The following is a 139,661-nucleotide window of genomic DNA, read 5'->3' as shown; positions in this document are numbered from 1 at the left end:
ACATAGACACAGACATACAGACACACATATACGTATACACAGACATACAGACACACATGCATAGACGCAGACACACATGCACACACAGACATACAGACACACATGCATACACACAGACATACAGGCATAGACACAGACATACAAACGCACATATACATATACACAGACATACAGACACACATGCATAGACGCAGACACACATGCACACACAGACATACAGACACACATGCATACACACAGACATACAGGCATAGACACAGACATACAGACACACATATACATATACACAGACATACAGACACACATGCATAGATACATACACAGCCACACGTGCACAGACACATATACACATACACAGACATACAGACACACATGCATACACACAGACACACAGACATACATAGATGCATAGATGCAGACATAACATACGTGCACAGGCACACAGATACATACACAGACATACAGACACACATGCATAGACGCAGACACACATGCATACACAGACATACAGACATAGACACAGACATACAGACACACATATACATATACACAGACATACAGACACACATGCATAGATACATACACACAGCCACACGTACACACGTGCACAGACACATATACACATACACAGACATACAGACACACAGACATACATAGATGCATAGACGCAGACATACATACGTGCACAGGCACACAGATACATACACAGACATACAGATACACATGCATGGATACATAGCCACAGACACACATACATACGTGCACAGACATATATACATAGACACAGACATACACATATATATGCAGACACATACATAAATGCAGACACACATATTTACATACACACAGACATGCAAACACACATACAGATACATAGACACAGACATACAGACGCACATACATAGATACACAGACACAAATACATACTTGCACAGACACACATATTTGCATACACACAGACATGCAGACACACATGGATACATTACTTGTATCACTTGTGATCCTGTTAATGGTCGATTTGCTCAAGCAGGCACCAGTAATGCCTCCATTCATCCCTGTCATGTGCTAGTGTTGCCCAGTGGCATCTGCTCATTCCAGGAACATGAAGAGCCTCAAACCGTTTGTTCAGGGTCTTGATGATGAAGTCTATCCCGTAGGTGGGCAGCCACGTGTCCTTTTGACATCCCGTGGAATCCAGTTGATAACAGCTCTAGTCCAGTGGTCGTCTCCAAATCAAATTACGTGTCCAGTCCATCTGATTTTCAATGCCTTGGCAAACCAGACAGCGCCCCTGATTCTTGATCGTCGACGGAAGTCAGAACGCCAGATTCCTTCTCTCACTTGAGTGAAGCGTGATACTCCAAGCATAGCTCTTCCGATTCCTCTTTGGGAGGCCTGAATAGCGTTCTCATCCTGTTTTCATAGAGTCCAGGTCTCTCAGGTATGTTAGTGCAGAAAGAACGGTGGAGTTGAAAAGATACATAGATACATAGACATAGACATACAGACACACATACATACGTGCACAGACACACATACACATAGACACAGACATACACACATACATGCAGACATACATACATACAGACACACATATAGACATAGACATAGGTGCGTAGACACGGACATACAGACACACATACATAGATACATAGACGCAGACATACATACATAGGTGCACAGACACGCATATCTGCATACACACGGACATGCAGACACACATAGATGCATAAACACAGACATACAGACACACACACATACATGCGCAGACACACATACATGCATGCACAGACACACATATATAGAGACACAGACATACACACGTATATGCAGACATACATACATGCACAGACACACATATATACATACACACAGACGTACAGGCACACGTATATGCAGACATACGCACAGACATACACACGCATGCACACACAAATAGGACAATTCTCTGCCCTAGGGAAGTGCCCGCATGAGAAGGCAGATCAAGGTTGACTGGAATCGTGTACTCAGGGTTTTTCAAGTGCTAGGAGCACTCAGGGATGGGGGTCCATGTGGAGTGGCTGGGACGCAGCCCTGGTCAGCGCCTGCAAGGCGAGCGCCCTCCCCACTCTGCTGTCTCTCTGGCCTGGAGCAAGATGGAGAAACAGAGCGGGGAAAGGAAGGGGAACAGGAAGCAAGAGAACAGGGCAAGCTGAGCTCGGCTCCAGCCACGCGTGGGGACTGGCAGCCGGAGTCGCCCTGTGCGCCCAGGAGGAGGCTTGCAGGCTCTCGGGGACCCAGACCTCACAGGTGCTGTCGCTTGCCCGTTCCTCCCCCTGGCCTCCCTCTCCTGCCCCTGCCATCCTGCGGTTATTTCTCACAGTGTCACACAGTAGGAATCCTCCCAGGGCCCAAGGAGCCGCTCAGCCATCTGGAACAATGCGTGGCACGCAGGAGGCTGGGTTCATGCTCCCGCATCACATGGTACCCAGAAACGGTTCCATGTGAGTCACCGCTGGGCACAGGATGTAGCCTCTGAGCACCGCCAGATGCCTTCAAAAAGTAGCTAATAAATTAAAATTTGGGAGACTGGAGTGATGGTCACAGCGGGTAAGGAGCTTGCCTTGCATATGGCTGATGCGGATTCGACCCCCAGCATCCTACATGGTTCTCTGAGCACCGCCTTGAGTGAGTCCTGAGTGCAGAGTAACTCCCGAGCATCACCGGATGTGGCCCAAAAACAAAAACAAGAATTTTTTTGAAGAAGGAATTCCCAGAGCAGAACTAGAGATGTCGCTCAGCAATAGAGCACCTGCCTTGCGTGTGTGGGACCCCCAGAACAAACAAACGCACATGAGAATCAAAAAGGTCTCTCAGAGCCCTGGCGGAAGGTCAGAGGCTAAAGGGACACAACAGCTGACTATGGAGGCCAGATGACCATTCCGAATGACCGTCCCCAAGGCTGAACTGGATAGCCGAATTGAGAGGACAGTGTTTTGGAAAAGGCCGTGGGTTAGGGCCATCCAGGAAGACTTCCTGGAGAAGGCAGCATCCCATTGGGAGACTAAACAGCAGCTGGGAATATGATGAAGCACGTGGAGCGGGAGGCAGAGAAAGGCCACCAAAGCCAGGGAACATTTGCAGGTGGCTGAAGGGGGTCCCTAGAGCATCCCTGGATGCCCTGTGTGTAAAGGGTTCCTGGTACCTGGAACTAAGCCTCATCCCACACCCTAGTCCAATCACTCTGGAGCAGCAAGTGAGCACCTGGGGGCAGGGATCCAGGCTGGGGTGGCTTCTGTGGGAACCCCTCTGGGGTTCGCCAACTTGTATTTCTTCCCCCTTGGTTTGGGGCTTCACCTGGCGGCTCAGGGCTTGTTCCTGGCTCTGCACTCAGGGAGCACTCCTGGTGGGGCTCTAGGGACCCTATGGGGTGCCGGGGATGAAATTCAAGTCAGCTGCGTACAAGCAAGTACCCTGCACACTGCACTAGCACTCCTACCCATAGCTACTCTCGTTTTGTTTTTGTTTTGGGGTCACACTCAGGGGTCACTCCTGGCTCTGCACTCAGGAATCACTCCTGGCGGTGCCCAGGGGACAATATGGGATGCCGGGGATGGAACGTAGGCCGGCTGTGTGCAAGGGAAACGCCCTCCCCTCTCTCCTATCTCTCTGGTCCCTACTGATGGCAATAGCGTTGTGAGGAAGCACCTCATTGATCCAACTCGTGGCCCCCCACCGGGAAATGGTCTCCAGCAGCCCTCCTCACAGGTGCTCAGCACAGAAGCTCTTGGCTCATCTCCTGGCGGGGAGGGAGAGGGGTGGCAATTGCTCTGGCCTGGGGTGTTGCTGGAATCTGGGAGGGAGGGACCTCTGAAGTGTGTGGTGGAGGCATCTGTTACTATCATCTTTCCTTACTTGACCCTGTGTCTCCCCTTTGGGTGGGACAATGCTGTGGAAACACCCTCCCACCCCCTCACCCCCCATCCCTATTCAATCTTTCTTTAAAAAAAAAACATTGGGGGGGCTGGAGCAATAGCACAGCGGGTAGGGCGTTTGCCTTGCACGTGGCCGACCCGGGTTCGATTCCCAGCATCCCATATGGTCCCCCAAGCACTGCCAGGAGTGATTCCTGAGTGCAGAGCCAGGAACAAGCCCTGAGCATCGGCTGGGTGTGACCCAAAAAGCAAAAAAAAAAAAAAAAACATTGAGGGGTCGGGGTGATAGTACAGCAGGTTGAGTGTTTGCCTTATACACAGTCAACCCGGGTTCGATTCTCAGCATCCCATATGGTCCCCCGAGCACCACCAGGAGTAATTCCTGAGTGCAGAGCCAGGAGTAACCTCTGAGCATCATCGGGTGTGACCCAAAACCCAAAAATGAATTAATTAAATTTTTAAGTTTTTCTTATTAACTTCCCCCCCAGTTTTTGGACCCTGAAACCACACCCAGCGATGCTCAGGGCTTACTCCTGGCATAGGGATTGCGCTCAGCAGGACTCAGAGGATCATACAAGGTGCCAGGGATCAAACCCTCATTGGTCATGTGCAAGGCAAGCATCTTAGCCATTGCACTATCTCTTTGGCCCCTAATTTTAAATATATATATATTTTTTTAAACAAAGGATTTTCTTTATTTGGAATTTTTATAACTTCACTTATGTGCTCAATTCAACTGTACAAAATAAATAGTGCATTGCTTTTCTTTCGATTTAAAGGGGTCCAGTAATGTTAATAGCACTTGGATTATCCACTAATGAATATTTTCATAATGTTATTTGAACATCTCTGGCTCAGATCCTGACTGATCAGGAAACTTTGGGTACATACGCTTAGCTCACAGTCAAATAGTGTCTTCCGCTTAGTACATGAAAGACAAAAGAAAAGGGACTGATAATATCTTTAAAACAACTATAGTGGCTATCTTTTATTTTTTTCTGGCCATACCAGGCTGTACCCAAGGCTTACTAATAGCTGTGCATTCAGGTATCACCCTGGGCATGCTCATGGGACCAAATGAGGTGTAGGGATAGAACCCAGGATAGATGGTACAGCCCTACCCGCTGCACTATCTTCTGTCCCTTTTAGGAGGCTGTCATAACCCTGGATTCCAGAATCTGGAACACTAGTGACACTAATTGTGGTGAGCATAGATAGTAGAAACAGTTCATAGGGGTTGAGGCGAAATATATATTTTTAATTTGTTATTATAATACCTTTATTAAATAACCAAGTTGTTCATAAACCAGTTGTTTCAGGCACACAGTGGTCCCTCCACCAATGTCCCTAGTTTCCCAACACCCCCCTCCCAAGCTTGTGCCCTTAGCAGGCACAAACAAATTTCCTTCATACAGCTTGTTACAACACAAAGACATATGGAATTATTATTTGTTATTTATTTATTTATTTTTGCTATTTGGGTCACACCGGCAATGCACAGGGGTTCCTCCTGGCTCTGCACTCAGGAGTTACACCTGGCGGTGCTCAGGGGACCATATGGGATGCTGGGAATCGAACCCGGGTCAGCTGCGTGCAAGGCAAACAGCCTACCCGCTGTGCTATCTCTACAGCCTCAACATATGGAATTATTTAAAAACATTGATCAGTAAAAGTCAATCTGTGATAACTGTTAAGTCTCACATTACTGTTACTAAAGTCATTGTCTGAGGATTTCCTGGCTTCCTGATAACATTTTTTAATAACTCTTCTTTTTTTATTTTTATTAGTGAAACACCATGAGGTATAGTTGTAGACTTACAAATTTTTGTGCTTGGGTTTCAATTATACAATGATCGAGTACCCATCCCTCCACCAGTGCCCATTCTTCACCACCACTGATCCCAGTATCCCTCCTACCCCCATCCCCCCACCCTCCCCTGCCTCTGTGGCAGGGCATTCCCTTGTGTTCTCTCTCTCTCTCCTTTTGGGTGTTGTGGTTTGCAGTAGAGGCATTGACTGGAAATCATGCTTGATTTATAGTCTACTTTCAGCATGCTTCTCCCATCCTGGGAGGATCCTCCCAACACCCTTTATTTGGTGCTCCCTTCTCTATCTGAGCTGCCTTTTCCCCTAGCGTGAATCATTCTTTGGGGCACACCCGACAATGCACGGGGGTGACTCCCCAGCTCTATGCCTAGGAGTTGCTCCCATGGAGCTCAGGGAACTGGGGACTCCACCGTGCAGGGCTTGATCTGGGGCTGGCAACATGCAAGGCAAAGAGCCTTAACCCCGCCTTCTTTGGGGCCACACCCAGCAATGCTCAGGTGCTCCTGGCTGGCTCAGGGGGTCCCTGAAGGAACCCAGGTCGGCCACATGCAAGACAAATGCCCAGCCAACTTTTCGATTTCTCTGGCCCTCTCTGTTCTCTTGATATCAACTTGATATCAACATGGAGAGGTTAATCCCCAAAGAAGGTTTTCTTCTGGTATTTGTTTGTTTGTTTTTTGGGTCACATTCAGCAAAGCTCAGAGGTTACTCCTGGCTCTGCACTCTGGAATTACTCTTGGCGGTGCTTGGGGGACCATATTAAATGCTGGGGATCGAACCCAACTTGGTTGTGTGCAAGGCAAACACCCTACCCGCTGTGCTATCGCTCTGACCCCTATTTTTCTCCTCTTGTTTTTATTTCATTGAATCATGAGGAACCTCAAAATTACAAAGTGACTCGTGATTGAGTTTCAGGCATACAATCGTACAACACCCTTCCTTGACCAGGGACCCCTTCCCTCCACCCATGTCCCCAGTTTTCCCTCCCTCCTCATCCTGTCCCTACAACAGACACTTTATACCTACTTTCAGCTTTCTGTCACCTCCAGAGTGACCATGTCCTGCCACCAGTGTCCTATTATACCTCCCGGACTTGTTCCCATGCGCCCTACCCCAGAGGCAAACATTTTCCTGGAAACTAGTTTTCTTGCTCCTTGACTATTGCCATTGGTCATTTGTTATTCCCCCACCCTGTTCAAAGAGGCTCTTAATTCTTTTTTTTGGGGGGGGGTCACACCTGGCAATGCTCAGGGGTTACTCTGCACTCAGGAATCACTCCTGGTGTTGCTCGGGGGACTATATGGGAGGCTGGGGATCGAACCCGGGTTAGCCTCGTGCAAATGCCTTACCCACTGTACTATCACTCCAGCCCCAAAGAGGCTCTTTTCCTTTCCCTCCTGCTGGGGGTCCCAGGCAGTGGGGTGGTCAGGATGCGCCCTTAAGCTCCCACTGCCTTGCTGGCCTGCCCTGTGCCACCTTCTAGGTCACACTGGGGTTAAAGTGCATGACCTGGGGCTGGAGCGATAGCACAGCGGGTAGGGCGTTTGCCTTGCACGCAGCCAACATGGCTGACACAGGTTCGATTCCCGGCATCCCATATGGTCCCCCGAGCACCGCCAGGAGCAATTCCTGAGTGCATGAGCCAGGAGTAACCCCTGAGCATCGCCAGGTGTGACCCAAAAAGCAATAAATAAATAAATAAATAAATAAAGTGCATGACCTTGTGTTTGCCAGGCACGGGGCTGTCTTTCTGGTCCCGTGTCCTCCACTCCCCGAGAAACCCAGTTGCCAGGCTCCCATGTCACGGGCTTGAGGTTGGTGACATGCGACTGAGGACCCGGTTTGGAAAGGCGTCCCAGGATGCCGCCGGCGGGGAGGACGCTAGGGCACTCAGTACCCCTTGGCAGCCAGGCATCTGGTAGGAAGTGACCAGAGCGACATTGTGGATGGGGCCTGCAGGCATCAAGCAGAGGGTGAGGGAGTCTCCCTAGGCACAGAGGAGGGGGGAGTCCCCTGGGGCTGAGTCCCAGGAAGGAGCGGGGAGCGTCCATGCCGGGGTTTGAAGCTGGCGGCCTGCCTAGCCTTGCATGAAGCTGGGAGCAGGAAGCACGTGCACGCGTGCACAGACACGCACCCTGCCAGCATGGCCCGAAGGAAAACGTGGAAATCGGGCCACGGACACAGCCCTCCCGCTTCCTAAAAGGCGCCTCCTCCCGGGCCGCCTGCCACTGTCTTCTTTCCTTGGCACTTCTCCACCCCGCACTTTGCACTTCGTAAAGCGCTTTTTGCATCTCTCCACCAGGCTCCCAATATAGGCCAGACTGGTGGGCACGGGTGGAGGGACAGCCCACCGGCCCTGAGCAAGCTGGCAGAGGCAAACCCCGCCTGGAGACCAAATGGGTGATTCACCTCACAGGCTGAGCAGGGGGAGGGATATGGGGTGGAGACCATGGAGACCAGGCAGGAGGCAGACGGGACCAGGAGGGGGGCGAAGGGACTGGGAGGTTCTTAAAAAAAAATTTTTTTTTAATAAGAGGGAGGGAGGGAGGTGGCGAGCTCTGGGAGCCCCCTCTCTTGCCTGGAATATTGAAGGGGGGAAGGTTTGGAGGGGTTGCCTCTGTCCTCTGCAGCCTCTGGGTTGACAGGGAGGCGGAGAGTATGGCCCAGTTCTGGCAGAGTGGGGCTGGGGAGCTCAGAGAGGAAAAGGGATGCGTTCAAGGTCACACAGCACAGCGGAGCTGGAGCCCAGCTAAAAACAGATCCTGCCTTCTGGTCAGGTGCTTGGTCACTGGATTCCTCCAGCTCCCCCGCAAAACAGCGTGCAGGGGACAGGCCAGCCAGCTGGAGGCGACTGGCCCGTCCCCCTGAGCCCTGGGGTGCTGGATTTCCTGGGCCACAGTCCAGCATGGGTGCAGGGTAGGACCTACCAAAAAGGACAAAGTCTTGCGAAGATGCCTCAGGGTCCCTCTCACCCCACCCCTGCCCACTGATGCTGGCTTCACACTTGCAAGTCGGTTTTCGTCACCTGACCTGTGCTTGGACTCCGAGGGGCTGTCTGTGCCCTGAATCCAGAGACAAGGGTGTTGAGGAACTGTGACTTCTTTCTGACCATGACTCATGTGGGGTGAGAGGGGGGTTGGGGTGGGGGGCGGGAGGAAGATAGTGAGAGGGCCCACGTGCATGTAAATGCCCTGAAGTCTTGGGCGATTCAAGCAGTCAGGATCCAGACTGCCCAGAGGTTGCCACGCAGACAGAGGCAAAGTCAGCACTTGCCTGGGCCCAGGCACTCCCTGAGATGGGAAAACGAAGGCCCAGAGAGGTTGAGTACGGAGCCCAAGGTCACAGAGCTAGTAGGGAGTGGAGCTCAAACACAATCACTCAGCGAGGAAAGAACTTCCCCCGCCCACAGGAGGATTTGACGTGGACTCATTTAGTAGCGCCTAATGAGCACTGCGTTTACAGATGAGGAAACTGAGGCTCAGGTTGTCCTTTGGTGAGACGATAATCTGAGAAGGCTCCTTGCGAGTCCTCCCCAGAACAGGGCTCAGTGGCCAGGCTACAGCGCCACCTGGCGGCGGTGTACCTTAAATGCAGGCAGAATATTGAATCTAGAAGATGACCAGCGAGGGTCTGTATTTGGGTTTTATTCCCATCTTCCCTCCTCCCCACCCCGCTCCCCGGGGCCCTTTTGTTGTTGTTTTGACGGAGGGTGGCACACTTTTTTTTCTGTTTTTTTGTTTGTTTATTTCTCTGCCGTATCCCGCGGTGCTCAGGTCTTACTCCCAATCCCTCATAGGCGTTTCCGGGGACCTCCCTGGGGTGCTGGTGACCAAGCTTGGATTGAGCAACATGCAAACACATGTTGTGGTTTAAAGCGCCTGAGTGTGGTCGACTCACCCTGGAGGCTTCAGTGACATCTCCCATCCTGGAAGTCCCGACTTACCTGTGGCTCTGCTGCGCCGCTGTGTTCAACTGTGAGCGGTAGTACAGTGGGGAGGGCGTTTGCCTTGCACACGGCTGACCTGGGCTTGACCCCCAGCATCCTATATGGTCCCCTCAGCACCACCAGGAGTAATTCTTTAAGTTCAGTTCAACATTTTTTTGGGAGGAGCCACACCCAGGAGTGCTCGGGGATTACTCCTCGCTCTGTGCTCAGGAATCATTCCTGTTGGGTTCGGGGAACTATATTATGCCAAGCAGAACTCTGAGACCTTGAACTCGAGGCTCAACGGACCGGGGACAGAGATCTGCCTTCTCCCACCAACAACAGGTCACGAAGGGATTAAAACCAGGAGCCCCACCCTACCCTGCCCTGTCTGCTTCCACCAACCGCAGATGACCCAGGGATTGGATTACGCACAGAAGGCCCACCCTACCGGTACCCACCCTGCCGGTACCTTACTGGCAGACCTCCACTACCTCCATTACCCAGCCACCGCCACACTCCAGGACACTTTCCAGACTGTCCTGGACACATCATAAGACAAAACCCATTTTCCAGGATTGCCGCACCATATTTGGTAGGGTTCAAATATGGTTTGAACCATGGGAACACCTACAAGAGTGATTAGAGGCCGCCCCAAAAGCCTATATCCCTCTCGGAGAGCCTGGCAAGCTACCGAGAGTATCCCGCCCGCACAAAAGAGCCTGGCAAGCTATCCGTAGTGTATTTGATATGCCAAAATCCCCTGACCCTGAAGGAGTCACAGCACGCGACAGGGATGAATAGAGACATTACTGGCGCCCACTCGAGCAAATTGATGAGTAACGGGAAGTCAAGTGATCAAGTGATGCCAGGGATCAAACCTGGGTCAGCGGTGTGCCCACTCTCCTATCTCTTCTTGGTCCTGCCTCACTTCCCTCTCTTCCTCTCTCTCTCTTTCTCCTCTCTCTCTTTCTCCTCTCTCTCTTTCTGTGTTGGTGGTCGCAAAACAGGGGCAGCTCCTGCCGGGGCTCAGGGGACAATATGGGATGCCGAGGGTCAAATCCAGGTCAGCCGTGTGCAAGGAACGCGCCCTCCCCTCTACACTATTCATTGCTCCAGCCCCTGTATCTGTTCTCGTGACTTATTTCATCTGGCAGAATGTCCATGGGGTTAATCCATGTTGTAGCATGTGACAAAATTTTCTTCTTTTCTTTCCCTAAAGTAACACATTAACTCCTTTATTTATAACAAATATATAATTAGACATGCTGATACTACATTATGAACAAATTCCTAAATAGACGCTCAAAACAAAATTCTGCTAGCCCAAATGAAAAAAAGAAAAAAACAAAACAACAAACTCAGTGAACGGTGTGTCTTACAAGGAGGGCACTTTAGAAGTTTTCTGTGATTAATATAGCATCTAAAACCAAGAAAATAGGGCAGAGGGATGTACATAGGAAAATTAAATTTTTAAATTTCCCCATCTTGGTTGTATTGCTTTCTTGTCTTTAGCAGGGAGAATTTTGACTTCATAAGCAACAAAGTATTTGAGAAGGGAATTTATATCTCTCCATCCTAGATGGTAATCTTCTGCTATTTTCTCAGCTGTTCATGTTTCTGAATAAAGTTTATGATTATTAGGAAGTGTCATTGTGGGGGCTGGAGAGATAATACAGTGGGTAGCATGCTTACCATGCATGCAGCCAACCTGGGTTTGATCCCCCAGCATCCCATATGGTCCCCTGAGCACTACCAGGAGTTATTCCTGAGTGCAGAGCCAGGAGTAACCCCTGAGCAATGCTGAGTGTAGTCCCAAACCAAAAAGAAGGAGGAGGAGAAAGAGGAGGAGGAGGAGGAGGAGGAGAGGAAGAGGAAGAGGAAGAAGAACAGGAAGAAGAAGAAGAAGAAGAAGAAGAAGAAGAAGAAGAAGAGGAAGAGGAAGAGGAAGAGGAAGAGGAAGAAGAAGAAGAAGAAGAAGAAGAAGAAGAAGAAGAAGAAGAAGAAGAAGAAGAAGAAGAAGAAGAAGAAGAGAACAGCAGTAGCAGCAGCTTCCGTGGTGCTTCTAAATGGAAATATTGCCTTTGGGAATGCTCTTAATATCCTTCATTTCAAAGTAGTGGCCTTAGAGCGATAGTATAGTGGATAAGACATTTGCCTTGCATGCAGTTGACCTGGATTCTTCTTTGTATAAATGTTGAAAGTTAATTGTTTTTGGTGCTACCATCCTGGAATACACACACACACACACACACACACACACACACACACTTACACACATACAATTACAATAAACTAATCTTCCACAGTGGGATATTTATTTATTTATGTATTTGGGCTGGAGCAATAGCACAGAGGGTAGGGCATTAGCCTTGCAAGTGGCCGATCCAAGTTCGATTCCTCTGTCCCTCTTGGAGAGCCCGGCAAACTGCCAAGAGTATCTTGCCCGCATGGCAAAGCCTGGCAAGCTACCCGTGATGTATTTGATATACCAAACACAGTAACAAGTCTCACAATGTTACTGGGCTTCCTCGAGCAAATCGATGAACAATAGGAGGACAGTGACAAGTGAGAGAGATTTATGTATTTAAGTAGGAGTACTGCTATTAATCAGCCATTGATTAAGCTGATTGAATTCGGCATGAACTCCACATCACTTTTTTTTTAATTTTTTAACTGAATATCCGTGAGATAGCCCATTACCAAGCTGTTCATACAATGAACAATGATCCAGCACCCATCCCTCCACCAGTGTACATTTCCCACCACCAATGTCTCTCGTTTCTCCACCACCATCCCTCAACACCTGCCCCCACCCGCAGCCTCCCTCTATGAGAGGCACTTTCCTTCTTGATCTCTCTCTCTCTCTCTCTCTCTCTCTCTCTCTCTCTCTCTCTCCTTTTCCTTTTGTGCATTATGATTAGCAATAAGGTGCTAAGAAGTCATGGTGTTTGTTTAGGGCATTTGGTGTTTTTATCTGGATGGTAAGGCTGGAGTAGCTTTTCAATTGGGTGGCAGCTTTTGGATATGCATGTGACTGCTGAGGCTTCCGGAAGTACAGGGAGGTGGGGGAAGGTAGCCCATCCTGACCCTGAGAAAGCCTGGAGATTTTGCAATAGCACAGCGGGTAGGGCGTTTGCCTTGCACGTGGCCAGCCCGGGTTCAATTCCCAGCATTCCATATGGTTCCCTGAGCACTGCCAGGAGTGATTCCTGAGTGCAGAGCCAGGAGTAACCTCTGTGCATCACCGGGTGTGACCCAAAAATCAAAAAAAAAGAAAGGAAGAAAGCCTGAAGATTTCAGTCACAAAACCCGCATACCAGAATTTTCAGCAAATTATATCTCGGTGTGGAATCTGGCCGGGAGTTTGGTGGCAATTTTAGATTGTGGAAGCAAGTGGCTGCCAGGGGCTCTGCTTGGGCGGGTTCCAGACTGACTCAACCCCCTCTGATTTACCCCAGTCTGTTCAGTCATGCATGGGTTAAGATTACCTGTGGCTTTTGATCTCTTTCGAGATTTATTTATGAGTCTCTGAAATAAGGCCAATAAATGAGCTTGTATAGCTGAGCTGGAGGTGGTTTGTGGGCGTGGCTCCCACATACTTAACTTTCGACTGTTTAATTTCTTGATAAACTTGGTCCCAAGTTGTTAGGGTCTGGCCAAAGGCACAGCAACAATTTTGGGGTATTAGGAAGCCTGAAGGCACTGTCAGACTGCTGATGTACTCACCCCACAGGTACAGGTTGACCTGCTGGCCGCACCAAACGCCCTCACAATGGGATATTTAAATGATTTAAATGGCCCTTTCAGGCCAGAGTGACAGCACAGGAATATGGTACTGGGTTTGCCCAAGGCCCTCCCCAGCTCTATCTGTTCTACCTTCCCACCAGTGGGGAACACCACTTCCGGCCTGCACATCTGTGGCCCCTCCCTGTGGGCCTTCCATGGTGGCTGCTCCTGAGGGCTTCGGGCTGCCTGCTCATTGGCTGTGTTTTAGAACCTGACTTTTCTATTGGTGCGGAGCTCACCCAGTGGTGCTCAGGCACTACTTCTGGCTCTGTGCTCAGGGGATTGAAGAGGGTCAGATGTGCGCATGGTCACTGTTTAAGCCCCTGCCTTCCTCTCTCTCTGGCCCATGAAACTGACTTATTTATTTGTTTAGGTTTATTTAGATTTTTTTAAATCACACAGCTATGCTCAGGGCTGACTCCTGGCTCTGTGTTCAGGGATCACTCCTGATGGGTCTTGGGGGACCATATGGGATGGCAGAGATGGAACCCAGGTCAGCTGTGTGCAAGATCAGTGCCCTGCTTACTAGTGAGGCAGTGATGGAACTAACATAGGTGAAGCTCCCTGGGTGAGTCCCAGAAGGGACTTGGGGTCGCTCTGCAGAATCAGAGTCTAAGTTATTTCCTGGTTGAAACAACTCGGTGACAGTGATCAAGAGGGAGCAAGCACCCCCAGGGGACAGGCGCACCTAATATGCCCCTTTCAGTGTTATTTTGTTCAGGAGCCACACTTGTCGGTGCTCAGGGCTTACTCCTGCCTCTGCACTTAGGGATCATCACTCTTGGCCGTGCTTGGGGGACCACTGGGGATGCCAGGGGAGGAACCCAGGTGGGCTGCGGGCAAGGCAAGCGCCCTCCCCGCGGCACAGTGGCTCTGGCGATTGGCATTCTTTCTCAGCATGGAAGAGCCAGCCTGCGGGGTGGGTGAGGCAGAAGGTCAAGTTCAAGAGAGCTGGAGCCATAGCACAGCAGGTAGGGCGTTTGCCTTGCACACAGCCGACCAGGGTTCAATTCCCAGCATCCCATATGGTCCCCTGAGCACTGTCAGGGGTAATTCCTGAGTGTAGAGCCAGGAGAAACCCCTGTGCATCCCTGAGTGGGACCCCCCCCTCAAAAATAAGGTCAAGTTTCACCTTGAAGGGGAAGGAGTGCCAGGCACTGAGAGGCGGCCTGTGCCCAGGGCTGGCCAAGCAGTCCCGGTGCTGGTTCAGGGAAGCGGCGGTGCCATCTGGCGTGCCCCGCCATAACCAGCAGCCCCGGAGCCAGGACCAAGGTGGCAGAGCAGAATGTCAGGGCTCTGGGCAGCCACACAGCCCACAGTCAGGAGGGAGGGACACCCTGCCACAGCGACAGCGAGATGGGCACCAAGTCCTGGTGTGGGGGCTGCCCCATGGGGGGAGTAGGAAGAGGCGGGGAAGGGCCGGTCCGGCTCCCACAAACCCCGGCCGGCTGAGCCCCATCCACCGCAGGCTTGGCAGGGGTTGGCGCCAGCCTGGAGGCGGCTTAGTGCCTCCCCCCTGCTCCTTCCCAGCTGCCCCTCGCTGGCCACGCTCCCGGCTTGGCTTAGCCTGCGCGGCCATATGTCCACCAGCCCGCGGAGGGCTGGGGATGATAGGGGCGGGGAGGAGCGAGGAGAGCTAATCCTCTCCACGGCCACAGTGCTGGCCTGTGGGGAGCACCCAGCCCCCCCCCCGCCCCCCACCCCGTGCTCCAGAGCCCAGGAGGGGCAGCGCCAGGATTCCTTCTAGAGCTAGAGGCCAGGACCCTGCACCCCTCCTCCCTGCCCCTCACTTGGTCAGGGCTTCCCGCCCCCCTCCCCACTGCATGGGCCAAGCCTGAACTGGGGTCTCCATCTGCCCAGCCGCTGCTCCCGCCACAGGAGGAGGGGGCTGTGTCCCTTCCCTTAAATCTGGGCAGGTCACATGACTTGCCTTCTCTCTCTCTCTCTCTCTCTCTCTCTCTCTCTCACACACACACACACACACACACACACACACACATACACACACAAAACCCTAATAATAATAAGAGGGACAGAGAGATAATACAGCAGGTAGGGCACTTGCTTGGCACGCGACAGACCTGGGTTTGATTCCCGGCATATGGTCCCCCAAGCATTATCAGGAGTGATTCCTGAGTGCAGAGCCAGGAGAAACTCCTGAGCACCATGGGTGTGACCCAAAACAGAAGGAGGAGGAGGAGGAGGAGGAGGAGGAGGAGGAGGAGGAGGAGGAGGAGGAGGAGGAGGAGGAGGAGGAAGGAGGAAAAAGGCAGAAGAGGAAGAAGAAGGAAGAAGGAGAAGGAAGAGGAAGAGAAGGAGGAAGAGGAGGAGGAGGAGGAGGAGGAGGAAGAAGAAGAAGAAGAAGAAGAAGAAGAAGAAGAAGAAGAAGAAGAAGAAGAAGAACAACAACAACAACAACAACAACAACAACAGCAGCAGCAGCAGCAGCAGCAACAACCACTTGTCCTGTGAGAAGAAATCAGGATATCTTAGAGCCTTAGAGAAATGTTTGTTGAGTTTGGAGCAGAAAGGTAAAACATATATCAGACTGGACTGTCTTGAATTTCCTGCTGGAAGAAACGCTCAAAGACTAATGGCATCTTGTCAAAAGGACTCTGAGGCCAGTTAGAGACCTCCCACAGGACAAAGGTTAAGAATTACAGTGGAGTCAAGTTAATCAAGGAGTTTAAATTGTGGCTTCCTGTTGGGGAACTGTTATCCCCAAGGCGCCCGGACACTTGGCGCACTGGGTCCAGGCATGAGCCTGGCCATGGGGCAAAGAAGGATGAGTCCTCGGAGAAACCCTTCCCGCAGCAGTTGGCCACAGCTCCCTTTATTGCCAAATACACACATTCTTACAGAAAGTCTTGGCTTACCAGAGGCCCAATCACATTAGAACCTAACTATTGGCTTATCACTTCTTTTCTTTGCTTTGCCCTCAGTTCAATCCACTTCAAGGCTGTATGTTGTGGTTAGAATGACTTGCTTAAGGCATGTGTGACTGTTTCTGCGTTTTCGACATTTGAGACCAGGGGGTCGAGTGAGCTCAAGGCTGGACACAAGATGCAGGCATCCTGTTTTACTATCTCTGCCCAGTTACTCCCCCTTGCGAGGTTCCACTTCAAGGACATTTTGCAAGGTCTGTTTTTTTCTGCTCCAGAGCCTGGTGCCCTGCTCCATATCACTTTCTAATGTTATTAAGAAATAACTGGTCATTGGGGCCAGAACCATAGTATAGCGGGTAGGAAATTTATCTTGCATGCGGCCAACCCAGCTCTGATCTCCAGCAGACCATAGGGTCTCCTGAGCATCTCCAGAGTGACTCCTGAGTGCAGAGCCAGGAGCCAACCCTGAGCATCACTGGGTGTGGCCCAAAACAAAAAATAAGAATAAATAATTGGTCATCTTAATAGGGAAGTAACTTTTTACCTTGAAAACTGGTAACTAAAAGAAGTGGATCAATCATTCATCCAATTTTTCTGTATGAACTACCTAGTTAATAAATAATAGATGAGAAGCATTGCATGGGCCCAGAGACATAGTACAGGGGCTAGGTGTTTGCCTTGCAGGTAGCTAACCTATTTTAAATCCCCAACACCAGGTAGGGTCCCCCTAGCCCTGCAGGTGTCCCTCCTGAGCACAGAGCCAGCAGTAACCCCTGAGCATCACAGGCTGTGGCCCAATACCCTCCACACACCTTGGAGAGGGCGGAGGGAGTGTGGCTCAAAGGGGTATAGGACAAGCTTTGCAAACGGGAGCCCCAGATTCTGCCCCTAGTATCTCTCGATCCCCCCAAATATCTCCAGGAGTGACTCCCAAAATACAATAAAACAAGAGCTTGTAAGTTTGGGGTCCAATTCATTAAAATAAACGTTGCAGTCAGTGAGTGAGAAGAAACAGCAGGATCCGAACGTCATCACTGTGCTGAATTCAGCATCCGTAGGCGCCAACACCACAGACAGCCGCGCCCGTCTCCCACGCCCACACCACCACAGGAGCCAACCTCAGCCTGGTTGGTCCTCAGCATCCCGCTGCCAAGTGCCCAGGCCTACGGGGGCCAGGAGAACACACTGAACTGTGTCCAGCCCAATTCAGACTAGAGGAATTCTGCAGAGCAAATGGGCTGGGTGCTTCAACAAAATCACTGTAATGAAGGAAAAGGGGAAAACGATTGAAAGCACGGCGGGCAGCGTACTGGCCTTTGGTGGTGGCCGATCCAGGCTGGGTCCCGGCACCTCATAAATGAGTCCCATCCGGGGCGATTCCTGAGCACAGAGCCAGGAGTAATCCCTGAGCACCATAGGGCGTGGCCCCCAAATGTTCCCCCATTAAAAAAAAAAAGGAAGAAAATGGGTTGGGGAATATGACTTGGGAGGACCCTGAGTTTGATGTCTGGTATACTCGGACCCCTGAGCAACCCCGGGTGTATGGCTGTGCCCCCCAAATTAAATTAAAGAACAAGGAAATGAGATGCTGAGCTCGACCACACCAGGTGACACCCAGTGAGTGAAGCCTTGGGGTAACCCCTTTCTCTTGTGGAAGGGGACCTGTGGGTGCAAAGGTGACAGGGGTCATGCTCCTGACCGCTTAGTTGTGGAAGTGGCCATCGGGGCAGTCCTTCCATCTCAGAGGGATGCATCCTGAGACATGGGTCTCAGGCCATTTTGGGGTGTGTTTGCTGAATTCTGGTGCCCCCTGCACACCAAAGCTCGATGGGATAGGCCATCTATGGGAACCCCAGCATGTGTGTGGTTCCGAAATGTTGTCAACAGGTGTATGGATGGGAAAACCAACATGGTATGAGAGGCTCCGTGTCAGGAAACTGCATCTCTACTGGGGTCTCGTCTGCCTCCAGCCACAGCTGGCATACAACAGGGGCCCAGAAACGAATCCATAGGCCCCCTACTAGGTACGGAAGGATATTTCCTTCCTTCCTTCCTTCCTTCCTTCCTTCCTTCCTTCCTTCTCTTCTTCCTTCCCTCCTTCCTTTCATCCTTCCTTTCATCCTTCCTTTCTTCCTTCCTTCCTTCCTTCCTTCCTTCCTTCCTCCTGCCCTCCTTTCCTTCTCTCAGTCCTTTCTCTCCATCCTTCCGTTTCTCCCTTCCTTTCTCTCTTTCTTTTCCACACCTAGCAGCACTTGGGGCTTACTCCTGACTCTACACTCAAGGATCATTCCTAGTGGGCTTGGGGGACCATGTGGGGTATTGGGGATTGAACCTGGGCCAGCTGCATGCAAGACAAGTGCCCTACCCACTGTATTCCAGCCCCCAAACATTTTTTTCCCCTGTCATTCTTTTTTTGTTTGCTTTTTGGCCTCAGTCAGTGATGCTCAGGGGTTTCTCCTGATCTTGCGCTCAGGAATCGCTCCTGGCAGTGCTGGTGGACCCCATGGGGTGTTGAGGAGCAAATCCAAGTTGACTGCAAGGACAGTGCCCCACCCACTGGAATTTCTCTCCAGCTCTGCCGTCACTTCTTTTTTTAACTTTTTTTATGAGCCCTGATGCTCTTTTTTCTCCTTGGGTAGATCTTGCTTGTTAGGACCGTTTTAGGGTCATAGCTAAATTGAGTAGAATGTCCAGAGACCCCAGACCTCTTGCACTGCCTCAACAGTCCGCCCTGAGCAATGATTCCTCACAGTCAGAATTTGCATGTTTGTTAAACGCGTTTATTTTGAACTAATTTTAGGCCTAGGGAAAGGTTTCAAGAATAGGGTTGGAGAGACAGGGAGAAGGTGCCTGCCTTGCACGCAGCTGGCCCTGGGGGTCCCTCAACACCTCCAAGAGCGACCCCCGGAGCACAGAGTCCAGAGTAGCCACTGAGCACCACCAGAGCAGTCCAACATCACTGCCCACCCCCAATAAAAGAAGAGCACCAAGGGTTTTCTGCTCTTTCATTTTTGCTTCCCTTCATGCTACAACTATATAACCAAGAACGGGAAATTAATACTGTAAATATATTACTAAACTCCAGGTCTTACTTTTGACTTCAGATTTCAGGATCTGATACCAGAGCTCACCTGCATTAGCTGCGTAGTCATTCAAAGTGTGCTGCACAGGAGGAAAAGGAAGAGACGCTCGACCAACAGCATCGCACGGAGGAAGCTCTGCAGGCAGCATATTGGCACCCGGGAACGCTCCGCCTTTGAAATGCTTGTGTGCAAGGCCAAGACCAAGAGTTCAAACCCTGGTGGCAGGTGAGTAGATGGTGGTCACCGGAGGTGCAGACTGCCTGCGGTGGGGTGCGGGTCAGGCACCATTTAGAGGAGAAATCATGCAACTTGCGTGTCAATATGACTGTTTCTGTGAGCATGTGTGTATGTGAGTGTGTGTGCATGTGTGGGTGTGAATTTGTGTGTCTGAGTATGTGTCTGTGAGGCTGAGTGTATGTGTGTGTGTTTGTGTATGTATGAATGTGTATGTGTGAGAATGTGGGTGTATGTGTGTGCGTATGTGAGTTTGTGAGTGTATGTGCATATGACTGTATATCTAGGAGTGTGTTTGTGTGTGTATGTCTGCGTAGCAGGAGTGTGTCTGTGTGAGTATGTGGGCTTATGTGTGTTTATGTGTATGTGTATGTCTGTATATCTGGGAGTGTGTGTGTCTGAGTATGTGGGTATATATGAGTATGTGTGTCTGTGCATATGTGAGCATGAGTGGGTGTGTCTGTCTGCGAATGTGTGGGCATCTGTGTGTGTCTCTGTGTGTTTGTGTGGGTGTTTCAGGATGTATCAGCAGCCACCAACCAACCTACTTAGCCCAGACTAGCGCGTCCTGGAGCTAGGGATGAGGACTCACAGCACAGATGGCTCTTTTGAGGTTTCTCGGGCGTGGGAGGAGGTGACATGCTCCACCAGGAGCTATTCTGGTGCGGGGAGGGAGAGGTGGGAAAGGTGAGTCTGCGTGGTCGCTGGCGTGTGGTCGCTGGTGTTGGGCAGCCGCCTCGCAGCTTGTGCTCCCTAAGAGCAGGCCTGCAGCAGGGAGGCTGCCCCCGCCTCCGTCTTCCTCCTGTGACACAGATCTTTTAAAATTTCTTTTATTTTACTTCTTTTATTTTGGGACACACCAGGTGAAGCTCATGGGTTATTCCTGGCTCTGTGCTCAGGAATCACTCTTCGCGGTGCTCAGGGGACCACATGGGATACAGGGATCGAATCTGGGTCATCCGTGTGCAAGGCAAGTGCCCTACTCGCTGTACTATTGCTCTGGCCCCTGTGACAGATCTTAAAAACACTAAGAACAGGGATCAGAGAGAGACATTGGCCTTGCATGCAGCTAACCCAGGTTTGATCCCCTGCACCCTATATGGTCTCCTGAGCCCTGCCAGGAGTAATCTTGGACTAATCAAATGAAGGTCTGGGGGGACTGGAACTTTAGCACAGTGGGTAGGGCATTTGCCTTGCACGCTATTGACCGGGGTTTGATTCCCAGCATCCCATATGGTCTCCTGAGCACCGCCAGGAGTAATTCCTGAGTGCAGAGCCAGGAGTAACCCCTGTGCATCGCCGGGTGTGACCCAAAAAGAAAAAAAGAAAAGAAGAAAAAATGCAGGTCTGGGGTGTGCAAGGCAAGTGCCCTAGCCTTTGTAGTGTTTCTCCAGCCTAGATCTATTTTCAAAAACTAAATATGAATTTTTTAAAAAACCCTGAAAAATACAATATCTGAAATATACAATTATCCAAATAAAGATAAGGAATCAGTAAACTTGAAAATAGATCCTTTGATTATTCTCTCTCACACTCCCACATCTTATGTTTTTTTAAGGTATCTTACCTTTTTAAGGTATCTCTTTTTGTTTTTGGAGACACACCTGGTGGTGGCTCTGGGCTATTCCTGGGTCTGTTCTCCAGAGGGACCCGTCTGTCTTCAGGGTATCACAAAGGGTACGTGGATTCAAACTGGTTGCTTGCAAGGCCAAAGGCCAGTGCTTTACCTCTTGTACTATCTCTCTTGCCCTGCATTTCCTTTTGCTTTCTTTTCGTGGTTGTTTTTTGGCCACACCTGGTGCTGCTCACGGGTTACTCCTGGTTCTGCACTCAGGAATTACAGCCTTATTGGCTGTACTATCTCTGTGGTCCTCCCCGCCCCACCCACCCCCTCCCCTTATACACCCAGCCCCTTTATTTCCTTTTCTATGTAAGCTCCTTAAATTTTTTGGGTCACACCCAGCGATTCACAGGGGTTACTCCTGGCTCTTCACTCAGGAGTTACTCCTGGCCAGTTGCTCAGGGGACGATATGGGATGCTGTGAGTCGAACCCGGGTCGGCTGCGTGCAAGGCAAACGCCCTACCCGCTGTGCTATTGCTCCAGCCCCTCCTTAAGTATTTCTTGGGTAGACCATTTTAGAGGCTATGAAATGATGAGATGTTTTTTCAAAATCTTTCTTGGGATTGAGGCGGGGGACACACTGAGAGTGCTCAGGGCTTACTCCTAGTTCTACACCAGTGGATGGCTCCTGGCAGGGTTGGGAGTGTGGACTTGCCTCAGACTCTTCTCTTTTTAAAAGCGCTTCCCCTGACCCCTCTGATATACATGCTGCGATGGAGTTCGCGGGTAGCACACACACATCTGGCTGCAGTGCTCACACTATAGTGCTCACTGAGTGTCCCATGTCAGGTCACAGTGCTTGCACATTTGTGGTCCTCTCCGACATCTGCACAGTGCTCACTCATGTGCTCATCACAGTCACACTCTTGGTGGAGGCACACAGTCACAGTTCTGATGATCACCGAGGTCACTGTGATGCACACACGCACACACACACACACACACACACACACACACACACACACACTGGCCAGGGTCACACTTAAAAACAAAATTATTGTATTTATTTGGGGCCACACCTATCTGTGTTCCAGGCCTCCTCCTGGCTCTGTGCTCAGCAATCACTTCTGGTGGTCCTCGGGGAACCACACGTAGTTCCGGGCATCTGAATCAGGGGCACAGCTGCAAGCTAGGGCAGCACTTCCTGGGGTATAGGATCAAATCCCGGGGGACCAAAGCCCTTCCTGCTAGTGCCCCGGATTTTGGACCCTCGTTCCCTGTCCCTGACCTTGGCCCCAAGAGGAAGACTGTTGCAAGGAGGCAGCCGGAAACCTAGATTCTTCAGTCACCTTCCCCCACCACTCACCTGGGACAAGAAACATCTATTTCTCTAAGCCTGTTTTCTTCCCCACCCCTCGCCTTTTTTTTTTTTTAATTAACATGCAGTAGATGATATTAACTTTAGCTCCCGCACAATATAATATGGGAGCGATAAAAACGCGTTGATCTTTCCAAAAATATTAAGGACCTTTAAAACACGCTTCTGGTCCTGGCGCAACTCCCAGAGGCCTCTCTGCGGCTTCACGCTGCGTCTGGGCTCTATCGCCCGGGGCCCCAGAAGCGCATTAGCGCGTGGGGGCTTCTGCGCGTGCGCGAGCGCGCCCGGCCTCCCCGGCGTCCGCCGCCGCCGCCCCTCAGGCACCGCCGAGGCCACCCCAGGCGGCCGCGGGTCCTCGGAGGGGGCGGGGCGCGCCGGCCCGGAAGAGACGCCGCGCCGCGCCGCGCATGCTCCTTCCTTTCCAGTCCAGGCGCCGGACGCAGCAGCCGCCGCGGTGGGTTTCTCTGGGCACTCGGGCGCCATCGGGCCCCATCCTGGCTCTCGCGGCGCCGTAGTGGCCGCGCCCCCCCGGGGCCTCGTTGCCGGGGGCCGGCCCCGGCCCCCCGTTTGCTCCTTTTGGAGCGGCGGGAAAGGCGGGGGCGCTGGGTGGCCGCGGGACCGGCTCGGTCCGCCCGCGCTGGGGCCGAGGGGAGGGCGCGGGAAGCTTGCCGCCCGGGGGTCTCGGCTGCGAGTCGGAGCGTGCCGGGGGCCGGAACCCCGGCCGCCGGGCTCGGGAGGCGTGGTCTGGGGGTCCCCTCGCCGCGGTCTTCACGGATGCTTGCTCCCCCTTGCAGATGTTGATGCCCAAGAAGAACCGGATCGCCATCTACGAGCTCCTGTTCAAGGAGGGGGTGATGGTGGCCAAGAAGGACGTGCACATGCCCAAGCACCCGGAGCTGGCCGACAAGAACGTGCCCAACCTGCACGTCATGAAGGCCATGCAGGTACGCGGGCTCTTGGGGCCTCATGGCCAGGGAGGTGGTGCCGGCAGGAAAGTGTGTGTGGGGGGTACTGCTGGCCTTTGGGGGGCTGCTGGCCAGTGAGGTTGTGCCAGCAGGAAAGTGTGTGTGTGCTGGGCTTTGGGGGGGCTGTTGGCCAGTGAGGTTGTGCCAACAGGGAAGTGAGTGTGTGTGTGCGCGCGTGTGTGTTGGGGTGCTGCTGGCCACTGAGGTTGTGTGGTGCTGGCAGGAAAGTGTGTGTCTTCAGTGCCACGGTCTGACCCGGGCCCCTCCCTTAAGCCTTAACCACCCTTTCTTTCTGTAGTCTCTCAAGTCCCGGGGCTACGTGAAGGAGCAGTTTGCCTGGAGGCATTTCTACTGGTATCTCACCAACGAGGGTATCCAGTATCTCCGGGATTACCTCCACTTGCCCCCCGAGATCGTGCCCGCCACCCTGCGTCGCAGCCGGCCTGAAACCGGAAGGCCACGGCCCAAAGGTATGGACCGGGCCCCTGCCCAGCTCCGCCCAGGTGCAGGCTCTGAAACCAGGAGGGGTTTGGGGGTGCCTGTGAACAGGGAGGGTTGTTTGTGGGGAGGGCTGTCAGTTGGGTCTATTTTAGAGGCACTTGGGCATTTAGAAGGATCGTGGCCCAGTCCTGGGAGCTTGGGCCCTGCCCACACTTGGGCTTCCGCCTGCAGGGATTGGCAGGGACCAGACATACCTGGTAGAATTCTGAGTAAGCAGAATGGGCCGGTCCAGAGCAGGACTGTTGACCAGTTGTAAAAAGAGTTTAATAGTTCCTTGCCCGTGGGAGACAAAATAAAAGTTGGATTCAAATACAAGAGAACGGTGGTGGGGTGGGGGTGTCTGTGAGCACAGCCTGAAATAATGCCCTTCTGGGGGAATCCTGGCCCAGATCAGCTTCCTTGGGGCTCTCTTGCAAGGCTGCATCTTCCTGTCCTTAGATTCTGAGGAAACGGAACAAACATTGTAAGGAGCAGCTGATTGCTAACACCTGGTAGCAGGTTCTCTGGGAACCCAGGGAGAGACTTGGACCTTGGAGTTTTGCTGAGGGCCACCCCTGGGGAGCTGAAATCTCATTCTCTTAAGAGATCGGTAGTGTTTTAGAAGAATAATCTTTTTTGGGGGGTAAAGGGGGGGACACCCAGCAATGCTCAGGGATTACTCCTGGCTCTGCACTCAGGAATTACTACTGGCGGTGCTTGGGGGACCATATGGGATGCCGGGGGTCGTACTTGGATCTGCTGCGTGCAAGGCAAATGCCTTCCCCACTGTACTACCACTCCAGCCCCCTAGAGAAGCATCTTGAAAGCAAAAGTGTCACTTAGGGATGGGGGTGAATGCCATTGTGCCCCTGCAGATTTTAAGTCTTGGGTGGAGCCTTTTGACTCAGATTGTCATTCCTTCTACTTAAAAAATAAAAGCAGAAAAGCCCTAGTCGCTGTTTCTAGCGCTATCCAGTAATTAAGTAGAGACCATATTATTTGTTTTAGGTGTGTGTCTTCGGATTGTGGAACCCGTGAGGAAATTAGAAGGGATCCTTTATGACTTTTCTGTTCTGTTATAAACATTGCAGGGGGAAATTTTTTGAGATGTGAATTTTCATAGGCCTTTGAGAATACAAAATGTTCCTAAGGTGTGCTAGCTCACTGTTCCAGGTTTAGAAATTTCTGGCCCTGTTAACCACTTTTTCCCTGGTGACAATGAGAGACCAATTTCCACTTCTGAAGGAAACCATTCATTGTGCTTTATTGATGTAGGTCTGGAGGGCGAGAGGCCTGCAAGACTCACCCGTGGGGAAGCCGACAGAGATACCTACCGGCGAAGCGCTGTGCCCCGTGAGTGATGGGTGTCCAGACTGGGTCCTCTGGGGCTTGGTTTGTTTCTTGAGGTTTGGGTAGAGGGTGGGCGGGGATCTGACCCAGGGTCTCAGATACATGAGGCCACGTGTTTGACCAACTTAAACCCGGGGCCGTGGATGGGGATGGTCAAGTCTGGATTCTCAGTTGGCCCCTGTGGATGCCAGTGTGATGGGAAAAGTCCTTTCTGCCTCTCCCTGGTGGCCCTGCAGCTGCTTTTCCCTTGTGGGCTTGCGGGGGGAGGGGGGGAGGGGGCTTGAGGTGAAGTCTGGGACCACAGGACCTCTTGACTTGAAATGTTCAGAGCAAAACTGAAAATGTGGAAAGTAACACTTTCCTGTGCTTTAAGGTGTGTGCCAGTGTGGTGAGCTCCTGAGGGACAGCTCTTTTGGGGGGTGTGGGAGGGCAGTGCCAGGTATCGAGCCTGGGCCCCCCGCTGCACACGGCCCAGCGGACTGGCTCTCAGCACCACCTGTGTTGTTGCCTTGCTCCCCAGAAGTCTTGTTGTAGGCAAGCCTTAGAGAAGTGAAAGCATTCCATGCGTGGGTCTCTGGGGAAGGCCCTTGGCTAGTTGGGTTTAAATGAGCATTTCTTGTGTCCCCCGTGGGCCCACAGGATATGACCAGGAGCCATAGGTGGAAATCACACAATGGAGGGACCATGGTGTGAGAGTAGGAGGGGGCACTTGGTGCAAGGGAGGACGTCGCTGGGTAAAGGTTGGCTGTTGCTGGCCTAAGCGAGAGAATGGTGGGTGGGGCGGGTGTGAACCCAGGCTCTGCTCTGTTCTGCTCTGCGCTGAGCTGAGACTTGGAGGGAGTCAGCGGTCAGGGAGTGGCGGCTCTGCTGCAGAAGCAGTTCCCTGTAAGGTGGAACAGCGTGCTTTTACTTCTGTTATTCCTCATTCTGGATTGTTGGTCTGTAGCATAGACGCAGGCTCACGCAGGGTGGTAAAAGTGAACTCCCACAAACAGGCTCTGGACTCCCAGAAAGCTGGGGTTGCACTTTGGGGGGGTCACACGCCATGGTGCTGAGGCTCAAACTCAGGCCTCCTGCCTGCTCCCAGCCCAGGGAGCCTTCCTTCCCGGCTTGGTTCCACAACACGTGGACAGTCCATGCTGGATGGTTCTCTGGGTCCCACTTTTGGGTCTGAGTGCAGGGTTCCGAGTGTGTGGAGATGGGAGATGGGCAAAGGTCCTTGGGGTGGGGTACGGGGAGCAGGGAATGGGAATGGGCCAAAGGCAGCCCCTGACTTTGACATACAGAACCCACACCGCTCATAGACCTCCAGGCGGATGCAGCTAGGATGCTTTCCACGTACCGCTGCCCTGAGGGCCTGCTCCTGGCCCTGCATTCAGGGGTGACTCCTGGCTGTGCAAAGCAGGCACCCTCCCCGCCCCAGAGGGTCCTCCTTTTCCAGCCTGGCCGTGTTCCCCAGCATCTGTCGGGACAGAGCAGCACAAATACTGAGTCTGCTGCTTTTTGTATCCAGGGTCCTTGTCCTGTGCCTGCTAGTTTTTTCCTTCTGAGCTCCCTCAGGGCTCGTGACCTTCAGCAGGCGGTCAGTGGCTCCATGGTAGCAAAGAGGATCGTCTGAGCAGTTCCTGCAGAGCAGCTTGGCTTCCGGGAGGGGGTGGTACTGCGGGCAGGTGATGGGAGGGAGGGGTGCTGGGTGCTCCAGAGAGGACAGGGAGCCCAACTGCTCTGTTTGTCTGCTCTCTGGGGGAGCGCCTCTGCTGACAGAGCCTTAGCGTTCTGGCCCCTGCAGTGAGTGAGATCATACGCTGAATCTAAGTCTGTATTTCTTCCAGCTGGTGCCGACAAGAAGGCTGAGGCCGGGGCTGGGTCAGCAACCGAATTCCAGTTTGTAAGTATCCCCCTTGGTCTCGCTCAGTAGTCCCTGTCCTGACCTTCACCCTGTGGTTTTGTATGTTGTAAAGTGTTTGTGGTGGGTCCCACTCTTTGTTTCCAGGAACCCTACACAGATATTTATTTCTTGACTTTCCGGGTCACTCCCTACGATGCTTAAGGGTTACTCCTGGCTCTGTACTCAGAAATTACTCCTGGCGTTGCTTGGGGGACCATGTGGGATGCTGGGGATAGAACCCATGAAATGCAAACACCCTACCTGCTACACTGTTACTCCGGCCCACCCAGAGTTTTATATTACAATATACTGTCAAACTTGAATCAAGATGGGTTTGGAATTAGGATTGACAGTCTCCCTGGGGATCCAAATATTTAATCTGAGGGGAGCGTTCTCTTCGGGCAATGGCAGTGGTTGTCCTGTTGGCAAGGGGTGCCTCAGGTCCCATTTGTGAGTGGGATCGTGTATATCCTGAGTGCCACCGGGAGACGGCCCCTGGGGGTGCCCGGTCCCAGAGGCAGTAAGAGCCTGAGTCTTTCCCTGCTGGCTGAAGCCTTCCCTGCTTCCCCTGCTGATCCCATGTTTCTTTTTTGCAGAGAGGCGGATTTGGTCGCGGACGTGGTCAGCCCCCTCAGTAAAGTTGGAGATTGCTTTGTGTTGAATAAACCTACCGCCAGAAAAGTTGATCTTCGTACACTATGTCTGTTTGCACTGTATGGCCTGAACAGAAACGCGGTCTGTGGGTCAGAATGGAAACTAGGCAAGGGCAGCAGAGTGCAGCGTGGGGGGGAGGGCGGGGGGGTACCTGCCCTGCACACGGCCAGCCTGGGCACCGTCTCCGGCATCTCGTAGGGTGGGCTACCTACCCCAAAGGATATAAACTGGGCCTGGTTTTGTTACCATCTTTGACCAGGAAGATGTCCTTGTCACTGTGTCTGCCTGCTTCTGGGAAACATGGGGGGGTGGGGGCAGGCAGCGGAGGGTTGAGGGAAATGCCCCGGAAGATCCTTTAACTCGGATCTTGAAACAAATCCAGAAGAAACCCTGGAATGCAGTTTGGGCCTGACCTTGGCTGCTCGCCACCTTCTCCGCTTGGGGTAAGGGCAGAGGAGAAAAGAACTGAGAATGTCCAGTGACCCAGAAGGACCTTCAGCCCCGGGAAGACCTTGCTGCGGTTACCGTGGCCCTTGGGTTCTGAGGTCTTAGCAAACCAGTACTGGGAAGAGTCCAAGATGTGGGCGTGTGCTTGGCTGCACAGATGAGGGCCTGGACTCAAACCCTGGCACCCCAAAACAGACTAGCTTGTAGAGTCTTTTGTTTTTTGTTTTCCTTTTGGTTACAGAGGGTTTAGTCCTGGTGGTGCTCGGGACCATAACGGATGCCAGGGATCGAACCTGTCAGCTGCGTGCAAGGCAGGTGCCCTGCCCACTGTACTGTGACTCTGTAGGGTTCTGCAGGAGGGGTTTGCTGGGGGCCACGGGGCTTTGCCTGGCTGTGTTGGGGGCAGCCTTTGACGGGTCATGACTCAGCATGCCGAGTCAGCACCAGAGCTGCTGGTTGCTCTTGGTGAGGCCGCATGCCGTCTCTGTCAAGTCTCCAGAGCTTGTGGGACCAGGTCTGTCCTTTTTAGAAGCAGTATTCCTGGTGCAGGGCAGATTTTATGTCATTTTGTATTTTCACGAAATGGGTGGGGCCGGTGTATGTGCTGAGGCAGCCGGTCTTGGCCACCTCAGGGACTTCCAAATAATTTGGCCTCGTAGAAGCTAATGTGCCCCTCCACCCTTCTTTTGGAATTCGTCACACCCAGCATTGCTCAGGGGCTGGCTGGACCCATCTGCTTGGTGGGGTCATTGCTGGAGGTGTTTAGGGGGCTTGCCAGGATCCAGTCAGTGTGCTCCCGCCTATTGGGCCGTTCTTCCCCTAAGAAGGAATTTTTTTTTTTTTTTTTTTTTTGCTTTTGGGAGCGGGTGGCATTGGTGGTGCCAGGATTTGGGCTTCTGTTTGTTTTGCTTTGGGGCCACACCAGGCTGAGCTCACGACTCACCCCTGGCTCTGCACTCGGTCATTCCTGATGGAGAGTGGCATTCTATCTCTGACCCCTAGAAGTGGATCTTAAGGGCTGGGAGGACTTGAAAATTATCTGTGGAGTATTACGGGCTAAGATTGTAAGGAGATGAGTAATATCAGTCGAGTGGAATTTTTTTTCTTTTTTAAAAGGCCCTAAGCTGCAGTGATTCTGTTGTGCGCTTTTGTTTTTTGTTTGTTTTCACCACCAGCCACATATGCCACACATTTGATAAAGTCCCTTTAGACCACAGGGTGGCAGTCGACAGCAACTCCACTTTGGTGCTTGGTCTAGAGAGGGAGCCTTGGAATCCAGCACCAGGAAGTTGAGGCTGGCTCTGGCAGGAAGCGAGTTTGGAAGGCCTTTCGAGCAGCCTGGGCCGCCTCGCCAGGATTCCTCTTTATCCCATTGTTCTGCTGGTTGGTGATGTCAAGCGCGCTGCCCGTGTTCACACGCCTCGTGACTGGTTGCCCTGGAGACCACTATGACTGGAACCAACTCCCCGCCTCTCCCACCAGGGCCAGCAGTGGGCCGGTTTTCTCCATCACCTGATTCTGGTGCTAAGAGGTCAGCTGAGGCTGTTGTTCGCTAACCCTCATGATTTATAGTTCCAGAATGTTCTGAGACACTCCCCACCCCCCACCCCCGTGGCCTCTAGGGAAGCCAGAGGGATCTGCAAGGTGCAGTGAGAGCCCACATATTAGAAACAGATGGGGATGGAGATAAAAGAGCCAACTGGTTTGACCCCCGCTACCACATGGCCCCGTCACTTCGAGTGACCTGGGCACTGATCCAGATACAAAGCAGGCCAAGGTCCGGGAGCTGGGACACTGGCCTGGCAGGTGGCCAACCTGGTTTGGTCCCTGTACTTCATAGGGTCCCCACGCACTGCCAGGTCTGGAGGGAGCTGGTGCTATTTGCCAGTTACTGCCCTATGTTGGTAGACTGAGTGGCCCACACCAGTCCTTGACAACCCAGGTGGTTCACTGGCTACAAGTACCTGCCCTGGTGGTGTGGGTTTTGATCCCCAGTGCCTCCTGTGTGTGTGTTGGGCACAGCCCTCGCTGGGTGGCCAGAGGGTTGAGCTTAGGCTTTCCATGTGGGAACCGCAGGGCATAGGATTCTCTCCCTAAGCACCAAACCAGAAGTAGCCCGTGTGTGTTGCTGGATGTGGCCCCCGAGCCCAACCTCCCAGGACTGGAGTGATAGCAGGAGGGGGACTTCTCTTGCACACTTGCCGGCCCAGGGTCAGTCTCCGCATCCCATATGGACTCCCGAGCACCGCCAGGAGTGACCTTGAGCATAGCTGAGTGTGACCCAAAACCAAAAAATATTTCACTTAACTCTTCGTCTTCTAAAATTCTTTCCTGCACAAGGAGATGGAACCTGGGAACCTGGTGAGGTCAGAACTGGCTTTCCTGCAAAGGACCCCTTGCTCCTACCATGGGCACATCTCCCCACACCTCAGGCGGTGGGACCAGTTCCCAGCGTGGGTAGATGAAGCCGACCCTGGAGGAGCTTGAAGGGTGCAGTTGGGAGGGCCTTGTGTCCACGCCTGTGGCAGACTTGGCAGCCCTGACCCCCCACACCCCGAGCCACTTTTGGGGAGACCAGTTACTTACTAGGTTGTTACTCTTGGCCTTTCATTAATCCCTTACTAGGCTGCTTGATACCCCACATATGAAGATTGTTCTGTATCTCAGTGCTATACAGCCCTTAGTTCTACCACGTACTGGCAAATTGAGTTTATCAGCTGCATGCCAGGCTTACTCTACCTGTACTGTCTTCAGCCCTTGATTCCCACTTAAGAGCAAGTGGTATTCCATTGGACAGTTGTGTCCAAATTTTGGCTGTTGGGAATAGTGTTTCAGTGAACAAAACACTCGCGGGAGGCTAGACTCTCTCGCCCCCACCCCTATCCTCCACCACCACTTTGTTTGGGTGGGCATACTGGCAGTGGTAGTGGAGAGGGGGATCCCTCTTAGCAGTGCTTGTGGGACCCTGTGGTGCTGGGGATTGAACCCTGGTCTCCCACATTCAGAACTGGTCCTTAAGCCATATCCTTGAATCTTTTTTTAAAAAAAATTTTTTTTAATTATTTAAAAATTTTGGGGGGTTTTTGGATCACCAGTAGATGCTAGGGTTACTTCTGGCTCTGCACTCAGGAATCACTCCTGGTGGCTGCTCAAGGAATTTAAGGGTTGCTGGGGATTGAACCTGGGTCTGCCATGTGCAAGGCAAGTTCCCTACCCACTATCTCTCCAGCCCCTGGTCCCTGCCATATTCTCACCAGTCATGTAGATGAGTGTCAGTTGCTTCTCATCTTCACCATTTCTCAGATCCTAACTTTGGCCATGCCAGTAGGTAAGAAAAGTGTTGTTTATCCTAGGGATGACTGACCCAGGAACGACATGCCCAGATTTTGGGCTGCTTGGCAAATAGAAACACCCCCGCTGTGGGAAACAGCAGCTGCATTTGGGTCAGGCCCTGGCCACACCGGGCCATGGCGTAGTCCTGGGTAAACCGCTGTCAGTAGTGACCACAGTCCCCACTGAGCCTGTTGGCGGGAAAGGGAGGGGAGATCCATCATTTGATGGCTCAGTTCTCGAGAGGGAAACCAGGACAGAATGAGGGCATCGAGGGGGGTGGGAAGAATGAAAGGAATTGTTTAGAAAGTTAGAGCTCATAGGAAGCCTGGAGCCCGATTCTTTTTTACAAGTGCTTTATTGGAAGCCTGTGAGAAATGCGTGGCAAGGTTCCAGAGGAGCTGTCACTTGAAAAATAAGCCCTGCATGTTTTGCTGACATATCAAAGAGACCATTGTGAGGGAAAGGGCATCTTTAAAAATAAATACTAAATGGCAGAGGATACCCACGCGGAGGGAATAAGGAGGTAGCCACACAGCGAAGTCCCCCAAAGCCTGCAAGCTGTGTCTCCAAGCCATCGCTCCTAGTTCAACATGAAAAGCAAAGAGGGGGGTTAGCGTGAGAATCAGTTGATCAGCGAGAGCATCAGTTGATTCGTGTGCAAGAAGTAGGCGAAGAGCAGCCTGCTGACTGGTGGCGCTTTGCTTCATCCCTGAGACTTCCTTTCAGTTTTTTTTTTCAAACTTTTTATTATGGAAAATTTCTCACACAGAAATGAAACGTGAGAGTATACTGAGCACCCCCCGCTGAGTTTAACACAGCATTCCATTTGGCACCTCTGCTCCCTCCACTCAGTCCCTGTGTCCACTCCCCTCCCACTGCTAAGTTAATCTTGTTTGGGAGTCACATCCACCGATTCGCATGCAGTAAAATGAACCCCCTTAGGAGTCACAGTTCTGAGTTTTGGTAAACGGGTAATTGGGGAAGCAGTGGCAGAGCAATGCCAGGGAGCCTTTGCAGCACCCTGCAGAGGTCCCCCAGCCTGCTTGGTGGTGAGCGCAACGGCAGCCACTGTTCTTAGTCCTCTAACCGAGCCGTTTCCAGGTCAGCTCCACAACAGACTCGTTCATGATCGTGTATGTCTGGCTTTGTTGTCTCAGCATGGTATTTGCAGTTCACCTCTGATGTTGCACCCATTTGTTTATTTTATTGCTGAGTGGTATACTCTTGTATGGCTGGACTAGGGTTTGTTTAGTCATTTTGATCTTTTGTGGGGGGGGGTGGAGTGGGGGAGTGGGACCGCTCAAATGGTGCTGAGGAAGTCCTGGGGTGCCACCAAAGATTCTGGGCCAACCGGGTTCAGTGCAAGGGCCTGAGGATGCAGTGCTGCTCAGGCCTAGCAGTGCAGAGAAAGACAAGCCACCGGGGTGGTGCTGGGGATCATCAAGGCTGTGCCTGGCCATGCTTGGGGAGCCAGGCGTGGGCACATGCCAGGCGGACACACAACCACTGTCTCTTCTGCCCCATCCTTTTTAAATATAAGAACTTCAAGGTAAGGGTCGGAGTAATCGTATGATAGGTAGGGCATTTGTCTTGCACGCGACTGACCCAAGTGTGATTCCTCAGCATCCCATATGGTCTCGCCAAGCACCACCAGAAGTGATCCCTGAGTGCAGAGCCAGGTGTGGCCCACAGCCAAAAGAGGGGGACAAAAAGAACTTTGGAGTTTTAATGACATAGAAATAATACAAATCTAGGGAGAGAGACATAGAATGATTGCACTCATTTGCGGGATATTAAGCAAACAATTGTGAGTAATACTCAAAGACAGTAGAAACAAGGGGCAGGAAGATGGGTCCGTAGCAGGAAACTAGCCACCAAGAGGGAGTGCAGTAGGACAGAAAAGGGACCACTGTGACACTTAAGGTTGGAAATAGTCACTCTGGACAAGGGCTGAGTGCTGAAAGGAGGTAAAGGGCTATGCATGATGTCCTTCCAGTAACAGTTTTGCAAACCACAGCGCCTAAAAGGAAAATAGAAGAAAAGTATGCCATAGAGGCAGGCTGCAGGGACGGGGTGGAGGGAGGAAAACGGGGGACACTGGTGGCAGGAAATGTGCACTGATAAAGGGATAAGTATTGGAACCTTGTATGACTGAAGATTACGAACAACTTTGTAACTATCATGGTGATTTAATAAAATTTTTTAAAAAAATACAAATCTAATTCCTTTTCTGTTTTTCCTTTCTGGGCCATACCCTGCTATGCTCAGGGCTTACTCCTCCTCTTCCTCCTGTCTCTGAATTCAAGGGTTGCTCCTGGTGGTCAGGGATCAAACCTGGGTTGTCTGGGTATAGGACAGGAGCTTTAACCCTTCTAGCTATTTGCAGTTGGCTCTTTGCGAGGTCATTCTCCAACATCAGCAGACAAGGTCACCCTGTAGTCGGCAGATCGAACTCCAAGGCCTGGGGCTGAGAGCTAGTCTAGTGGGTAGGGCACTTGCCTTATACTCTGGCTGACCCCGCTCCATCTGTGCCCCATATGATCTCCTGAGGCCTGCCAGGAATACACCCTGAGCACAGGATGTACCAAAACAAAAACCTACCTCCAAATCCCCTAACACAAGTCCCAATCCTATATAATCGTTAAATTGTGGGTTTTTTGGGGGGGAAGGGGCGTTGTGGACTGCTATGCTCAGGTGTTACTCCAGTCTGCTCAGGGATCACTCCTGGGGGGGGTGGTCTAGGGGAACCATATGCCAAGGATGGAATCTGGGTGGGTTGTATGTGAAGCAAAGCACCTTGCTGCTGTTTCATCTCTCCAGCCCTACAATTAAAATTTTAATTAAAAAAAAGAACTGGGGCTGGAGCGATAGCACAGCGGGTAGGGCGTTTGCCTTGTACGCAGCTGACCCAGGTTTGTTTCCCAGCATCCCATATGGTCCCCTGAGCACTGCCAGGAGTAATTCCTGAGTGCAGAGCCAGGAGTAACCCCTGTTCATTGCTGAGTGTGACCAAAAAAAGCTAAAAAAACCCCAAAAAACAAGAAACTAGTTTGGAATGCTTATGGAAGTTAAGTGGTGCAGTGTTTGTGGAAGCGTGCAGTCCAGTCCACGGAACGCCCGCCCTGAACCCACGAGTCAGATTCTTGGGGTCTGAGACATTTTATTGGACCTCATGCATTTAGTGCAGTTAATTGCTTGTGATACGTCCATGGTGAAATAGTTTCCAGTTAGGGCCCTTTCTAACCTTTTTGTTTTTGAGCCCACTTGGTAGGTCTCAGTACTTATTCCTGGCTTTGCAGTCAGGGATCACACCTGGAGGCACTCGGGGGCCCTGTGGGATGCCAGGGATCAAACCTTGCTTGATCACATGTAAGGTCAGCACTTTACCTGCTGTACTTTGGCCCCACCATTTGGCTTTTTTGTGTTGGATACTTACAATGTTACAAGTTTTAGTAATAGAATCCCAAAGTGTTAGCATTCTTAGTTTGGGTTTGGATTTCACACCATGCCTGGCAATAATCAAGGTTTACTACACCGAGGCTCAAACCTGGGCCTCCTGTGTGCAAAGCATGTGCTAAGCCCATTTCATGATCTCCAGCCCTGTATTAGCACTCTCACAGCATAGTTACAAACTGTCACTGTCACTGTCCCCCGTTGTTTATCGATTTGCTCAAGCGGGCCCGTCCTTCTCGGATAGCCCGGCAAGCTACCCGAGATTATCTCGCCTGCACAGCAAAGCCTGGCAAGCTCCCCGTGAAGTATTTGATATGCCAAACACAGTAACAACAAATCTCACAATGTTACTGGGCCCGCTACAGTTACAAACTGTACAAAATATAAACCCTGAACCAAGTAATAATTTGAAGACATTGGAATAGGTAGAGATGTGGGCAGGTAGTGGAAGGTGCTAAGGCCCAGATGGTACAGGGTGCTCTTTCCTTGTTGCAGCTTCTGCCCTGTGACGGGAAACATCAGCACAGAGAGGCCAAACCCTGACATTGTCCTGGCCTTTAAAAATGAGGGCGCTGGGGTCTTGGAGCGATAGCACAGTGGGTAGGTTGTTTGCCTTGTATACAGCTGACCCAGGTTCAATTCCTAGCATCCCACATGGTCTCCTGAGCACCGCCAGGAGTAATTCCTGAGTGCATGAGCCAGAAGTAACCCCTGTGCACCACCGGGTGTGACCCCCCCCAAAAAAAAAAAGGGTGCTGGAGTGATAGCACAGCGAGTAGAGCATTTGCCTTGCATGCAGCTGACCCAAGTTCAATCCCTGGCATCCCATATAGTTCCCCAGGCAGCACCAGGAATAATCCCTTACTGCAGAGCCAGCAGTAAAACACTGAGCACCGCCAGGTGTAGCCCCAAAACAAAACCAGAGAGTTTGAGACAGTTGGAGCAACTGTCAATCTCAGGAAATCAATAATTAGAGAGTGGGGATGCAAAGGTGGTGAAAGGTTATCACATATTTTGTATGTAAACTATATCTTGGGGGCTGAAGAGATTATAGTACAGCAGATAGGGCCTGGCACCCCATATGGTCCCCTGAACCCTACCTGGAGTGATTCCTGAGTGCAGAAACAGGAGTAAGTCCTGAGCATTGCTGGGTGGAGGCCCAAAACCAAAAAATAAACTTGTAGCAGGGGGCTGGAGAATTATTAGTACAACTGGCTGGGCACATCCTTTGCATGCAAATGACTTGGGTTGAGTCCCAGCACCACTTGGTCCCCTGCACGTGCCGAGGAGTGACCCTCACATATGATTAGGAGTAGACCCGGAGCACCACTGGATGAGGCCAAAGCAAACAATTCCATCTGAGGCTGGAGAGAACTCAGCAGGCTGAGTGTGGGCTTTGCCCTGGGGCCGCCCAGGTTTAAGCCCTAGCACCCCTGGCTCCTCCAAGCAATGCAGGGAATGACTCTGAGCTGCGTACTCAGGGAGCAGCGTTCAGCACCACTGGGTATGACTCTAAAACTGAACGCTTAAGAAAAAATACTGGGGCCGGAGTGATAGCACAGCGGGTAGGGCATTTGCCTTGCACAAGGCCGACCCGGGTTTGATTCCCAGCATCCCATATGGTCCACTGAGCACCGCCAGGGGTAATTCCTGAGTGCAGAGCCAGGAGTAACCCCTGTGCATCGCCAGGTGTGCCCCAAAAAGCAAAAAAAAAAAAAAAAAAAGAATAAATTCAGACTCCTAATTTACACACAGAGGTCAGAGCATCACAGAGATGGATAAAAGAACTGAGCCGGAATGTGAATTTCTCCCAAGAGACGCACTTGTCTCAGTGTGAGTCCCACTGAGTTGGAATCTGAAAATAAAGAAACAAGAACCAACATTTTTTCAGAGGACTGGAATAGAATCCAGAGACTCAGAATAAACTCTATAATATATCTGGGATGCAGCCCAAATTTATTCAGCAAAAGAAGAATTAGGACAACATGACCCCTTCTCAATGGGACAAAAAAAATCAACATAGCTCAGCCCTGATTTGAACCAAATGTTGAATTGAACAAAGTAATATGAGACATTATAAAAGTGCATTCAATGATGGAATGGAAAAGATGCTATATATGTGTGTGTACATACGTAATCTCAAAAGAAAAGAAAGATCTAAAAGAACAATGTAGAAATATTTTGATCTTTATTTGGAAGTTTATTAATGTTTTTGTGAACAGAAATATGCCATGAGAACTTGGTTCTTGGTTTGATTAGCGTATGATAAACTTGGTTTCATTTTTCAAGTTTTGCTTAAAGATTCAGTTTTCTTTTTTTCTTTCTTTTTTTTCTTTTTTGCTTTTTGGACCACACCCAGTGATGCTCAGGGGTTACTCCTGGTTCTGCACTCAGGAATTACTCCTAGCAGTGCTTGGGGGACCATACGGGATGCCAGGGATCGAACCCGGGTCTGCCGTGTGCAAGGCAAATACCCTACCTGCTGTACTATCTCTCTGACCCCAAAGATTTAGTTTTCAAATACTTCTGATGTTTGCCAGGAGTGGCTCCTGTAAAAACAAATGTGGAGAACATATTGTAACCTGATAACCTTTCAGTATCTGCATTGCAAACCATAAGGCTCAAGGGGGAGGGCAGAGAGAGAGAGGGGGAGAGAGAGAGAGAGAGAGAGAGAGAGAGAGAGAAGAAAAAAGTGCTTGCCATAGAAGCAGGCAGGGGGTAGGGACGGGAAGGAAACTGGGGACACTGGTGGTAGGAAATGTCCACTGGTGAAGGGATGAGTATTGGAAGATTATATGACTGAAACCCAATCATGAACAACTTTGTAATTGTAACTCACTGTGGTTTAATTAATAAAATAAAATAAAAATTTAAAAAGTAGTAAAAGGGAAAAAAAGAAAATACATTATACATGCACATATTTAAATATATAGGGCCAAAGGGATAATACAGCATGACAGGACGCTTGCCTTGCACTAGGCTGACCCAGGATCAATCCTGACCCTCTGTATGTTCCCCTGAACCTTACCAGGAATGATCCCTGAACTCAGCCAGGAGTAAACCACCGCTGGGTGTGGCCCCAAAACCAAACCAAAGTAATAAAACATTCTTCATCAATTATAATCAGCAAATCAAAATAATAAAGCCATATCAACCTTCCACCATTGAAATCAGCTAACATCAAAAAGAGTAGGAACAACCAGTATTGGCGGGGTAAATAAAACCCTTTCTGGTTTGTGTCACCTCTACAAAAAATAAAATGGAGACTTCTGAGAAAAACATGAAGATTGAGTCTCCTTATGACTCAGCAATTCAATTTCCAAATGCCTAACGGTGCTATTTCAAAAGGACATTTGCACTCTGATGTTTACATAGCCACGATCTGAAAATAACCCCAAGTGCCAAAGAACAGATGAGTCAATAAAGAAACTGCAGCATATATTCAATACTACATCTGTAAGAAAAGATAAAATCATGTTGCTGCATGGATGGAATTAGAGAATATCGTGCAGAGCAAAGTCAGAAGAGGGACAAATAAAGAGTGATCTCGCTCATACGTAGGATATAAAAAAAACATAGTAGGCGGGCCAGAAAGACAGAACATTAGGAAGATCGCTTCGGCCCCCTTCCCTAATTTTCTCAATGGGTGTATTATAATCAGATTATAATTGAAATGTAGTTCATCAAATTTTTGGTTTTCATGGTTTGTACTCTCTATAGCCTCTGAAAATTATTTATGGGAAAGGAGTGATAGTTCAGCAAGTTGAGCACTTGCTTTGCACGTAGCTAACCAAGATTTAATCCCCAGCACTCCATATGGTCCCCTGGGCCCAGCCAGGAGGGATCCCTGAGCACAGAGCCAGGAGCAAGCCTTGAGCATCATCCATTGTGTCCCAAAAGCCAAAAACAACAACAAAACAAGAAGTACTAGAGGACCAGAGAGATAATACAGCAAGTAAAACACTTGCCTTGCATGTGATCAGCCTGAGTTCGGTCAGCACCACATAAGATCCCCCGAGCCCCACCAGGGATGGTCCCTAGCGCAGAGCCAGGGGTAAACCCTGAGCCAGGTGTGGCCCCCAAACCAAAATAAATAAATCAACAAATGAAATGTATTTCAGGCGCCAGAGAGATAGTCCAGGGATTAAGGTACTGCCTTGCAGGAAGCTGACCCCAGTTCCATCTCAGCACCACATATGGACCCCGCCCCTACCCACATCAGTGCCAGGAGTGATCCCTGAGCAAGCTTGGTGTGGCCTCCAAATCTAAAACAAATAAAATGAATTTCCAGTGAACTGTTGATAGCATTAATCCATCTAAATACACCAGCATGGATACCATTAATTATAGATATTATTTACACAAGAGAAAGATAAAAATACTAAGTGTACTTTCACTGTGCTCTGGCAATGAGATCTATGTAAGCCAAGCCTCTTAAAAGCTAGAATTTCTTCATCATTCCAGAAACTTCACTCCTTCTTCTTCCCAGTGAATCCCCATCCTCCATACCCATGAAACAATCATTTTTATTATTTTATTTTTTAATTCACTGCTCAGATTACTTCTGTTCTAAGACTACCCGTAATGGAATTACACAGAATGATTCCAATCTGTTTTGCTTTTGCTCTTTTTCTCTGGGGCCAGACATGCCAGGATGTGCTCTGGACTTTCCCCAGGGTGTTGCTGGGGCTGGGGGAAACTCCTTTTGGTAATGGGGGGCCGTGAGTGCCAGATCTAACTCAGGTCCCTGTGCATGCAAGGCCCTTGGCCCTGACCACTTTTTAAAAAAGAAATGTATTTATATTTGCTTTGGAGGTCACACCTGGGGATGCACTAGGCTTACTCCTGGCCATGCTCCGGGAACCATATATGGTGCCAGGGATCAAACCTGGGTCAGTTAAGTGCAAGGCAAGAGCCCTACCCAACAGTACCATTTCGGGGTTGGAGCGACAGCACAGTGGGGTAGGGTGTTTTTCTTGCACACAGCCGACCCAGGTTCAATTCCCAGCATCCCATATGGTCCCCTGAGCACTGCCAGGAGTAATTCCTGAGTGCAGAGCCAGGAGTAACCCCTGTGCATCGCTGGATGTGACCCAAAAAGAAAAAAAAATAGAAGGCAATGCAGTTTCAGGGATCAAACCCGGGCCTCTTGCATGTAGAATACGTGCTCAACTTGTTCAGCTTTTTGGTTTCCCCATGGACACAATGGTTTTGCATGTGAATAAATACGTTTAGTTCTCTTTAGGGGAGAGGGCACGCCTGGCAGTGTTTAGGATTTACTCTTGGCTCTGTGTTCAGGGGTTACTCCTGGTAGTGCTTACAGGATCAGGTGTGAGGCCGGGGACTGAACCAGGGTCAGCCTCATACAGAGCAAGCAACTCATCCCTATACTATTTTGTTGTTTTGGGTTTGGGGGCTACAGGCGGCAGTGCTCAGGGCTTATTCTGGCTCTATGCTCAGGTGTCACTCCTAGCAGGCTTGGGGGATCATATATGGTGCTCAGGATCAAACCAGGGCCGGTACTAGAGTACAGGGGTTAAAACACTTGTGTGCAAGGCAGATAACCCCTGTACTCTCCTTGGCCCTTATTTCAATATTTCAAAATTGGCCATTCTGGTGTATTTCATTTCATATTTAATTTGTATTTTCCTGGTAATGGATGGCATGGAACAGTTTTTAATACTTACTGGCCATGATTTATCTCATACGTATATTTGTCACCAGTGGTACTGCGGCCACAGAACACCCTGGGGGTGCCTGACTCAGGTGCCAGGCTCGGCCTCACACATGGAATCCGTATGCTTCTTTACTTGAGCCACATCCCAATTCGTAGATCCATTTTGTAATGTCTATTAAATCTTTTACCCAATTATTATTATTTTTTTCTTTTGGGGTCACAACCAGCAATGCAAGGGGTTACTCCTGGTTCATGCACTCAGGAATTACTCCTGGCGGTGCTCGGGGGACCATATGGGATGCTGGCAATCGAACCCAGGTCGGCTGTGTGCAAGGCAAACACCTTACCCTGATGTGCTATCACTCCAGCCCCTACCCAATTATTATTATTTTTTTAAATTTTGGTGCTTGTAGGAGTACTGCTACTTATTCAGCCACTGATTAGCTGATTGAATTGTGCAAGAACTCCACTACCCAATTATTTTTTTTTTTAATTTAAGTTTTTAAAAATGTTTGTCAATTCCACTTTCATAAAACTGGGAAAAAGAAAACAAAATTGACACTCAAAAAATGATGGGGGTGGGGGGGTAAGACTGGAGAGATAGTTTAGCAGGAAGGGCATTTGCCTTGCACATGGCCAATCTGTTTGATTCCCCGAACACTGCCAGAAGTGATCTCTGAGCTCAGAGCCAGGAGTAAGCCCTGAGCACCACTGGGTGTGACCCCACAACAAAAAGATGGTGCGGGCCATGGAAGTAGGATGGCAGGTAAGGCGTTGGCATCGTATACAACTGACCTGGGTTTGCTCCTGGTGCCCCATCTGGTCTCCTGAGCATCGACAGGAGTGATCCCTGAGCACAGGGCCAGGAGTAAGCCGCGAGCACTTACTGGGCTGTGACCCAAAACAACAAAAAATGATGGATGTGGGGGCTGGAGTGATAGCACAGTGGGTAGGGCGTTTGTCTTGCACGGGGCCGACCCAGGTTCGATTCCCAGCATGAGCACCGCCAGGGATAATTCCTGAGTGCAGAGCCAGGAGCGACCCCTGTGCATTGCCGGCTGTGACAAAAAAAAAAAAAAAAGATGGATGTGGTGAGCACTTGAGAAGCACACGTGAGGCATCTCCCCCCCACCCCCCACCCCCGTGCCACCTGCCATCTGTGCTCTCCGGCCTCTGAGTGACACCACAACCAAATGTGGCCCCAGGCATGGCAATGGCAGCATATGGGATGGGAAAGGGAAATAAAACTGAACTTGAGGGTTTCAGTCAGTGGCTGAGGCCAAGTCAAGACGGTGCAAGCCTCCCCTTTCCTCCGCCTGTGTCTCAAAGAGCGCAGAGTTGTGCTCACTCGTCCTGGGGGTCCGAGCTGCCCGAGTTCCAGGGAGAGCCTGAGCAGCTGTTTGAACTCACAGATCGCGCACAGGAGAGACCTAAACACAGCTCTCCGCAGGCTGTGGAAACACAGTCTACTCTGACACCGTCTTGGCAAACTTCTCCAACGCGTCAATTAGGATTCCTTCAGGGTAATGCTACGTTCCAACTGACACTCATTTATAACCTGCTTCGGGTGGAAAGCTGTTCAGAAATCTTGCTGTGCTGTGACCTGGAATTCATTGTTACAAGGGTCGCAAAGCTGGGGTTATTAGCATAAAGGGTGAAACCTGTGTCTGCCATGCACAGGGCCCCAGGTCTGATTCCCGCAAGTATCACTGGGGGTAGCCCTGGGGGCCCCAGTGCCAGGGGATGGTTTCCCCCTGCCCAAAACAAAACAAAGGTCCCAGCAGTCATGAAAGTGATTTGGGTTTTAATGGTCGCTGGCACAACCTCTGCAATGTATCTAAATTGAATAATCATATCAGATAAATTATAGATGACAACGAAACCTATGTATCATGCATTATTATGTGTAATCAATAAATGATTTAATATCCTCTAGAATAAAATTAAAGTTGACTTGTTTATTTAGTTTGGGTTTTTGGCTACACCCAAGCAGTACTAGGGTTTATCCCTGGCTCTGTGCTCAGAGATCGCTCCTGGCAGTGCTCTGTAAGTTCAGGAAGCATGGGTGTAACGCGTGCATTTTGGTGGTTGCCTCCCCCAAATCCCGGCCAGCCAAAGTCAACAGGAGATTGAAGGAACAGGGACCACAGGCTGGTTGGTAGTCAGTGACCGTTTATTTCATTCTCATCCTCATCCTTAGAGCTTCATCCTCCCTACTTCTCTCTTACAGCGTAGTTATATAGAAATCGTGTCGGGTGGGAGTACACATGGGGGGGCTTGAACATTATCATAATAATAAACATATATAAAGCCCCTCCTTTATTATTATTATTATTATTTTTATTTTTGGGTCACACCCGGCAATGTTCAGGGGTTACTCCTGGCTCATGCACTCAGGAATCACTCCTGGCGGTGCTCGGGGGACCATATGGGATGCTGGGAATCAAACCTGTGTCAGCCATGTTGGCTGCGTGCAAGGCAAACGCCCTACCCGCTCTGCTATTGCTCCAGCCCCCAAAGCCCCTCCTTAAGGGGAAATTCTTCTAGGAGATTAACTCAGGCACAAAATCTCATCCGGGGGTTCAGCACTCTAGATTACTAGGAGATCTGCTCAAGGGTGGGATCCCATTTAGGGCATATTGCTTTTTCCTTATCTAGTAAACAGTCATAGTAAATTTACTCTTTATAATATTTCTAGTCATTTTGCATGAACACAGTAAGAGATATATTAAGCTTCAAGGTTGGCTCTTCCTGGGGATATCTTGCTATATAAACCAGACTACAGTCCTCAGGCCAGGTTAGTCTTTCCTAACCCCAGCAGAGTCCTTATTCAGTTATTTTTTGGGTCATGATAGAGTTTGTTTCATGATTGTGTTCTTAACTTATACTTCTTCTCTTTTCTTTTTTTTGTTTTTCTTTCTTTAACTTATATTTCGTATGGTGCTTAGCCTGTCCCTTTTCGATGCCAGGGTAGCTTACAGCTTGCCCTGGGTCCATCCTTGTTCCTTGCTGGGGCCCTACTTTTGGGGGTTTTAGGAAGTAAGGGCAGGTGAGGCTTAAGTCAAGTAAATATGATGGATGTCCAGGTGTAAATATTATTTGGAGTCAATTAACTCCCATGTTACAAAAGCATAGCATCAACTGTCTTCCTGTGTCTATACAAAAACCAAACCAAGCAAAGGACAAAGAGGAACGAGAAAAGCAATATAGGATTAGGAGTGCCTGATGGAACTGGGTATGCCTTGGGAGCACTGTGGTGGGAGTAACTCAACAAATCTAAGTTCCCTGCAGGAGGAGCAAGGACAAACCAGTTACACAACAGTGCTTGAAGGACCATTCTAGGTATCAGGGATCTAGTAGGGTCAGCAGCATGCAAGACAAATTCCCTGTTTCTGGCCCAAATTTGAATTCTGAGATATTTTGGATTAGTACAAAGGACTGAACATCTTGAGACATACCCCGCACCCCCCCAGAGCCATGCTCCCTGAGCAGGACACAGCTGATGGGCATGAGTGAAGGCCACGAAAGCGCCCGTGTTCGAGGCTCAGCACCCGCCCCCACCTCGGAACACACTGCTCTGGGCTGGCAGGAAACTCCTGCAGAGGCCTTGAGTGCCCTGGGAACAGCCTCTCTGTGGGAACCCTGGGTCCTGGCTGGGGCCTCTGCCCTGACTCTTCCGTTTCCTCTAGGTCCTGACCGTGAGGGGGACCTCAGAGCCAGGCTGTCCCGAGGGTGTGTGAGAAGCCACTCAGTGGCCGGTCCCTAGAGGTTCCCGTGCAGTCTGCCTGGGGCTTGGCAAGTGATACAGCCTGTGCGGAGGCTGTGCCGGCCCCAAAGATACAGTTGTCAGAGCTCATCGAGAGGCAGCATGTGTGCTTTCTTCTAAGAAAACCCTTTTTTGATCATTTTAGTGGATTATTCATAACAAGCAATACAAAATCAATTATTTAGGGCCTGCTATTTGGGCAGGCTTGGGTGGCAGTTGGGAAAATTTGAAATAATGGTGATGGGAAGGTGTAATGGTGGAGGGACTGGTGTTGGAATATTGAATAGAATAAATGATTGTGAACAACTTTGCTAGAGCTCGAGCAGGCCCAGTAACGTCTCCATTGTGAGACCTGTTGTTGCTATTTTTGGCATATCGAATATGTCACGAGGAGCTTGCCAGTCTTTGCCGTGCAGGCGAGATACTCTCAGTAGCTTGCCGGGCTCTCCGAGAAGGGCGGAGGAATTGAACCTGAGTCGGTTGGGCCGGCTGAGTGCAAGGCAAACACCCTACCACTGTGCTATTGCTCCAGCACAACTTTATAAAAATAAATTAAAAGGAGAGAGAGAGAGAGAGGGAGAGAGAGAGAGAGAGAGAGAGAGAGAGAGAGAGAGAGAGAGAGAGAGAGAGAGAGAGAGTCCTTCTACCCAGTTTCTCCCCAGGATAAGATCTTGCAGAATTCTATCTTAAAATCTTGCTAAACCAGATCACAACCAGGATATTGAAACTGATACACAGTTAAGATGCAGCATATCACAATATCCCATTGCCCTTTTTGTTCTTTCTTGTTTGGGAGGCCACATCCAGAAGTGCTTAGGGGTTACTCCTGGAACAGTGCTCTGCTCAGGTCGCTCCCAGCAGTGCTGGTGGGATCATGTGGTCCCAGTGATGGAACTCTGTAGCTCTCACAGAAAAATCATAAAAATCATGTACTCCTGGGCCAGAGAGATAGTACAATGTGTAGTGCGCATGACTGGATCAATCCAGGTTTGATCCCCAGAATCCCCTATGATCCTCCAAGCACCACCAGGATTCCTGTCTCCTGAGTACAGCACCTGAGCATTGCCGGATGTGGCCCCAAACCTCCCCCGGAAAAAGAAAAATCATGTTCTCCAGCCCTTTGAACTGTCACCACCCCCCCCCCCCCCCCCGCCATCCCCACCACTGCCACTGTTTTTTGTGTTTTGTTTTGTTTTGTTTTGCTTTTTGGGTCACACCCGGCGATGCACAGGGGTTACTCCTGGCTCTTCACTCAGGAATTACTCCTGGCGGTGCTCGGGGTCGGGGGACCATATGGGATGCTGGGAATCGAACCTGGGTGGGTCGTGTGCAAGGCAAACACCCTACCCGCTGTGCTATTGCTCCAGTCCCTATTTTTTTTTAATAAAAACAATTTCTAAATTTTATTTATTTTTGCTCACATCCAATGGTGCCCAGGGCTTACTCTTGGCTCTGTGATCAGAGATCACTTTTGGCAGGGTTTGGAGGACCATATGGGGTGCTAGGGATCGAACCCTGGCCAGCTGCATGTAAGGCAAGCACTCTACCCACTGTACTATCACTCTGGCTCTTAAAACAATTTTTTTCTTAACGAGGGCCACACCCCATGGTGCTCAGGGTTTACTCTTGGTTTTGTGTTGAGGGATCACTACTATAGGGGTAAGGAGGCCATATGTGGTGTCAGGAATTGAACCCTAGGTCAGCTGTGTACAAAGCAAGCAATAGTACCTGCTGTACTATTGCTCTGGCCCTGCTTTTTTCTTTCTTTCTTTTTTAAAGATTTTCAGTGGGGTGGGGGAAGGAGGTGAGACTGAAATAAGGCCAATAAATGAGCTTGTATAGCTGAGCCGGAGGTGGTTTGTGGGTGTGGCTCCCACATACTTAACTTTTGGCCATTTAATTTTTTGGTAAACTTGGCACCAGGTTGTTGGGGTCTGGCCAAAGGCACGGCAGCAAAATTGAGGAGTATCAGGAAGTCTGAAGGCACCATCAGGCTGCTGACACACTCGCCCTACAGGTACAGGTTCACCTGCTGGTGGCACCATACCCCCAATTCTTAACTTTGGGTCCCCTGCTTACAGTCGTGTTGGCTCTGTGGTTTATTTATTCTTCTGAGTGTTTTATTTTTTATTTTATAAAGTAGTTCACAATATTTGATTACATTTAATATTCAAACACCAATCCCACCACCACTACACCTTCCCACCACCATATTTTGGATGTTTCCATTCTGAATCCCAACCCCTGCCCCAAAGCAGCACTGAAATAACATATTTTATATTGTTTGTTATGAAAAAATGCTGGAGATGCTATAAAAAAAGTTTCCTAGAGGAAAGAGTGTGAAGATTATTGTATTTCACTGTGGGGACATTAAGCCCTTCTATAGGAGATCACTAACATGTTGTTAACGGCTGTGGCTCTGTGGTTTAGATCAATATGAGCACCTCAGCTCTAAACCATTAATATAGGGCCCTAGGACCCTGATCCTTGCCACTGCCTTACCCCCCAGACCACTGCCTCTTACTTCTCACTCCACTCTGCACCTTTCCTGGCCTCTCCAACTCTGTATTCTAGGGCCAAGGGTTTGCCCTCCTTTGCTATCCTCCACCCCATCAAGTTATTCTAGATAGCACGAATGAGTGAGAACATCCAAAGTTTGTCCTCCTGAGTTCACTTAACATGGTATCTCCAGCCAGTTCCAGCCAAGGTGTAATGAGTTGCATGGTTTCATCATTCCGTGTCTCGGCACAGCATGGGATGTACATGCCATCCCTTCTTCAGCCACTCACCTGCCACTGAACACCTGGGGTGAGTGCTGCCATGAATCACGGTGTTCATTTATCCTTTCAAGTGAGTTTTTTGTGTTTCTTGTGTGTAGATGCCAAGAAGTGGAATTGCTAAGTCTTTGGTACGGCTAGTGTTACTTTTTTGAGAAACTTTCATACTCTTTTCCATAGGGGATGAACCAGAAAACATTCCCACCAGCAGGAGATAAAAATTTTTTTTTTTTGCCACATAACCCCCAACACAGGTTGTGTCTGCTTTATTTGATACACTCCATTCTCACTGGTGTGAGTGACATCTTATGATCATCTTGATTTGAATTTCCTAATAAGTGAGGATGAGAACTTTTCATATGCCTACTGGCCATCCATTCTGGTTTCTCCAGGGAAGAGCCTGTTCATTTCCTCTCCCCATTTTTTGATGGGGTGATTGGATTCTTTGCTGTTGATCTTTGTATGAGTGCATTATAGATTTTGGATAGTAACCCTTTATCTAATTTATTATGTGCAAACATTTTCCCCCATTCAAAAGGGTGCCTTTTTAATTTTAGTCCAGGTTTTTTGCCATACAGAAACTTTGAAATTTGATGTTAGTGACTGGATGAAATTTACTTTGTAAAAATGCTACAGACAAGAGCTGGAGAGATAGTACAGTGAGTAGGGCATTTGCCTCGTATGCTGCCAATTCTGGTTCAGTTCCCTGCATCCCATTTGGTCCCATGAGCACCACCAGGAGTAATTCCTGAATGCAAAGCCAGGAATAATCCCTGAGCATCGTCAGAGGTGATCCCATAACAAAAACAAATGCTACAAACGGGGAGAGAGGTGTCTAAGGTGCTGACATACAGGTTTTCATGCAAGAGGCCAGGGTTTGATCCCAGATACCACAGGGTGCCCTAAGCATGGCTTGGAGCAACCCCCAAGCAAACTGAAAATAGACCCAGAGTACTGCTGGATGTGACTCCAACTCCCCACCCTCACCCTAAAGCTGCCCAAACCATCTAGTTGCTATCAATAAGAACTTTTTGCCCATTTTGTTTGTTTTTTTGATCACTGTGTTCTGAGAACTTTTTATTCTGGACACTAACTCTGTCTGATATGATACTGATTTGAAAATGTTTTAAGAGTCTAGCTGCCTTTTTTTTTTTTTTGCTTTGCACTCACCAACCCTGACTTGATATTTGCATAGCACAGCAGGTAGGGCGATCGCCTTACAAGCGGCCAACATGGCCGACCCGAGTTCGATTCCTCCGCCCCTCTCGGAGAGCCCGGCAAGCTACCGAGAGTATTTGATATGCCAGACACAGTAACAACAAAGTCTCCAATGGAGACGTTACTGGGCCCGCTCGAGCAAATCGACGATCAACGGGAGGGCCTTTACCTTTACCTTATGGTTCCTCATACACCACCAGGGACCACTCAGGACAGAGCCTGGAGTATGCCCTGAGCATCGCCGGGTGTGGTCCAAACTCCCCCAAGTAATAGTAGTAATAATAAAGATTTAGGTAATATTTACTTTTGCTTTGGGGAACAAACTTTGCAGTGTCTTAGTCCTGGTTCTGTGCTCAGGAGTCACTCCTGATGATGCTGGAAATTGAACTAGATTGGCAGTGTGCAAGGCAAGTACCTGAACCCCTGGACTGACTCTCCATTTTAATTTCTTTTTTTAATTTTGGACCAGGGGTTACTCTTGGCCCTGTGCTCAGGGATCACTTCTGACAGGGTCGGGGCCCATATGGAATGCTGGGGATTGAATTCGGGTCAGCCTCATGCAAGAAAAATGCTCTACCTGCTGTATTGTTTTAAGCCTGATTTGGGAAATTCTTGAGGAGAATGAGTGACCAATATGAACTAATATGCCACACCTCAACCTGGCAAAGGCTGAGCAGAGTATCAGTATTAGTTCAACATGTTCAGTTTCTGAGTCTCAGGTGTCAGGTAGTTTTATTGTTCGTATTTCACAGCCGCCATTGAGATTCCATCTTGCCTTTGTTTGGTTTCCAATACCGATCATTCCTGACGGCTCAATACAAGTGAATGGAAATAGGTAAAAGCGATTCACAGACAAGCCCTGCACAGGATTTTCACCAAGTTTAGAGTGATCGGCCTGGCATTCACAGGCCACACTCCACTGATTGCATCTGGATGCTCACCTTTACCTGGAGATTGTTTGATATTCAAACTGTGTATCAATCTATATTCAATATTATATTATATATTCATAATATAACACTTATTGAATATAGTTTGAATATCAATATACTGCATATTGATATTCAAACTATATTCAATATATCAAATATTCATAATATGTCACTTATTACCAGAAATGGGGCTGGAGCAATAACACAGCGGGTAAGGCTTTTGCCTTGCACATGGCCCGCCTGGGTCCAATTCCTCCGCCCCTCTCGGAGAGCCCAGCAAGCTACCGAGAGTATCTTGCCCGCAGGGCAAAGCCTGGCAAGCTCCCCATGACTATTCAATATGCCAAAAACAGTAACAAGTTTCACAGTCTGTTGTGAGATGTTACTGGTGCCCGCTCGAGCGACAGTGCTCTCGAGGACAGTGCTACAGACAGCGCTACCAGAAATGATGATGCCCTAACCCCAACCCCTTACTGCTATTATTACTACACCCAGCAATACTCAGGGATCACTCCTAGCAGTGCCCAAAGGACCCTACCGGGGCTCCGGGCCCCTGAAGCCCCACTTGCCTTTTATGTACACACACCCTTTGGGCCGTGCTGTCTTGCTCTCTGTTTACCTTAAGAGGGAGCATTTGCTCTCTGCCATCAAGGATGGGTTGCGGAATAACACGTTTTTTTCTAACGGACTCCCCTTCCCGCTGCGTCTCCGAGCCAGAGCCTAGACCCCAGGCCCCTCAACGGGCACCCACCACCCCCCGAGACATTTAGCTGTGCCCCCTCCTGTCCCCCCCACCCTCCGTGGCACCGAATCGCGTCCCCCTTTTCCCTCCAGCCTGCACCCTCGCTCATCCCAGCGAGCCGGGCGCGGCGGCCAAGCAAGGTCCGGGCGGCCCGACCTGCCCCCACGCGGGCCGCGCACCGGCGGCGGCCGCGGCGTGACCTTGGGCGAGCGCCCGGCGCGCCCCCTCGGTGCGGCCGCGCGCCGCGGCGACGGCGGCTCGGCCCTCGCCCCGCCCGCGCCCAGCCCTACGCTGCTGGCGTAGCGGCCGCCGCCGCCGCCGCCGCGGGCCGCGCGACCCTCTCCCCGCCGGCCGACGCTCGTTTACGCCGCGCGGCCGGGGAGGGCGCGATTCCCGAACGCCGCCTGCGCCGCGAGCGCGCGGCCGCCCCGCAGCCCCGCGCGGCCCTTACGCCGCTGACGCAGCGCGCCCAAGATGGCGACGCAGCCGTCGTCGGGGGTGGCGGCGGCGGAGGGGGCGGCGGCCGCGGCGGCGGCGGGGACGGGGACGGCGGCGGCCCGGTTGGCGGCGGCGGCGGCGCGGAGCCTGAGCGGGGCATGAGGCGGCCGCGGCGGCCCAGCGGCGGCGCCGTGTAGCGGAGACGAGCGGCGGCCCGCGTCCCGGCTCCCCTCGGCGGCGGCGGCGGCGGCGGCGGCGGCGCGCGCGCGGCCCCCACGCAGCCCTCTCGCCGGCGACCCGCACCGCGCCCCCCGGCCGCGCCCGGACCATGATGAAGCTCAAGTCGAACCAGACCCGCACCTACGACGGCGACGGCTACAAGAAGCGGGCCGCGTGCCTGTGCTTCCGCAGCGAGAGCGAGGAGGAGGTGAGGCGCGGGGGGCGGCGGGCGGCGCGGGGGGCGCGGCCGCGGGAGGGAGGGTGGGTGTGCCGGGCCGGGCCGGGCCGGGCCGGGCGGGTCGGGTCGGCACCGGGTTGAGGGGGGCACGCGGGCCGCGGCGGCGGCGGCGCCTGTCAGGCCGCCCGGCCGGCGCGTGTCAGCCGCACGTGCGCGCGCGGCCCTTTGTGGCCGGGCCGGGCCGGGCCGGACCGAACCGAGGAAGGGCGCGGGGCCGAGATGCTCTCGGGGGGTGGGGGGACCCCCGACGATCTTAAATTTTTTTTCATCGACTAGGCCGAGAAGCATTATTTCAGATTTTAATTATTTATTTTTGCCCCCTCGGTCTTGAGGGAAGCCTCTGAAGTATGAAATGGGTTAGCAGGATAAAAAAAAAAAAACTTCCAGAGGTTTCTTCGTCTTTCTTTTTTTTTTTTTTTTGCATAGACTGCTTAAAGGTAAAAAAAAAAATCTCTGCTTCCCCCCTCCCCCCCCACACGCCGTTTCTGGGGTGACACAGGGAATTCCGCGGCGGCGCGTTTTTTTTTTTTTTTTCTGTCGAGTCCACAAAGAGCCGCCGCGCCTCGGGGACACGCTCGGACGAGGCGCCGGTGGGAAGGCGCGGGCTGCCCGGCCGCCGCCGGCTGGTAAAATGGCAGTTGGACCCGGGAACAATGAGCGACGCCGAAATCCAATCCGGGCGGCCGGCCGGGCGGCGGTGGCGACGCGGGGGCCCCCCAGCCCCTTCCCCCCGAGCCCGCCCGGGCCGTTAGGTCTGGAGAGAGGCCGCGGTGATGAAAGAGCCGGGACCCGGGGCGACCGGGGGCTCTGACGCTGTCCAGGGAGGCCCTGGGGGCGATCGGGAATCCAGTGCGTCCACACACTCGGGGTTCAGCGTCTATTGTGCGGCGGAGGCACGGGGGGGAGGGGGCGCGCGGGGTGGGGGGGGTAGTGGGTGCCCCAGCGGCGATGGTCCGAGGCCCCCCCCCCCCCAGTGCGGCGTAGCCTGGGAGGACCGGCTGGGTGCCCGCGCCGGGGTGGACTCGGGCTCTGCTGCTCCCGAGGCTTTGTTCTTCCTCCTCATCATATCGCGCTATGGGGGGAGGTCGGACGGGATCGCAGGCTGTTAACTGTGGGGAAGACCAATTAACATAATTACATGCCTTCTTACCGTACCCTGGTCTAAAGCCCTGCGAGCATCCTGAGTATTAAGGAGGAGGGGGTGTAATTTAGTCTGTATGAATGATGTCAAACTTGAAAAAAGAATCATATTAGAATTTTTTTTTTTTTTTTGCTTTTTTGGGTCACACCCGGCGATGCACAGGGATTACTCCTGGCTCTGCACTCAGGAATTACTCCTGGCGGTGCTCGCAGAACCATATGGGATGCTGGGAATCGAACCCGGGTTGGCCATGCGCAAGGCAAACGCACCGTGCTATCACTCCAGCCCCTAGAAGTGTCTTTTGAGTGGAGTATTTTGAATGGAACGGGCAACTCTGTAGCTCAGAAGCGAACTAAGGAAGAACCTCATTTTTCCGTGTTCTGTGCGGGTTTTATTATGTTCTCACATTAGCAGTGTTTGTGTTCAAAGCATTCGACTGACCATAGAGGCTCTTTTTCTGAATTTCTTTTTGAGCATCGGCTAATGAGCAGACGAGGAATGCAAATCGGTTAATTACCGATTCAGTGGATGTTACCACTGAAGGCTAGGAAGGACTAGAAATGAACGAAATGGGCCCGTTTTAATCTCAGTCAGTTCAGCGTAACATGTATTAGGTATGGTCCTCCTGTGGGTACAGTACGCTGTAACATGTAATTTAAAAATAAACATCCCTTCTTGCCTGTAAGAGTTGAGTAATTTTTGATAGGATCTTGTAATTGAAAGGGATTTTTGCACCACAATATAATCTCAAGGGTGCTGTTCAACTTTCAGATTATATAATTGTGTTGGAAGGGAAGTAATTTGTTGGTTCCAGGAGAACTTTTATGTTCTCAATAGAAGTGCCAGAATCTGGAAGTATTAACTTGCCACACATTGTGAGAATGTGAAATTCAAACTCAATAGGACATGAGTTTGAAAACTTTTTTTTTTTTGTTACTAATGGCTTTCACCAAGTTAAAATAGCTTATAGAATCCTATTAGCATTACTGTTATGGTGATGTAAGTATAAATTGGGTCCTGACTTTTAAATTTAATTAGCTGTCAGACGACGTACATATAAATATAAAAAGATGAACTATATTAGCAGCTAAAAGACCATGAAACAAGCCGTATAACACTGCTTTTTAAATCCCAGAAAGTTTTATTTATAGGCCAGCAGCGATAGCAGCTGAAATAGCATCCAGGTTAGAATGTGTGGCCATATTCAGCAAGTTTATTGAGCACTCACTGAGTATCAGGTTCTGTGATAGGTTATGGAAGAGACAAGTAGGCAGCTTAAAACAGACCAGGAACTAATGAAAAGAAGTTTCCTTTTCTCCAAACCTTCGACTGCTTTTTCAGTTGCTAAACAGAAACCACCAGCTGGAAAATCCCCTCACTTACAAATTTTACTAATTGTCACTGACGTTTTGGTAAGTTCCAATTTTTCAGTTTGGGGCATTGCTGTAACATTTATTTGGTGCCTTGAACCTGCTATACAGTCTTTTATTCCTCCTCCACTTTAGCTACACAGATGTGTATTACTCACTAACCAGGGTGTTCTCCCCCCAGACTATTTACAGTCAGTTGAATTTATTCCTGTATCTGTTTAAGTTCATATTTATGTAAATATGACATAAATTAGAGAAATTGAAGCCCCCAAAGAATGGTTTTGTATGCATTTAAATTTATTTTTGAATTATCGAATTAATTATGCATAGTCAAACAAAATGAAAAAGACTGAGGAGAGAATTAATAGTTACGTCTCCAAGGGTTTTGCACACAGATTACTTCATGAATGTTTTCAAGTGTTTTCATTTTCTCTTCTCTCTTTTGTGAGTGCTCCTCACTCAGTGGTGCTCACAGGCCACACTGGGCCGGCTGCTGGGGCGGGGGGTGCTCCCTGCAGTGTGCAGTGACCATATGGTGCTGAAGATGGAATCTAGGCTCCTACATGCAAAACATGTGCACTAGCTTTTTTTTTTTTTCTTTTTGGGTCACACCCGGCGATGCTCAGAGGTTATTCCTGGCTCATGCATTCAGGAATTGCTCCTGGCAGTGCTCAGGGGACCATATGGGGTGCTGGGAATTGAACCTGTGTCGGCCATGTTGGCTGCGTGCAAGGCAAACGCCCTACCCGCTGTGCTATCGCTCCAGCCCCTGCACTAGCTTTTTGAACAAGCTTTTTTTTTTTTTTCCCGACACAGGTTTTTGTATTTTTTGTTTTGTGGATTTTTTTGGTTTTGTTTTGTTTTGTTTTGTTTCCAGGACATACTCCTGGCTGTGTGTTCAGAAATCACTCCTGGCAGGTCTTGGGGTCCATATGTGGTGTCCAAGATCCATTGAACCCAGGTCAGCCACATGCAAGGCAGACTCCCTACCTGTTGTACTGTCTCTTCAGCCTATGTTTTATATTTCTTTCTTTTTTTTTTTCTTTTTGGGTCACACCCGGCGATGCTTAGGGGTTACTCCTGGCTCATGCACTCAGGAATTACTCCTGGCGGTGCTCGGGGGACCATATGGGATGCTGGGAATCGAACCTGGGTCGGCCATGTTGGCTGCGTGCAAGGCAAACGCCCTACCCGCTCTGCTATCGCTCCAGCCCCGTTTTGTATTTCTTAATAGAAAGTTTAACTAGAAAACACCTGAATTGCATGATGGATATGGTATGTAACCGAAAGACACCTTGCAAATCAGTAATAGGTTCATACTTGACAAGATCTTTGCCTTTAAATGAAAATTAACAAACTACGTTGCATTTTTAATCTGCCGTATCTTTTAATTATTTTTTTGTCAAAAAAGTTGATAGAAGAGGCCAGTGCTATAGTACAGTGGGTGGGGTGTTTGCCTTGCATGCAGCCAACCCAGGTTTGGACCATATACGGTCCATTGAGCACCAACAGGAGTGATCCCTGAGCACAGAGCCAGGAGTAAGCCCTGTGCACCACTGGGTGTGGCTCAAAAACAAAAGAAGCCAGTAGAGGAGCCAGAGAAATAGTCCAAGAGATTAAGCACTGAAGCCTTGGGCCCTGTGTGGAACTGCCAGATTCTTTGCCTGGTTGGCTGAGAATTGCAGGGAGTGGCCCTTTGGGCCCTTTGAGCGCCTCTTGGGAGGCCCTCTGAAAACACCCTTTAGTTTGAGGACTGAATCTGCTTGAGTAAGATTTACTGTACTGGAATATGTATTAATAAGTCCCCTCTTGGCCCTCCATATGTACTCCCAGTGCAGTGGTTCCTTCCTTATTAGAGCTGCTATGATGACAGGAAGTCAGGAACAGTAGAAGGAGTACTTTACAGTTGTTCTGGGGGGCCATGGAGTAGCTCAGAAGTAGCGACTCAAGAGTCACAGGTTCAATCCCTAGCATCACCCTGCATGCCCAAGTATTATTCCAGTGCCTCTACCGGTTGAGATCCCCAGTGCCACAACCAAGTGGGTCTTGCCACTGGACATCACAACAAAAAGGAAGGGGAAAAAACTACCAAAATAATTCAGGGACTGCAGCAGTGGTCCAGTGGTAAGGTGCTTGCCTTGCACATGGCCAGTGTGGGTTCATCACCAGTACTCTATACTGTGTCCCAAGCCCTGCCAAGAGTGATCCCTGAGAAACAGGAATAATTCCTGAGCACCACTGGGTGTGGCCCAAAAACTTAAACAAAAAAGACCCTCCAGAACTTTTTTGGGCCAGAGAGATAGTACAGAAGGTTAGGCAGGTCCTGATTCTATCTCGGGCATTGCATACGGTCCTCTGGCCCTCCACAGAGCCAGGAATACCCCAGATCACTGTCAGGCGTCACCCCAAAACATAACAAACAGAAAACAACCCACGAAACCTGTTTTTACACAGTGCTCTTTTGGGGGTGTTCATTATTTTGTTGTTGTTGATTATTCCCACCAGAGGCTGTTTTCTTGGATTTGGAGCTCTCTAGGCAGAACTGGGAGATGACTGACATTGAAGGTCCTCAGTGGGCAGAGACTCTGGTGGCCTGAGTGTTTGTCGCTATAAATGCCCCAGAGGATCAGGTGGAAGGACGTCATAGCAGACCACACCTTCCCCCAGGTGCCAGGTGCCGGAGAAGGGAGGACGACTCAGACGGCAGTCCCAGTGGTGCTGATGGTGACGAAGGGCTTCCATGAGATCCCAGGGGCTGGGGTGTGTGTTTGTAGTGTGTCTTGGTCATTGTCCACTATTACATTGCCTAAGATGGGTGCATCATGAGATGGGGGCATTGTTGAAATCACAGAACATTTCTGCTTTGGGGTGCATGCACCCCATTATGTGTGTTCCCTCGTGGCTGCCTACTGTCAGTCAGGCAGAGGTATCTCCTATTAACTGGTTTTCTGCCTATTCCCCCACTTGTCAGTTCCGATCGGAAATCATACAGCAGTCTCTTACTCTTTTTCACTCCTCATCCTAGTCTTAATTTTTTACACTTGAATGATTCTCATTTCTCAATAAACAAAGTATTGTGTACTGTGTGTGAAGCAGTCTGTATTTTTCTTTATAGCCTAGTACAAAAAGAGGAAGGGTTTGCAACTTTCTTGGGGCCAGAGAGATAGCTGAGGGGGGCTGAGTGAATGCTTTATACATGGAACACCCCAGTTCAGTTCCCAGCACTATGTGGTTCCCGGAGCACCTTCTCCCCTCCCCTTCCCCCGCTTCCCGCCCATTTCCCCCACAGCACCACATGGAGAGACCACTGGGTATTTCTGATTGTATCTCCTCCCCCCCCCCCCCCCCCAATTTAGAAAGTATTCCTTCAGCACACATTTTTATTGTTTGTTTATGATGTCAAGGGTCAAACCCAGGTCCTCACACGTGCAGGAGAGTAGAACAAGTACTCTACGGCTGGGCCTCATCCCTGGCCAAGGGTTGCACTCCAATTTTTTTTTTTATTTGGACCACACCCAGGGGTGTGCAGGGCTCATTCCTGGCTCTGTGCTCAGGAATCACATCACATTGACTGTGATGTGGCTGAAATTGCTGCAGCACTGGGGAACACAGCAGAGGTGCCAGGATCAGTGTATAAGGCAGGCACCCTACTCCCTGTACTGTCGCTCTAACCCCAGTCTTTTATGTCATTCTGTTGAAGTCACTCCAAGATAACAAGTTAAGCCCAAGGACTAGAGATAGTACAGCAATTAAATACGCTTGCCTTATACACGGTTGAGCTGGAGTCCATCCCCCGTACCACATGTGGTCCGCCGAACCCTGCCAAGAGTAATCCCTGAGCCCAGAACCAAGAGTAAGTCCTGAGTACAGCTGAGTGTGGCCCCAAAACTAAACTAACTAGCTAACAATCTCTGGTTACCAACTCTTCAGTCTTTCTGTTATCTAATTGGTTCCTTTCTTTTTGAAATGTGATCTTCAGCTTCTAGGGGTTTCTAGTTCTCTAGTTCCTGATTGATGCTTCCTACTATTACTGTATTCCTCCTCATATTTCTGGCTTTTGGTTTGTTTTTTGGGGGAGACCCAGCGATGTTCTGAGACTATTCTGGCTTGGTGCTCAGGACTTGTTCCTAATAGTGGTTACCGCCGGGTACTGGGGACCAAACCTAGGGCTCCTACTGTCTCCCCAGTCCCTTCCTGGCTTTTCATGGAATATGTAAGGGGATAACAATTGAATATACTCAATCTCTAAACACCTTCATACCGTAAGTGATCTTTTTGTTTTTATCTTCTTGGTTTTAGGATCATATCTGGTGGTGCTCAGAGAGTTCTCTTGGCTCAGTACTCTGGGGGGTCTCCTGGTGATGTTGGGGTACCATATGTTGCTAAGGATCAAATCCAGGCCTCTGACATGCAAAACAGCTTTCTCTCTGGCCCCAGTCCTTTGTTTAAATATCTCATTTATATTGATTAATATCAGATGTCTGTTTCAACCTTGATTTTTCCTGAAATCAAGCCTGGACTGTGTGTGTGTGTGTGTGTGTGTGTGTGTGTGTGTGTGTGTGTGGTGGGGAGGGGTTGGGGCCACATCTGGTATACTCACAGTTTTTACTCCTGGCTCTAGTGCTCAGGAATTATTCCTGGCAGTGCTCAGAGGACCATTTGTGGTGCCAGGGATCAAGTCAGTCAGCTGCGTGAAAGGCAAATGCCTTATCCCTGTGCTCTCTGGTTTCTTAATTTACTTTCTTGACTCATTTCCTTAGTTCTGCCTTTAATCCTTTGAGTCTCCTCTCCTTCAGGGATCCTCTACAGATAGCTAGACAGCTTCCCCTCCCCCCCCCACTGTACCAGTAAAATAAGTCTGATTTTGGCCTTTTTTTTTTTTAATTGGGGTCAGGGAGCAAATGCCAGGACTTCACACATCAGAACATGTAAGACCTATGTCTGCCACTAAGCTACATTGCTGCTGGAGTTCTAAAATGTGAATGATCTGTGCTTATGGTTTACACCCTATGTCAGGTCTGCTTAATTTTCACCATATCATAAAAGTCTTTCATGATCACCATATAAAAATAATACCAGTTTATGGCCACTGTGTATCTATTGCCTAATCTTTTTTCTTGGCAGCACAGATCACTACCAGGCATAATATATTTCCATTATTTATTGTCCTTATTTTCATTTCTGTATCTTTAATGCTTAGACTATAATTGGTTTATCATGCTACTTGGTTTTTGTTTTTTTTTTTGCCACACCCAGCAATACTCCAGAATCACTCCTGGCGGACTCAGGGGGACCCTGTTTAATTGCTGAATCTTTTCTTGGTTGTTTTTGGGCCACACTCAGCGATGCTCAGGACTTACTCCTGCTCTGCATTCAGTAATCACTCCTGGCAGGCTCAGGGGACCATATGAGATGCTGGGGATCACACATGGGTCAGTTGCAAGCAAGGCAAGTACCCTGACTGCTATACTATTACTCCAGCCTTGACAAACTATTGTTTTTACAAACAATAACCAAAAAAAATGGTTCAAAAAGTATGGAGTGAATTTCCTTCCTACACATTTCCTAGCCATCCCATTCCCCACCCTGAATTCCTCTGGAGTTGGAGGCGGGAGTCCAGGGGGCTGCTCGGGAGAAAGGAGGGGGTGGAAGAGAGAGAGAGGGAGAGAAAGAACAGGGGTTAAGATCCTTACCTTGCATGTATTGCAAGGTGTGACCCCAAACCATTCTTTTTCTCCAAAAAGGAGAAAACAAAAGATATGTAACGCAGTAATGATTTTCCATGTTCCCCTTGTTTGTATTTCAACCCAGGCCACTTGAATGCTTTTGGCTTTTCAGCGCTTAGCTACTTTTACAGAGTTGCTTATCATCTGTTCCCAGGATCTTTCTAGAGAGGCAGACTGCTGGGAACAGTGAGGATGTGTTTGTAGGATCAGTTCTTGTGAGACTTAGATTGTACTGTCAGGAGAGATGTGCCGGCTATGGCAGCTGTGTGCTTGCTTAACCGTCCCCTTAGGACTAAGTCCTGAGTACCCCTGGGTGTGACTCCAGCACCAGACCAAAAAATATAAAGAAGCATTTCTTTGAGTAATAATAATATTTCTACCAGATTTCCATAGGGTCAGCGGTTGTTTGAGTTTGGAGTCACCTGTCTGCCAGGTAGTACAAGTGATTTTTTTTTTTTAATAGGAAAACTTTTGGGCCAGAGAGATACTACAGCCGGTACATGCCTTGCAAGTGGCCCGTGAGGCTGTTTGGAGTGTAAAATAATCTGATCATGGAGAGTGGTGTTGAAGGAGTCGGTGAAGATGAGCCAGAGTGTCTGGAGCCATTTTATGGATCTCTGAGCCCGTAGCTGGGTGTCGTGGTTGGATTTGGGTAACTGACAGAGAATATTGGGCCAGATAGACAATGGGGAATCAGCTTACTTTTACTTTTTATTTTTTGCATCCATTCTTTAGGTTTGGGGGCTTTACCTGGGACGGTGCTTAGTGGTCACTCTTGGCAGTGCTTGGAGGGGGAGGGTATCTAATAGGAGCTAGTTGCCTGCAAGGCAGGCACCTCATCTCTGTACTCTGTGGCCCCTTACTCAAAATTTTCATTTATCTGTTTATTTATGGTTTTGGGGCCACACCCAGCAGTGCTCAGGGCTTACGCCTGACTCAAGAGTCACTCCGGGTGTGCTCAGGGCTTTTACTCCTGTACTATCTCTTTGGTTCTTGGGAAGTTGTTCTAGTAGTGAAATTTTGAAATGAGAAAGTCCAGTCGTTAGGTTTCTGGCAGCACTGGGCAGCATTCCTGTGGGGTGGCTGTGGTCAGAGCAGGGTGCCAGCTGCCCTTGGCTGTCTCCCCTTCTTCCGGTGGCCGTAGTCTTTACCATGTCTGCTGTCTTTAACATTTATTGCAGCAGCTGAAATTTTGTTGCTTTTTAAGGTACAGTTGAGAAAATCAAAATATTTAATGTACCCTTATACATTTCTCTCAAAAGTGGAAAGAGGTAGAGAAAGGTTAGGTGTTTCAAGAAAAATGGTAGAGTTGACATTTTTTCATGGAACAGAATCTATTCCTGTCTCTTTATACTGGATAAATCTGTGTCAGAGAAGTCTCAGAATGTGACTTAACTTCATAGAGTTCAAATCTCTGTCCAGACCCAGTGCAGTGGTTGAGCTGTCCAGGGTGGTTCAGAGTATGGGTCCTGGAGTCAGACACCCTGGGAAGGGGTCCAGTGCTACCTCGGGCCTGGAGATCTTGAACAAATCAGTTTGCCTCTCTCTTTATGGGAAATAGAGACACAACAGTAGTACCTTCCAATTTGCTTGCATTGTGGGAGGATCAATATTTGATCCTCATTTGATATATAGAACACTTAGTCCAGTGCCTGACATATGTAAACATCCAGGGTCATCCATGAAATAAAAATAAGAAGGCATATTCTAGCTTCATGCAACTTTGGCTTATTGAAAATTTCCAGTCAGGGGGCCTGAGCGATAGTACAGCAGGGAGAGTATTTGCCTTGTACACAGCTGACTTAGGATAGATCCCCGGCATTCCTGAAAATTTATGATTTTGGTGTTGGCCCACATGCAGCCATGCTTAGGGGTAACTCCTAGATCTGCACTCAGGAACTGCTTATGGCAGTGTTCTGGGGACCATGTGGAATGCCGGGGTTGAACCTGTGTTTGCTGTGTGCAAGCAAGTGCTCTCCCCGCTGTCCTACGCCTGCAGCTCCCTCTTCAAGTATTCCTCGGTACAGCAAAGACACTCTTGAAAAAGGAGGCCAGCCATCTATCCCATAAACATGTTGGTGTCCTGGCTCTGTTCCCAGTTGTGCCCTGGTAGATGCTGGCTTAGACATCCCTGGTTGGTAGCTCTGTGTTTGGGGTTTGGGTCCTCAGCATGCTGGATGGGGAGGAGAGGAAGATGGTGGTTCTGTGCTGAACTGACGTTCATGTTGTGGACCAGGCTTTGCGTTTTGCCCCCAGCCCTGGATTACCTGTGGTCTGGGGCCATCTTCCAACCCAGCCCTCTGTCCCTGACAATCCAATTTTATGAAACCTGCTATTCCAGTACAATTCCTTTAGGTACAGGTGGCCAAATTGGCCTCTGTTGCTCGAGCGAACCCTGGAGTCCTGTCTGATACACCCCTGGGTAGTTTTTAAAATAGCCTTCTCACTAATCCATGGCACCAGAAACCCATGTGTTGAGTCAGAAAACTTTGGGGAGGGTAGTGGGTAAGAAAGCTTTTTCATTTTATTTATGAAACAGGCTTCAGCTTCTCTAAATGTTTGTGACAAATTTCACATTGAAGTTTATTAATTTTTTTAACTAAAAAACATTTTTTTGTTTGTTTTTTGGGCCACACTTGGTAATGCTCAGGGGTTACTCCTTGCTCTGCACTTGGGAGTTACTCCTGGCAGTGTTCGGGTGACCATATTAGATGCCAGGAATCAAACCCAGGTCGGCCAAATGCAGGACAAATGCTCTCCCCACTGTACTATTGCTCTGGCCCTAAAGTTGATTAATTTTTTTTAAAAGGACCTCGAAAAATCCACACCAATTGGAGAAAACATAGCTAAGGCCTAACGTTTGATATTTCGGGAAACTATAAATTCTTCACATTATAAAGCATTGTGAGGCCCTTCCCACTCTTGATGCTAATAGTATCTTTGTCTTTTTAGAAGCGGCTTCCAAGAATATTTGAGAAAGTGAATTTTAACTATTTTAAACATTTAATATTTTTAAGCATGCCAAGGACCAGATAAAATTAAATTTAAGAAAAGTTTGTAAAGTTTGTAAAATCTGTTGAACATTCCTTAAAATACACAGTTTGGGACTGGAGCGATAGTACAGCAGGTAGGGCATTTGCCTTGCACATGGTATGACCCAGGTTTGATCCCTGAGCACAGAGGCCCTGAGCACTGCTGGGTGTGACCCCCCCAAAAAAACCCCCCAAAAGTTAAATTAAACAAACCCCTCCTCCTCAGCTTCGCTACAACTGCCTATCTCAGGCAACACCCCACATGCTGAGTGCAACCCCAGTGGTTTTGCACTTTGAGGGGACCCTTCCCCACAGTGCCTAAGAAAGTTGTGATCTCCAGTGTACCACCGCTGCTAGACCCCTGGCAGTGACTGCAGTGATGTGTGCAGTGCAATGAGCGCCACAGCGAGAGTAGTTAGGGAAGGCACTTAGGTGGTAGAGCTCATGCTGGGTGTGCAGAGGCCTAAATTTTATCCCTAACACTATGGCCCTTCCCCAGCACCTTAGTCCGCCTGGGGTGTGGGGGTAGTCTTATTAACTTGTTTTTGGTTTTTTTTGTGGGGGCCATATCCAGCCATGCTCGGGTTACTCCTGGCTCTGTGATAAGAAATAACTTCTGGCAATAACAGTGATACATACATTTTAATCAGTATAATGTGTAGGGTATGTGCCTTGCACACAGCCTACTTGGATTCAGTCTCTGGCATCCCATATGGTCCCCAGGCACTGCCAGGAGCAATTCCTGAGTGCAAGGTTAGGAGTAAGTCCTGAGCCCTGCTAGGACTCAAATAAGTTTATGGAACAATTAGGGAAAAAATAGAGGTCTTCCTGGTACTTCACGGTGGAGGCAAAGTGCTGACGTGGATATTGAGCTTGAAGAAATGCCTTAAGTAGGAAGGAAGGAGGAGTGAGAGTATGTTAGGAGAAGCAGACTCCCCCACCCCACCCCACTCTAGCTCTGACTGGAGGTGAATCTACTTTTTCCATGCCAGAGACACTTAAGAGAACATGGGCCTGTGTTCAGTGTAGGTAGGGAAGTGGCAGAGAAAGAGAGGGGGCAGGGTGAATGAAGGAGGGAAGGGGAGGGCATAGAATTTAAGAGAAGAGTTTGAGTTTGAGCTCATAGAGAGAAACCGGTATTGACCTTCAGAATTGCTGTGAAAGGCGTGTTTGGGAGCATAGTGAACTCGGGCCTGTTCTTCAGGAGGAAGGTTGGTAGAATGCTTTTCTGCTCTAGAATTGAGCCACGGCAGCAGGGACTGGCACCGGGCTAAGAGATGTTGCAGTCCAAGAAGTGGACAGATTTGGTGACAGATGGTATGTTAAAGATGACGTGAGTTTTGGTTGTAGATGACTTTTAAATTTTTATCCTTGGTGAGAGAAAAATAGGAAGTTTGGAAGGTTGACTTTGGAGAGAAGATGGAACTTTTTTTTTTGTCATACTGAATTTGAAATAGCACACTGAAGTAAGCTGATGGTAGTTATGGTTGGAAGTAGAGATGGGACGAGGTGAAATGAGAATTTGGGAGCCCGGCAGAGTGGAAGTCTGCATGAGAGAAGACAGAGGAAGCGAGGCGAGGGGTCGCAGGTGTAGACTCACAACTGTAGGAGGAAGAATGGTGGGCACCGAGCACAGTCCACCATCCCCAGTGCTGTGCCGCATCCAGGTATGTGTAAGTACATGGTACCTTCAGGCAAGCACCACAGAAAAGACGCGTGAGTACCACAAGTTCGACTCCTGGCCAGCACATGTGTGAAAGGTGCAACTAAAAAAGAGCAAACCCCCCAAGCCTATTATCAGGGTACCCCCTCACTTGAGTACTTTACTCATCTAAATGTAAATGCACCAAATAATGATAATTCAGTGATTATTTATAGAAGCATGTGAGTATTGTGAATGTCTAGAACATATAATAAGAATGACTGTCACACATTTTGGCAGTGAAGAGAAGAAAGGAGTAACCAGTGGGACTTTAGTATATACATCAGTTTAAAATGATCTGAGATAAATGCAATTAAATGCTAATCTTAATTGTGGATAAGTAATTGTAATATATGCGTCTTACATTTTGCTAGAAAGCTTTATATTTGAAAATAAAGGCCTTAATTTTTTTTTTTTAAAGCGAACTTGTGAGCACCACAGCGCTCTGTGTGCATGTGTGTCTGTGAGTCTGTGTCTGTGTCTGTGTCTGTGTGTGAAGGCGGAGATAGAGTGGAAGGGAATTTAAAAAAGAAATGGTGGGCGGTAGGTCAGAAGTAGAACAGCTGAATACAAGGAAGCCAGGAGGGAGCAATGGAATGAATAGTGACTTTAAAAAGTGGGTCTGAGCCGCACCCACATCTCAAAACCGCCTCCATGTAAGGTCATCTATCGGCCCAGCTTTACAGACTCATGATTAAACCTCAGAAGAGATTAACAAACTGCAAAAATCACGGATGCACCTGTCTCCGGGCTGAAAACTCTAGGGTGCCCTCAGGAGAGGGGTGGGTCGAGTTCTTGCTCTGCTGAAGCCCTGGCAGCCACACTCGCACTCTCAACAGCTGCTGCCGTGCCACTGGCCCAACTCTTACCACCTTAAAACTGAGCTCTGCAGAGATGCCACCTGCCAGAAATTTCACCTGTGTCTTCCTAGGAGCACCAGTTTTTTGGCTGAGAATTCCAGGGTCTTTGCAGAGCAGAGTAGGCATAGGGCAACCTCAGCCCCTCCTCCCCCCGTCCCCCCGCCGTTCTTCTGGAAGCCATGGCAGCCACATTCACAACCCACAACTGCCGTCATGTAAACTCACTGCCCAGTTAAATATTTTGGAGTTTCTGGGGCATGGCCACATTCATGGCTGGACAGCATCTCCAAACTCAACAATACTGACATCTCAGTAGAAGCACTCCAAACTAGATGGGAAAGACATAGAAGCCAATAAAACATTAACACAGAAGGCTCACCTAGCAACAGCAGCTTAGTAAACTCAGACAAGAACTTCATGTTCCCTAGTGAGATATAGCAATGTTCATAAATTTTCTTTTACTGAAGCAATTTTTGAATATTCCATTAGCCATTTAATTATAACAAGCAATATAAAGTAAATTATTTTGGGCTTGCTAAAGGGGCAGACTTGGGGTGGTGGGGAAAATGGTGACAATAATGTAAGGAAGGTCACACTGGTGGTCGGATTTGTGTTGGAATATTAAATGCCTATAACATACTCATCATGAACAACTTTGCAAAGCACAGTGTTTAAGTAAAGGGGGAATTTTTTAAAAAAAATTTTTAATAGTGAGACATCATGAGGTACAGTTGCAGACTTACACATTTTTGTGCTTAGGTTTCAGTTATACAATGACCAAATATCCATCCCTCCACCAGTGCCCATTTCCTACCACCACGGATCCCAGTATCCCTCCCACCCCCCACCCCCCATCTTCCCCAACCCACCCTGCCTCAGTGGCAGGGCATTCCCTTTTGATCTCTCTCTCGGGGGAAATTTTTTTTTTTAAAAAAAAGAAAGGGAAGAAAATTTTTTTAAAAAGTGGGTCTATTAGAACGATATAGTAGACATATGGATTTGGGTAGGTTAAAACAGATCTTAGTGGACTGGAGCGATAGCACAGCAGGTAGGGCGTTTGCCTTGCACACGGCTGACCAGGATTCGATTCCCAGCATCCCATATGGTCCCCTGAGCACTGCCAGGAGTAATTCCTGAGTGCATGAGCCAGGAGTAACCCCTGTGCATTGCCAGGTGTGACCCAAAAAGCAAAACAAAAACAAAAACAAAAAAACATTTTAAGGAAGTAGTGTATTTTCTCCTGAGATTAGAGACTAGCCAAAAGAAAAAAACTTGAGCCTGAATTATGTTGTGAATTTGAGGAAAGTTCTATGTGGCCCCTTTCTTCTAAGATGGAGAATTTAAGTGCATTTGCTGGAAATGGCCTGGTGACGGGAAGTATGAGTGGAAAGAAGTCTTAGCCAAGTGCTGTGGCATGACTGGGGTTGAAATCAGTTTTGTACAATCTGAGTTTGAGTGGTATGTGCCATCACGAAGAATCATGGGACTGCTATGTGTAGAGAACTGTGGGGGAATAAACTGAGTAGGAGAAACAGTTTTAGAACACTGATAATTTATAACCCAGAAGTCTCAAAGTGGAGCATAAATTTTATCATGGGTTTATTGGTTTTGATTATTGGGCCTGCTGGTGCTTGGGGGCAGTTCTTTGCTCAGAAGTCACTCTGGTGGTGCTTAGAGGACCATGTTGTGCCAGGAATTGAACCTGAGCCTCCTACATGCAAAGTATGTGCTCAGCCTGTTCACCTATATGACTCTCTCTCGTGTTTAAGGGTTTTGTTTGTTTCGCCACACCCAGCAGTGCTCAGAGCTTACTCCTGGCTCTGTGCTTAGAGATCACTCCTGATGGGACTTGGGACTATATGGGATAGTAGGATTGAAACCAGGTCAGCTGCATGCAAGGCAAGCTCCCTACCTACTGTACTATCCCTCTGGCCTAATTTTTATGTTGTTTAGGGGCTGGAGCAATAGTATAGCGGGTAGGGCAGAGTAATTCCTGAGTGCAAAGCCAGGAGTAACCCCTGTGCATCACCAGGTGTGACCCAAAAAGCATAAAACAAAACAAAAAAGAACCTAGTTTAGAGTGCCTCAGAGCAGAGGAGCCAGTGCTCAGTTGAGAAGTTGGGAACAATAGGACAGGAGTAGATTTGGATGTTGGATAAGTAGAAGTGTGCTTAGCACTACAGCAATTTGTACGGGTCTTTAAAGATAATCAGATTCTGGTTTTGGGATATAGTTCCTGGGTTTGATCCCCTGGCATCCCATATAGTTCTCCCAGGCCCTACCTGGAGTGATCCCTGAATGTAGAGCCAGGAGTAAGCCCTGAGCACCACCAGATGTGTCCCAAATCCCATCACCACCACCAAAAGAATAAAAAAAGGGTGGTAGGACTGAAGCACATAGCGTCTGAGGGACGCCCATTCAACCCCCAGCACCACATTGTCCTCCAAGTACCACTGGGTTGGCCTTAAAAAAGAAAGGATCAGATCCAGTTTCTAACACGTTACAGAGTTAGACTTCATCATGGCATGCCTTTCGGAAATACATAAGTGGGAAAGGAAGGATTTAATGTAGTAAACTGAGCTTTGTGAGTTTACAGTCTTTAAATGTACGTAAGGGAAGTAATCTTGCACATGATCCCTCCAGGAACTCCAGTTAGATAAGAGAATTGAAACCAAAAGGATGTTCACATCTGCCTACTGTGATGATTTTGATAAAATACTGTGCACAGTTCCCGAGAAAGCTTCACGGTTGCTGAGCACCTGCTTTGCAAGTCTGAGTTTCAGCCTCGGCACCGCAGGGTTCCCAGAACCCTGCCAGGAATGACCCTGAGCACAGAGCTGGGAATGGTTCCTGAACACACTGGGTGTGACTCCCAAACCTCATAAAAATAATAATGGTAATAATAATGTGCACAAAAGCAGAAAGAGAAGGGGTTTCTTCTGAGAGATCCATTAAATGAGTTCTGTGAAGTGGAAATAATTGAAATAAAATTAGATCTCTAGAACTAACTCCCAGCACTCACATTAAACAGAATAAGACATGGGGCTTGAGCTATATCACAGCAGGTTAGCCTTTGCCATGCACATGGCCCACCTGGATTCCATCCTGGCATCCTATAGTGTCCCCCAAGCACCATCAGGAGTAATTCCTGAGTGCAGAGCCAGGAGTAACCCCTGAACAACACCGGGTATGATCCAAAAAGCCAAAACAAAATGGCAAAAAATAAACAATATGACAAAGCAAGAACAATTAGAAACTCTCCTGACTTGTGCTCTTGTCACTGTTGGCTGCAACCGATCACGCATCTTAGAACCAGCATGTGTGTTGTGGGAAGAAGCTGAATATATCAGCTTATTTTTGGCAAAATTTGAAAACCAAAGAGAATTTTTGTTTGTTGTTTCTGGGCCACAGAGCTTAGGGCTTACTCCTGGTTCTGAACTCCTGGTGGGCTTTGGGGACCATAGTGGGTGCCTGGAATTGAACTCAGGTTGGTCATGTGCAAGTCAAGTGCCTTACCCATTGTGCTGTCTCACCAGCCTGCTCCAAGATAGTTCCCCCCCCTCCCCCTTTGGCTTTTTAGGTTACACCTGGTGATGCTCAGGGGTAACTCCTGGCCCTGCCCTCAGGAATTACTCCTTGTGTTGCTCAGGGGACTATATGGGATGTTGCGGATCCAGCCCAGGTCAGCTGTGTGCAAGGCAAGCACCCTACCTGTTGTAATCTGGCTCCAAAAGGCTCACACTTGTGAGGATGATAATTGTGCAATCTCTGGTTTCCTTCAGAACAGGTGAAGGAAATCCTTTTTTAAAATTATTATGATTTTTACAGTATAGCTGTTGATTTATAAACAATCCTATACTCCATTTTTTTTAAATAAAAATAACTTGGGGCCACACTTGGCAGTAAATACTTGCAGGCTACTCCTGACTTATTGCTCAGAGGACCATGGCGTGGTGGTCATCAAAACCAGACCTTAATGCATGCAAAGGAGGCTCTCTAGCCCTTTGAGTCTCTCCAGCCCTGAGTAGAAAATATTTTCCTTAACTTTAACTGTATATATACATTTTTAATGGTTGAGTGCCCTTTTGATTGAATAAAACAATCACTTAAATGTTTCTTATAAATGAATTTGCTAAATCACGGAAGAAGACAGTATTGATAGTTATCGTAATTATTGAGTGTCTTTTCTCTAGTCCTGCAAAGGTACACATTTTTTACCGTTCTGTTATTCTTTGATTTTTGTTTGGGGGCAGCACCTAGAGGTGCTCAGGGAACCACACGTGGTACCTGGGTCAAACCAGGGTCAGTCATATGGTGGGCAAATACCTTTAATCCCAGTACTATCTCTCCAGCCCTATCATTTTCTTCATCCAACCATCATGGTTAAGGTTGTTTTCATGGCTCAGCATATAGTAAATAATGCTATAGTGAACCTGGGTGTGTGGGTATTTCTTCAAGGTAGCGATTTTTATTTCTTTTGAAGGATTTTGACCATATCTGGCAGTGCCCAGGGTTTACTCCTGCCTCTGTGGTCAGGGTTCACTCAGTTTTCACTCAGTGCTGAGAGGACCTTCTGTGGTGGCAGGAATGGAACAGGGGTTGGCCGCATGCAAAGCAAATGTCTTAACCCCTGCACTATTTAAAATTTTTTAATAGACTGTATTTTATATAATGGCTTGACCAGTTTTTATTCCTAACAATACTGTCAAGGGTTTTCATTTCTTTATACCTTCTTTTTTCACTGAATGGAAATTACTTAGATGTGGGGATGAGGGTTGGAAAGGAATACATGTTCAAGAGAGATCATGAGTTTGGAGCAAACAACAAAGAGAGACATAGAGATGAGCAAGTAAGATGCATGTTCAAGAGAGAGCACAGGTTTGGAAAGCAAGCTCAGTGCACGTTATTTCTTGTTTTTTTTTTTTTGATTACAGCCATTCTAGCAGGTGTGAGGTGAGAGACCATCATGGTGATTAGTGCTGTTGAGCATCTCATGCCCTTGTTGGCTGTTTGTGTCGTCTTTGAAAAATATCTTTCATTAACTGTTCATTTTTGTTTTGTTTTGTTTTCTTTTTGTGTAACATCTGTCCAGCAGTGCTCAGGGTTTACTCCTGGCTCTGTGTTCAGGGATCACTCCTGATAGGTTCTGGGGACCATATCGGATACCAGAGCTTGAACCTGGATCAGCCACATGCAAAGCACCTAACTTATCCACTGTACTATCTCTTCATCCCCACTTTATGCTTTTGGTGTGTGTGGGTTTTTTTTTTTTTTGGTATTTTTGTTTTGTTTTCTTTGAGCCACGCCTGACAATGCTCAGGGGTTACTTCTGACTTTATGTGCAGAAATTACTCCTGATGGACTTGAGGGACCATCTAGAGTGCTGTGGATCAAACCTGAGTTGGCCTCATCAAAGCAAGCATCCTACCCACTGTCCTTTTGCTTCAGCCCCTTTCTCAGATTGTTTTCCTTTTGCTTCTGTGTTGAGAAAGGGCTTTGTGGGCACAGGGGCAAGACACAGGGAGCTGCTACTTTGCAAGTGAAAGCTCATATGTCTTAGATTGGGATGATGTGGTGAAGCTATGGTATGAAGTCACAGTTGAGTGATATTTAAGTAGTATCAATATTCAGTTATTGGTAGATTAGGTTTGAAGTATGAGTCAGGTCAAGGAAGGCCCCAGTATTTGTACAGAGTACCTGGAAGGGTGGAGCTGCCATTTTCTGAGCTGGAGAAGACTGTGGAAGAGACAGGTTTGGGATGGGGTAAAGATTAGCTGTGTACAGAAACTGACTTAAGGCGAGAGATGATTAGGGTAGAGCTTTGGGACTTATCACTTATCAGTAGTATTTAAAACCATAACCCTTTAGGAAAATGGTGGCAGTATAGGTATGGAATAGAAGACCAAGCCCGCAGTATTCTGTGAGAGGCCAAGGAGATAAGAGTAACAAGGAGACAGCCAGGAGTATGTGTGTTCTGGAAACCGAGGAAAGAGTGATTGAGAGTGGGGTGGGATGAAGACTGCTTATTGGGTGTTTGATTTAGCAACAAAGAGGTGAGTTGATAAAAGGAAATTTTTAAGTTTTGTCTGTAATTGTCCAGGAGCGTTTGTAAAGAATATAGAATTTTATTTTATTTTATTTTTTCTTTTTGGGTCACACCGGCAATGCTCAGGGGTTGCTTTTGGCTCTGCACTCAGTAATTATTTCTGGCAGTGCTCGGGGGACCGTATGGGATGCTGGGAATTGAACCCGGGTTGGCCACGTGCAAGGCAAACACCCTACCCGCTTTGCTATTGCTCCAGCCCCAAGAATGTAGGATTTTATTGAATAATTTTCTGAATAATAATGGGAGTGGTAAAGTGGGAAGCAGAGGATTATTTTTTTAATATTGAGGGACCACACCTAGCAGTACGCAGATGCTACTGCTGACTCTGCTCCTGGTTCTGCCCAAAGGGCTTTGTTGTGCAGGGATTGAACCCAAGTCTCTCTCATGCAAAGCATGTGCTCAGCCCTTAAGTTTTCCCTCTTGCCTGTTTTAATTTTTCTTATAAAGGGAGAGATTACAAGATTTGGGGATGGAGGAGTGGCATATTGCTCAGAGTCTCAGTGCTTATTCCTGGCTCTGCACACAGGGATCATTCCTGGCAGTGTATGGGGTGCTGAGGATCCAACCCGGGTTACTAGGTGCAAAGCAAGTGCTCTGTCCTCTGTACTCTGGCCCCTAAATTGCAATGATTTATGCCAATAGAAATTAGCTAATCTGATAGGGGGGGAGTTCCCTTATGAGAAAATTGTTGCAGTGTCTTTAGTTTACTTCTACATTTCTGGCAATGGAAAAACCAAGACAGTGAGGGTGGGGCAATTTCAAGGGTAATTTGCAACATCAAGTATAGCCATAAAACTGCAAAGAAAGCCACAGTGGGGCAGTTTGGAGCAATATATTATATAGTAACAGCTCATACTTCTTGTGGGTTTCATATGTGTCAGTTGTCTCAAGTGAATTTTAGAATCAACCGTTCTGGACCTTGCAGTTTGGTTCCAGATCATAACTAAATGAGGCATACTTATGTTTATTTTTTTTAACTTTTTTTTTTTTTTGGTTACTCCTGGCTTTGCACTCAGGAATTACTCCTGGCGATGCTTGGGGGACCATATGGGATGCTGGGGATTGAACATGGGTCTACCACTTACAAGGCAACATTCTACCTGCTGTACTATTGCTCTGGCCCCTTTAATTACATTTCTTACTAAATTGTCCATTAAGGAATTCTGGATAAGGGTGTGGGGGCCAGGCAGGGTTCAGGTCCACATCTGGTAGTGACTAATTAGACTCTGCTCAGGGGTGACCCTTGGCAGTGCTTAGGAAAGCATATGCAGGGTGCAGGGACAGGATTGAACCTGGGTCAGCCTCAGGCACGGCAAGTACTTTATTTATTTATTTATTTATTTATTTATTGAATCACTGTGGGAAAGGTTACAAAGCTTTCAGGTTTATGTCTCAGTAATGCAAATATCAAACACATTTCCCTTTACCAATACTTATTTTTTACCATGAAGAACCCCAATAAAACCCCACCCCCCACCCCTCCCCGTCCCTGTGAGGCAGATGAATTCTAGTTAACACTCTATCTGCTTTGATTAGATTCATTGTTTCAATAAAAGATTCACCACTATTATTTAGAGTTTACCCCCCCCCCAAATCAGACATGCTGAAAAAGCATTGTGAAGTGATTTGCTTTCTACAGCTGGGTTAAAGAATTAAATGTTGGTTTTGGATTTCTGCTATTTTACCTATTGACCCTGGAAGTATTTCTACTGAAAGTCAGATAGTTAAGAAACTGGTTTCTGTGTTCTGGAGTCGTGGCCGTGCTGGAGAGCCGCTCGCGGGGGGCAACCAGTGGCCTCGGTAGGGCGTGAAGGGCGGAGCGAAACGCCCCCCTTCCCATGAGATTTTAGTCGCCCCCACACTACCGGCTTATACCTGCTGTCCACAAGGCACCCATGTGGCCGCCATCTTTCTTTCCAGAGAGGAGAGGGCGAATGGGGCAACACCCTTTCCCCTCCGGCAGACTTGATGGGCTGGATCAACGCATAGTCCGTTCACTTTTCTGCTCCAAGCTGCTGGGTTCTGCATTAAGACCTTGTGCTTCTGGGGCCATGGCCGTGCTGGAGAGCCGCTCGCGGGGGGCGACTTGTGGCCTCGGTAGGGCGTGAAGGACGGACCAGAACGCCCCCCGACCCATGAGGTTTTAGTCACCCCCACTCCCCCGGCTCATACCTGCTGTCCACAAGGCTCCCATGTGGCCGCCATCTTTCTTTCCAGAGAGGAGAGGGCGAATGGGGCAACACCCTTTCCCCTCCGGCAGACTTGATGGCCTGGGTCAACGCATAGTCCGTTCACTTTTCTGCTCCAAGCTGCTGGGTTCTGCATTAAGTCCTTGTGCTTCTGGGGCCGTGGCTGTGCTGGAGAGCCGCTCGTGGGGGGTGACTGGTGACCTCGGTAGGGCGTGAAGGACGGACAGGAACGCCCCCCTTCCCATGAGGTTTTAGTCGCCCCCACACCCCCGGCTCATACCTGCTGTCCACAAGGCTCCCATGTGGCCGCCATCTTTCTTTCCAGAGGGAGGAGGGCGGAAGGGAGCAACACCCTTTCCCCTCTGGGCAGAACGGCAAGTACTTTAACCCTGTACTGCGTCTCTAGTTCCCAAGGACTATATTTGGAGTGGAGGCTTCCCAAACGATGCTCAGAAGGCCCAGGGCACCACTGGAAACTCTGGGCATCTGAACTGGTAGCTCAGTGCTATGCTGTTTGGGCCCTGTGGTGCCCGAGACACATGGGCCTCTTGTAGTGCTGGCACCCCAGGGTCACACCTGGCAGGGATTGCAGGCGTCTGGAACTGTGGTCAGGGGCGTATATCTGGTACAGGGATGCGAACCTGGATCAGTGTTAGGGTAGTAGGCATGCACCCTAACCACTATCTCTCAGCCCCCCAAGGAATATTCTCTTTGTGTGTCAGGTGGATCATTGGCCTGTTGCAGCTGGGTCTCTGCATGTCCCAACTCTCACAGCACAAAGGACTGTATCTTGGTGCCCTTACCTTGTTTCCTTTGCATTCTGTATTGGTGACCCAGGAATTTCTTTGTGTATTTTGGGCCTACGCCCAATAGTGCTTAGGGCTTACTCCTGGTTTTGCACTCAGGGGTCACTCCTGGGGGTGCTGGGGATTGTATTGGGTTAGGTGTGTGCAGGGCAAGTTCCCTCTCCCTGCCCTTGGTACTATCTCTCCGACCTCTGCCCAGGAACAACTTTTTTTTTTTTTAAACACCCAGGAATTTCTTGATAGTGATACTTTCCTTGATTGTGTACAGATCATAGCCCGTGCTGAAACATTAATACTGTATTATTTGATAATCATTTAATATTATTATTAATGACTGACAGTTTATTATTATTAATGACTGACAGTGAGAAATATTTTACTCTAGATTATAATGTTTGAATAGCCAACCTCAAAGTGAGGTTGAATGAACTTGACTTGAATGAAAGAATTGACTTTGGTAATATGTATTAGATGGTAGTGATAAACAAATATAATGTCACTGATTCATAAGAGTAAACTTGCCTCTGAACAATAGAGTAGCTCTGGTAACTAAAGATATGTATTTTAAGGTATACTTATTTTGAAGTTTCTCCTCAAAAATGTGTATACTGGACATTGTAAACACTGCATCTCCAGAGTCTTTACAAGAAAGCCTGGTAGTATCCAGTACGTAATTTGAAGTGTAGAATTAAAAATTTATTCCTGTTTAAAATAGCTAACGTTTTAACTTTAGAATACAATACATGTGGAGCGATAGCACAGCAGGTAGGGCATTTGCCTTGCACGTGACGGATCCGGCAGACCCTGGTTCAATCCTCTGCCCCTCTCGGAGAGCCTGGCAAGTTACCGAGAGTATTTCGTCCGCATGGCAAAGCCTGGCAAGCTACCTGTGACGTATCCGATAGCCAATCACAGTAACAATAAGTCTCACAATGGAGACGTTACTGGTGCCCGCTCAAGCAAATCGATGAACAACGGGAGGACAGGACAGACCGTGCAATGACAGACAGTAATCCTGAAGGTGACTCTGGTGAATAGCTCAGACTTGATCAGAAAAGTGACGCATACATGCAGACACAGAAGAACTGAAAGTTGTCTCCTCATCTAATTTGAGAAGAGTATGCTGACAGAGATACAGAGATGGGTGAAAAATTTTATTCACATTAAGAGAGCATGGAGGGTAATTTGTACAGTGAATGTGACAGTAACTTCTGGACCAATGGAAAGCTAGTTCTCTGGGAAAATAGACACGAACAACTTGCTTCAGGGTCTTGGTACACACTTCAACCTTCTGTAGGTGCCCCAAAGGAACCATGCATGCTGATGGCCCCATATCACTTTCATTCATCTCCAAGTAATGACAGATAAAGAGCCATACTTTTCTTCTTCTTTTTTTTTCCTGTTGGGGCCTCCCTGCTCACAGGATTCAGTGTGGTTTAGAGCTGAACCCAGCTATGAGGTGCTGCTCCAGGCCAATGGTGCTGATGTCACCAGGGCCTGTCCAGTGACACTGTTGAGGAAAAGGGCATTGTGGTACCAGGGAGCAAACTTGGCACATCACACATATAAAGCAAGTGTTGTCACTGAGTTTCAACCATGGCTTCAGAGCTACACTTCTTAAGGAGAAAAACCTTACTCAATAAATTGTCTGGTATGTGTAACCTGCTTGCTAAACCAGTAAATACGGTAGTGGTATTAGTGATATCAGGAGGAATGAATTAAATTCAAGGACAGACATCTGACTTGAGTGAGAATCAGGAAATAGCACTGCCTTCAAGTATTTCCTTACAGTTAGGCTCCATCTGTCTGCATTGAGACGCAGCCTTGCCCGGACTAGAGCACATGGTTTGCTTGCTGGAACCCCAGGTTCAGTCACCAGCATGACCCACTGAGCACTGCACGAGCCACCTTCATTGTACCTGGAGTAGCTCCAGCATACCTCCACTAACATCTGCCAAAACCAAAATTACAAAAAGAAATGCAGCCTTTGGTAACAGTAATCAAGTTTTCAAAAGATCTACACCTTAGTCCTGGTTTTACAATTACTAAACGATGAAATAAACTTAAGAACTCTTCTTAGAAACCTAGAGGAATAGCATGGTGGTTTGGAATGCCTGCCTTGAAAGCATTTGGACATGAGTTCAAATCTCTGATGTTGCCACATGCTCTGAACATGGTCCAGGCAGCTCTGCTGTTTGAGCTTGGCCGCCTGCTGTTTGCAGTTTCCTAGTGCCACAAGTGACTTCCACAAGTACATGAATATGCGAGATAAGACCAGCCCACCAGATCTGGAGATTACAACTGAAGACATGGTTGAAGGCCATGACCAGAAAGTCAGCCCTTGATAAGGAGCAGAACTGCAGCTGGCTTGACTCAGCTGAGTGTGACCTGTGTGTGCTCCCCAGCTGAGTGTGTCAGCACTGCAGCTGAAATTGTGCGAGAGCCACAGCCCAGCATGGTGTAACCCCTGGTCATTGCAGCACCAATTACAACAAAGGGGAGGGAAGGGGCAGGGAACTGTAAAAAAGAACTCAGGGTCAAAGCAATAGTACAGCAGGTAGGGCGTTTGCCTTGCATTTTGGTTTACTATTTTTCAAATTTTATTTTCAAGTTCTTCACAGTAATTGATTTACATTCAATATTTCAACACCAATCCCACCACCATTACACCTTCCTGCCACCATTATTTCAAGCTTTTCCACCACCACTCAAAAAGGCTGCTAAGTAATTTATAGAGGAAAGTGTATGAAAATTGTTGCATCTCATCTTGGAGCCTTTAAGCTCCTGTATTAGAGATCATTGACATGTTGCTAGAGTTTGAGTCTTGCGTGTTTATATATATATACACATATATATATATTTATGTACATATAGATACTTATTTTTTATCAAGATTGGTTGTCTTCAACCTTATACCCTATCAAATGTGGTATGCTATTCTTGGTTTATCAGTGGCATAATTGTATGAGATGTTGCTAGACCCCAAAAGCTTCTGGAATTCTAAAATTTTTTTATAAGGTGCTAGACTTGGAGTTGATTTTTTTTTAATTGGATGGTGATTTGGGAGCCCAGGGCATCTCTGCAGTGTGTTGCTCTCTTCCGAGATTCATTTGTGTGACTGGGTCACAGCCATTAATGCGCTTCAGTGACACCCAGAGGAAGTTCATAGCTGTGAAGGCCAGGAAAGCAGGAAGTGCAGGGCAATGGGGAGAGGTTGCCCATCCCTGACTCTGTGAAGCCTGGATATTTCAGTCACAAGTCCCACATACATGGGTTTTTCAGCGGATTCAATCTCATGCATGGTGGCTCAGGAAGAGCCTGTGAGGGTTGGCCATTAGCATAGCGGCAATTGGGTTCTGGAGGTTTGCAGCTGTCAGGGTTCTTTTGGAGTGGGTGGAGGGGCACACCTGCCCCCCTTCGAGGTACCCCAGTGATACCAGCCTGGTGCAGGGTGAGGATACATCTCTGCATTGTGCTGCTCTCATTTGAGATTCACTTGTGCCCCAGCAGGTTTTAGTGTGAAAGTTAAATTTGTACTCTGCTCTTTATTTGGAGTAATGATGTCTGAATTTATTGGTGAAGACATGTCAGGTACTTCATACTTTATATAGTTTTTTCATTTAGAAGATGCTTGATATGTTTAGTTGGTTGACCAATCCTTGATTTCCTTTTTTTTCTATAAACTTATTTTTTTTTTATAAGTTTATCACTGTCACTGTCTTCCCATTGTTCATCAATTTGTTCGAGCGGGCCCAGTAACATTGTGAGATTGTTACTGTGTTTGGCATATCGAATACGTCATGGGGAGCTTGCCAGACTTTGCCGTTCGGGCGAGATACTCTCGGTAGCTTGCCGGGCTCTCTGAGAGGGGCAGAGAAATTGGAACTCGGGTCGGCCGTGTCGGCCGCATGCAAGGCAAACGCCCTACCCGCTGTGCTATTGCTCCAGCCCTTATAAGTTTATAAAATTTATTAAAAGTTTTTATAAACTTACAAAAGTATAAGTACTGCTGGGTGTGACCGAAAACAAACAAGTATTGGAATTGATGTTCAAGATGTTACTCTTGTCTCATTAATCTGTACACCACTGAAAGTTAATATAACAAAAATGATCACGGTTATTTCAGTAAGATTTAGTTTCCTGCAGAAATGTAGATAAAGTTAAGAGGTTAGCCTTTCTCTGTTGTTGGCCAGAGGATACAGGTGTGATGCCGCCGGAGTCAGTTGCAGAAGGAAGGTGGGAGGTGCTCCTGCGAGGGGAGTGGCGCAGCCCCGCTGAGGCTCCCTAACGGGAATCCACACGCAGGCCTCTGGCAGGGTCACTGGATGGAGCTCCTGGGACTGGCCAGCAGCCTCTCCTCAAGCGTCTTCCAGTCCTTTGATGTTGATGTGGGGGAAGGAGGAGAAGAACTATGAAGAAGATTAAAAAGAGACCAGGGCACGGATTTGTGTGGTTATTTTTGGTTGGTAATCATGATACTTCCACCACAGGAATGTGGAGGACTCCAGTATCTCAGAGGGGGAAATAAGCACCATTTCTCTATGACAGCTCAAGAGAAACAGACCAAAATAATAAACTTCATTTAAAATTTAGGATGTGCTTTGTTATAAAAAGCAATTAAAAGCAGTTGCCTTAAAAGTCTTAGATTAGATCTATATTAGATCTATATTAGATCACTTGACAGCTATTTTTATCTTGTTTTGTTTGGTGTTGTTTTGGGGCCACACCTGACAATGCTTAGGAGTTACTCCTAGTTCTGTGCTCAGGGATCACTCCTGGCAGTGCTCAGCAGACCAGATGTAATGTCAAGGATTGAATCAAAATCAGCCGCATGCAAGGCAAGTGTCTTAGCCCCTGTACTTTTTTTTTTTTAATTTTTATTTTATGATGTTGGGGATCAAATTCTCGGCCTCAGCAACTACTTGTCAAGAGCTGACTCTACAAAGAATAGGTGGGACTTATATGTTGATTTCCTGATATTAGAATTCTGTGTAGAATTTGTTATTATTAAAAATATTATTTCTTTTGGTAGCAGGGGACCTTCCCGTGGTTTTGAGGACCACCAAGGTTGTAACCAATGGTATTTGGAAGGCCTGGCAGGGATCAAACCCAGGGCCTACGTATGTTCCAGCTTTTTATTTATTTACTTATTTATTTTAAAATTTTTCTGCTTTTTGGGTCACACCCAGCGATGCACAGGGGTTACTCCTGGTTCATGCACTCAGGAATTACTCCTGGCCATGCTCTGGGGACCATATGGGATGCTGGGAATTGAACCCGGGTCGGGCCCCGTGCAAGGCAAACGACCTACCTGCTAGGCTATCACTCCAGCCCTTGTTCCAGCTTTTTAAACTTTATCTTTGGCCCTTTATGTAAAGTTCCTACAGAAGGAAACAAATTGACATGCTTTTAGAAATACTGAAAATGACACTATCCTTACTGAAGATGTGTGTACGCTTGTGTGAGCACCATGGCCGGGAAGTGCATCATTTAGGGCACTTGCCTCCCGCACTAGCTCTCTAGCCCCTCATTTATTTTTTCAAAAGATAACTGAATATTACAATTTAAGAATGATTCTCTTAATGTTTTCTTTTAGAATGGTCTGTTATTAAGTGAGAACTTGTTACTCATTGTGATTTTGTGGATAAAGAAGGTTTGTTTCCTACATACTTCATTGGGTGGGTGTTATGAAGGTCTTGCATTCTCTGAATGTTTTGAAATACAATTGAAAGAGAAAAATTCAGGATCAAATCGTAATTCTAAAAGTCTCAGAGGTACTGCATAAAATGTGGCCAAATAAATTGTCCAGGGATGCTGTGTTTAAGTGTAGAATAAAAGAATTTTTGTTGAAGAAAAATAATATCAATAATTTGTAATTTTAATTTTTTAACTTAAAATGTTTTATGAAAACTTGCATTAAAAATTTATGAAACATGGGACCAAGGTGATAGTACAGTGGGTAGGGCATCTGCCTTGCATGTGGCCGACCCGGGTTCTATCCCCAGAACTATCCAGAAGGTCCCCCAAGCACTGCCAGGAGTAACTCCTGAGTGCAGAGCCAGGAGAAACCCCTGAACATTGCTGGGTGTGACCCAAAAAGCCAAAAAGAAAAAAAAATGGAACGGGTCAGTGCAATAGTATAGCAGGTAAGGTGCTTGTCTTGCATGTGGTCTGCTGAGTTCAATCCCTTTCATCCCATATGATACTGTGAGCACTGCCAGTAATTAAGAGTTCCTACGAGTAATTCCTGAATGCAAAGTTAGGAATAGCCCCTGAACACTGCAGGTGTCGCCCCCAAAGCTAAATCAGTCAATAAATAAATTATGAAACAGGGTCAGAGAGATTGTGCAAGGTTTAGGAGCTTGCTTTCTATGCAGCTGACTCCATACAAATTCTCCTCGCACCAGATATAATGCATCCCCTCAAGTACCAACCAGAGTAATTCTTGAGCACTACCAAGTATGGTCCAGAACATAAACAGAATGAAGTAGGAGCCAGAGAAATAGCTTGGTGGGCTGGAGTGCGTGGTTGCATGTAGGAGGTCTGTGTTCAACCCTTGATACCTCATTGTCCTCTGAAACCTTCAGGAGCAACTCCAGAGCATAGAGTTGAGTTACCTGAGCATCTCCAGGCGTGGCTCCAGTCCCCACTCCCAAATAAAAATGTGTGTGTATCGTATATATTGTTTATGTATGTGTGTATATATAACATTAAAACATCAGTTAACATTAAATAAATAAAAATTATTAGGAAAAAAACTTCCAAAGCTCCGGAGGAGCAGGGTGGGGATAGTAGAACAGGCGCTATCTTGCACACAGCCGACCTGTTTGATTCCCGGCACCACGGGTGGCCATATGACCCCTCTAAGTACTTCCAGGAGTGATCTATGAGCACAGAGCTGATAATAAGCTCTGAGCACTGCTGGCTGAGCTGCCAAAACCAAAATACAGAACTCTTCCAAAATGGGAAGTTCTCTGCTAAATTTAGCTCTCAGATTAGCTGGAAGAAGACAAGTAAGTTGATCCAACTAATAGTAAACTTTTCCTGACATTGCATTTTATCTAATGGTATCTTAAGAATTAAATTCATTTTTAACAAGGAGCAGGTACATTTATATCTTTCAAAATTCAAAAGGCACAAGTAAAATAGTGGACATTTTCATGGGTAGGGTGTTTGCCTTGCATGTGGCCAACCCAGGTTCGATTCCTCTGTCCCTCTCAGAGAGCCTGGCAAGCTCCCCCGTGGCATATTTCATACACCAAAAACAGTAACAAGTCTCACAGTGGAGACATTATTGGTGCCTGCTCGAGTAAATTGATGAACAATGGGAGAACAGTGATACAGTGCTACTTTTCCTTCCATCCAACCAGTTTTTTTCCCTGTAGACAACCAATATTACTGACGTCTTATGGCTCCTATAATAGTTTGATATAAGATTTATTTATTTTTCTTTTTTTATAAGTTGTAATAACTAAAATGTCTTGCTCTATAAGAAAGCCTTCCACATTCGACATTCGTGTTTATTCTTTTCGAGCAAAGAGCTGTCTTCAGAAGATAGAGAATTTTCCATTCATAATTTATAAGTTTTTTAATGTAGTTGTGAGCTAGTATTTTTTTCTCTAATTTTTGGGTTAGGAGGGACACTTGGAGGTTATCAGGGGACAGTGGTTGCAGGGGTCCAGGTAGGGTCTGCCATATGCAAAGCAAGCACCTTAACTCCTGCTGTATTTCCAGCCCATACTATTTTTTTGCCCTTTTATTTTGCAGGGGGGAAGGGGGGAGACGGGGTGTCTCACCTGGTGATGCTCAGGGGTTACTCCTAATTCTGCACTCAGGAATTATTCCTGGGGGTGCTCGGGGACCATATGGGATACCGGGGATCGAACCCGGGTCAGCCAGTGCAAGGCAAACACCCTAGCCTCTGTACTATAGCTCCAGCCCCCAGTCCATGCTATTTTAATAGTAACCTGTAGAGATTTAGTCTGATGTCTTTGAAGCAATAAAGAACCCACTATGGTAGTAACTGAAGTATAAATTGGAGGGTGAGAGAGGAAAGTGGATTGGCACTGCCATTATAGAGAACTGAATAGACAGTCCTCAAAAAATTGAACTACATCTGATCCAGCACTTTCATTTCTGGGTGTACCTGAAGAAAATACAATTGGTATCTCCAAAAACTATGTGCCTCCCTCACGTCCATTGAGTCTTATTCACAGTAGACAAGATATGGAAGCGGATCATTCGTAAGGGGCTGATTATAGCTGAACTCTTGAGTGTCACTCCCTCTGCAGCTGCCCCCTCTCCCCCACCCCCCCAAAAAAAGTTGTGAATGTGTCTATCCTTCATGGGACAGCTCCTAAGTTTTAAGGGGCCCTTTTAACTAACTCAGAGAGTGCCTGCCACCCCCTTGCTGAGAATGTGATCCTGGCGGTGTTGTCCTTGGAGGCCCCCAGCAAGCTCCATAACCAAGTGTGGCTTTCCCCTCCCCCCCTCCTTGCAGTAGCAGCAGGAACAAGGAAAGGGAAGGAAGTGGAGGAAAGGTTATATAAAGAAACTACCTTTATCGTGGTATGAATTGCTTCCATGTTGCCAAATCCAGTGGTCAGTTCTCTGACCTCGTTTTGACCTCGTGATAGCATTTAACCTAATTCTTCTTTTCTCTTTAGTTTGCTCCTTGATTCCTTGATTTTAGTTTGTTCTTTCTGAGATGCCTTTGTTGGACCCTTCAGAACTTTGAAGCTCCCAGTCTCGGGCCAAGAGTGCTCTAAATGATCTCACGCAGCCCCAGCTTGTACATCCTGCCAAACAAATGTCAGCCTCTTTGCTGATCTGCAGGCTCCTCTCTCCTGCCTTCTCAGCAGTTCCATTGTGCATCCGAGGCACTGCAGGCGTAACATGCTTAACACGCCGTCCTGAGCTGCATTAGTGTCCTCTGAACCGGCTTCTCCCTCTGACTTTTCATTTGGTCAATTTGTGCAAGTCAAAGAACCAGGTCATCTTCTTTTCCTTCTTGTCATAGCCACATCAGAAATTCTGAAAGAATGCTGTCACTTTTCTTTCTTTCTTTTTTTAATCTTTTTCTTGTGTGTGGGGGGGAGGGGGGTGTCACACGCAGCTATGATCAGGGGTTATTTCTGGTTCTTTACTCAGGAATTACTCCTGGCAATGCTTGCGGGGCCATGTGCGATGCTGGAGGTCTACTGCTTCTTTGATCCAAACAAGTGATTTTCTATTTTCTTGTTTGTTTGTTTGTTTATATTGGACCTCCCTGGCACAGGGACCACCAGAGCTGTCCTTGATAGGCCCTAGGAAGGCCTTGTGGTGCCTGGTATCCAGCCTGACCACCTCTGCATGCTTGTTATGTGCTCTGGCCTATGGAGCTATTCTTTGGCCTCAAACCAGATTGAGACCTGTGACTGAATCCATGCACTGGCATGAAAAATCATTGGTCCCAACTAGTCACTCCCTAAGTAAATCCCCATAATCGATTTCCTTCTCTGATCTTTGTTCTACCTTATAATCTGTTTTCTGTATTATACCCCAGTGACTCTCTTAGACTGTTTGCTCAGAAAACCTCTGGTGGGCCAGAAAGATAGCTCAAACAACTGAGTGCATGCTTTAAATGAAGAAGTGAAAAAATTTCTGCCAATATATTCATTTACATGTGGGGAATGGCTCACAGTTGTTTTTATAGCTTTGTTCTTAATAGCACTTTCCTTCCGTTTATTGATTTGCTCGAGCGGGCACCAGTAACATCTCACAACAAATTGAAATTGTGAGACTTGTTGTTACTGTGTTTGGCATATCGAATACGTCACGGGGAGCTTGCCAGGCTCTGCCGTGCAGGTGAGATACTCTCGGTAGCTTGCTGGGCTCTCCGAGAGGGGCGGAGGAATCGAACTCGGGTCGGCCATGTTGGCTGTGTGCAAGGCAAACGCCCTACCAGTTATGCTATCGTTCCAGCCCATCTTAATAGCAGAAATTGAAAATTAAAATGTCCATTACTGGGCTTGTTAAATCAAGTAGAGTACAACTGTAGTGGCAAGGAAAGAAAAGAAGAAGAAGAAGAAAGAAAAACACACTGAGGGGTAATTGTCTGCTTTCATTTATATAAAGATCAGGCCAGGCATAAGTAATCTGTGGTTTCTAGATCACAATGGCAGTGACTCTGGCTCAGGACCTGACAGGGAAGAAAACTGCACGTTTTCTTCTTGGGAGAGAGAAAATGTGCGTCTTTCTAGGGTTGTATGTGAACCCCTATCGTCCCTATATTCCACTTGTGAGCTCTAATTCAGTTAATAATAACACGTTTGTCATTAAAAAATAAAAAACAAACCAGAAACCAAAGGAAAACAAATGAATTTATATATCAAGCTTGTGGCTTAATACAGAAAATAAATTTTTTATGAAACTTTTTTGTTTTGAGATCATACCCAGTGATGCTCAAAGAATACTCCTGGCTCTGTACCCAGGAGTCACGTGCAAGGCAAATGCCCTACCCACTGTACTTTCACCCTGACCCCTCTCATGTGACTTTAAAGCAGCATTTGAACATCTCTAGTGGGAATTTGTACTTAGGCTAAAAAGAATAACAGAAATCTTAAACTGTATTTACTTGTTTTATGGTTTTATTACTGTTAATTTGAAATTATTCAATTGTTAGAACTTAGATAATTTGTATTGTTATTTTCAGCATGAATTAAAAAAATTTAAGTATAAAATACAAAAAGTAAAATGCTGGGCTCCGGAGACAGTTCAAAGGACTCAAACTCATGCCTTCTATGCAGGAGGCCCAGATTTGATCCCCAGCACCACATGATCCACCAGCACTGCTAGGATCAGCCCCTGAGTGTGGGCCCTTACCCCCAGAACCCCCAAGAAAAAAAGAAGTTAAAAAGTCAGTGACATAAAATCTGAAATGGAAATATCATTGTCGCCTGTACTTTAATTTTCTCTTCAATTATTATTTTATTTTCTTTCTAATGATACCTATTTCCTGCCATTGAATGTTTTATAAATAGAGATAACACTAAAACTTCCAGTATCTACAAACTGAAGTCCATAAACATTTTCTGCTAAAAGAGACCATTTTTCCTTGGATAATGGTTGAATACTTGGCAGAAAACGCTTTCAGATTAGCCGAGTGCCTTCTGGTAACAAAAGACAAAACAGCTGTCTGGATCAGAGATTGGTATAAAGGGACTGGGCAGGATCTCAGGGTGAGGGGCTCAAATTGGGACATGGCATGGCTCCTGAGACCTGACCCACCATGTAGCACTATCGCTTGCCCAGAAACTTCTGGGTGTGGTCCCCACAGCAATGAAGAGGATAACAGAAACATTGACTGAAAGACTGATGAACTATACCAGGCAAATCATGTGACAGACCTTGAAGCCAATTTCATCTCCTCTCTGGAAGTTATATAGCGCCTTCAGAATGCTAATCCGAACCTGATCAAGCTTTAAGATATAATGTGCTTTGGGGCCAGGGATGTGATTCAGTGTCAGGGCACTTGCCTTGCATGTGAGGCCCTGGGTTCACTTCCCAGCACCAGCAGAAGCAACCTCCAAGCACAGGGCCACGAGTAGCTCCATATCAGTGCTGAGTGTGGCCCAAAGACCAAAAAGAAAAAATAGTAATAGCCTGAGTATTGGCTATAAGGGAGCTAGAGAAGCAGCTGGGAATTAATCCCATTGGGAAGGAATTACTATTAGCAAATGCAGGAGTGTACATGAATCCCAAATGTGGGAAGTCTCACAGTCCTTCCACAAAGAAATTGCTTGAAAACCAAGGAGTAGGGGGAGAATTTTTTTTTTTAAAGCACATGAATGTATAGACTTGGTTTAGGTTTTTGTTAACGTAATCCAGTTACAACATTTTCTTAAAAAATTAGAGAAATTTGAGTATGAGATATTATCTGATTTGACAGAATTAATCTGTCAGGTTTGTAATACTGAAATTTGATTATTTTATAAAATTCTTATCTGTTAATGATACATAGCTTAAGTATTGAGAAATAAAATATATTTTTGTCTGGGTTGGAGAGAGATAGTACAGCAAGTTGGGCATTTGCCTTGTACATGGCTAACCAAGGTTCAGTCCCCAGCATATGGTCTCTCGAGCAGCACCAGAAGTGATTCCTGAGTGCAGAACCAGTAGTTAGCTAGTACTACTGGGCGTAGTCACTCACACCCCCTCCCCCCCAAAAAAAGGTTGTCCAAATTTGCCTTAGCAATACTCTGAGCAGGGGGCAGAGAGATAGTAAGGTGCTTGCCTTGCACATGGCTGACCAGATTCAATCCCTAATGCACTGCATAAGGTTCCTTGAGCCTTGCCAAGAGTGATCCCTGAGCACAGCCAGGTACTCTAGGGGCCAGAGAGATAATTTAATGGGTTGAGCGCATGTTTTGCATACAGGAGGTGTGAATTTGATTCCTAGTTCTACATGGTTGCCCAAACACCTCTAGGAGTGACCCCTGAGCACTGAACTGAACTACCCAACAGGTGTGACCTCCAAATCAAAAATAAGATGAGTAAAATTAAAATGTTCTGGGGGTGGGATAGAAGTAAATAAGGCAGGATTTGGAAAATGTTAATAAGTATTGAAGCTTGGAGATAAATACTTGGAGATTTGTTATATTTTCTACTTTTGCTATGTTTGGAATTTTCCAGAATACCTTGTGATTTTATTCATTTTTTTATTTGTTTTGGGGCCATGCCTGGCGTTGCACAGTGATTGCTACTGGTTTTGTGCTCAGGAATCACTCTGTTTGTGCTCAGTGGACCATAAGGGATGCTGGGGATCACACCCTGGTCAGTTGTTCCTGCTGTACTATCTTTCTGGTCCCCACCATATCGTCATTTTTCAGAAAAGGACAGGCTTTTTGTTGTGTGCTGATGAAGTACTCTTCATGATTTAAGTTAAAAATTAAGTAGAACAAGGGCCAGAGAGTTAGTAGAAAGAGGTAAGGTGCTTGCTTGCATGTGGCTAACCCTGATTCAATCCCTGGCACTGCACGTGGTTCCCTGCACACCGGCATAAGTTTTAAGTACCACCAGGAAAAGTTAAGTAGAGTACCTGAAGATATGTGTATTCATATATACTAGAAGATGTCAAGAGTACGGAGGAACAGAACTGGGAATCAGGTAGGGAAGACTTGCTTTTTCTCTCTTCTACCTTTTTAACATGCGGTGTAGACTACTGAAGGAAAAAAAAATTGAGCGGATTGACCCAGAGAGATAGTGCAGTTGTTGAGGCATCCTCTTGCCATTTAGATCTTTGGCACCATATTGTCCTCTGAGCACCATTCCACATGCTGAATGTGATCCCCCCCACCTAATGTATCATACAAATGTATATAACTCCCAGTGAAGACTGAAACCGGTGTGAATCAGCACCACAGTTAGCTCTTGGGGTCAGAGAGCTTGAAATTGTAAGATGTAATTGAGACTTGCTCTTCAAGCCCATGTTTTCGATTAACATGTATCTTTGCTTGCTTATTTCCTTTATATCCAGTATTTCATGTGCAAGGCAAGCGCCTTACAGTCTCTCCACCTTACTGCTTGCAAAGCCAGGTCGTCTGCAGGCAGGGTAAAGCACCTACCCACAGTACTGTCGCATCAGCCCTATACAGTTTTTCATAGAGACTGAACGATATGACATACCCACCAACAGTTGATGAGGAGTTTCCTTCCCCCCCCCCAACTATTTGGCTATTTGGTTATTTTTATTCTTTTTTATTCAAAATTGTATTGATGAGAGTCTGTGGAGATAGCTGAGAGGGACAGAGCACATGCCTCAGATGCATGAGGCCCTGTGTTCAACCCTGTGGTCTTGCATGATCCCTTGAGCATCGCCATCAGATAGCCCATGAGCAACACCAAAACAACAAAACAGTGTTGCTCATTGTGATTTTACAGTATGTTACTAAAGTTAGAGTCAGTCCTGTGTGACTGTGTGGGGAAATAATGCTCTTCATAGACGTCAGGAATGCTGTTGCTTTGTTTACAAGAAACATGAGCATTCTGAATATTTCATTCACATTTATTTGGCTTCCAGAAATTTGCTAGGGAATAATACTCGCATTCTTAAATGCTTCTAAAGTATTCAAGTTGTACTAAAGACTTGTTGTTGTTTTGATTGGTTTGGGGCCACACCCAGTGAGCCATACCCGGTGATCAGGGATCACTCCTGGGGGACTCAAGACCATAGGGGGTGCTGGGTATCGAGCCAAGGTAGAACGCAAGTTTTAATGTAAAGTAACCCTCCTCCTCCTCTTTTTTTGGGGGGGTCACACCCAGCCATGCTCAGGAGTTACTCCTGGCTCTGCACTCATGATCACTGCTGGTGGTGCTCAGGGAACCATATGGGATGCTGGGAGTCGAATCCGGGTTGGCCGCATGCAAGGCAAATACCCTACTCACTGTGCTATCGCTCCAGCCCCCCTCCTCTTCTTTCTCTTCTTCTGCCTGCCATGTTTGCTAGACGGTGCCTGTCAGCTGAGTTTTGGATGAGTGCTTTCAAATGGATGCACAGATTGAGATTTTTTAAATTCATGTGATATACAGAGTGTGGGAACTTTAACTTCTCTAGGTGCTTCGGTCTTGTTCTTGCCCACCTGCTTCTTTCCTGAATTCACTCTTCTTTGAGAAACTGCTATCTCTGCCCACCTCTTCACCTCAGTAAGAAGCCATACCTTCTGCATCTTTGCACGAAATGTACTTTTCTGCTTGGCGGTGGTTCCTCAGTATGATTTGTTTCCAGGGCACTGATGATAACATTTCCATGTCCTTTCTCTATGACCTTTCATCCTCCCCCAGCCCATCCCTGATTCAGGCTCTAGTTCATGCTCTGAACATTAAATGGAAACACCGTTTCTTTGGAAACCAAGGATTAACTCCCAGGTGCCTTGGTTTACTGTAACTCCTTTTTTTGTGGCTACATACATGAATTTTATTAGTCCCAGTCTAATCTATCATTCTTTTTTGTTGCCTTCTTCCTTTTCCCCTGTCACATATTCTAAATGTTATAAAAATAATTGGGGCTTGCTGCTCAAGGCCGTGTTCTCCATTGAAAATGTATCTCACTTGCTTGTTTCTTTGCTTATTTTCACCCTGGAGGAGCCTATATTCTCTCTCTAACATGTACTGCTCCTTTTCTCTCCTCTCCTATCTAAATAAGTTTCAATAAAACTTACTGACTCCACAAAAAAGAAAAAAAAACATAATTTAATTTCTCAGTGCTCCCTGGATATAATCCAAAGGTATCTTTGCCTTTGCAGTTGCCGAATCCCTTGCCTGGAACATCTTCCCTCCTTTCTGGGCTTAGTGAATTCCTCTGCTAGGCCCTGCTCCCATTTGGAAAACATTCTGGCTCTCTTTCAGACTCCTCTCTCCTCCACAGCGGTCCTTATCAGCATGTGCTGGCCGGCACCAGCCCTTCAGTAGACTTAAGTGTTGGCAGACTTTTCTTTGTAACTGCTCAGTTTCCTGGGCTCTGTGGACCACGTGAACGTAGTCAGACTATTCGCCTGTGCTATTGTCTCTTGGAAGCAGCAGCACACTCTAGGTAAATAAATGAGCATGTCTCTATGTCAGTAACTTTTCTAGATCCTAAAATTTTATGTGAAGATCATTTTTAGGTCATGGGCCAGTTTATCATTCTTTTCATCAGAAAGGGAGCTGTTTCAGTATTGTATGTGTGTCTCTCTTTTCTTCCTCTTCCCCAGGACCTTGGTTCTTCTCTAAGGCAGTAAAGGTTAGTAGTCAACAGTTCTGGAATAAATGCCTAAATGTAGTAGTAGTTGTCGTAGTTGTCGTGGTCGTAGGAGTGTGTTTGATGGGGGTTCGCACCACACCCAGCTGTGCTGAGAGCACCACCAGGAATAATTGCTGAGTGCAGAGCCAGGAGTAATCCCTGAGCACAGTAACATGCCCTGCTTGGGAGACCGTATGCCGTGCTGGGATCGAACCCTGGCCGCTGTGTGCAAGACAAGCAGCCCACACACTGTACTATCACTCCAGTCCCAAAATGTGGTAGTTTTGAGACAAATGTTAACAATAATGGAACTTCATCTTAAGAATCAGTAATAATTTTTATATTTCCATTTTACGTTATAAGTACGGGCTGGAGCAGTAGCACAATGGGTAGGGCGTTTGCCTTGCACATGGCTGACCCAGTCGACCCGAGTTCAATTTCTCCGCCCCTCTTGGGGAACCCGGCAAGCTATCAAGAGTATTTCGCCGGCACAGCAAAGCCTTGCAAGCTACCCATGACATACTCAATATGCCAGACACACAAACACAGTAACAAGTCTCACAATGGAGATGTTTCTGGGCCCACTCGAGCAAATCAATGAAAAACGGGAGGACAGTGACAGTGATTATAAGTATATATTATAAATTCATTTCATGTAGAATGTATAGTAAGTATACATATATCTGAATATTTTCCCAAAAGGAAGTGTAACTGGTTACATAACTCAGGCGTTCACAGTCCCCCTTAGAAAGCTCTCCCTTCTGGTATTAGAGAAGTTCCAGATCAGAGTTCTTCCTCGTTTTCTTTTCTTTTCTTTTGTTTTTTTTCCTTCTTTTTTGGGTCACACCCAGTGATGCTCAGGAGTTACTCCTGGTTCATACACTTAGGAATCACTCCTGGCGGTGCTCAGGGGACCATATGGGATGCTGGGAATCGAACCTGGGTCTGCCGTGTGCAAGGCAAACGCCCTACCTGCTGTGCTGTTGCTCCAGCCCCTCCTTTTCTTTTTAAAGCCATTCGTGGCTGTTATCCAGCCGCAGTTATGCTTCCAAAGGGTTTCCCACAGAGGCTGAGCCTGCGCCAGGGCCTAGAAAGTCTGTTAGGGGGGCTCCTTGGTTTGACTCCCAACTCAGCACTGCTTCTCCCTGGGCCCATGTCACCAGATGGCTAAGGTTTGGTTTCCTCATCTCTCTTAGAGGGAGAATGAAGTCATCTGACTGCCTTGGCATGGTATTAGAAATGGTACATTAGCAATAAAAGGAACTAATGCCAGGAATTAATTAATACCTGCACAGAAGGCATTTAAATACTACCTGCTGTTTTTATTTCTCTCAGCATTGGTCTGCCTTTTTTCCCCAATAATCATATAGAATGAATCAGTGGACTGTTTAATTGTGGGAGGAGGTAGTTTTTGTGTGATGTTTGGTTTGGAGGAGGGGGCTGATCCAGTGGTGCTTAGGACTTACTCCTAACTGTGCTTACGGGTCACTCCCGGCAGTGCTCAGGGGGACCATTTGTGGTGCCAGGGATTAACCCCTATCCTATTTCTCTGGTCCCCAAGGAAGAGGTTGTTTTATAGAAACAACTGTAATGTTGCAGTGAGTTCTGTTCAAACAATACAGTCCATATAGTTTCTGCCTACATCATCATTCTTATGTAACCTGCAGATACAACAAAACTGTTGATTCTGTTAGTCTTCAGTTTAGAAATGAGTCTGAATACTGGGTAACATGAAGTGCTGTGTGTGGTTATCTTACCATTGGGACATTCGTTGGAAAGATAAAGCAGTACACTCTTGTTCAGAAGTCATACTTAAGTCATTCTGTGTATGTGTGTCTGACTACCTTTTTATATTTTTCTTTTTGTTCTATTTTGGGCCACATTGGGCAGTGCTCAGGCCTTACTCCTGGCCCTGTTCAGGAATCACTCCTGGTGGGCTTGTGGTGCCCTGAATCCAGGTTGGCCATATGTAAGGCAACAGCCCATACCTACCATATTATGCTCTCTGATGCCTTTATATTGTTTTTAAAACATGTTTTGTTGCTCGCAAAACAAAATCTATCAGAGTATTTGTTCATAGCTAGTATGTTTTTTCTCTGTATACTGGGCAAGGAATTTCCTCTTTTGTTAAACAAACACCCTACTTAGATAATTTGAAGGGATGTTTATAAGACATTTTGTAAATTGATTGTTTATGTATTAACTTTTCCTCCTTTCAAAAGTGTTTTGAGCTCCTGTGTAGGGAAAGGAAGGTGTTAACATGCTAGGAAATGAAACCATAATATTTGGCGCCATAATACTTTATTGATTTAATAGGAACAAGTTTCTTCACTTCATGTTGAGTTTTACTCATCTTGTAAGCATTTTATAGGATCATTGTGCACAAGAACTTGTGGCAGCTGTGCTTTCAGAGCATTCGGGAAAGAGAGAGAGAGAGAGAGAGAGAGAGAGAGAGAGAGAGAGAGAGAGAGAGAGAAAGGGAAGGGAGGGAGGGAGGGAGGGACGGACAAGAGGTCTGTACTCTGAGTGTATAGGTCTTGCATGCAGGAAGCCCAGAAATCCACTAGTCCCCAGAGCAACAAATAAACACAGTAAACTTCTATTTATGTGGACACTAGGGAAGTGCAGATGATAATTTCCTAGAATTTGGGTGTTGGGCATTGGGTCTTTCTTGTTTGGTTGGTTGTTTTGGTGTGTGTGTGTGTGTGTGTGTGTGTGTGTGTGTGTGTGTGTTTAAATTTTGTTTTGGGCCACATGAAGTGTGCTCAGGTTTACTCGTGACTCAGCATTAGGGATTATTCCTGACAGACTCAGGGGGCCATATGGGGTGCTGGGGATTGAATAGGGGTCAACTGAGTTCAGGGCAGGCACTCTACCTGCTTAAGTGTCTCTTGCCCTAAAAGGTGGGTGTTGTTGGTAACTGTTGTTTACAGTTGGAAGGAGCTGGTCTGTAGAGTCATTGTGTAGATACAGGACAGATCTCACAGGGCTGTGGGCCATTTGAGAGCTCTCTGACAATAATGGCAGTGTTGAAGTAGTTGTTGAATGCTGGCACTTTGCATTGTTGAAAATGAGATCATGTTAGATGTATTGTTATCAAATGCAACTTTCTGGAAATTAGTACTAGTGTCTACAGTAGTTTGCTAATTGGGATTTTCCATACTCAGTGCTATGGAGAATCAAGTTCTGTTGTTGTTTTGGGAGAGTTCTCCCCAGTGATGCTCAGGGTCCACTCCCAGTAGTACTCAGCCTGGCCATGTGGGCCTGACAGTTCAGACAGGTCCTGGTGATACAGATCGAGTGCCTAGGTGTTGAGACTCAAATTAGGAGCCTGTGGGCTAGTCATGTGCTCCACCTGTCAGTCTAACTCCTCTGCCCAATAATGTTTTTTGTTTGTTTGTTTGTTTGTTTTTGCGTCACACCTGGTATGCACAGGAGTTACTCCTGGTTCATGCACTCAGGAATTGAACCTGGGTCGGCTGCGTGCAAGGCAAACGCCCTATCCGCTGTGCTATTGCTCCAGCCCCTGCCCAATAATGTTTTAAGGAAACTATTTCCAGAACTTTAGGATGCCTAAAGTTTACCTTTTTTTGCAGGGGGTGGGGGGTATGTCACACCCAGTGATGCTCAGGGGTTACTCCTGGCTCTGCATTCAGGAATCACACCTGTTGATACATGGATAGACCATATCAGATCCGGGATTGAACCTGGGTCTACTGCATGTACGACAAACTCCCTAACCACTGTGCTATCTCTCCGGCCCCGAGGATGTCTAAAGTTTAATCTAATCTAACCAACTGTACTCTGGTCAGTAGGAGTGCCCAACCCCAACCCAGGGGCAAGAAAGGAGGGGAACCCCTCTCAGACTTGTCGGAAGCCCACTCTCCCCTATCAGTCTTCCAGCTCACCCTGGCTGGAAGAGTCTGAGACCGCTGTTTGCTGCATCTCTCTTCCCTGTTTTTAGCTCCAGTCACACATTTGTGAGATTGTGCCTTAGAAATATTCACTGCACATCTTACTGAACTCCCAAATTCATATGGCCAGAGAATTGATCTCCCTGTGGCTCCCTTCCTTACTGTGCTAAAACCATTCTCAGTGAGGGAGCACACCCCCATTGACCCGGCCCACATCCATTCATCTGGTCCTGAGGACCCTTCTGTTAATGGAAACCTGTCTCAGCCCCTAACCCACATTGTGTCCTCAGACTTCTTTAACCTGTGTTAACTACGGGAGTTGTTATTAGGCTTTGCCATTTGTAGCCTGAGTAAAAATCCTAGGGTGCCATGAGGTAATATGACAGTGAGAGCATATGCCTACGTGTGTCCAGTCAAGGATCGCCTGATCCCGCGTGGTCCCCACAGCATGATCCAGCCCGATCCAGCCCTCGAGGCTCCTAAGCCTGAGTTCTACAATGAGTCACTCGGGGCCAGAGAGAGAGTACAGGGGTTTAGGTGCATGCCTTGCTCATGGTCAGCTTGGGTTCAATGCCGAGCACCCCAGATAGTCCTCAAGACACATCGGGAGTGATCCCTGAACTCAGAGCCAGGAAAAAGCCCTGAGCACAACTGGGTCTGATGTCCCAAAAATGAAAGAAAAACTATATTCTTAAAACTTGTTTTACTTCATTGAGATTAAATTTACATAACATTAATCTCCATAAAAGAACCGAGTTCGTCACATGTAGTAACCTCTACTTTCTAGTTTCGGAGCAGCATCATGACTCCAAAATAAAAGCCTGTTCAGTTAAGCCCCAACTCACTGAGCATTCCTGGCAGTCCCCCAGTCTGCTCCCTGTCTCTGTGTTGCTCTCTTCTGAGAGATTTATCTGTGAGTCTCTGGATCGTGGCCATTAAGGAGCTTATCTGGCGCCAGAGGCAGTTCCTGGGCGTGATTGGCTGGCTACCGGAAGCATAGACATATGGAGGGAAGGTTGCCCATTCCCGATTCCTTACAAGCCTGGAGATTTCAGTCACACGTCCTGCATGCATGGGTTTTTCATCAGATTCGCTTATGGATGAGGCTCATTCGAGTCTGTGGAGATCGGCCGTGAGCATGGCAGCAGTTGAGTTCTGGAGGTTTCCAGCTGCCAGAGCTCTGTTGGGGCGGGCAGGGGAACTCACCCGCCCCTCTCCCTCTCTGGGTTGCCCTAGATGAGACAACCTGGCACAGGGTCCGGAGGCATCTCTGCAGCATGGCACTCTGTGTTACTCTCATCTGAGAGATTTATTTGTGAGTCTCTGCTTCTGGTCTCTGGATTCCCCTGTTCTACATCCTGCGTACTGTTCTGCATACGAAGCTCAGCTTTTGTTCAGGATGGAGTTGCTTCCCAATAAACAGACGTGTCACAGCTAAGCCTACACTACCCAAGCAGAACACTTAGATTAGCCTACAGTTGGGCAGAATTATCTAAACTGTCTATTTTTATACCTAGTGTCAAACACTTTGACAAATATTTTTTAAACCTGATAGAATGTAGAAGCAGTGTCCCCAGAGCTGGCAGTGACGTGTTTACCTTTGTGGTTCTGAGGTAAGCTGCTTAGCAGCTCCCAGCAGCACCTAGGAATATGAAGCAATAGCGTGGGTGAAAAAAAAACCAATTCAAATTATGGGGGCAGAGGCGGGGATTTGGGCATAACACACTCAAGACAGTTGACCTGCCAAATACTTATACTTTTTACATCATTTATAAAATTCAGTGACCTAAGTAGAGACCCCTACATATCCTCTGTGACATTTGAGTCTAAGTTTCACTTATCCGGTTGTTTGTTCATCATTAGGCCACACTCAGCAGTGCTCTGGGCTTATTCCTGGCTCTGTGCTCAGGTATCACTCCTGGAAGACTCAGGGCCATATGGGTTGCCAGGAATCACACCCTGGTTGGCTACATAAACGGCAAATACCCTACCTGATGTACCATATTTCCACCTCTCACTCAGAGTGTTCTCAGGATCCATCTGCAGTGGAGTATGTATCAGTACTTCTTTCTGTTTTATGGATGAATAATAATTCATAGACGTATTTTGTTTCTCCTTTCATCTATTGAAGAACTTTTAGCTGGCTTCCACATTTTGGCTACTGTTAATAGTGTTGCTACAGGTTTCTGTTGGGGAAGCTCTGTTTTGTTCTGGGAGAATTGCTAGCTCATCTGGTAATTTTATGTCTAATTTAGTGGAAGTGGGTAGACAACACCTAGCAACACCCAGAGTTTACTCCCGGCTTTGTGCTCAAGGATCACTCCTGGCAATGCTCAGAGGACTATATTAGAGTACTGGGTATCAAACCAGGGTCAACAAAATGCAAAACTTGTGCCTGAACCCTGGTGCTAGCTCTCTGGCTCTTTCTGATAAGTCACCAATTGTTTTTTGCAGTGCGTGAAGTATGTTACATTCCTATTGATGCTGTGTGAAGGTGTTTTTCTGCAGTCCTTGCCAGTTCTTGTTTTTAAATAATTGCCATTCTAGGGGTGTCAAGTGGTAGCTCATTTTGGTTTCATTTTGCACGTCCCTGATGACTGATAATAATGGACATTTTTGTGTGCTGATGGATTATTTGTTTGGAGAAATGCTGTTTGTATTTTTGTTGTTAATAGAGTAAGTTCATTGTGGTATATATACTTATGGATTTATATATAGACCCGTGGACCTGTTAGACCCCCAAGTTAGGATAAGAAATGTCAAGGAAAGCAGAGAGTATCAGAACATTTTACAAATTCTAGTTTTTATGCTGGATTACCTTTCCAGTAGACAGATAAAACTGTAGAGAAGGGCTGGAGCAATAGTACAGCGAAGTGGTTAGGGCGCTTGCCTTGCACGCAGCTGACCCAGGTACAGTCATTCCATAGGTCCTCTTCATAGGTCCTCTGAGCCCCACCAGGAGTTAAGTCCTCAGCACTGCTGCGTGTGGCCCAGAAAACAAAAACAAACAAGCAGAAAGCCTGATGGGAATGTGGTTGTGAGTTTTTATGTTATTCCGCCCTTTGTATTGAAGATTTTAGTCTTTTTATCCCACTTTATTGGTTTATAAATGTCTACATCTCTTCTTTCCAACTTATTTTTATTGAGGTAAAATGTCCCCTAACAGTTTGCCTTTATAAAAAATCTTAGTTTGTATTGACTGGAAATAAGTTTTATATATTTTAAATATTGAACCCTTATCAGATAGGTTATTTGTAAATGTTTTCTCCCATTGTGTGGGTTGCCTTTGCAGTCTTACTTGTATTCTTTAATGTGCAGAAGTTATTCTCTCTGTCTTTGTCTCTGTCTCTGTCTCTCTCTTCCTGATGATTGTTGTTTGGTTTTGCACCCAACAGTGAGCCAGGGCTTACTCCTGGCTCTGTGCTTATGGGTTGTTCTTGGCAGTGGTTGGGGCAACATATGTGGTGCTGCAAATATAGTTTCAGCCCAGAAGTTATCCATTTTGACTGAGACTATTTGATCTACTTTTTATTTTGATTATATTTGTTTCAGGTGGCAATTTGGCATTATCTTGAAAAATCCAAAATCCTAGAAATTTACTTTGTTTAGCTTTAGATCTTTAACATTTAAAAACATTTAGGATTTTGGGGGCTGGAGCGATAGCACAGCGGGTAGGGCGTTTGCCTTGCACGTGGCCAACCCGGGTTCGATTCCCAGCACCCCCGATGATCCCCTGAACACCCAGGAGTAACCCCTGAGTGCAGAGCCAGGCGTAACATCTGTGCATCACCGGATGTGACCCAAAAAGAAAAAAAAATTAGGATTTTGGTTCATTTTTATTTAATTAATGTGTATGTAATGTGTATGTTGTGAGATAGGATCCTAGTGAAGATTGTAATTTCTCTCGATTTTATAGCACAGCAACAAAACCGAATTCCATATTGTGTTAAATGTTCTTCATTGTAGGCTGGAGCTATAGCACAGCAGGTAGGGTGTTTGCCTTGCTCGCGGCTGACCCGGGTTCGATTCCTTCATCCCTCTGAGAGAGCCCGGCAAGTTACCGAGCGTATCCTGCCCACACGGCAGAGCCTGGCAAGCTCCTGGCAAGCTCGAATACATATCATGTATTCGATATGCCTAAAACAGTAACAAGTCTCACAATGGAGACGTTACTGGTGCCCGCTCAAGCAAATTGATGAACAACGGGAGAACAGAGCTACAGTTCTTCATTGTATTAGACAAAGCAGGAGGCCAGTGCAGTAGTACAGTGGCAGTGCAGTCGGGCTCTTGCTCTGCCTGTGAACAACCCAGGTTCCATCCCCATCACCACATCTGGTCACCTGAGTCCTGCCAGAAGTGATACCTGAACAAGGAACCAGGAGTAAGCCCTCAGCATCACCAGATGTGGGCCAAAATAGGGGGGAATAGAATGAAACTTAAATATATATGTATATATATTTCTAATTCTTGTAATATGGCATTTCCTCAGTTTATGAACTACCTATAAAGGTGACTGTATAGATTTGCGGGTTTCCTTTTGGTATACCTTTAGTCCCTTTTGAGTCTATTCATCAGAGACTGTAGATAAGCATCCGGCAAACCTATCAGAAAGGGAAAGGGTCTGTCTCTTTTCCTTCACAGAAAAGAATTTCAGGAGGAGGCAAAACAGTGAAGCAGAGTAGTTTTTATTGAACAGACCTTGCTTAGGAAGATGTGAGAGAAGACAGAGAGGGGAAATGTGTGCAAGGGAAAACACAGGCAGCAAAGAAACCTCGAGACCAGCAAGAGAGAACGTTCGTTCAGGGAGAACACGGGCTTGAAGAGCTAGCCCTGAGCAGCTTTTGGGAGGAGCTTTTATACAATTCTTCCAGGTGGTTCTTTTCTGGAGCTAGCATGCATAAAAATTAATCTGGGCTTTGTCACAGGAAAGCCTTGCACTGTTGATGGTCTTATCAGAATCTCATCCCTTGCACTGTCGATGCAAGGGTCCACCCTTCCCCGAGTAGGGCCTTCGGTTTCTACAGCTGGGTTTCTCCTCTTCAAAGAGCTCAGGATTTGTATTTCAAAGGGATGTGGGCCTTGCGCCTCGTGCTGCTTCAGGGCTAGGAAATCTCTTCTTAAATTTTATTATTCCCCGAAGTACTTTGCCAGTGTATCCTTCCCACCTCCCATCCCCCATCTGCCCAACCAAAGTGCCCCAAGTCCAGGTGCCCTTCTTGCTTTGACTACTTTCCAACCAGAAACATAGGTGACCATGCGGGAAGTGATTTTGGAGAGGTGTGAACAGTGAACGGCTACTAAGTCCATGGACTCCAGCGTTTAAACTCTGAATTTGTACGCATGTGTCTCTGAGTCCGTAGCTGCCCATATAACCATATCCCCATCCTCTGTGACTCAGGTCCTGCTCGTGAGCAGTAGCCGCCATCCAGACCGATGGATTGTCCCTGGAGGAGGCATGGAGCCTGAGGAGGAGCCGAGCGTGGCGGCAGTCCGCGAAGTCTGTGAGGAGGTAAGCTGACCAGAAAGGGCTGGCCCAGTTGGAGCGCCAGGCCCCGCGTCGCCTCTGCAGCTCCTGAACTGATCGCCGTGGACTGAATGGACATTCTCTCAGAAGATGGCACTTACACTTTGCCTTTGTGAGGAAGGGGTGATGGGGCTTGGCATGCCGTGTGTATGGAGCATTCTGCTGGGGGAGGCCCCCCTGCTGGTGCTGGATCTCACTGCACAGAGTCTGCACCCGCCTGTCCTGCCTCCTCGCCATGCATCAGTGGCTAAAGTACATTCTCTTAGCTCCAAACTCTTCATGGTGCAACTTGAAGAGAGAATAGTATCTTCTTTTTTGTGTAATCAAATGATGCTCCACATACAATGTTTTGAGTGTACTCATCGTGTGTAATGTAGTTTATAGATGCCCAATAAGAAAGAGTCTTGGGTAGGGGCTGGAGTGATAGCACAGCAGGTAGGGCGTTTGCCTTGCACGTGGCCGACCTGGGTTCGATTCCCAGCATCCCATATGGTCCCCTGAGCACTGCCAGGGGTAATTCCTGAGTGCCTGAGCCAGGAGTAACCTCTGTGCATCGCCAGGTGTGACACAAAGAGCAAAAAAAAAAAAGAAAAAGAAAGACAGACTTGGGGGAGGGGAGAATTAAGAAAGAGTCTTGCTACCTTAATCCCCTTCCTTTAGAGTTTTCAGTTTGGTTGGTAAACTGAGAAAGAGATTGTAATTCAAAACCGGGGGAGGAACTGATGATCTCAGTAACCTCTTGTGACAGCATGCTCTGGGCTGCTTACATCTCCTCCCTTAGGAGTATAACTCTGGGGTGGGTTTGTGTTATCATCCCCATGTATGTATCCTGCCCACGTAGAGAATGCTTTAAGGCAATTAAAACTGAGATAAGTTAGTGGGCCAGAGTACATGCTTTACATGCCGGAGGCCCAGGTTCAGTCTCCAGGACCAACATGATCCCCCAAGCACTGCTACGATGCAGCCCCCAAACAGTGAGCCTGAAGTACCTAAGCACTGCTGGGCCAGCCAGAAACAAAGGACTGATTCCAAAACACATAAAATAGCACTTGGGACAAGTCTTAACCTTTATTTCTTTTGGATATTTACTGAAAATATTTTAGACTGATCTTATCTTTGGAATTCTTCCTCACCCCTTGGAGTTCTAAAGGAATTCTTTTCCGTGCTATGAACTCTGCATACTTTAAATTGATTTATTTCTCTGCTATCCATGAAATTACAATCTCTGAGGACAAAGATTGTTTCCTTTGTTGTGTGTTGTTGTTTGGGGGTCACATCCAATGGTGCTCAGGGCTTTTTGGCTCTGCACTCAGGGATCACTCCAGACGATGCTCTGGGGACCATATGGGTGCTGCTGGTCCAACCTGGGTCAGCCATGTGCAAGGCATACATTCTACCTGTTGTATTGATGCTCTGGCCCCTTGCTGCCTATTTTAAATTCTCCCTTTCTCTCCCTAGTATATAGCCTCTCTCTCTCCCTAGTATACAGTGAGGTGCACAGAAAATAACTAGTACAGTCCTGTGTGACAGAATAATGGATGAACAGGAAAAATCCTGCAGAAATACCCCAAATGGAGATTATCAGAGGATAGAAAGTGATAAATATTGACAGAGAGAATGTGAAAGGCATTTTGTGTTTGTTTGGGTTTGCTTTGGTTTGGTGGGAGGCCAGCAGTACTGGGGGTGGGGTGGGACTACTTCTGGCTCCATGCTTGGGGATCCTGATGGTGTTTGGGGGACCATGCAGTGCTGGGGATCAAACCCAGACCTTCAGCTTGCCAGACAGGCACTCAGCCCTTGGAGCTGTCCCTGAAGCCCTGAGAAGACATTCTCACAGTCGTAAAAATTGTTCCACTCTTACCGAACCAGGCACAATGAGGAGTGCATGAGGTTCAGGCCAGTTTCACGGGGCACATTTAAGGGCACATGGAAGGGAATAACTCAGATTTTTACTTCTGATGATTCTGGACACCCAGTGTAGAGGAAGATTTTTCTGTTCTCAATGATCAGGTCACCAACTGTGTGTGCTCAGGGCTTACTCTTGTCTCTGCACTCTGATCACTCCTGGTGGTGTTCAGGGAACCTTAGAGGTGTCAGGGATTAAACCCGGTCAGCCATATGCAAAGCAAGCACCCTGCCTGCTGTACTGTCACCCAGCCCTGACTTAAATGCTTTAATATTATCTTCCTGACAGTAGTGTCAATCCCACAGGACTGTCCCCCACTGCTTGAGGTACCAGTTGCAAGCCCAGGTTATCTCTTGTGCTTTTCACCAACTTTTTATAGACTGGAGATGCCAGAGACAGTACCTTACCTCGGGTTTGATGTGCTAGAGCAGCTCAAGGAACTCACAGAACCCATTATGTTTGCCAGTTTATTTTAAAATACGAAAAAGAATTTTGGTAAATAACTCGATGAAGACAATTAAATTCTGGGAAGACCCTGAGCGCAGGAGGTTCTGTTCCTATGAAGTTGAGGTGTACCCATTACCCTCCTAAAGTGGTACTTGCTGGTCCTTATATCCTAGGCTAATGGGATTTTTATGGGCACTTTTGGATTGACCACAAATTAATGATGTTCAGCCTTATACTCAGCTCTTCCTAAATGGAAGGAAGGACTGAAATTCCGAGTTCCTCATCATGACTTGGTCTTTCTATTGGCCAACTCCCATTCTTTTGTTTTATTTTTCACTTTAGAGGGTGGGGGTTTAGACCATGCCCAGTAGTCACAGGGATTGCTCCTGGTTCTGTGCTCCAGGGACCATAGAGTAGAGGGGGGTAAAAGCCAGAGATCCCGTATACATTTGTATACATTTTACATATACACAGGGCCTAGAGAGATAGTACAGTGGGTAGAGCGCATGTCTTGCACACGGCCAACCCAGGTACATTACTGATACCCTGTATGGCCCTCCAGGTACCACGAGGAGTAATTCCTGAATGCACAGCCAGGAGTTACCCCTAATCATCACCAGATGTGGCCCAAAACCAAACAAAAATGCACTCAACCAGTTGAACCATCTCTTCAGTCCCACACACCCCTTCCCATTCTGAAGCCATCCAGGGACCCACCAAGATTCTCCTCATTAAACATAGTGCTGTCACATAGGAACTTGCAGGAATGTCAGGGACTAGGTCAAAAGACCAAATATTAGCGCAAACCATGAAAATCGTTCGCTTCCAGGGGTTGGAAGGGTTTCAGGAGTACTGAAACCTTTCAGCAACCTAGAGCAGAGACCAGTATCTGTTTTCTGATATCTCAGCACCAGAATCTTGTCTGCTTTTTTCTGGAGGATCCCAAAGGTTTGAATGTGCAGTGAGTATGGTCAGACCAATTGATGGGCCTGACTGAGTTGCATATGTTTAATTTAAATCCAGTTGACTTTTGTCAGTTTTAAGGTACCTAATACAAAGTGGTGACCAGCAGAGTTCTCATAGTACTTATGGATTCAGACAGATTTTTGGGAGGCCAGAAATAGAATAAAGAGAGAGAGAGGAAGAAGTTCATTCAGACTTTTTGTGTGAAGACTTGTAGTTTGTTTTGGTGGTGATGTCGGGCGTTGGGCTGGTATATGCCAAATGTGCCATTGTAGAGCATTTTGAGTTCCATGTTGGTCTCTGGAAAGTTGATATTAGTTGTTTTTGCATATTGTGGTTGAATTGTCCCTGGGTAATACAAGTGCTCCTAAGATACAGAAAACTAGATGAGAGAAGCAGAAATTTGGCGAAGGATCAGGAAGGGATGCAGGGCACCTGCTTGGCCATCTCTTTCCTGGAGATGACGTACTCTTTGTTCAGCGAGTAGGAGAGCCGAGCTCAGTTGGAGCAAAGTGCTCTTGATTGAGGGTGAGAAAGGTGCAGCAGGAAGAATACAGAAATGTTAAGGCAGGGAGCAGAGCGACAGGCCAGTGGGAAGGGTGCCTGCCTTGCATATGGCTGACACAGGTTCAGTCCTCGGCACCTCATATGTTCTCCTGAGCCTGCCAGGAGTCATCCCTAAGTGCAGAGTCCGGAGTAAAACCTGAGCACCGCCAGGTGTGACTCCCCCTAAAAAAAATGGAAGGGGTTGATAGCTTAAAGGGATGAGGTGTGTGCCTGACCTACAGGAGATCTTGGGTTCAGTCCCCTGCACCTCGTGGTCCTCATACACTGCTGGGAGTGACCATCTTGCACAGAACTGGGAGTATCCCCCAAGCACTGCACCTGTGGACCGTCCTCCTCGGAATCCACAAAAAGTGGACACAGATTTACCGAAAGTCAATAAAGCCAAAATTAAAATGTCACAACTTTTTTTCTTTTCATAGATAAGTTGACTAAAAGAGCAGAGTTCAACCCCAAAATTTATTTTGGGGGAGGGGGAAGCCCTATTATCAACATGAGGGTTCCAGCCCAGTTCTGCACTGACCTTTCTGTCATGGATATGGTGATTTTATGGCAAGGCCAAGGCTGAATTGGAACCATTGTGAAGTGTTTTGTTTTGTTTTGTTTTGGGGTCACACCCAATGATACTCAGGAGTTACTCCTGGCTCTGCACTCATGGAACCATTGGTATGCTGGGATCGAACTGAGGTCAACCATATGCAGAGCAAGCATCCTATCCACTTTACTAACTCTCTGGCCCCTGACAAAAAAGTACACATTCAGAAACTTGATTTCATATATGATTGCTCTTTTGGTAAGCATAGATTTTTATAATCACTTTAAAATGTTTTTGAAATTATTTTTGGGTCGCACCCAGAGATGCTCAGGGGTTACTCCTGGCTCTGCACTCAGAAATCACTCCAGGTGATGCTCAGGGGAACCATATGGAATGCTGGGGATCAAACCCAGGTTGGCTGCGTGCAAGGCAAACATCCTCCCCACTGTGCTATCACTCTGGTCCCCACTTTAAAAAAAAATTTCCCTTCTCTTTTTGTTGTTGCAATGACTAGGAGTTGCACACACCTTGGTTGCAATGTGTAGTAGGTTGCACATTTTGCAATGGTTCCGGGATTCTGCTCTGCTTGTGGGGTGGTGTGAAGTGAACTTGCAGCTTCATACTTGCAAGACAGGCCTCTGTCAATGAATTATTATTCTAGGTCCCCTTTATGGTCACCATTAAGCGTTTTGAGTAACATGTAGGCCTTCAAATGTTTCTGATTGCATTTATAAACTCAGTATAATAAGCTCAGTATATTTGATTCCACTTATTTATTTGTTTTGTTTGAGATCACACCCAGCTGTGCTCAGGGCTTATTCCTGGCTCTGCACTCAGGGATCACTCCTAGCAGGGCTTTCAGGACCATACAGGGTACCAAGGGTCATCAAACCTGGGTCGGCCATATGCAAGGCAAGTACTGTCTCTCCAGCCCCTAAAATGAGACTATTAAATATTTGTCATGGCATTATCCGTCCCAGAACTCAACCTGTTCTGAAGCTTTATTCATTTTGTATTAAAAATTTCAGCAGAGGGGCTGGAGCAATAGCACAGCAGGTAGGGCATTTGCCTTGCATGCGGCCAACCCAGGTTCGATTCCCAGCATCCCATATGGTCCCCTGAGCACCGCCATGGGTAATCCCTGAGTGCAGAGCCAGGAGTAAACCCTGTGCATTGCCGTTGTGAGCCCCCCAAAAAACCAAACAAGCAAACAAAAAAAAGTCCTCCAAGAGTATACAGTGTAATGTCATCTGCTTAGAAAGCCACAAAACAAATAGAAAATGTTTTTTTCACAATGCAAATACTCAGATACCATGAAACAAAGTAAGAATAAATCACATCCTAATTTAAAAAAAAAAAATTTCAGCAGAGGGGCTGGAGAGATAGCAAAGCGGGTAGGGCGTTTGCCTTGCACGCAGCCGACCCGAGTTCGATTCCCAGCATCCCATATGTTCCCCTGAGCACCGCCAGGAGTAACTCCTGAGTGCAGAGCCAGGAGTAACCCCTGTGCATAGCCGGGTGTGACCTAAAAAGCAGAAAAAAAATTTTAAGCAGAGGGGCTGGAGTGATAATATAGCAGTTAGGGCACTTGCCTTGCACGTACCTGACCTGGGTTCAATCCCCAGCACCCTATATGGGCCTGAGCATAGACCCAGGACTAAGCCTTAAACACCACCAGGTATGGCAAAAAAATTAAAAAGAAAATTTCACATAGGGCCAGAAAGATAGTACAGAAGTACTTACCTTGCATTTCACCAACCCTGAGTTCCAGGCACCACATGTGGTCCTACAAGAACCAAGCACAGAGCCAAAATACTCCTTGCGTTTTGGCACAACCCACCCAGGCTGATCCCAGACATCATCCCATATGGTCTTCCGAGTACCTCCAGGAGTGATTTCAGAGTGCAGAGCCAGAAGTAACTCCTGAGTGTGCCAGGTATGATTCAAAAAGCCCCCCCAAAAAAGGAATAACCCTAGAACACTGCTGGATGCGACCCCAAAACTGGAAAGAGAAAAGAAAAAAAAACACATTGGCTGAATTTCACACACTGGTAAATTCCAGAGTACTTAGAGCATTAACAGTTGCATTTAAAGAGTAAAACATTTCTTTTGGAAACTGACCTCCATTTATCATTTGCATAGAGTCAGAACCCTATTATAGTGACCTCTCAAAGGATTACAGGAAGGAAGCTTCCTTCCAGGGCAGGAGCTGAGCCTTGGTTACAGTTCATCTCTAGGCCAAGGCAGCAAAGGCTTGTGTAGCCACCATGTGATTCTGTGTAATGAAAAGGAAAAGCACCTCTTTGTGTGGCTTTCAAGTCATTCTTTCTTGCTAAATCAATGGGAAAGGTAAAACTGTTGGCTGACAGGGGGAAAAGAGAAGCTCGATCTGAAACTGTTTTGTCCTCTATTCATCTGCTACATTTCCATTTCTTTTTACCTTTCTCACCTCAGCCAAGAGGGTTATTATAAAAACACAAGAACATCAGAAACCAGCCGCTGGGGAAACTATGTGCGTGCCTTCAGTGGAATCTTCCTGAAGGTTGGCAAAGATGTGCATATTTCTTGGCTTTTAGAGAAAATTACCCAGCCGTGATGATTAGGAGCATGTGATCAAATAATAGTTCTTTAGCTGCTGGTTCACAGCTGGGCAAGGCCCATATCCCCTGAGCCATTCTAAATTATTACACATTTGTCATGTAACCTGTGACTTGGGCATTTTTTTTAAGGTTCTAAAATAAAAGGGGACCAAAAAGTAGATAGGGTGCTGGCTTTGCTCACAGAAGACCTGGGCACCTCATATGGTCCTTTGAACCCTGCCAGGAGTAAGCCCCACGCACAGCTAAATGTGGCCTAAGTGAAGAGGAGCAATTGTATAGCACATAGAGGGCGTTTGCCATGCAGACGGCTGACCCAGGTTCACTCCCCGGCATCCCATATGGTCCCCTGAGCCAGCCAGGAGTAACTCCTGAGTACCCCTGGATGTGGCCACAAAACAAACAAAAAAGCAGCAAGCTTTTGAGAAATACTGCTTGTTACATCTAGCAGACCCAGGATCAGTGCTCTGTATTACAGATGGTCCATCAGGCTTCGTCAGAAGTGACCCCTGAGCACAGAGCCAGAAGTAAGATCTCTGAGCATAGCCAAGCGTGGCTCTCACCATTAGATAGCTTATTTCCTTGTCTGGGTTTTCTCGTTTTATCAAGTCCACTTCTCAGCCCAGCAGTGCAGCGTGATTGGGGCGGCGGGGTATGTGCCAGGGTGGAATTTGGGCCCTGCACACGCTAGGCGTAAACTCTCCCACTCGAGCTATCTGCTGACTCCTGACTTTGTTTTTCATCTGTTCTAATATCACACCTTTCTGCCTTTCCTTTGGCTTTCACATGTGTTGCTTTGCTCTAGAAACATGACCTCTTGTAAATTTTTTTATATTAAACTTGTTCTCTATATGCCTTAAAGAGTTTGGTTATTTATTTATTTATTCATTTATTTTTGGGGTGCCACACCTGGCGATTGATGTCCAGAGGTTACTCCTGCTATGCATTCAGGGATCACTCCTGGCAGTGCTTGGGGGGCCACTGGGATGCAGGGGGTCAAACCCAGGCCATCTGTGTGCACGCAAGCGCCTTACCTACTATATGCTCTCTCCAACCCCTCAAGGTTTCGGTCTTAAATAAAGTAAAAATGTCACGGCTTGTCATCCTACTACATCTTCATTTCAGTAAGTTTTTGAACCTTTTGATGCCTTAATGTAGTTTCAAGGATTATGTTTGCCTCCAGTTCAGAGCTGCTTTGTAATTATCTCTAATCTGACTAATTTTTTCTGTCTGTCAAGATTTTATTGTAACCATTCTTGATCTTGATATTATTTTTAAATAACATGAAAAATGTCATAATGAAATTTCTTTTGAAAGTCTGTATCTTTGGAGGCAAGGAGATGGCTTTACAGCGCTGGAGCGGGGCAAGAGGCGTTCCTCAACTGGAGAACACTTGCCTGGCATACTGTGAGGCCTGCCCTGCAAAACAGACCCTGGTCTGGAGCCCGCGCTTACACGCAGCCCCGCACACTCAGGCCCTGCTACTAACTCTGCTGGGCCTGGGTCTCAGCACTGCCCCAGAAACAACGCCCAGCAACACTTGGGTTGTTGGTGCCGCCCAATTTCTTTTGCCTTTGTTGTGGTTTGGTTTGGGTTTAGGGCCACACTCAGCAGTGCTTAGGAGCTGCTTCAGGTCTGTGCTCAGGAGTGATTTCCGGCAGTGTTTGGGGGCCCCAAGCCCACCGCCTCCCCTGTGTGCAGAGCACATACTCAGCCCTGTGCGCTCACTCTTCAGCTCTGTCAACTCGATTCTTCTTAACCCAGTCCTGTGCCGTGTATCCCTCTCCCAGCAGGGGCAGGCACAAAGTCTTCTGATGCTGTCGCAGACCTAGGTTACACAGGGCCACGGTGATTTGTTTCTCTCGTTGGACACAAGAGTTTGGGTTTCGCCAATTTTTTTTTTCTTTCTGTTTTGGAGTACAGCCATCAGTTTTAGGAGCTCTGCCCAGCTCTGTATTTGGTGGTCACTCCCAGTGGTGCTTATGTAGTGCAGGTTATGGAACCCAGGTCACCCACCAGCAAAACACACTCTTGTGCCTGACCTTTGAGCCATTACCCTTGCCCAAGAAGAACGTTTTTGTTTTGTTTTTTACATGATTTTTATGTTAGGCACCATGATGGGGGGTTCATGGATACAGTGTTTCAACTCCACAGCTTCCCCCAGTGTGTCTGTATCCCTCCACCAGTGACTCGGTATTATGGCACGCACACCCCCCCCAGTCACCACCCCACCACATCACCCTCCCAAAAAGAACATTTTAAAAATTCAAGACTTCGGCCAGAGCGATATAGTACAGAGGGGTAAGATGGTTGCACCGTCAGGAATAATTTCTGAGTATATGAGCATCACTAAGTGCAGCCCAACTGCCTCCCTCCCCCCCCAATAAAAAAGAAAAAAAATCATATCCACACATATACATACATAAGGCAGAAGCTTGAAAACAGAATTTTCATGTGAGATATTCTGACCTTTCAATGTAGGCAACTTGAAAAAGCTTCCAACATGTTAAAATATCAGATGTATTTGGTTAAAACAACACATTAGGACTGGAGCGATACAGCAGGTAAGGCACTTCCTTTGCACACGGTGGTCCTGGGTTCAGTCCCCTATACCACATACTGTCACCTGGGTCCCACCAGGACTGAACCCTGGGCACAGTGAGGTGTGGACCAGAAACCAAACAAGCAAGCAATCATGTGAGCGACCCAGGGGTTGATATTTACCATTTTATCCCAGCTCTGGAGCAGAGAGGCGCCCTTGCCTCCCCAGGGGGAAAAGAGGCCTCTTGATCTGGGGCCCGGGTTGAATTACACCACAGGCCACGTGAGAAGGAGCACAAGCTGAGCACAGGGATTATCACAGCACACTGCTGCCAGGCCCAGCACTGGAGGCCAGGACTGTGCCAAGGCTTCCTTTTATCCCTGAACTGTAACTGAGAGGAAAGGGCTTTCTAAGTTCTCAGCTGCCAGAAATAGGAGATTCAAAATGGATTTGCCTAAGGGCCCTTGCCAGTGATTTGCAGGATTCCTTCTGTCCTCTGACATAAAAGGCCTGACGTCAGTTTCCACTCTGAGATAGATACAGCAGATTTTCTATGCTCATTTTACCATTTAAAATTAATCTCTTATAAGATAAAGCTCTTTGATTTTGAGTCTCATCAGACTTTGCTCAGGGATCACTCCTACTGTGCTTGGGGGACCATATGGGGTGCCAGGGATCGAACCCGGGTTGCCTCTGTGCAAGGCAAGCATCCTACCCACTGTGCTATTGCTCCAGCCCTGGTACAGACATTTTTTATGCTCTTAAACCTCATCAACACAAAAATATATTTTTAATTTCAGTGACTATGATAGGAAAAACGGAGTGATAGCACAGCGGTAGGGCATTTGCCTTGCACGCAGCCAACATGGCCGACCCGAGTTCGATTCCTCCGCCCCTCTCAGAGAGCCCGGCAAGCTACCGAGAGTATCACGCCCGCACGGCATAGCCTGGCAAGCTACCCCTGATGTATTCGATATGCCAAACACAGTAACAACAAAGTCTCTAATGGAGACGTTACTGGGCCCGCTCGAGCAAATCGATGAACAACGGGAGGGCCTTTACTTACTTTACTTTGCATCATTTAAGTTCCTTTTTTCTTTTTATTTTGAATACCTATTTTTAAAAGATACTCTTGGACTGGAATGATAGCACAGCAGGTACGGTGTTTGCCTTGCATGGGGCAGACCTGGGTTCGATTTCTCTGCCCCTCTTGGAGAGCCCGGCAAGCTACCGAGAGTATCCTGCCCACACGGCAAAGCCTGGCAAGCTAACTGTGACATATTCGATATGCCAAAAACAATAACAAGAAGTCTCACGATGGAGACATTACTGGTGCCCGCTCGAGCAAATCGATGAACGAGAGGACAGTGCTACAGTGCAGTGCTACTCTTGGTTAGAGATATTGATTCAGATCTAGCATATGGCATATGTGAAGCCAGGGAGGCTGTCACCAGCGCCATACACATAAGCCATGTACCTTTCTGGAGCTGGAGAGACAGTACAGCATGAAAGGCGCTTGCCATGCACACATCCAACCCAGGTTCTATCCCCAGCACCCACCCCATATGGTCGCCCAAGGCTGCCAGAAGTGATCTCAAAAGTGCAGAGCTAGGAGTAAACCCTCAGCACCACCAGGTGTGCCCTCCCCCCCACAAAAGAAATAATAACTTAAGATCACATTTATATAAATTTGTCTGTCCATCCCCCCCAACATCCCCCATTTATTTGGAGAAGAAATACCCAAATTAATTTTCTCAGCAATAGAGATGAGGAGGACATTTGGTGGGAGGGTGGCTTTAGTATTAAACACCTACCTTCATGTCCTGGTGCCTCTGCATAAATGCATGGTATTGGACATTATTTTTCTTGTATGGAACAAAGGAAGCATGACAATGCCTATTCATAGGTAACTGTTTAGTAAGAACTCAAGTACTAATTCTTGTCATTAGTAGAAAAGAGGAATTGAGGGCCATAGAGATAGTACAATGGGTAGGGCAGTTGCTTTGCACATGGCCGACCTGGGTTGGACTCCAGCATCCCATATGTTGCCCTGAGCACTGCTAGCTGTGATCCAAAAATCAAAAAAAGAGGAGGGGCTGATGTCTCTGGCTCACACAGTAGAGGACGGCTTGGGGCTCTTAGCCCTCCCTTTCCCATCCCCTCTCATCCTCATCAGAGGATGCTAGTGAGGGAGGACAGGGACATTTCATGTCACTCCAGATCTGTACTTAGGAAAGAAACTTAAGTTACATCTTTAATGTTGACTTTATTTATTTTTAAATTTTTTATGCTCCACATAATTGAGAAAAATGCCACCACTATCTTTCAGAGTTGCCTGTAGCCTAGTTTATGAAATCTCAAAAAAGATTGAAATAGGAGGGGTAAATACATTACTTTTAGATTGTAAATTGACTTTTGTCTTTGAAAAATTTTAAGGTTGAAAATATTTTCTAGTATTTATAAATTTTCAATATTCTGCTACATTGAATTTGATTTTACACACACACACACACACACACACACACACACTTTCAATATTCTGCTACATTGAATTTGATTTTACACACACACACACACACACACACACACACACACCCATACCTTACGTACTGCTGTTAACACTCTACATTTACTTTATCAAGGAGTGGTGAGAAGACATCCTTCCCTTGTACCCAGTCTTTGTGGGAAAACCAAGTTTCTCACCACTAAGTATGATGGTACTTGGCCTAGAGAGATAGTATAGCAGGTAGAGCACTTGCTACCTGGGTTCAGTCCCCCGTGGGCACCTCTAATGTTCCCCCAAGCCCACCAGAAGGGATCCCTGAATACAGAGCAGGAGTAAGCCCTGAGCACCGCAGGTGTGGCCCAGGAACTAAAACCAAAAAGACAAGTATGACAATAGTTGCAGGGATGGGAGTGGGGAAAGAAATTCTTTGTCAAGTTGAAGACATTTCTAGTTTATTGAGTTTTTATCATAAGTAGGTGTTACATTTTGTCAGATATCTTTCTGGGTCTCCCTTTATGTCCCGTCCTGGATCCCTTTCAGACAGAGTCTGCAAGCTTAGCTGACCTCCAGAGCAAAAGCTAAGGAGTTTTTCTTGATCTTTCCACCCTCATTTACATATTCTTAGGGGAGAGGTTTTTTTTTTGGGCTTGTCTTCCAATAGCCAGTTCAATTCTTCCATTTTAATAGAACTTCAGGAAGAAGAGAATACTATGCCTAAGTCAGTCTCTACCTCTACATTTTTTTTGTTTCAATTATACTTTTTAGAATTTTACCTCCGTTCTTTTGACTCTGACGTTGTTCTATAAATATTTTTGTTATCTAAGCTAGTCATCTAAGCTACCAAACAGAAGTATCTTGCTTTCAGTGGGTAAGTTTAGAGCCTAAAGACTCTTGCAGATAATCACATTGTTGTCAGTTCAGTCATCTACAATACACTGGAATATCTGCGTAATATAAGCATATGTGATATAAATCTGTGTGTAATCTGTAGATATAAACACTAACAGCTTTTTTTTTTTAAAAAGAGACCACTTGGGACTGGAATATAGCGCTTGCCTTTGATGCAGCTGACCTTGATCCTTGACATCCCATCTGGTCCCCTTTGCCTTACGGGGAGTGACCCCGTAGCCCAGAGCCAAGAAAAAGTCCTGCACATGGCTAGATGTGTCCCCTCCCCCCAAAAAAGCCAATTTAATCAGGAGAGCCTCATGTAAAGGTTATGTGTCCCTTTGGGGGGAGCCTGGGCTCCCGGGTCTGCAGCAACCGTGTTGCGTTACAGAACACATGGTGAGTGCATGTGGTGTCAGGGATCAGACTTGAGCCTGGCATATACTCGCACGTACTCTAGCCCTGCACTCTCCCCAGCCCCAAGGTCATCAATATTCTTTTACTACGATACTGGTTTTTTTCTTTTCTTTTCCTCCTCCCCTTCCTCCTCTTCTTCCCACCACCCACTTCCTTTCCCTCTTTGATGTTGTAGCAGTGACCTGGGGTCGCACCTATGCTTGGTTGTGGTGCTCATACACTGAGCCATGGTGCTCATCAGGAGTTCTGCTCCTTCGTTGTGCTCACTTCGTTGCAGTGTTCATACCTGGCTGCAGAGCAGACAGATTTCATTTGTGCCATTAGAACTTCAAGACCTTACTTGTCACATGCAACAGCGCTGCGGATCCAAACTACTAGAAAACTAGGGACTTCTGCTACTCAGCTCAGTCCTGACCCTTGTACAAATAATAGTTCTGTGTTTATGTGTGTTTGTGGTACAGATCAGACCCAGATCTTCATATATGAAGTCAACTGAGCTTCATTCTTTTTTTTATATTTAATGATTTTCTTGATACCTAAAGTTAATTTTCTTATTTTTATTTTTTAATGTTTTGTAATGGATCTCCTTGAGGTGCAGTTACAGACTTACAAACTTTGGTGGTTATGTTTCAGTCATACAATGCTCAGTACCCATCCTTCCACCAGTGCCCATTCTTCACCACCAATGATCCCAGTGCACCTCCCCCCCCACCTCAAACCCCGCCCACCCCGAACTTCATTCTTCACCCTCTACTCTTACATTTTCTTTCAGCCATTTTTTTACAAGCTGGATTTTTTAAAAAATCTACTTACTCAATTTATCTGCCTGTTATCACACTTACTTGAATACTCCCCACTGCTGAATAGTTAAATCAGTAACTTGGTGTAGAGATAAGAATCTGTCGCACAGAACACAGTATTGTATTTGAGCTGGTGTGTTGGAGCCCTGAATAGAGACCAAATTACTGGGACAGGAGCCAGTAGCCTTCTGCGAAATGAATTGAGCCCAGATGACTCTTCCAAACAGTTGTATTTGCTTTCCCATCCAGCTCCACATTCCAGGAAAGAATCTTTAGTCATTTAGGAAGTATATCCAGAACTCACTTCCCATTTGATTCCCATATAATCCACAGTGGTTTCAGCAACAGTACTCCTTTAGTCTTTCAACTTCCAGTAACCTCTGGGTATGGATAAGTCTAATTTACCTGGTAAAGGTGCCATATGGCCACTTTCTCTTCATTTAGTGAACTGCTCAGCACAACACTTCCTATATAGCATGTAAATTTAAGGGCCTTAATTCTGACTTATATTGAAGCGATCCCATAATTTAAAGTCAAGTTTCTAGGTTAAAGTGCAGTAAGGGACTGGAGCAATAGCACAGTGGGTAGGGCGTTTGCCTCTCACGTGACCGACCTGGGTTCGATCCCCGACATCCCATTTGGTCCCCCGAGCACCGCCAGGAGTAATTATTGAGTGCAGAGCCAGGAATAACCCCTGACCATCACTGGGTATGTCCCAAAGAGGGAAGAAAAAAGTGCATTAAATGTAACTTGATTGTTCTTAGTCAAACCTTCATCAAGCAAATACTAACCAAAAGAAAACTTGAGACTAAGAATATGTCTCAGTCATAGGGTGCTTACTGCACTTGGATGAAACCTTGAAACCTGGAGTTCAGTCCCTTGCTTTGGAAAAAAATACTGCAGGGTTGGAGAAAAGAGTACATGGGTGCCTATCTCTGGATATGGTCCCCCAAGCATTACCAGAGATCAGTCCTGAGCACATAACCCTTCAGCACCTCTGGGTGTGCCCCATAATCAAAAGAAAAATGCTGGGATGATAACCATAATATCAGACAAAATAGAATATAGATGAAAAACACAAGGGACAGGGGCTAAGACACTTGCCTTGCACATGTCTTAGCCCCTTGCACCATGAATGGTCCCCCATGCACCTCCAGGTGACCCCCTAAACACAGCCAGGAATAAGCATTAAACACCGCAAGATACAGCCAAATGCCCAGCCCTCCCCAGTCCCCGGAAATGAAGTTGTAACAGATTTTGAAAAAACTGGGTCCGTTGCTGCACCCTGACTAGGTGAATCCAATCTTAGCCCCAGATACCTGAGCCAAGTATGTGTCAGCTGTAACCCTGTCGCCTACCCTGACCTGCATGCACAAACCATGTGACAGATGAAAATAGCTCCTCTCTTCCTGCTTGTGGCAGCATTTGAGAAAGAGCCCGGCAGTGAAAGCTGGACTCTGCACAGGGGAAAACTGTAAAGAAAGTAAAATGGTTAACAGTGAGGACCTTGACCTGTGAGGACTCTCGAGCATTATCTGTTCACACTGTGACTTTGAACAGCTGAAATCCTCTTCCTTATCAAAAAGGAGCCCCCTCCTATGAAAACTGCTAAATTTCCTTGTTAATACTTGCTAAAAATTTAGCCAGTATGTATCTGAGTCTTGGGCTGGAGTGATAGCACAGCGGGTGGGGCGGTTGCCTTGCACACAGCCAACATGGCCAACCCAAGTTCGATTCCTCCGCCCCTCTCGGAGAGCCTGGCAAGCTACCGAGAGTATCTCGCCCACACGGCAAAACCTGGCTATTCGATATGTCAAACACAGTAACAAATCTCAAAATGTTACTGGACTCGCTGGAGCAAATCAATGAACAGTGATGAACAGTGGGAGGACAGTGACAGTATCTGAGCCTTAAGTAAGTTCTGATCTTTTTTGCTGCTGGAAGGTTACAATAGTAACTGTTGTTACTAATGTATAATGATCACAGTTCACCGTGACAGATGTCAGAACTATGGGAAAATTTGGAATATTGCAGTAATTAGCAATATATAATATACACAGACTGTAAGTGAACATCGGTATAACCTGTGAACCTTCATTTCAATCAGTGCCATGGGGCCCTGGGAGTTGGCAGCTGTGGCTCCTGTGGCACCGTAGCATGTCCTACCATCGTTTATCAAGTTGCTTGAGCGGGCCCAGTAACGTCTCTATTGTAAGACTGTGGTTCCTATAAAAATGATACAAAATTTTAAATGTATCAATATATGTATTTAGTACTTGGTTGCCACAAATCTTTGATTTGTAAAAACTGCAGTATCTATGAAATACAGTCAACAGACAATAAAACATGGCCACTGGTAGCTGAGAACTGCTATACAGAACTGAACTCACCGTGGTGGGTGGGGGCTTTGCAGAGGGTTGCCCTGAGACAGTGGCAGAGGAAAGGAACCGAGCACTGGGGAGGGTGGAGTATCCCGTACATGAAGCCCTGTCATTAACAGTGCTACCAACCACACTGCCTAAAATTTTTAAAGTACAAAAGAAAATCTTGTGGGCTTGAGCAGTAGTACAGCGGGTAGGGCATTTGTCTTGGAGCAATCAACCCAGGTTCAATCCCCGCATCCCAAATGGTCCGCCAAGCACTGCCGGGAGGGATTGCTAAGTGCAGAGCTAGGAGTAACCACTGAGGTGACCCAGGAAGCCAAAAATAAACTTGTAAGGTGGCCAGGGAAACGAAAGTCCTAAACTGCATGTTTTGCATGTGGGAAGCCTGGGTTTGATCCCTGGTACCATGTGGTCCCTCAAGTACTGTTCCAGGCCCAGTCCTTGAGCATGACTAATGTAGCCCAAACATCGTTACATTCTAGAGAGATACAGTGTAGGGGTTAAGGCACTTGCCTGTATCCTGCTGACCACAGTTTGAATCCCCAGAACCTCATGTGATCCCTGAGCACCACTAGGGGTGATCCCTAAACACAGAGCTAGGAGTACACAGGGGCACACAGCTGTGTACAAAAACAAAAAATAAAGTTTTTAGTCCAGAGATATGTTTCTGTGCATGCCTTGGAGTTTTCCTGTCGTCCTCTCCTGTCACAGATAGCTCATGCCTTGTACGCTGAAGACTGCCCAGTGTCTGGTGCTCAGGAGCACTGTGTGACTCCCGCACACCTGGCTGTCCTCTTGACTTTTATTTCTGTTCCACAAAATGCTCAAAATTATTGAAAAACGGGACCAACAATAGAAACAGTTATCAACATTAATTTGTTTTTTCACTTTTCAGGCTGGAGTGAAAGGGACACTGGGAAGATTAGTTGGAATTTTTGAGGTAAGTTTGTTAAAATCTTTGGTACAGTTGTGTCATCTTAAGAACCATGTAGAGGGACCAGAGAAATCAAGGGTTTAGGTGTTTGTCTTGCATGCAGACAACTCCCGGCACCCTCAGGAATGATCTCTAAGCACTGACAAGTATGGCCCAAAACCAAAATTAAATTAAAACAACATACAGGGCCTGAGAGGCAATTCAAAAGGCAGGGTGCAGGCATTGCACACAGGAGCCCGGGTTCTCTACAGTCCCCAGAGTACCACCAGGAGCAACTCTGGGCACTGCGCCAGTAACAGTCCCCAGGCACCACTGGTGTCGCCCCAAAACAGATTAAATTAAAAATTATTTTAAAAAAAATAATAAACCATACACGTGGTTGTGTTAGTTCATTTAGGGCTCGATGACAAAGTCACCAACTGAGTGATATACAGGAAGCAAAGACGGGTTTCTCACAGTTCTGAAAGCAGAACAGGATGAAGGTGTATCATGCCTGTGACGACCCCACTGCTGGTTCCAAGCAGCTGTTCCTGTTATACAGCTCATACTGTTCACCGGGTCTGCCCTTACCACCTAATCACCTCCCAAATGGTCACCTCCGAGGGGTCTGGGTTTCAACATAAGCACTTTGGGGGAGTGAAGATTCCATTTATCCCAAGTTCACTCTAGGAAGGAAGCCATCGTTTCCCTGAGTTTCAAAACAAAGCAGAACCAACAAAGAATAAAGAAAAGCTTGGCTTTGGAAGCTTGGCCTCTGAACACATCTTTCAGGCTTAAGGGCAGCCACTGGTAGAGAAGCCATCTGCACTATTTTGTGTATGATTATAGGACAAGTGAAAAGAAACAAAAGTGAATCCTTATGTCTGAGCTCTCCAGAGATGTCTGTAAAAGTTTGCTTCATTTCAGTCTCAGCTCTCTAAGGGAACTTCCTCTGTCCTCTCTCTGCCCTTCAGAACCAGGAGAGAAAGCACAGGACATATGTGTATGTGCTCATTGTCACAGAAGTGCTGGAAGACTGGGAGGACTCGGTCAACATTGGTAAGTCCTCTCCGGCCCAAAGAACCACCAGCCAGCACTGCGACCCGCAGCTCACGCCCTTACCTGGAACCAGAAAGGACCTGACAGAGAATAAATGACAAGGGTGTGAAGGCCAGGGAGATGGCCTAGAGGGCTGGAGACCATGCCTTGCATGTGGAAACCCCAGGTTTGATCCCCAAAACTGTATGATCCCCCAGCACCACTTGACATGGCCCCTCAGAGAAGTTAGGAGAGTATGTGTTTATTAACAGTCACACATGGTCCCAGGGCTCCTGCAAGCAGAGCACATGCTCTGGGCCTATGAACCTTGCGCAATCCCCTCGTATTCTTTTTTTTTGGGAGGGGGGGAGCTTTTTTTGGTCACCCGGCGATACTCAGGGATTATTCCTGGCTCTACGTTCAGAAATCAGTTACTTCTGGCAGTGCTCAGGGGGACCATACGGGATGCTAGGGATCAAACCCAGGTTGGCTGTGTGCAAGGTAAACGCCGATCCACCGGACTGTCACTCTAGCTCACCCCCTCATGTTCTTTTTTGAACTCATGTGAGTTTGTAGTCAGAAATGTTTGAAAGGAAGCTGAGGTTGAATATGTGGGTGACATAACAGAAGTGAGATACAGGGACCAGAGCGAGAGTGGCAAGTAATAAGTAACAGCAAGTAGGGCCTAGCACACAGATGACCCAGGTTGATCCCCAGCACCTCATACGGTTTCCTGCGCACAGCCAGGACTGATCTCTGAGCAGAGCCAGGACCAAAAAACAAAATGTAAGAAGCGGTGGGCTAAGAAATAACTCAAGGGACCCGAGCATTAGGAAAAAGGTAGAGCATTTGCCTTGCATACAGCTGATGAGTTTATCCCCCACATCCCACATGGTCCCTCAAGCACCGCCAGGAGTAATTCCTGAAGGCAGAGCCAAGAGTAACCTGAGCGTTGCCAGGTGTCAAGCAAAAACAGACAAAAACCTGAAAAGACTGAAGCATGTGCTAGAACCCCACATTTTATCCCACCGCTTCATGGTCTCCCCAAGTGACCCCCGCCCCTAGCATTGAGCCAGGAGCAGCCCTTGACACACACATCCCCCTAGAAAGTGAAAAAAAATGTTTCTAAAGTCAATTAGATTCTTGTCAGTGGATTCTGACCAAGGGCCTCCACAATGCCACTCCCACTTCTGGCCATGGGGACTTGTCAGAGTAGGACCTTGGTTGTTCCCTGTAACACTAATTGTTGGCTTAGTGGTAAGAGCCCCTCTCTCTACAGTGTTTGATGAATGCAGAGTAGTGGGGGTCATTTCTGTTGAAGTTCATATTCCCCTTCAGGTAATACCCAGCTTTGTTTTGTTGTTTCGGGGCCACACCTTGCAGTGCTCTGGACTTAGTCCTGACTCTGTGCTCCAGGATCACTCCTGATGTGCTTGGGGAACACATGGGGGGCCAGGAATCGATCCTGGACCAGCCTCACGGAGGCAAGCAACCTACCTGCTGTACTGTGGCTCTGGCCAGCATTGTTTAATTTAGAAAGAAAGATAGAAAATAATACACTGGGGGCCAGAGGAGATAGTCGAGCAGGCCCAATCTGGGTTTGCTTCTTAGCCCACCCGGTCACCGGAGCACTACAGGTATGGCCCTGAACTTACCAGCACTGCCCAGGTGACCCCCAGTATCCTGGCTCTTCAGAACCCAATATCGCATCCTCATGCCCTTGCATTCAAACCCCGCCTGGCTGGCCAAGAATTGTCAGTGGGGGCCAGAGCAATAGTACAGCCAGTCAAGCATTTTTCGTACATGCTACTGACATGTGTTCAATTCCCAGCCCCTGATACAGCTTCCTGAGCACAGCCAGTGTGCCGCACCGCCCCCCCCCCCCCAAAGAAAAAAAAACAAAGGGAGAAAAAGATTTTATTTGTTTTGAGGCTTTTTTGTTTGGTTGGTTGTTTTTTTTTTTTGCTTTTTGGGTCACACCCGGCGATGCTCAAGGGTTACTCCTGGCTCTGCTCTCAGGAATTACTCCTAGCGGTGCTCGGGGGACCATATGGGATGCTGGGGTTCAAACCCTTTCAGCCACGTGCAAGGCAAATTCCCTACCCACTGTGCTATTGCTCCGTCCCCTGTTTACTATTTTAAAGAACTGTCAGTGGAGCGCCCAGGCCTCCTAAGCACTTCTTAAGGAGGCCAAAAATGTACATTATTTAGAGCTACTTTAGTAATCTGAAATGAAAACAAAAATAAAGTTGATTTTTATCTATAGATTTGGATAGGCCATGGGCCAGAGAAATAGTACAGTGAGTAGGGCATTTTCCTTGCACATGGCAGACCGGGTTTGATCCCTGGCATTCCATATAGTCTCCAAACCCTGCCAGGACTGGTCCCTGAGTGCAGAGCCAGGAGCAACCCCTAAGCATTGCTGAGTGTGACCCAAAAACCAAAACTGAAAAAGCAATAGTAGCAGTGATAGGAACTGGGAAGATGGCACAGGGGTCAGGAACTCACCCTTGTTTGATCCCTGGCAGTGCATGGCCCATGACCCTCAAGGCCTGCCAGTGTGCCCCCAGTCCTGTAGTGCCCAGCACCACATGCCCCAAGCAGCGTAGCGTCATGTGGCCCAGGTTGAACTGCCCAGGCCATCTGACGGGTGGCTGAGCATGCCAGGTGTGGATCCCAAGTCCCTGAGCACCACTTAGTAATATTGAATATGTTATAATATTTTATTTGGTGACTGAAGAGAAAATACAGCAGGTAGGGCATTTGCCTTGCATGCGACTGACCCGGTTTTGTTGTTTTTTGGGGGGCCATACCCAATAATGCTCAGGGGTTACTCCTGGCTCTGCTCTCAGGAATTACTCCTGGCGGTGCTTGGGGAACCATATGGGATGCCAGAGATCAAACCTAGGTGAATCAAGCTGCTTAACGGCCATTATCCCAGAGACTCAGAGACAAATCTTGGAACCCAGAGGCTTTTGGCAAAAATGCGTCCAGACCCGCAGTAGGTTACTGTCGCCGGGCTGCCCCAGGGGTGAAAGGGTGCTGTCCCTCCGCTTGCTCCCATTAGGCGGCTCAATGGCCGCCATCCTCCAGAGGCCATTGGACACTCAGGTTTGGGCCCTCAGTTACGAGACACGTGGGGCCTCACGGGATGGGGGTGGAGCAGGCCCTTTCCTCCCAGCTGCAACGAGACTCCCACGAATGACCTCTTTGGCTCCTGATCAAGCTGCTTAATGGCCATGATCCCAGAGACTCAGGAACAAATCTTGGAACCCAGAAGGTTTTGGCAGAAATCCCTCCAGATTTAATTGTTAAAACTTCGAAATTCCAAAATCGCACGGCCACTACTGCAGCCACATGACATCATACGTTATTCATAACCAGCAATAGAAAGCAAATTGTCTAGTATTGCCTTTTCAGCAGATCTGAGTGTTGGGGTAAAATCCCAAATAATAGTGGTGGGTCTGCTGTCAAAGCTGGAGTGATAGCTCAGCGGGTAGGGCGTTTGCTTTGCATGTGGACAACCTGGGTTTGATTCCAACATCCCATATGGTCCCCTGAGCACCGCCAGGGGTAATTCCTGAGTACAGAGCCAGGAATAACCCCTGTGCATCGCCGGGTGTGACCCCAAAAAGCAAATATATATATATATATTATATATTATATATATATATATTAAATCAAAGTAGAGAGAGAGTGATGTGGAAATCATCTGCCCCACAGGTAGGGGGAAGGTGTGGGATGGGGTATACTGGGGTTTTTGGTGGTGGAGAATGAGCATTGGTGAAGGGACGGGTGTTTCATTGTATGACCGAGACTTAAACCCAAAAGCTTTGTAACTGCTCTCATGGTGATTCAGTAAATAAAATGATAAAGAAAGGGGGGGAAAAAAGTGAGGTGGAGTTCATGCCCAATTCAATCAACTAAGCTAGTGGCTGAATAAATAGCAGTACTCCTAGATTAAAAAAAAAAAAAACACCTCAGGTGAGCCATGTGCAAGGCAAACGTCCTACTTTCTATACTATCACTCCAGCTCTGGCTGACCTGGTTTGATCTACAGCATTCCAAATGGTCCCCCACGCCCACCAGGAGTGATCCCTGAGCACAGAGCCAGGAGTAAGTGCCAGGTGTGACCCTCCCCCCCCCAAAATTTTTTAAAATTTATTTTGGTTTGGGGACTTACACCTGGTTTTGTGCTCAAGAATCACTCCTGACAAAACTAGGGGTACCATATGAGGTGTTAAAGATCTAACCTGGGTCAACCACGAGAAAGGCAAGCACTTTACCTGCCATACTTTCTGTCCAGCCTCCTCTAGAATAATATTGAAAAGCAGACTCTAAAAGCATATGCTATGCTGTATGCCAGTACTTCACATATTAATACTCGCCACAGGCCTGCCCTGCCAGTACTGTTGATTGTGGGACAGAGTACTATGACTTGCCTGGAACTGAGCAGTGATGTGGAGCTCAGCGCCTTAGCTTCAGGGCCTCTGCGCCTAACCACAGCACTACCAAACATGATCCCAGTTAGAGTTGTTCAGATAAACACCTTTGTTGGGGGCCGGAAGGATACTGCAGTGGGTAGGGCACTTGCCTTGTACATGGCCAGCCCAGGTGTGACCTCTGGCATATGGCATCTGGTCCCCCGAGCACCATCAGGAATAATTCCTGAGCACAGAGCCAGGAATAACCCTGAGCATCACCAGGTATTGCCTCCTCTCCCCCCCCCCACCCCCCAAAAAAAAATTCCCTACGGGCCAGAGAGATAGTACAGCAGAAAGGAACTTGTCTTACCTGCAGCCAGCCTTGGTTTGATCCTGGAATGATCACTACTGAGCTAGGAGTGATCTCTGAACACTGTTGGGTTTTTACCCAAATGCCACCCAGGGAAAAAAATTTAGGGGCCAGAGAGAGAACCTCCATTAAGGCACTTGCCTTGCATATGACCAACCCTAGTTTGATCCCCTACACAGCATAATCCCCCAAGTACCACCAGAGATCACTCCTAAACACGGCTGGGAGGGGGCCCAAAAACAAAATCAGGACTTTCTATTGTATAAATATTTAGGTTGGTTGGCTGGTTAGTTGGTTTTGCAGAGGCGGGAACTATACCCAGTGGTGCTTAGGGGTTACCCCTGACTCTGCACTCGGGAAGCACTTTTTTTTTCCTTTTTGGGTCAGGTCACACTCGGTGATGCTCAGGGCTTACCCCTGGCTCTGCACTCAGGAATCATGCCTAGTGGTGCTCGGGGGTCCATATGGGATGCTGGGGATCAAACCCAGGTCAGCTGTGTGCAGGGCAAACACTCTACCTGCTGTGCTATCGCTCCAGCCCCTCAGGAATCACTCTTGGCAGTGCTTGGGGCACCATATGGGATGCCAAGAGTTGAAACCGGGTTGGCCACGTGCAAGGCAAACTCCCTGCCCACTGTGCTCTCTCTTAGCACCTAGATATTTAGGTTCTCTGGATACATATTTTGGGGATTTTGTTTGTTTTGGATAGTGGGCCACACTCAGCTGTGCTCAGGGCTTACTCCTGACTCTGCACTCAGGGATCATTTTTGGCAGGGCTTGGGAGACCATGTAGGATGCGAGGGGTTGAATCCATATCAACCCTATGACAGGCAAGTACCCTACCTTTTGTACATCCCTCCAGCCCCGATATATTTCAGTATTTTGTGAATATATTTTGTAGATTTTTGTTTCATAGCTATTTATAGGTAACAATATTTTTCTATTTTATAGGCTCATAAAATAATTTTTAAGGGCTGGAGCGAAAACACAGCGGGTAAGGCGTTTGCCTTGCACATGGCTGACCTAGGTTTTATTCCCAGCAGCCCAAATGGTCTCCTGAGCACTTCCAGAGGTGATTCCTGAGTGCAGAGCCAGGAATGACCACTGTGCATGACTGGGTGTGATCCAGAAAGCAAAAAATTAATAATAATTTTTAAATAAACTGCTGATTACGAACCAGCTATAGTTCCAAGAAGTGAAAGCAGGAACTAGAGGTGCTTCCCAGGTTTAGGGTGCTCCCAGGAAGGCCACAGAAGGCCCAGGGGCCCAGTACTTCAGGGGAAAACTGTTGCCATGGTCCTGTCTGGGAGAGTTCCACGCAGTTGCTGTTAGTTCTTTTTGCGCTTTCAGACTTCGTAACTTTTGTTCTGTATTAGGTATAATACTTGGTGTGGTCATATTACTTTCATTTAGAAGGAAGGAAAACTATGTGTAACATAAGTTTTAAAAATTGGGAACTATTGGGGCTGAAGCAATAGCACAGTGGGTAGGGTGTTTGCCTTGCAGCAACCCGGGTTCAATTCCCAGCATCCCATATAGTCCCCCAAGCACTGCCAGGAGTAATTCCTGAGTGCAAAGCCAGAAGTAACCCCTAAGCATCGCTGTGTGTGACCCCCCCCCTTAAAAAAAGAAAAAAAAAAGCAGAAATGTCCTTTAAAAAAAATTGGGAACTATTATTGCTTTCCGGTTTTCTTCTGTATCTTCTCAGAAGCTGGCCACAGGTCCCGGCTTCCCTTCGCACTGACCGCTCTCTCTGCCTCCACAGGAAGGAAGCGGGAATGGTTTAAAATAGAAGACGCCATGAAAGTGCTGCAGTACCACAAGCCCGTGCAGGCGTCCTACTTTGAGACGTTGCGGCAAGGCTACTCGGCCAACAACGGCACCCCAGTGGTGGCGCCCACCTACGCGGTCTCTTCCCAGAGCTCCATGTCGGGCATCAGATGACTGAGGACTCCTGTCAGGGGAGGGGAACTAGACTGAAGTGCAGACCTTCCCTCTCCCGCTCGCCTCCTCCCGGCCTCCTCTCTCAGTAAGGCATGACAGGCCGCAGAGAAAGGGTTCATTGATATGTAGCTGTTTGGTGTTAAGTGATGGGGCTTTTTCTTCTCTTTTTACCGAGGGGGGTGGGTGTGTAATTTGTAAGTACTTTTGTGCATGATCTGTCCCTCCCTTCCACACCCCTGCACTTCTCGGGAGGGGAGCCCCGCGCCTTCCCTCTGCCTTGGATCCGGAGATGTTCCTGTTTGCATCATCCCAGACCTAGCCAGACAGACATTTCTTTTTGATTTTTAATTTTTTTTTTTAATTCAGAGATACCAAGAGCAGATGAAACCTTTCAAGAATTTCTCCTATGATGTACTGTCTAATAGGTTGGTGACTTTCCCTGCAGTATCCATTTATCTACACATTATATACTTGGAATATAATATGTAAATAAATGACAGAGAAGGAATTTAAATTTTTTTAAGTTTGCTTTTTTTTTTAAGAGGGGTGTTGCTGAAATTGAGAGCTCAGCTCATAATGAATCTCCCTTTTTATTTTTTTTGGTGGGGGGTGCTATTCTGTGTCCTTTCTCTTTACCACAACCATCGGTTGTAATTATTTGGGGTGGAGAAAGACTTGAGCTCACTTCATAATGCCCCCAGGACTCATGGCCTTCTCTTCTTAAAGCTGTGTTTCCATGCCAATAAAGAAACAGGAAGAAACCTATTTTCTTTTTATTACCAAGTCAGAAGCTAATGACCTCAGCCCAGATCCAGAGAAACAGATAGAGATTGAACTCCTCCATATATGTTGGAATAGGGGTTTGAACTGGATTCTTGGGGTGGCTGTCTTTGAAAACTGGAGCATCCAGCGCTGTTTCTATCCTCTTGGGACTTTTTCCCCCGATGCTATTTATTGCCGACACCGGTCTCTCTCCTTCTGCATGCATGATTATATATTATACAGATCTGGAGATGTTCCCTGGGCTGAGGAGTGCCCCAGGGCACTTGGCAAGAGCAGCTGCTCAGTCTCGTCCTGTCCTGGGTACCCAGATGAAGTTCCTGAGAAGTATATGGGAGGGAAATTCAGGTGTTCGCATGTCTTTGTGATGTTACAGCCACTTGTAATCGCACCACGGAGCATGCTCAGAAATACTCAGCGTGCCTCCTGCCCGGAAGTGCAAGGCCCAGCTTCTGCCAAGGAGCGGGCTCGGAGAAGGCACAGTCATTACTGGAATGGCTACGCGATGCATTGGGTCGCTGCAGAATGCCTTAGTTTTGCTAGATGCTTCCTGCGGCTTCGTTTGCCAATTGCCTTGTTTAGTTGGGAAGCAGAAAAGGGCCTTGTGGGGCAGGGTCCGTTTAGGGGGCTGACAGTGGGGGTCCCTGACTTGAAGCCAGGAGCCTGTCGGTGTCTCTCGGTGGCATCGCCTGGGGCAAACCATAGCCAAGATGTGACATTTAAATCGTAGTTCTCTTTATTTAAAAATTCTAATAAATACTCGAATTTTGGAAAGGTTTTGCTCTTCACTCCCTCTAAAAGAAATAAATGGCTCTCTCTGGTAGGCCTGCCAGACAGTGTTCAGCATTTTGGTGGGGAACTTTGAAGTCTGTCATACACTCAGTTTGCATCTTCTCCTCTCTCGGTCCTGGAACATGATCCAAAGCAGTGCTGGCTGTCCCCGTCAGATCCCACCCTTCCTCTGAGAGCAAGACTATATCCCCGAGTCAAGTCCCCGTGACTAGGGAGGGGGGAGCAGGGGACTGGAGCCCAGTGCCAACTTGCCATCCACATGTCTCACTTAAGGCAGACAGCTGCTGCGTGTTGCCTGATTTAGAGCATTTTAAGGCTCTTTCCAAATATAGGGAAATAAACCCATCTAAAGGCAAAGTGGAACCAAAAGCCACTTTCTCCCAAATAAAGTACCTAAACGAAAAGGGATGAGAGCGGTGTGCAGGGAAACAGTCCGTGCTCCTGAGGAAGGAACCGCAGGGGAAGCAAGTCTGCGAGCTGTGTGTCTTTAAGGGCCTGGCAAGGCTTTCCCCGGGCTGACCCACCAGCCCGCTACCCTGCAGAGTCCAGTCGGGGTGGTGGTTGGCGTCTTTGGGTCAGACGAGTGAACCATGCCAGGACATCTCTTTCAGTGGCATGAATGGAGCCTGCTCTGCAGTGAGCCGGAGAGATTGTGCGGGTGCTTTAAGACTGGCACAAGGAGGTTTTGTCTAAGCCCAGCATTGTTGAAGCTGATGTTGGTTTTTGTTGTAGTGAACTTCTCGGGGTCCAAGGTTAGTGCCTGGCACCACGAGCGCCAGGGCTGTTTACTGGTGTGGAGTCTCAGTCCTGCTGTGACACATGACGGAGGCCCCTAGTTGCTGTTCCCTTTATCTCTCGCCCAAGAAAACAAGGGGAAGCGAGGGAAAGCACAAGCGACCCTCCTTGCAGAGGAGCTCACTGGCCCTGGCGGCCTGGAGTATGCCCGCCACTTCCTCTCTTCTCCACCGTGAAACCACGTGTTCTCCGTCCTGGTTGCTCCTAGAGTGTCCGTGAGATGCCCCAGTTCTCAAAGATACAGGTTTTGTGAATGGGAATTTGTTTTCAGCCCCCCCATTAGAGCCCCCGAGGAAGCCCCCACCATGCTCTTGTAGCGCTCTCGGACGCATTCGCAGGTGGTGTGCGTGCATAAGAGTGGGGCGGGGGCCGCGGGACTCTTGGCTGGTTCGCACCACGTGTGGCAGGCTGGAAGGAGGCTTCCTTGGCTGTGTCTGCATTTGCTGCCCCACCGCCCCCACAGCCCATGGGTATCTTGCTGCTGAGGTCATGGGAGGGATGGAGGAATCTGGGGTACCCCCCACCCCAGGAGGCTGCAGGAGGCCTGGAGGTGCACCTTGCATAGTGTCTCGGACCCTGCTGGAGTTCCAGGGCACCCACCTCACCCCTGTGGTACAGCAGTTTTGTAAATGGTTGCAGGTTCTTTCATGGCTTAAAAAAAATGCTCTGTTTCGATGTTAGGGATAACATGTAGGTCTCTTAGACTCGCTTAGGAGGAAACAGGTTCCTCTCCTTCCCCTGCACGTCCCCCCCCCCCCAGCCCTGCACGCCTGTACTTGACCTGGCAGTTGTATCCTTGCTGTGCTTTTGTCCACCTCCACCCCTGAACTGCTCCTCCAGCAGCTGAGCTAGAGCCGAATTCACATTATTCTTTCACACCGAGGATGTGATGATCACAGTCTGAGTTTTGCCACATTTCCTGCGATGCTGGTATTTCTGAAGTGTTCTTTCGGCCCAGCTTCATTGAACATTGACTCAGAATGAAAAGAAATACCTGTACCCCGATGATGAATTTTTGCTTCAAGAGAAATGGGAGTTAGCTGCCATTGCTAATTCTAGCTTCAGTCTGATCCCACCTGCAGTTCACAGACATAGAGCGACACAGTAGACAGTTCCCGCAGACAGCACTGGGGAGGAGAGAGGACGAGCCGGTGGTGAATCCACAAGACAGACGACTCTCCAGCTCGTGTTCCTGTAGTTCTTGCCCAGGAGCTGGTGGTGTTACTGGAGCCCGCTGCACCCGGGCCGTGGCCCACAGCTGTAGGCGGCGGCCCGCTGGTGATGCACTGGCCTCGGGGGGGGGGGGGGCTTCATCGGGACACCCCTGCAAAGCACACCAGGCTCAGCCATCCCTCATGACCTGGATGTCCAAGAGCGCTGTTTCTCAGTCACTGTAGGCATCGCCTTCGGCAGTGAGACTTTGGAGATGTTCAGGAAAAGTGAACAGGGCAGCGGGGACTGTTCTCTGGGCCGGAGCAACAGTCCAGCAGGGAGGGTCCATGCCTTGCACAAGACCAACCTGGGCTTGAGTCCTGTCCCCTCTTATGTTCCCTGAGCCATGCCATCAGTTAACCCCTGCGGATCATCAGGAGTAAGCCCCACGCATTGTCAGATGTGGCCTCAACACAAAGCTAGCTTCTTTGTCAGGCCTGTGTTACTGGGTGTAACAGCACCGCAGGCCCCACACCACTGGGGAGACCCCCAAAACAGTCTGTTCTTCATGCTCAGGCCGACCTGCGGCGCCTGGGTCTGGTGGGAGATGTTGGCACCGTCCTCCAGAAGCCCATGGCCAGTCACTAGGGCAGCTCACGTTTCCTCTGAATTTCTTTCCAGGGCACCTAATCAGGACATCCCAGAGAACACTTGCTCCCTTTCAACTAACCACTCTTGTCCTCCTAGTCCCCTGAAAAGTTCCTGCATAAAATGGGACTCAGGCAGGCCCATTCATTCCTTAGAGTGAGGCTCGGGCCCCATGGACTTCCTTGTCTCTGCTTCCCGAGGCGCGCCCGTGGCTCTCCCCTAAGGCCTTGGACCTAGCACTGATGTGCTGCACTTGAGCTTCGGCTCACTCCGAACCCAGTGGGGAGAAGCGGGTGCTGCTGAGGGCGGAGGGCTGGCTTCAGGGGGGGCCAGCGCCCGAGCCAGCCTCCATCACCTCCCAGAAGGGAGCAGGATTCTTCTTAAAAGGTTTGGCTGTGGGCGGAGCCCTAGCTGAAGCCTCTCCTCTGGCTGAAGTCCCCTTTAGATCAGAAATCTCTGGGATCCTGTGGAGAAAGGCAGCAGGTGCCTCGGTCCCAGTGCCAGGCCTGAGACTGTACCTTAGACTGTTCTCGCCTCTTGTTGCATGGCGGAAGTGGGGGGGGGGAGAAGCTGGTCTGTGAGTGAGATGCTGGGGAAGCACCAACTCCTGCCTGCAGGCGCCTGCCTGCCCTTCCAAGCAGCCGTCCCCTCTTCCCTCCATGTGCAAGAGGTCGGCCTCCCACCTCTGTTGGGGCAGGGCTCCGCTCCCTGACTCCATCATCCAGAGACATGCCCGTCCGGGCTCTGTGCCAGCAGTGGTACATTTCTGACTGAGGGCAAGGACTGTAGTTGCTGGCGCTTGACTCCCAGGAATGGGAGCAGGTAGGTCTGCTCCCCAGGGGACAGATCTGCAGCTAAGTCTTGGGGAGCTTGTGGAGCGCTGGGGGGCAGTGGGGTCTGGAGGGTGGGGAGGGCTGCTCAGCAAGCAGGAGACCTGAGGTGCTCCAGGGGAACTAGAGGCATTGAGCCACAGAGCGGGCAGAGCCCCTCTCCACCCCTTCTGACTGGTGCTCAGGGTCCGAGGGGACACACCCCCGCTTGGGCCTGGAGAACCTCTTCACCTCTTCCTCCCCCCCACCCCCACCGCCCCGGGGGAGAACATAGTTGTGTCGCTTGGGGCACAGACGCATGACTGAGCCCAGTGGCCAGCCAGGGAATGTTGCATTTTGTAGTTAGAAAAAAGTATTTGGTCCACGCTCGTGCCCGGTTCCCGAGATACAGGGTGCAGTGTAGTTCTAAGTACCGGTCTCTTCCTCTCTTGTCATGTCAATAAAAAGAAAAAGCTAGTTAGGTGGTGCCTCGCTCAAGGATAGCCGCTGGTGTGCCATGAGGTTGGGAGTGTCGGACCCCGAAGGGGCTGCCATGAGCACCCAACCTGGGTAGAGAGACCTTAGCAACGCCATGACCCCCTGAGCGCAGCAGGAGTAAGTTCCGAGTACCAGTGCGTGTGACCCCGAAGCCCAGATAATCACAGTGGTAGGAGCTGTGGTCTGAGTACATCAGAGAGCCCCCACACCCAGCGTCTCAGCCACTGACCACCCGGGTTGTTGTCCGGGACCTCAGCTCCCAGGGGCAGGGGGCAGGCCCTGCAGGGCGGAGCAGCGAACCTCGCTGTGCCTGGGCTCCCAGGGATGGTGTTGGGGCTGTGACAGGTTTGCTTGCATCAGCTCCACCCCCTCACCCCCCATGACCGCTGCATCCTCAGCACGGGGACTGTCTGGGCTGCTGCTGTCACAAGCCTTCACCGGGTGCGTCTCCGCTACTCAGCTTCAGCAGCTGTTTCCAGGGAACCTCTTTCGTTTGAGCAAAATAGTCAAGATGTAGAGTTGGCCTTTCCCCCCAAGACCCTCTGAGGCCCCCCGGCCCCTTCCCTCTATCCCCATTCCTTAGTTAGGCTCAGATGGCCAAGTGTAGTAATGCCTCCAGAGCAAAGGGGGCCCGGGCACCGAGCACCGTTCCTGGGCTTACACCGGTGCAGACGAGCCTGTTCGGACCCCACCGGCTCCCTGTGCTCACCCCTTTCATACGCCAGAAGAGCAGATAGCAGAGCAGCAGCACAGCAGGGAGGACGCTTGCCTTGCCCGGGGCCAACCCGGGTTCAGTCCCGCACTTCATATGGTCCCTGAACCCCACCAGGAGTGACCCCTGAGCTCAGAGCCGGAAGGAAGCCCTGAGCATCCGCGGGTGTGGCCCCAATACAACAACAGCAACAAAAAAGGCCTTTGGCAGCCTCATCCCTGGGTGGCTGTTGCTGGAGGGAGTACGTGCGCAGTCGAGCCCTTTGTGGGGGGGAACATCCAGAGAGGGCCGGGTGGAACACCAGTGGCCGAGGACCCTCCTTGGAGAAGCTGAGAGGAGTGAGCTCCGCGAAGGGCACCCGGGCAGGCGTGTGTGCCGAGGGGGGTGGGGGGAGCTGTGACCACTTCCCCCTGCGCGTGTGCGCTAGGACCAGTGGCTGCATGGTCATGTTTTCTGTTTCTTCTGTTTCCGAAACCACCTTGCTCGGTATTGCATGGAAAATCAAGCTTTTCTTCCCCCTTCCCCTTTGGGGGTCCCTTGCTCCCACCCCCGTCCCTCCCACCGGCCTCTTTCCAGGGTCTTCGCGGCCTCCGAAGGAAGCCACACCACACTCCGGGGAGCTGAGGGGAGTGGGCTTGGGGCTGAGAACAGGAGGAAACTGAGGTTTTCTGACTTCCCTTCTCAGAGAGGATGTTGGCTCGTGGGGGTAGTCTGAGGCAGGCGCGGAGCTGTGACCCCACTCTCCCCTCTCTGACTGGCCAGTCGTGTGTCACCGCCCCCTTCCTGAGTGCTGCGCCCCGGCTGTGGTGTGTGGTCCAGATAGAGCCTCGGCACTGCCTCCGGGATCCCACACACACCCCATCCCGCTCCTTTTTTGTAAAAACAAACGCTTCAACCTGTGAGTGTGCTGTTCCTTCCCGTGTGTTAATCAGTTTCCTTCCTTTGGAGTTGTGTGGGAGGAAAGGGCATTGGAATTGTAGGTTGTAATCTTGTGCCAACCAATAAAAACCAGTATTTCACACACATCCGAGCCCACTGTCTAGTCTCTTCTTCCTCCAGGCCTTCACTCCAATCTCCCGCTCTTTTTGTTCTGTTTTGTTCTGGGGCCATGTGCAACGATGCTCAGGTTTACTCCTGGCTCTGCGCTCAGGAATGACTCCTGGAGGTGAAGGGGGGAGGGGCGCACTTTAAGGAACGCTGAGGATCGAACCTGGATCGACCACATGCAAAACAAGCTCCCTACCCACTGTACTACCTCTCACCCTCTCACTCCCAGTTTTCTATTTTTACCCCCATTCTCTGCTGAGTACTGGGGATTGTTCCAGAAGTCCGATGGAGAATTTGCCATTTGGGGTATTTGTGGAGTATTTGCTATTCAGGGAATTCTATTGAGGGTTGAGATACCAGAACTCTCGACAGGCAGTGGTTTTGCCAGTACCACTTTGAGTGGCCCAGGCCCCCGCCCCCCCCCCCCCCCCCCCCGCCCCAGCTAGTTACCAGTGTTCGGGAGAGGTCTTACATCCTCAGCCCTTTGGAGAAGCTGCTTCTCTGTGAGCAGGAGTTGAATGTGGTGGAGTTGGGGAGACACCAAGTCGCACAGGCCCCAGATGAGTGAAGAGCACATCATAGTGGACAGGAAAGTATGAGGAAGCCCACCCAGCAGAAAAGGCCTTCTGGGGGCTGGAGAGAGGACAGGGGGTCAAAGCATTTGCCTGTACACAGCTGAACACAGTTAAGTCCCGAGAGCATTGCCAGCGGTGACCCCTGACAACACTGGATATAGCCCCAAAACAAAAATCTTCCCATCCACTGAGACAAGGGCCAGAGAGATAGTACAGTGGGTAGGGCACTTGACTTGCATCCAACCTGGGTTTGATCCCCGGCACCCCAGATGGTCCCCCAAGTACTGCCGGGAGTGATTCCTGAGTTCAAAGCCAGGAGAAAGCCCCCAGTACTGCCACATGTGGCCCCCAAACAAAAAAGAATCCAGTTAAACAGCTGCTGGCTGTGTCTCCCTCACCAGCGGCCAAGTCTCATTAGCCCGGAAACCTGCTGTGGTCACTGTGCCCGGAAGGTCACTGCAGGCATGAGACTCACATGACCTTAATTCAGAAGAGACTGGCGAGCCTGGCCCTAGACATTTGGCTCTTCCACGTGACGATAAGCGTCATCGAGTTGGTTACTTGGGGTCCCGTTGCCTAGTTCTTCCACGAGTGTGTCTGAATGGGGAGCAGAGGCAGCAGAAAGTCAGTAACCAAACAGGAACTGTATGTCACACCCCTCACCCCCCACCCCCACGCGCGCCATATCCCCCGTCAGCTGACCAGGGCGGCCTTTCCCCTCAGATTCCACTTTTGTCCTCAAGGGCCGACCTCCCCTCCTTCGTCAAAGGAGCCTTTATTGGCCACACTCGGGGAGCTTCGGGACGCTGGCGCAAGCTCCAGGGAGAACCTGGGGGTCCGGAAATGCCACCACCGTCGTAGGACCTATGGATGACTGCAGGCACACCTGCGGTGTGGGGAGGAGAGGCGCTGGGGCCTCTGGTGCACCTCCTGCCCTTTGGTCACTTGGGTGACAGCTCCCAGCGGGCCAGTCCTCAGGCTGCGGTCCCCCCCTTTCAGGCGGCAGCTGAGCCCAGGAGAGCTCAGCCGGGCTTTGACTGCTCTCGAGTGTCACACACCGGAGCGCCAACGGCTGCTTCTGGCTCCCAGGTCTGTGACAGCCAGTGACCATCTCAGCATCTGCGGCCATGAGCCCTGAGGCTCCGTGTTCTGTCCTGAATTGCCAGCAACGTGCGAAACCCAGGACACACAGTTCGCGAAAAGGCACCTGCTCGGGTGACAGGTGGCGTGAAATGAGAGAGATGGTGGAGGGAAGGAGGAGCGGGAACGCGCAGGAGGAGGCCTGGCAGAGGGGAGGCAGGGGGAGAGAGAGGGGCTCTGAAGCGAGAGAGGCGCCCCGCGTCAGAGGTGGAAGCACAGAAACCAGGGCTCAGCTGACAAAACAGGGAAGGGACATTTTGCCCACACCAGTAGAGATGTGAAATGGGCTTTGTACTCAGGAATCACTCCCGGCAGTACTTGGGGAACCATCTGGGGTGCTGGGGATCAAACCGGGTTGGATGCAAATCAAGTCTGCATGGGGACAGTCCCAGTGCCCAAGGCTGCTAAGCTCACTAAGAATCCGGCAGCCTAGGGCCCGAGAGAGCATGGCGGGGAGGGCATTTGCCCTGCCGGCTGCCGATCTGGGTTAGATCCTCACCCAGGCATCCCTTATGGTCCCTGAGCACACCCAGGAGTGAGTCCTGAGCGCAGAGTCAGGAGTAAACCCCTGAGCATCTCCGAATATCCCCCTCCACCCTGAAAAAAAATCAGGCAGCCAGGACACAAATCTTCCCAGTGCAGAGGGGCCTCGGGGCAGCAGACTGGCTGGGCGGTGACAGAACACGCTTGGATTCAGTCCCCGGCACTGCCGGGTCCCCTGCGCAGTGGGCTGGAAGGAACATCTTGAGCACCACCGGGTGTGTCCCCCAACAAAAGGAAGCTCTGGGTACCTCCTTCCCTGGAGGCTGGCTGAGGGAGGAGGAGTTGGGGGGGATGGGGACCGCATGCACCAGGGCAGGTCCAGGGCCTGAGGCTGGAACCTGAGAGCCACAGAGGCCTTGGGAAAGGTCAGCGAGCGTCACGTGGCAGGACAGGCTGCACCTTCCCGACCCGAGCGGGAGCCAGCTGAGCTTTAACCCAGAGCAGGCGGAGGCTGGGCCTTTGGGGACGCTGCTGTGACCACGTGCTGAGCGCCCCCTGTCGCAGGCTCAGCTGGCACCATCACGGTAAAGGAAACAGACCGGGGAGCGAACAAAACCACCCAGCTGGGCCCTGGGCCCACCGGAGCCATCTGCTGTTGGCTTTTATTGTGTTTTTGTTTGGGGGCCACACCCAGCACTCACTCCTGACTCTGCTCAGGGATCACTCCCGCTGAGGCTCAGGGAACCCCATGTGGTGCTGGGGATCAAACCCAGGTTGGCCGTGTGCAGGGCAAGCGTGCTAACCCGCTGTGCTATCACTCTGGCCCCTGCAAGTTACTTTTTTTTTTTTAATGGGGACAGCTTTGGGGGCCACACCCGGCAGTGCTCAGGGCTTCCTCCTGGCTCTGTGCTCAGGGATCACTTAACACAGGTGCTCACGGAACCAGATGAGGTGCCGGGAATCAAACCTGGGTTGGCCACGTGCGAGGCAGTCACTATCCCCGCTGCCCGGTGGCCCCTGCAGACTTCTTGTAAAGGAATTGAACAGACGAGTTTGAAGAGAGGAGAAAACGCCATGGATGGGTACCAGAAACAGTTCAGAAACGCTGCAAGGCAAACCCAGGACTACACAGGACGCCCAGTATCCCCACAGTATCCCCTTGGAGGTCTGCAGGGAGGTCCGCAGCGGTTAGGGCTCATGCTTGCACCTGGCCCGGGTTCAACTCCAGCACCCCAGGCTCTCCTGAGCATCGCCGGGTGCGGCCCCGAGGCCCTCAGGCAGCCCCAGGTGTGCCCCAGGGATTCCCAGCGCTATGGGCCCCAGAAGCTCCTCATCTTGGGGCTGCTGCACTCAACCACTGGCCCCATTGATTGAGAAACGCCATGGGGGGCCCAAGCCTTCTGGGACCTGCTTTGGAGGCTCTCCTCCCTCCACCCTCCTCCCCCCCAAAAAGACAATAGGAAAATACAGCAATGGTCAAGAGATGGGTCAGGTGGCAGAGCACGTGCTAGCAGAGAACACCTCGGATCCGATCGCTGGCACACATGTCCCCTCAGTACCGCCAGGCTTGGCCCTAGTGGCACCCAAGAGCCTGAAACCTTCAGGCCTGCAATGCAATGCCCAATCCTCCCAATGTACTGTTGGGCGTAGCCCCTATTAAAATAGCACAGTGGGGAGGGCACCTGCCTTACACACGGCCAACCTGGGTTCGATCCCCAGCACCCTCTATGGTCCCCCAGGCCCCACCAGGAGTGATCCCTGAGCACAGAGCCAGGAACAAGCCCTGAACACTGCCGTGTGTGACCCTGAAAGAATAATGAATTAAAATTAAATTAAAAGGCCCTCCCGTTGATCATCGATTTGCTCGAGCGGGCCCAGTAATGTCTCCATTGGAGACTTTGTTGTTACTGTGTCTGGCATATCGAATACTCTCGGTGGCTTGCCGGGCTCTCCGAGAGGGGCGGAGGAATCGAACTCGGGTCGGCCATGTTGGCTGCGTGCAAGGCAGACGCCCTACCCGCTGTGCTATCGCTCCAGCCCTTTTTAAAGGCCCTCCCGTTGATCGTCGATTTGCTCGAGCGGGCCCAGTAACGTCTCCATTGGAGACTTTGTTGTTACTGTGTCTGGCATGTCGAATACTCTCGGTAGCTTGCCGGGCTCTCCGAGAGGGGCGGAGGAATCGAACTCGGGTCGGCCATGTTGGCTGCGTGCAAGGCAAACGCCCTACCGCTGTGATGAAAGCAGCATGAGAAGTGGGAAGAACTAGACAGAAGGCTAAATCAGAAATAGAAGGTGTGGGGGGCTAGCAGCCCCAATTCCAGCTGAGTGTAGGGGTCCCACACTAGAAACAACTCCAGGTCCGGCTCTCCCCAGAGCCATGATTCACAGGCTTGGTCTCCAAACTAGCCCCCGTGTCCGATGCCAACTCCCAAGGACAGGCTGCTCGATGAACCAACGGCAGACCGGGGCTTGCCATGTCCCCCTCCTCAGACTTCAGCTGCTGGCCAAAATCAAGTTGTTACTGCACTTCTGATCCCAGGGGTCCTCAGGTGTGATGGATTTGCTGAAACGGCTCTCAGAACTCAGAAAACCCATCAACTCAATAGCTCACCAGTTTATGATAAGGAACATCATTTAGCAAGAGCCTGATTGGAAAAAAAAATGTGACGAGTACTGAACTTGCATGCCCTGCCCAGGCCTGAACGACGCCCCATGTACTTGTCACCCTAGAGGCTCGCAGGCTCCCCTCCTCCTGCGTTCATGGAGGCTCCTTACCTGAGTGTCATTGGATTGAAGATTGAACACTGATAGCTGAGTTTGAGTTCCAGCCCTTCTCCTCGGGTTTACAGGGGACTCAGAACTGAAACTCACAGGTCACAGGTCACACACACACACACACACACACACACACACACACACACACACAGAGTCCTCAGGCACACAGAGTCCTCAGGTGTTTCTCACACACACACACACACACACACACACACACACACACACACACACACACACACAGAGTCCTCAGGTGTTTTTCAGAAAGTTAAGGGAGCAATGTGAGAATGTTTGGAGAGATAGCTAAAGGTCAGCCTGCTCGCCTGCAACTGACCTGACTTGATCCCAGGCACCACATCTGATCTCCAGTGTGGGCCAAAAACAAAGAGATGTAGTGAGGGTGTGGTAAGAGAGTTAAGTGAGTGGGGAGAGGCAGGGAAAGGAAAGGTCTTTGGAAAAAGCTGTTGGAACGATCTACCAGCCAGATGGAGAAAAAAATAATTAATCCTACCTCATACCGTACATAGAAATCAATCCACAGATATAGAAAATGAATCAGAAAATTTGCAGAAGAAAATGCCACTATGGACAGCTGCCGCCGTGTAAACAACGGCCCGGCTTCAGTCTCGGTGATGCTGATCTCAGGAGAGATGCACGGCTACCCTGGTCTTCCGTCTGAAAACTGGGGCGCCTTCAGGAGAGGCACAAGCTGAGAACCCCAGTTCTACAGGTCCTGGAGCTCCTGGTGTCCGTGACGACATACACAGCCGCGCGACACCTCCAAATTCTACAGTAGCGATGGAGCACTGTCCTCCCATTGTTCATCGATTTCCTCGAGCAAGCACCAGTAATGTCTCCATTGTGAGACTTCTTGTTACTTTTTGGGGCGGGGGGCACATCAAATACGCCACAGGGAGCTTGCCAGGCTCTGCCATGCGGGCGGGATACTCTTGGTAGCTTGTCGGGCTCTCCGAGAGAGACGGAGGAATCGAACCCGGGTCGGCTGCGTGCAAGGCAAATGACCTACTCGCTATGCCATTGCTCTGCCCAGTTCTACAATACTGACAGCAAATTAGATGGGAAAGTTACATAGAAGCCAGAGAAGCACAATAAACAAAATCTGTGACACAGAAGGCGCAACTGGCACCAGACAGCTCAGGAAACCCTCGGACATCGACTTTAATGACCCCTTGCTGAGATATAACAACTTTCACAAACTTTCTTTAATTGAACTATTTTTAAATAACTCTTATAGCGGGGCTTGGAGTAATAGCACAGCCGGTAGGGCGTTTGCCTTGCATGCAGCCGACCCGGGTTCGATCCCCAGCATCCCATATAGTCCCCTGAGTAATTCCTGAGTGCATGAACCAGGAGTAACCCCTGTGCATGGCGGGGTGTGACCCAAAAAGCAAAAAATAAATAAAATTTAAAAAAATAACTCCAATAGCCATGTTGTGACAAGTAATATAAAATAAATGATATTGTGGCTGTCCAAGGGGCAGGCTTGGCAGGTGGGTGGGGAACTGGGAGTCACTCTGGTGGTGGGATTGGTACCGGAACACAGAATGCCCGAGACAACTGTATTATGAACAGCTTTGTAAACCACAGTGTTTTAAAAAGGTTAAAAATTTAAAGAGGGCTGAAGCAATAATACAGGGCATTTGCCCTGCACACGGCCAACTTGGGTTCGATCCCCGGCATCCCATATGGTCCCCCAAGCTGGGAGTAATTCCTGAATGCAGAGCCAGGAGTAACTCCTGTGCATTGCCAGGTGTGACCCAAATAAATAATGGTGGTCATGGTGGTCCTCCCGTTATTCATCGATTTGCTTGAGCGGGCCCAGTAACGTCTCTATCATGAGACTTGTTGTTACTGTGTTTGGCAAATTGAATACGTCATGGGTAGCTTGCCAGGCTTTGCTGTGCAGGCGAGATGCTCTCGGTAGCTTGCCGGCCTCTCCAAGGAGGAATCAAACCGGGCTCGGCCGGGCCAGCTGCGCGAAAGGCAAACGCCCTCCCACTGTGCTATCACTCCAGCCCCCAAATAAATAAGAAAAGAGAATGCCACCGTGAAGTCATTTATCCCTGTGACACAGGTAGAAGAGAGCGGAAGCAGCTGGGCCTGCTCCACCTCCGCAGCGAGGTACAGGGGTGCGAGGGCCGGCCCTGCTCCTTCCCCACCCAGCTTGTGTGAAGGGCTGCTGTAGGTGGAGGGGCACTGCCCTCGGCCCCTCTTCACTCAGCAGCTGGAGCGGCTGCTGTCCCTGGGACAACCCAGGACTCCGCGACTGTGGGAAGGCCCATGGGGAGCTGCAGGGTTTCGTTCCAGTTCAGTGCTCTCCTTCCACGCACAGAGAACCCGGCCCCTGAGAAGCGCCATCCCGGCAGCCTCTGGCCTGGAACCCTGAGCACAGAGCACAGAGCTGCAGCCTTCTCCGCCAAGGCTGGCAGGAAAAGGGCACAGGGAGGGGGCTCACCCAGCAGTGCTCAGGATGTCCTGGCTCGGTGCTCTGGGGTACTCAGGTTCAGTGCTCAGGGCACCATATGTGGTGCCACTGATTATTCTCTTTTGGGGGCCCCAAACCCCGGTGGTACTCAGGGGATATTCCTGGCTCTACTCAGAAGTGATCCCTGTCCATGCTGGAGAGATCTCTGTGGCATAAGGGATAAAAGCAGGCTCAGCCACACGTGAGGCATGACCCCTCTGCGCTCTCTCTGCCCCAAGGTCATTGCGGGGGGGGGGGGGGTGAGTTCCCAAGCAGGGACAGGACACCCCACCAGCACCTGGATTGGCAATGGGACAAGGGCCCAGGACCGGATGCTGCTTCACGGTACTGGGTACTGGGAAACCCAGACCACTCCCGTGTTGCCTGGGGCCTGCAGGGCTACATCCACTGGTATTGGTACTGGAACATACTGG

General features: G+C 48.4%; 2 protein-coding genes across 2 annotated transcripts; both read left to right on the top strand.

The window, feature by feature from the left end:
• Positions 1–22,920: 22,920 nt before the first annotated feature.
• Positions 22,921–27,979, top strand: RPS10 (ribosomal protein S10). The gene is made up of 6 exons (XM_056132646.1): positions 22,921–23,051; positions 23,392–23,541; positions 23,861–24,032; positions 25,318–25,395; positions 27,225–27,280; positions 27,877–27,979. Exons 2-6 carry the CDS (start codon positions 23,392–23,394, stop codon positions 27,916–27,918), a joined length of 498 nt encoding a protein of 165 aa, XP_055988621.1. The 5' UTR covers positions 22,921–23,051; the 3' UTR covers positions 27,919–27,979.
• Positions 27,980–50,818: 22,839 nt separating this feature from the next.
• NUDT3 (nudix hydrolase 3) lies at positions 50,819–125,053 on the top strand. The gene is made up of 5 exons (XM_056132645.1): positions 50,819–51,144; positions 99,176–99,286; positions 116,746–116,790; positions 117,738–117,822; positions 124,361–125,053. Exons 1-5 carry the CDS (start codon positions 51,046–51,048, stop codon positions 124,537–124,539), a joined length of 519 nt encoding a protein of 172 aa, XP_055988620.1. The 5' UTR covers positions 50,819–51,045; the 3' UTR covers positions 124,540–125,053.
• Positions 125,054–139,661: the final 14,608 nt, after the last annotated feature.

This window comes from Sorex fumeus, unplaced genomic scaffold (genome assembly GCF_029834395.1).
Source record: "Sorex fumeus unplaced genomic scaffold, SorFum_2.1 ptg000094l, whole genome shotgun sequence".
Taxonomy (NCBI): Eukaryota; Metazoa; Chordata; class Mammalia; order Eulipotyphla; family Soricidae; genus Sorex; species Sorex fumeus.
Note: the sequence above shows the minus strand (reverse complement) of the source record. Positions and strands in the feature narration are given on the sequence as shown.

Excerpts from the sequence above, each read along its gene's own strand:
- RPS10 (XM_056132646.1), top strand. The coding sequence starts at position 23,392 with ATGTTGATGCCCAAGAAGAACCGGATCGCCATCTACGAGCTCCTGTTC. Across the intron at positions 24,033-25,317 it reads CGGAAGGCCACGGCCCAAAG|GTCTGGAGGGCGAGAGGCCT; the intron begins GTATGGACCGGG and ends TTATTGATGTAG. Across the intron at positions 25,396-27,224 it reads CCGGCGAAGCGCTGTGCCCC|CTGGTGCCGACAAGAAGGCT; the intron begins GTGAGTGATGGG and ends TATTTCTTCCAG.
- NUDT3 (XM_056132645.1), top strand. The coding sequence starts at position 51,046 with ATGATGAAGCTCAAGTCGAACCAGACCCGCACCTACGACGGCGACGGC. Across the intron at positions 51,145-99,175 it reads GCAGCGAGAGCGAGGAGGAG|GTCCTGCTCGTGAGCAGTAG; the intron begins GTGAGGCGCGGG and ends TCTGTGACTCAG. Across the intron at positions 99,287-116,745 it reads TCCGCGAAGTCTGTGAGGAG|GCTGGAGTGAAAGGGACACT; the intron begins GTAAGCTGACCA and ends TTCACTTTTCAG.